Here is a 121,896-nt window from a genome sequence, read left to right on the forward strand (position 1 = left end):
AGCCTCAAGGTTACCCCGAGTGAAGTCCTCAGACCTTCTCAGCTCTTTCCTGAGCATGCGCCTGGTGCTGGCCTTCCACACCACTTTATGCATCTGTACCGCCCTCTAGAGTCCTGGGAATAGGCCACAGCATTTCAGGGCATTTTTATGTCTCATTAAGACTTTCAGTGGAGTGAAGACCGAAACCGGATTGAAAAGAAACTTTTTCTTTTATCCTCCAGATTTTTGTGTTTTAAACAAACAGCTCTTTTTTGCTGTCTCTAGCAGTTGCCAGGCTGCTGGTTTGAGCTGGGATCGTGGGCTGCTGCTCTTCATGGTCGCCACAGAGTTGGAGGAGAGGGGGGTGGTGAAAGGGGAATAGGGCAACTTAAAATGCCACAAGGCTTATTGTTCATACCAAGATTTGGCTATTTTTTCTTGAATATTTTTCTTGAATGGCTATTTTTTCCCAATTGCTTAAGCCTTTAATTGGTTTCTGAAGGTTATTGACAGTTTTACCCAGTGTTCTCATTGCTTTCGTAGAAAATTTTAGAGGTCCTTACTCTGTCATTTTTACTAATATTACCTGTATCTTAAGCTTTTTTTTTTTTAAACTGAAAATACATTGTCAAATATGTTTGAATACTAAAAGTTCTATTGATACTGTAAAGAACAGTCAGGTAGATCTTCTAGTAGTCAAATGTTGTATTGTGGAAAGAGATGTTGGAAAGAAGAAATGATGAATTTTACATCCTGATTCTGTAAGTGCTCTATCTGGTTAGGAGGTACATTTAAATAACAGCTTGGAGGGAGGGATCTGTATTAAATAAAGTAGAAATAGCCATATTCCTCAAGATTCACTAATAAAAAGTCAGAAATGTCATAAGAATTAAGGTGGTCTCTGGCTATGTTAAACATGGAGGAGTATTTTACTCTGGAAAATTCAACCTCCTTAAGCACTTGAAAAAAATAGAGGGGCTTCCTTTTTTCCAACAAATCACAAGTTAGAACAAAATCTCTCCTACAGTGTCTCTTTAAGACTAAGCTTTAAGGCATGGAATCTTAAAAAGGTGTACTGGGCCACGCCATCATCAGGCTGATAGACAAAAGAAGACAGAAATGCAAGGCTTACCCTCTGAAGCAGCAGTTGGTTCTGAGCCGTTAGCTGCCAGGACATGCTTGATAAATGGTTCTCTGATGTGGGAAACACTCTCGAGGGCACATTGATATTTTGACAAACATCTCCCAGATTTGGAAGTCATGCACTGTGGTAATGTGTACTCATCAGAACAGTTAACTGCCCATCTGTAGTGGTGGCTCTTCATGATCTAGTGCAGAGATGAACTTGGGCTCTAGGACAGGACAATTCTCAGCATTCTGTCTATGATGCCTTTCTCTTGTGTCCCAGAATTCATATATATAATTTCAGGACCTTGGAGCCCAAAGACTTCAAGAAGAAGAAGACACGTATTCACCACACTGTTGCCTAGAAGACAATCAGAAATATTTGGTAGGTTTTAGATTCTTTTGAAATATGAAAGTTAACCACAAGCAGATACAATCATGTCATCGAATCTAAAATTCAATTCTTTTTGTATTCACTATTCAAGAGCTAAGACAAATTTCTGGTGAAGCGTGACCCTCTGTATAAGCAGATGTGGAAAGGGGAATTCTTGTTTTCCATGCTTGAGCAGCAAGAACAGTAATAGAAGTTCCTGAAAATGGTTTTCATTTCTGTTCCTTTTAAAGTAATTAGAATGACTGGTCTATCATGTAGGTTACAATAGTTGCTGGTAAACAACTTATTCATATGTTTCTTCTGAAATGGTAAGAGTGATTAAAATGCATGAGACTGTTCTCGAATGAATCATTCAAGCATTATTTTTGATGGTGGGAACTGAATTAGAAAAGTGAGCTTATGCAACTTAAATATACTTAAGTATCTTCATATGGTATTTTTCATGTAAGAGGATTTTTTTTCCCCACCTCAAACATTTGCTAACACCAATAATTTAAGTTGTTTTATGTAACATCCATTTTGAAGAATGAGTTATTGAAAAATACAAGCCATTTCCTGACCAGTGCCTCCTGGCCCTTGGTGTATCATTGGCTTTCTCCCACCTTTTCTTAATTTTAAATTTAGTTGGAAAAAAGAATGGAGGGTGAAGAATTGGGGAACTGTGGAGAAGAATTATAAAAGCTCATAGTACTGAGAATATATACTATAGAATTTTGCTCAGATTCCATGAAAAATAACGATTCCCTTTCTACTTGGTAATGCAAATAGCCTAGCTGACATCCAAGTACCTACCGTACAACATCTGTTCTGTGGGGGGAAAGCATTTTTACAGTAAAGATGGAAGATATATAGTCTAATCATTCTGTGGTATAGATCAATATTTTTAATACCAAGGCCTCTTGCCCCTCTCAGATAGCAATGATTCTCAGGGGGAATGTACATGACATCCTTTGGAAATTTCCACCAGTCAAGATGTCAATCTTTTGTATAGTCTATATTATTAAAGAAAGATAAAATTACACATTTGGAAAACAAAAGGCATCTGAAATATGCTTTTATTCTATAAACATTGCCCCTTCCCCAAAATGACAAAATGCATGGGGTGGGGGTTGATGTCGTCTTATCCATGGATGATAATTATTGCTACAGATGAGTGGTCCCCAAATTCATTGGGTGGACAGAACCTATTACACTTGTACTAATACTTTTAGCTAACAAGGGAAACAAATTAGAGTTTCCTAATAATGAACGTTAATGCTGATACTAATCAAATGACAGTAAGTGGAAACTTACCTATGACTTACTGAACCTGAGTATTCTGAGGAAAGGGAATTTGAGTGTAAAAGTTTTTACAGTGGTACTTTCCTTCATTCACTGCTTTTTATCACATTGTGACTTAGGCAGTTTATACTAAGTGGAATTTATAAGCCTAAGCCCAACACAGTAATTAGATTAAAATTAAGCATCTTTAATGTGAAAATACCTATACCATTGTGTTTTAGAGACATGGGGTATTAGATGTTACAGCACAAATTAAATGAGTAATGAAAAAAAATTAGGATCAAGCTAAAGCCATTCTTAAAAACTTATGTTAGAAAAAAATTATGTAAAATTAGCTAAGCCTACACTTTGAGGAGTTAGGAAAAATAACAAGAATGTAATAAGAATGAGCCAAAGCTAATAAAATAGAACACAAATACAATTAGAAAAGATTTACAAAACGAAAGGGTTTTTGAAACATTGACAAAACTGCCAAGATGGATTTTTAAAAAATAGTCTAATAAACTTCAGGAATGAGTAACCTGTAGACATTTCAAAAGAGATATATAATCAAGTTAATGCCAAAATGTATTTACTTATTTGAGAGAGAGAGCACAAGAAGGGAGAGTGGCAGGCATAGGGAGAAGCAGACTCCCTGCTGAGCAGGGACCCTGATGTGTTGATCCCAGGACCCTGGGATCATGACTGGAGCTGAAGGCAGATGCTTAACCAGTGGAGCCACCCAGGCGCTCCTAATGCCAATACTGGAAATTTAAATATGCATTAAAAGTAAAAGTAGATTATCAAGATAGTAAAAATTATTAGGGGAATTGAAACAATAGTTAAATTCTTCCACAAAGAAAACTCTGGGGCTATAGGGTCTATAAAACATCAAAGGAAAATTTCCAATCTTCTAAAAAAAAAATAATTGCAGAGAATTTTTAAAAAGAAGAAGTATTCTGGAACTCATGAGGATAGCACAATTTTGGTATACAATTCCAGTGAGGACAGTAAGAAAGAAAAAGTATAGGCCATTATAGACTCAACAATACAGCAGTTTTCAAAAAGGTTAGTATTTCATAAGCACGTTTTATGTATCCAAGGAATGCAAAATTGGCATACTAGAAAATTCACAATGAAAGGAGAAAAACCATATGGAATTCTATAGATGGGAAAGCATTTGAGAAAATTCAGCATCCAGAGTATAAGCAAATTTCATACTTAATGGAGACAAGACTGAGTTTTCATTTGTATCAGAAACAAGACAAAAGCATCTGCCATCACTCCTACTGAAGAGTGTCCTTGATATCCTACCCAACACAGTAAGACAAGGAGGAAAAAAAAAGATTAGAATGAAAAAGTTGTTTTAATATACAAAAGGCAATCATATTTCAACATAGTAGCACCAGTTAGAAGATGTATTTAGAAACAAATACTACTTACATTAACAAAAAATTACTTTTTTTTTTGAAGGTATGAAACCTCAAGAGGGGAGCAAAAACAGCAAATTATTATTGTAATTATTATTATTGGGCAAGACTACAAACCTAAATAGACATACTATGTTCATGGGTAGGAAATCTCAAAGATATCAGATTTCACATGGAGCTTTGGATTCAGTGCACCTCCAATTGAAACCCCAATAGAAGTTTCCCAAAACAACCCAACAAACCCAAGTTTTGCTTATATGAATGCATAAGGAAGAGCAAATTGTATATGCCACAACGATATGGAACAGCAAATGCCAAAGAATCGCCAAGATACTCTTGATAGAAACTGTCAGGAAACAAGAAGTCCTGTCCCCTTCAAGGTCCGAGGTGGACTAAGAATCAAAATTGACATGGGACAGATTGACAGAAAATAAAATGTAATAGTGTACATATGGGGAACCTACCCAGACGTGCAAAGTCCAGAGACAGGCAAAATGAGGTGACTAGGTCATTCTGAACTAAGGAGAAAAGGGTAGGGGGTCTGGGATTTCGGAGGAAAGGTGTGTACTTCACAGGGTGATGAGAGAAGCTGTTTGGTAATTAGATTTTACCTGCCATACAGATGGCTCGCTCAGATAAAATTTATTTCTGCTAATAGTGCTCATTCTGGGGAGGACTACCAATTTAGACGCTTATGTGTAGTTAAGGGAGGAACAAAAATTTCTCTTGAGCCCATAAGGTCTTGACTGCCTTTAAGAATAACTTTATACCTTCGGAATAACTTTATACCTTCGGAATAACTTTATACCTTCGGAATAACTTTATACCTTCGGAATAACTTTATACCTTCGGAATAACTTTATACCTTCGGAATAACTTTATACCTTCGGAATAACTTTATACCTTCGGAATAACCTTTATGCTGAAGCAGTTCATTTTAGGGCAGCCTGCCCTGAGCTGCTACAGCTACTTCCTTTGAAACTTCCATGAATTTTCACGCATAAAAGTTGAGCTAACAGCAGATATGCCAAGGGTAACAACCATATTAATGTAACTCAGAAAAATCATAGAGGCCACATTGAAAATGGGTAGGAAGGGTGGAGATGTGGTCAGGAACCAACCAGTCTGCAAGGCCAACCACCAATGGAAGGGACACCAGAAGCAGGGAGAAACAGACCCCACAACCAGGCAGCCCAGATAAAGAAGTACCTACATGGGGAAGACAAGTCCTTATTGGGTTTTAAAAACCAGAGGGGCTTAACTTTGTGGGTGTTTCATAAGTGGGGCTTAACATCAGGATCCTTAAAAATCAGTGGGCTCAACTCAGAGCAGGAGAGCAATAGGAAATGGAGTCCCCCCCCCCCCCTTAAAGAGAACAGCATAACAAACAACCCCATCCAGATACAGCGCAGAAACAGCAGTTTGAAAAGAGCCTAGGGCCTGTGGGGAAGGACTTGTATTCACTAATCTCAGAACTGGTGGTGAAGGGGGAGGGATCTATAGGAGACTTCTCAAGAACAAAAGAGCTAATGGTGTCTCTTCTCTCCCCTGCTCCCCCAGCCCAGGTACACAGACACCTGTGGAAACCAGTACAGAACCCTCACCACTTAGCTTTTGCTAACAGCATGCCTTGCCATTGAGTTTTCCTGAAGACTGTCCCATCCAACCCCCCTCACTCCATAGGCCTCCCTCTAGAGTGATTCCACAAAGGCCTCATTGTGCCTCAACGGAGGTCAGCACCACTCCAGAGGTACTCTTGCCCTGGGGAGAGGAGAAGAAAACCACACACACACCAGTTCAATGGCAGCCCCAGCTGCAGGCAGGGGCTGCAGGCTGACCTGACTGCCTATCCCACCCACCAACAGAAACCTCCCGGGGATGGGGGTCAACACAAAGAGAACCCCGTCATTCAGGGTCACTGCAGCCACCACAGAAGACTGGGGACAGACATCTTCTCTTACTCCTGACCTTGCCCACCAATGAAAGCCCCTTGGGGACAACAGAGGGAGAGAACTCTGTAGTTTGGTGTGACCATAGTTCCAGCAAGTGGGCTGAAGGCAAGTATCGGGTCTGACCTAATTCAAGCCCAGACTGGCACCTCAACAGCATAGGGACCAAACCCTGAGGACAACAGGCAAAGAGGTCCAGGGAAGCCAACTGGACTAAAAGCAAATGTGACTCAACCACAGTAGTAGGGTCCATGCAACATACATAGGAGATTCCCCTGAAGCACCAGGTTCCACTGAGGAGGGAACATAGCCCTATACTGCATTTCAGGATCACTTCATAAGGCCGCTTATTTCAAGATCAGGAGACCTGGCGGACTTTAATACACAGAAGCAGAATATAATTGTCATAAAGATACTCACTGGACTTAAGATTGAAAGATCCCCACGTGACCTTCAACAAAGAAAGAAAATATAAAAAAGAACCAATTAGAGATGAAGAGTTCTGAAATTAAAAATAGGCTCAAGTCAATAAATAGTAGACCAGAGGAAGCAGAAAAACAGATAGGAAGCTAGATGATGGTAATGGAGCAGCCAAGCTGAACAGGACCAAAAAAATAAAAAAAAAAAAAATAGGTAAGAGACCTTAACAACACCATCAGGTGTAATAATAGTCACATTCTAGGGATCCCAGAAGGAGACGAGAGACAAAAAGCAGAAATTTTGATTAAGTATCTGAAAACTTTCCTAACCTGGGGAAGGAAACAAATCTAGGTCCAGAAGGCAGAGAGAGCCACCAAAAATAATAATAATAATAATAATAATAATAATAATAATAATAATAATAAATAAACCCAAGGAGGTCTACACCAAGACACATAAAATGGCAAAAGTAGTGAGAATTTTAAAAGCAGCCAGAAGAAAAAACAGTTACATACATACAAGGGAAATTCCATAAAGCTGTCAGCAGATTTTCCAGCAGAAACTTTGCAGGCCAGTGGCGAGGGGGATATGTTCAAAGTGCTAAAGAAAAAACCCCTGCAGCTAAGAATACTCTATCCAGCAAGACTGTCATTCAGAATACAAGGAGAGAGAAAGAGTTTTTTCAGACAAAAGCAAAAGGAGGGCATGACCAGTAAACCAGGCCAACAAGAAATACTAAGGGGAATTCTTTGAATGGAAAAGAAAAGGCCGTAATCAGGGATAAGAAAATTAAAGGGAAAAATGTAAATATAACATGTTTACATGCTCAGGCACCTGTAAACAAAGTAGATTAACCAGTACAGAGATTAAAGCACCTGAGCAGTAAGATCAGTCAGATCTAGAAAAAAGTCAATAAAGGGATCCACAAAAGAATGTAAGGTATGACGTCATATACATAAATGTGCGGAGGTGGGAAGAGTAAAAGTTAAATTGTCCACGCTACCCGTAGCAATCTACAGATATAATGCAATCCCTAGCAAAATACCAATAGCATTTATCACAGAACTAGAACAAGCGATCCTAAAATTTGTATGGCACCACAGAAGACCCTGAATTGCCAAATCAGTCTTGATAAACAAAACTGAAGATATCCCAAGTCCAAATTTCAAGATAAGACTATAAAACTGTAGTAATCAAAATAGTATGGTACTAACATAAAAATGGACCTATAGAGCAACAGAAAAGAGAGCTCAGAAAGAAACCTACAATTACATGGTCAATTAATCTACAGCAAAGGAGGTAGGAATATACCAGGGGAAAAAGCCTCTTCAACAAATGGTGCTGGGAAATCTGGACAGCTACATGCAAAGGAATGAAACTGGATCATTTTCTTATACCACACATACACACACCTCAAAATGGACTGAGGACCTCAATGTGAGATCTGAAACTATACAACAAAGGAAGCCAGAATATGTGGTGCGACAGTTCTCTTCAAAAAATGTTGGGAAAACTGGACAGCTACAGACAAAATGAAACTAGACCACTTTCTTACGCCATACACAAAAACTCAAAATGGATTAGGGTTCTAAATGTGAGACCTAAAACAGAAAAATCCTAGGAGAGTGCACAGACAGTAGTTTCTCTGCCATCACCCATAATATTTTTCCTGGTATCTCCTGAGGCAAGGGAAACAAAAGCAAAAATAATCTGTTGGAACTACATCTAAATAAAAAGCTTTGGCGCAGTGAAGGAAATAAAACCAAAAGGCAACCTGCTGAATGGGAGGGGAGATTTGCAAATGACATATCCAACAAAGGGTTAGTGCCCAAGAAATATAAAGAGTTGATACAACTCAACACCCAAACAACAACTGATTAAAACCAATTAAAAAAGTGGTCAGACATGAACAGATATTTCTCCACAAGGCATACAGGTGGCCCAAAGACACATGAAAAGATCAACATTACTCATCAGAAAAATGCAATTAGAAGTACAATGAGCTGTCACCTCCCACCTGCCAGAATGGCTAAAGTCAACACCACCAGAAACAAGTATTGGCAAGGATGGGAGAAAAAGAAACCCTAGTGCACTGTTGGTGGGAATGCAAACTGGTGAAGCCACTCTGGAACACAGTATGGGGGTTCCTCAAAAAGTTAAAAATAGAGTACCCTAGGTCCAGTAATCACACTGCTGGGTACCACAGAAACTGAACACACTAAATCAAAAAGATGCAAGCATCCCTAGGTTTATTGCAGCATTATTTACGTCAGTCAAGATATGGAGCCAGTCCACGTATCCTTCCATAGATGATAAATATGTGGTATAAATACAGAAGGGAATATTACTCTGCCATAAAAAAGAAAATTTGTCATTTGCAACATAGAATTCTATCTTCTAAATCCATCTGAGCGAAATAAGTCAAAGACCTATCATAGGATTTCATTCGTATATGGAATTTCAGAAATGAGAAACCAAAAAACTATAGAGAAGTGATGGTTATCAGAGGGGAGGTGATTGGAGGTACGGGTGAAAGAGGTGATGGGGATGAAGAATACACTTACTGAGAACTGAGTAATGTATAGAATTTTTGAATCATTATATTGTACACTTGGAATCTATGTTTGTTACATTATCTTTAATTCATATTTAATTGAAATTTTTTTAAATTGAGCTCATAGTTAGTTTCATTGAAATAGTCTCTTGGTCATCCTTACAATAGTTGAGCTCATTTTAGGAGGCAGTCAGGTGTATTCTGGTTCAAGTAATCAGGTATTAAATAGGAGGCATTCCTATTGTCTATACATAAGCTGCTGTTGTGATTTCTCTGAAGTTTACATCAAGTCATTTATACTTAGTTCACAGGGCTTCAGGAAAGAGGGGCGTTTTAATTCTCAAATGGATTCCAAGTCAGCAAGGTGGGAGACAAATCAAAAATGTTAGTTTGGAAAATCATAGCCAGACATTGGAAGATACTAGGAGAGATCAGGATCTAGTCCAGTTTATAATGCATAGCATAAACATCTAATATCTACAGAGATGTTGCATTTTTAAAAATGAAAGAGCCAAATTAACAGTGGTTTGTTTGCAAAATTAGTTTAAAAACAATCTTGGCTTGAATATTTATATAAGTGCAGCAGGAATACTGGTTGACCATATAGACTTTTAAAAACCCTGCTTTTCTGGAACTTTTCATAAGTCATCTCTAGATTGAACTTTTGACAGCATCTCATGACCTGAAACCACGCTAAAGACTTGATGTTAGACTTTGCCTACAATACCTAATGGATTTGAGTGAATTCATCTCTTTGGGGTTTCTGGACCTGCCAGGAAGGGACCTTCTTTACTCACTTGGTAAGGCTGCTGGGAACTCTGTAATGAAAGGTACCAGGCTGAGATTTCTAAGGGGCCTCACTGACTCCATAAAGCCAATCTTAATTCTTTTTTAAAGCTGTCTGGTCATATCTGAATCTATGTATATCTCTCACAAATATTAAATTCTAGTCAAAGCCCTATTTCCAATTGTGTCCTGTCGTAAGGAGAACATACTCTCATTGAACACATGCAAATAAATATATTGCCATAAAAAAATCTAAACACTTACCTGAGAGTCTGAATTCTCAAGGGGTCAGGTAGGGAGAAAAGATCAATGTTTCAATTTGTTCAAGGGCATATTTTATCAAATTGCTGTAAGTTAGTTTAAGAGAAAAAGTTCACTTAAATCTGGAGAAAAAGTTGCTAGGAAAATGGCAGAGTAGGGGGGCCCTAAGCTCATCATGTTCCATGGATACAACTACGTAACCCTCATATTAGTGTAAATAACACAGAAAGTGACCTGAAAACTGGGAGAACAGACTCCACAACTAAACGCAGAGAAGCCACATTAAATAAGGTATGAAGGGTGGGGTCATGGTGGGCTGCTAAAGGGACCATGGGCCATGTATGGGAGGGATGGACCCATAGGCATAGACAAGGCAGAGAAACAGACTAGGACATTGCGGGGAGCCCACATGGAGAAAAAAAAATCACTATAACATTTGGCTTTGAAAACCAAAGGGATTGAATTCTTTGAGCTCTTACAACCAGCATGACTGAAGACCTGGAATTTAAAAAATGAGCAGGCTCTAGAGCAATCTATACTTTTAATGCCATTCCGATCAAAATTCCACCAATATTTTTCAAAGAGCTGGAGCAAATAATCCCAAAATTTGTATGGAATCAGAAGAGACCCCGAATTGCTAAGGAAATGTTGAAAAACAAAAACAAAACTGGCGGCATCACGTTACCCGATTTCAAGCTTTACTACAAAGCTGTGATCACCAAGACAGCGTGCTACTGGCATAAAAACAGACACATAGACCAGTGGAATAGAGTGGAGAGCCCAGATATGGACCCTCAACTCTATGGTGAAATAATCTTTGACAAAACAGGAAAAAATATTCAATGGAAAAAAGACAGTCTCTTCAATAAATGGTGCTGGGAAAACTGGACAGCGATATGTAGAAGAATGAAACTCGACCATTCTCTTACACCGTACACAAAGATAAACTCAAAATGGATAAAAGACCTCAACGTGAGACAGGAATCTATCAGAATCCTAGAGGAGAACATACGCAGTAACCTCTTCGATATCAGCCACAGCAACTTCTTTCAAGATATGTCTCCAAAGGCCAAGGAAACAAAAGCAAAAATGAACTTTTGGGACTTCATCAAGATCAAAAGTTTCTCCACAGCAAAGGAAACAGTCAACAAAACAAAAAGGCAACCCACGGAATGGGAGAAGATATTTGCAAATGACAGTACAGACAAAAGGTTGACATCCAGGACTATAAAGAACTTCTCAAACTCAACACACACAAAACAGATAATCATATCGAAAAATGGGCAGAAGATATGAACAGACACTTCTCCAACGAAGACATACAAATGGCTATCAGACACATGAAAAAATGTTCATCATCACTAGCCATCAGGGAGATTCAAATTAAAACAACATTGAGATACCACCTGACACCAGTTAGAATGGCCAAAATTAGCAAGACAGGAAACAACGTGTGTTGGAGAGGATGTGGAGAAAGGGGAACCCTCTTACACTGTTGGTGGGAATGCAAGTTAGTGCAGCCACTTTGGAGAACAGTGTGGAGATTCCTGAAGAAATTAAGAATAGAGCTTCCCTATGACCCTGCAATTGCACTGCTGGGTATTTACCCCAAAGATACAGATGTAGTGAAAAGAAGGGCCATCTGTACCCCAATGTTTATTGCAGCAATGGCTACGGTCGCCAAACTGTGGAAAGAACCAAGATGCCCTTCAACGGATGAATGGATAAGGAAGATGTGGTCCATATACACGATGGAGTATTATGCCTCCATCAGAAAGGATGAATACCCAACTTTTGTAGCAACATGGACGGGACTGGAAGAAATTATGCTGAGTGAAATAAGTCAAGCAGAGAGAGTCAAGTATCATATGGTCTCACTTATTTGTGGAGCATAACAAATAACATGGAGGACATGGGGAGATGGAGAGGAGAGGGAGTTGAGGGAAACTGGAAAGGGAGATGAACCATGAGAGACTATGGACTCTGAAAAAGAACCAGAGAGTTTTGAAGGGGTGGGGGGGTGGGGTGGGAGGTTGAGGAACCAGGTGGTGGGTAATAGGGAGGGCACGGACTGCATGGAGCACTGGGTGTGATACCAAAACAATGAACACTGTTATGCTGTAAATAAACAAATAAACGAATAAAAAAAAATGAGCAGGCTCAATTCTGGGAGAGTCCAGAGGGTGATAGGAAGCTGAGTTCCCACCCTTAAAGAGACAATAAAACAAACAGCCCTGGGAGATACAGTGTGGAAGCAGCAGTTTTGAAAATGCCTGGGACATTTGGGAGGGAGTGTATTCATTTTGGAACAGATCCCAGAGGAGCAGGGATGGCTAAGGGGATTGTCCAGGAACGAGGCTGCTGGCAGGTGCCATCTCCCTTCTATATGCCACACCCATCATAAACATGCTGCCGCCTGTGAAAACCAGAGTAGTGTCAACATTTACTACCTAACTTGCTTACACCAAGTGCCCCCCTGCACTTTGGCAGATTTTCCCTTTCCAGTCACACTTGCCTCAGTCCCAGTACTGTGAGTCCCCTCCCCCAGGACACTGACTCAATCCCTGCCAAGATGCCATGCATTTTGTGAGGCCTCTGTCCTGCCAGCAGGCCCTGCAGAAACTGAAAGTACACCCTGTTAAAACTGCACGCCACACCCCTCACACTTCCAGATCTGCCCAGGCTGGTCCTCATCCCAGCTGTGGCAGGTCTCATTTTGCAAGCAGGACCGCACATCACACCTCAGCTGGAGACCAAACGCAGCCCACAGCAACAGTCAAAGAGCACTTAGGCAGATGAGGGGACTGAAGGGAAAAAAAAGGCCAGACACAACAGCAGGGCACAGATAACCCAAATAGCAGCTAACCCCCAAAGTGCCATATTTTGAGGAACAGCGAACACTGTACTGCAGGGCACTATGGGACCCTCTTCTTCATAAGGCCATTACTTCGAAGAACAGGGAACATAGCCGGCTTTCCCAGCACACAGAGTTAGACAAGAAGGGACAGAGGAATAGGTCCTAAATGAAAGAACAAGATAAAGTCACAGCAAGAGACGTAAGTGAAATGGGTACAAGTAATATGCCTGATAGAGAATTCAAAGGAGTGATTATACACGTATGTACTGGACTTGAGAAGAGAGTACAGGATATCAGTGAGACCCTTAAAAGAGATTTAAAAAAAAAAAAAAGAACCAATCAGAGGTGAACACAATGAATGAAATTAAAAGCACACACTAGATGGAAGGGTGCCTGGGTGGCTCAGTGGGTTAAACGCCCAACTCCCCTTCAGCTCAGGTCTTAATCTTGGGTTGGGTGTTCAAGCCCCGTGTTGAGCTCCATGCTGGGCATGGAGCCTACTTAAACAAAACAACAATAACAAATGCCCCCCGACTAGAAGGAATAAATAGCAGGCTGGAGGAAGCAGAGGAACCAATTAGTGCCCTGGAAGACAGTACTGGAAAGTAATAAAGATGAGCAGATGAGAGAAAAAAAAATTATGAAAATGAGAACAGCTTTAGGGAACTCAGCAACTCCATCAAGCATTATAACATTTGCATTATAGGGATCCCAGAAGGAGAAGAGAGAAAAGGGGGAGAGGGGCAGAAAATTTGAAGTAATAGCTGAAAACTTCCTTAATCTGGGGAATAAAACAGATATCCAGATCCAGGGGGGCACAGAGGTTGCCCAACAAAATCAACCCAGGGAGGTCTATACCAAGACACATAATTAAAATGGCAAGAATAGTGAGAAAGAGAATTTTTAAAGCAGCAAGAGGAAAAATGACCTTTACATACAAGGGGAACGCCATCCCCCTCCCGCCCTGCCCAAGACTGAGAATTTTCCGCAGAAATTTTGCAGGCCAGAAGGGAATGGGATGATCTATTCGAACTGTTGAAAGGAAAAAACAAAAAAACAAAACCTGCAGTCAAGAATACTCTATCCGGAAATGCTGTCATTCAGAATGGAAAGAGAAAGAGTCACTCAGACAAACAAAAGGTACAGGAGTTCATGACCACTAATCCAGCCCTACAGGAAATTTTAAAGGGGACCCTTAGAGTGGAAAGGAAAGACCACAAGTAAGAACAAGAAAAGTAAGAAACATAAAGGCAGTAAAAGTAAGTATATCTGTACAAGTCAGTCAAGGGACTCACTAAATAAGAGTAAGTACAGTATAGAACCTCATACCTAAAATGTGGGGTTTGGCGGTGGGGAGTAAAGAATGGGTTCAAACTTTAGCAACCATCAACTTAATACAGAGTGCCATATGCAGAAGGTGTTATACACAAATCTAATGCTGACCACAAATCAAAAGCCAGTAATAGAGGTGCCGAGGATAAAGAAAAAGGATTCTAAGTATATCACTCAGGACAGTCAGCAAATCATGAAAGACGAGAGCAAGAAAAAGAAGGGGTTGGAGAAAAATTGTAAAACCCACCACAAAACAAAGTGCTGATACATGTATAGCAGTAATTACCTTGAATGTAAATGGACTAGATGCTTCCATCAAAAGACATCCAGTGATGGAATGGATTAAGAAACAAGTCCCATTTATATTCTGCCTCCAAGAGACTCATTTCAGACCAAAGACAGCTGCAGATTGAAAGTGAAGAGAGAGACATCTATCATACAAATGGATGTCAAGAGAAAGCTGGGGTAGCAATATTTATTGAACAAAATACACTTTAAAACAAAGACTAATGAGACAAAGGACACTTTAATAATAAAAGGGGACAATCCAACAGGAAGATATAACAATTACAAATATTTATGCACTCAAACCTGGAAGCACCCAAATACTTAAAACCATTAATGACAGAAAGGGACTAATCAGTCATACTGCAATAAGAGTAGGGAGCTTGAACACCCCATGTACATCAGTGGACAGGTCATCCAAACATAAAATCAATAAGGAAACAGTGGCTTTCGATGACACCTTGGATTAGATGGATTTAACCTATGTGTTCAGAACATTCCATCTGAAAACAGCGGAAGACACATTCTCCGCAAGCACACATGGACAACGAGACAGAGGATCATGGGGGAGGGAGGGAAAAATGAAACAAGATGAAAACAGGGAGGGAGATAAACCATAAGAGACTCTTAATCTTAGGAAACAAACTGAGGGCTGCTGGATTAGTGGCGGGTGGAAGGGATGGGGTGGCTGGGTGATGGACATAGGGGAGGGTATGGGCTATGGTGAGTGCTGTGAATTGTGTAAGACTGATGAATCACAGTCCTGTACCCCTGAAACACATAATACAATATATGTTAATAAGAGAATGCTTTGGGGGTTTTGGAAAAGAGAGAGAGAGAGAGAGAGAGAGAGAGAGAACACATGGAAAACTCCCCAGAAGAGATCACATATTAGGCTATAAAACAAGTCTCAAGAAATTAAAAAAGACTGAAGTCATACCATGCATCTTCTTGGACCACAATGCTATGAAACTAGATATCAACCACAACAAAAAAATCTGAAATAACAAATACATGGAGGTTAAATAACATGTTAACTAAACAATAAATGGGTCAACCAAGAAATCAAAGAAATAAAAAATAACATGGAGAGAAATGAGATGAAAACAGTTTAAGATCTTTGGAATGCAGGAAAAATAATTCTGAGAAGGACATTTATAGCAATAGAGGCCTACTCAAGAAGAAAGAAAAAAAAAAATCTCAAACCACCTAACAGATCTAAAGGAGCTAGAAAAAGAACAAACAAACAAACAAACAAACAAAAAAAACCCCCAAGATCAGCAGCATGAAGGAAGTTAAGATTAGAGCAGAAATGAATGATATAGTAACTAAAAACTACAACAACACACCAAATCAATGAAACCAGGACTAATACCACAGAAATACAAATAATTATCAGAATATTATGAAAAACTACATGCCAACAAATTGGACAACCTAGAAAAAAAAATGGATAAAATCCTAGACACATATAAACTGTCAAAACAGAATCAGTAAGAAATAGTAAATTTGAACAGACTGATTAGAATTTGATTAGATTAGATTAGTAAATTTGAACAGACAGATTTCCAGCAATGAAATGAAATCAGTAATCAAAAAACTCTCAGCAAACAAAAGTCCAGGACCAGATGGCTTAATGGGTAAATCCCACCAAATATTTGAGTTACTACCTATTCTTTTCAAGTAATTCAAATCCCACACACACACAAAATGGAAGAGGAAGGAATACTTCCAAATTCATTCTATGAGGTCAGTAACACCTGATAGCAAAATCAGAAAAAGACAACCTGAAGAAGAACTATAGGCCAATATCTCTGATGAATATAGATGCAAAAATCCTTATCCAAATACTAGCAAACCAAATCTACATTTAAAGTAAAATAAGGGGCGCCTGGGTGGCTCAGTGGGTTAAGCCTCTGCCTTTGGCTCAGGTCATGATCTCAGGGTCCTGGGATCGAGCCCCGCATCGGGATCTCTGCTCAGCAGGGAGCCTGCTTCCTCCTCTCTCTCTCTCTCTGCCTGCCTCTCTGCCTGCTTGTGATCTCTGTCTGTCAAATAGATAAATAAAATATTTTTTAAAAAATAAAGTAAAATAAATCACTCACCATAATTAAGTTGGATTTATTCCCAGCATGCAAGGGTGGTTCAGTATTTTCAAGTCAATCAGCATCTTACATCATATTAATAAGAGGAAGGATAAGCATTTGACATTGTAGAAGCATTTGACAAAATACAACATCCATTCATGATAAAAACCCTCAACAACATAGGTCTAGAGGGAACATACCTCAACATAATAAGGCCTTATATGAAAAACCCACAGTGAACATCATACTCAATCAGGAAAACTAGAGCTTTTCACCTAAGGTCAGGAACAAGACAGGTATGTCCACTTCTCACTTCTAGCCAACCTAGTACTGGAAGTCCAAGCCACAGCAATCGGACAACAAAAAGAAATAAAAGGCATCCAAACTGGTAAGGAAGGGGTAAAACTTACAATTATTTGTAGATGACATCATACTATATACATAGAAAACCCAAAAGACTATATCAATAAATTGCTAGAACTGACAAATTCAGTAAAAGTTGCCAGATAGAAAAATCAATGTACAGAAATCTGTTGCATTCCTATACACTATTAATAAAGCAGAAGAGAAATTAAGAAAAAAAGCCCATTTATAATTGCAACAAAAATCATAAAATACCTAGGAATAGATTTAACCAAAAAGGTGAAAGACCTACACTCTGAAATCTATAAAACAGTGATGAAAGAAATTGAAGATGATACAAATAAGGATATATTCCATGCTGATGGATTGGAAGAATATCTTTAAGAGTCTGTAATACTCAAAGCAACCTACAGACTTAATGCAATTCCTATCAAAATACCAACAGACCTCTTTCCACAGAACTGGAATAATCCTAAAGTCTGAATGGAACCACAAAAGACCCTGAATAGTCAAAGAAGTCTTGAAAAAGAAAAAACTGGAGGGATCACAATTCCAGACTTCAAGTTACATTACAAAGGTATAGTCATCAAGACCATATGGTACTGACACAAAAATAGACACACAGAGCAATGGAACAGAAAACCCAGAAATAAACCTATGATTATATGGTCAATTAGTCTTCAACCAAGGAGGCAAGAAAAGCAGTGGGAGAATTTCTTCAGCGAATGGTGTTGGGGAAACTGGACAGAACATACAAAAGAATGAAACTAGATCACTTTCTTATACCAGACACAAAAATAAAACAGATTAGGAACCTCAGTATGAGACCTGAAATCAGGAAAATCCTTGGAGAGTACAGACAGTAATTTCTGACACTGGTTGTAGCAACATTTTTCTAGACAGGTAGCCTGAGGCAAGGGAAACAAAAGCAGAAATAAATCAACTATTGGGACTACATCAAAGTAAAAAACCTCTACACAGCAAAGGAAAGAGAACTGAAAAGCAACTGACTGAATAGGAGAAGATATTTGCAAAAGACACATTTCATGAAGGGTTAGTATCCAAAATATGTGGGGGGTTTATACAGCCCCAAAACAATCCAATTAAAAATGGGCAGAGAACACGAACAGACATTTCTCTAAAGAAGACATCCAGATAGACACACACACACGAGGAGTGGCAAGATGACAGAAGTAAGAGACCCTGTTTTAAATGGCCCCCTAAAGTGAGCTAAATGTCTACCAGAACACTCTGAACACCCATGAAATCAGCCTGAGATATAAGATTATACACTTCTAGATCTCTATGGCGCCAGAAGACATCAGTGGGGAGGTAAAGCAGAGTGGGAACACTTGGAGTGATATTGGAAGATAAACAAAAGGGGGAGGGAGCCATCAGAAGCCACCCATTGGAACGTAATACCCCAATATGAAAGTGCCCTGTGATTGGGGACCAGCATTAACTTGGAGTCTGGTTAAAAGTACTCAAAAAGAGCAAAAGACCTTAAGGGGTAACTGATGGAGTCGGGTGGTCACAGACAGAGGCCTAAGCCCACCATCCCAGGACTATCACCTCTGGTAACCACCCATGCCAGAGAGAGCCCAGAGGGGGCTCCAGTCCGTGGTCCCTGAGCTTGCAGCTTTCTGCTGCATGCACCACCACTCAGCTGGGCGTACTCCCGTCCCTGCCTGAGTGAGCCTAATGTGGATGCCAGTTGGTGGTCCCTGGGCCCACAGCCTTCCGTGACTGTGGGGTCTGAGGGCTCCTAGCCAGCACCTGAGAGAACCCAGCACAGACTCCTGTTGGGGTCCTTTGGCCTGTAGCCTTCATGACCTGTGCCTCCGCTGGGTGTGAGTGCACCTGGGGTGGGTGTGGACCCTGAACAGCTGTTCCGGCAATGGCAGCCATCGGAATAGGGCTCTCCGGACCAATATTGCTCATGGTTTTGGTAGCACAGGGGTGCAGAGACAAGTGCAGGCCTCAGGTGACCACTGGGACTGTGGCTGGGGATGCACACCACCTGTGGGAGGTTGCACTGTTCAGTGGAGTTTGCAGAGTGGGAGTCTGTGTGTTCTGGAACATCCAGAGGGGAACAGTCTGAGGGTTCTCTCTGAGGCGGAGGTCTGGGTGCAAGCAGTTTATTTTCCACCAAACCTCCAAAAAGCCGCAAAAAGCCACCAAAGAACCAAAACCTCCAGAGTACAAAAGCCTGAAAAGCCAGTTTCCACAGAGCTAAGCCTTTTGATAGGGGACAGGGCTATTCAGCCCAAGCAAGATTGATGAGAGAACAATGCAAGAAGACAAGCCAAAAGAACAAGAGGCCAACCACCACAGGGTCCCCATAAAACTGTAAAACCCCAACATCAGGGGAAAACAATATATTAAGCTCCCAGTATTGCCCCCAAAACCTGTATATTTCATAGATACAACTTTTTAATTCTCTTGATTCTTGTTCTTTTAATTTTTTAAATCTATTTACCATTACAACTAGAGGTTTAAACAACATATTCCACAATAACTTTTTAATTTGAACTTTTTTCATACATATACCTGTGTTTTTCTTTTCTTTCTTTTTTTAATATAGATATAAGCTTCAAGGTAACCCTTTTTCCCTATTAAGTACTACCCCAATTTTATGTAAACCAGTTTTAATTTCCCTCTATCTCTGGAAAGTTGAGTTCTTTAACAAAGATAACAAGATATACCCAGGAAGAACTGAAATAACCTTCTTTGCCCACATTGAGGGTTTATAACCACTTTCTCATCTTATTCTTCTGTCAATGTTTCTGTGTATTTGTTTTTGTACTATATAAATCTTATCTTTGGAGTTCATTTTGACTGGGTTTTTTCCCTTGTCTTTTACTTTTGTCAGTCTTTTTGTTTGTTCGTTTTTGTTTATGTACCTTATAAATCTTACTTTTGGGGCTCATTTTGGCTGGGTTTTCTCTTCCCCCCAGTTCTCTCATTTTGGTGGTGACTTCCGATTGCTCCAAAACTTTCCAGGGTGCACTTTGCCTGGATCGTGTTTGGTTTATTCAGCTATACATCCCTTCAACTACCTCTCACCAAAATGAATAGAAGGAGGAAAACCCAACCAGAGGAAAAATTCAGAGACTGTGCCCTCTGCCACAGAACTATTGGATATGGCCATAAACAGTATATCGGAAAGGGAATTCAGGGTAACAATTATCCAGGCAATGGCTAGGTTGGAGAAGACCATTAGTGGCAACATAGAATCTCTAAGGGTGGAAGTAAGGGCTGATCTGGCAGTACTGAAAAATGCTATCAATGAGAGCCAATCTAATCTAAATAGTATAATAGCTAGGGTAATGGAGGCAGAAGATCTAATTAGTGATCTAGAAGACAAACTAATAGAAAAGAAGCATCAGGAGGAGGCCTGGAATAAACAGCTTAGAAGCCATGAAAACAGAATTAGGGAAATAAATGACACCATGATATGTCCGACATCAGAATTATTGGTATCCCTGAGGGGGTGGGGGAAGAGAGAAGACTAGAAGATATAGGTGAACAAATTCTGGATGAAAATTTCCCTAATCTGGGGAATTGAACAAGTGTTCATATCCTAGAGGCATAAAGGACACCCCCCCCCCCGCCAAATCAATGAGTCTAGAAAAACTTCCAGACACTTAATTGTGAAATTCACAAATCATAATTTCAGACAGGAGGTCTTAAGGGCAGCTATGGGGAAGAGATCCTTATCTACAGAGGAAGGACCATCAGAATAATGTCAGACCTCTCCACAAAAACCTGGCAAGCCAGAAAGGGCTAGCAAGACATATTCAGGGAATGAAATGAGAAGAACATGCTTCCAAGAATACTTTACCTAGCAGGGCTGACATTCAGAATGGATGGAGAGAGAAAAAGCTTCCAAGACCAGCAAGGTTTAAAAGAGTATGTGACCACCAAGCCGGCACTACAAGAAATATTAAGGGTGGGGGGTTCTATAAAAGTTGAAAGAACCCAAAAGTGACATAGAACAGAAATTTATAGAGACAATTTATAGAAACAAGGACTTCACAGGCAACATGATGTCAATAAAAACTTTCAATAATCACTCTCAATATGAATGGCCTAAATGCTCCCATAAAATGGCACAGGATTATAGACTGGCTAAAACGACAGGACCGTCCATATGCTGTCTACAAGAGACACATTTGGAACCTAAAGATACATCCAGACTGAAAGTGAAGGGATGGAGAACCATCTTTCATGCCAATGGGCCTCAAAAGAAAGCTGGGGTAGTGATTCTCATGTCATATTAGATTAAAATTAGATTAGCTTAAAATTAGATTTTAAGCTAAAGACTGTAGTCAGAGATACAGAAGGACCCTACATCATTCTTATGGGTCTGTCCACCAAGAAGATCTAACAATTATAAATTTTTATGCCCCCAGTATGGGAGCAGCCAACTACATAAGCCAATTGTTAATCAAAATAAAGAGTCATATTGATATGAATACATTAATTGTAGGAGATCTTAACAAGCCACTCAGTAATAGATCAGCTAAGCAGAAAATCAAGAAATAAGAACTGAATGACACAGTAGACCAGATGGACCTCATAGATACATACAGAACATTCTACCCTAAAACAGAACACTCATTCCTTGAGTGCACATGGAACTTCTTCCAGAATAGACCACATACTGGGTCACAAATCAGGGCTCCACTGATACCAAAAGATTGAGATTATTCCCTGCATATTCTCAGACCACAATGCTTTGAAACTGGAACTCAACCACAAGAAAAAAGTTAGAAGGAATACAAACACTTGGAAGCTAAAGATCATCCTGCTCAAGAATGTTTAGATCAACCAGGAAATCAAAAGAAGAACTTAAACAATTTATGGAAACCAATGAGAATGAAGACACATTGGTCCAAAACCTATGGGGTACAGCAAAGGCAGTCCTTAGGGGGAAATACATAGCCATCCCAGCCTCACTAAAAAAAAAAAAAAAGGAAAAAAAGGAAAAATCCTGAATATACCAACTCTCTTTATACCTTAAAGAACTGGAAAATCAATAACAAATTAAGCCAACCCCATACTCAAGGAGGGAAATAATTAAGATTAGAGCAGAGATCAATGAGTTAGAAACTAGAGACACAGTAGAACATATCAACAAAACTAGAAGCTGGTTCTTTGAAAGAATTAATAAGATTGATAAACCACTGGCCAAACTAATACAAAAGAACAGAGAGAGGACCCAAATTAATAAAATTATGAATGCAAGGGGAAGGTCACAACTAACACCAAGGAAATAGAAACAATCATCAGAAATTATTATCAACAGTTATATGCCAATAAGGTAAGCAACCTAGAAGAAATGGATGCATTCCTGGAAACCTATAAACTTCCAAGACTGAAACAGGAAGAAATTGACAACATGAACAGACCAATAACCAGTAGCGAGATTGAAGCAGTGATCAAAAACCTCCCAAAAAACAAGAGCCCAGGACCTGACAGATCCCCTGAGGAATTCTACCAAATATTCAAAGAAGAAATAATATCTAATCTGAAGCTGTTCCAAAAAAAAAAAAAAAAAAAAGAAAGAAAGAAACAGAAGGAAAACTATCAGACTCTTTCTATGAAGCCAGCATTACCCTGATCCCCAAATCAGGCAAAGACCCCATCAAAAAGGAGAATTGCAGACCAATATCCCTGATAAATGTGGATGTCAAGATTCTCAACAAGATCCTAGCTAATAGGATCCAACAGTACATTAAAAAGATTATCCACCATAATGAGGTGGGATTTATCCCTAGGATACAAGGGAGGTTCAACATTTGCAAATCAATCAATGTGATAGAACAAATCAATAAGAGAAAAGAACCACATGGTCCCGTCAGTTGATGCAGAAAAAGAATTTGCAAAATACAGCATCTGTTCCTGATTAAAATGCTTCCAAGTACAGGGATAGAGGGAACATTCCTCAATTTCATAAAATCTATCTATGAAAAACCCACAGAAAATATCATTCTCAATGGGGAAAAGCTGACAGCCTTCCCTTTGAGATCAGGAACACAAGGATGCCCAGTCTCGCCACTGTTATTCAACATAGTACTAAAAGTCCTAGCAACAGCAATTGGACAACAAAAAGAAATAAAAGGTATTCAAATGGGCAAAGAAGTCAAACTCTCTTCACAGATGACATGATACTTTATATGGAAAATCCAAAAGACTCCACCCCCAACCAACTGGAACTCATACAGCAGTTCAGTAATGTGGCAGGATACAAAGTCAATGCACAGAAATCAGTTGTATCTTATACATTAACGATGAAAATATAGAAACAGAAATGAGAGAATCGATTCTATTTACTATAGCACCAAGGTATAAGATACCTTGGAATAAACCTAACCAAAGAGGCAAAGGATCTGTACTCGAGGAACTACAGAACACTCATGAAAGAAATTGAAGAAGACTGGGTGTGATGCCAAAACAATGAACACTGTTATGCTGTAAATAAACAAATTAAAAAAAAAAAGAAATTGAAGAAGATACAAAAAGATGGAAAAGAATTCCATGCTCATGAATCGGAAGAATAAACATTGTTAAAGTGTCTATACTGCCCAGAGCAATCTATACTTTCAATGTCATCTGGATAAAAATTCCACCAGCAGTTTTCAAAGTGCTGGAAAAAACGATCCTAAAATTTGTATGGAACCAGAAAAGACCCTGAATTGCTAAGGAAATGTTGAAAAAGAAAGCTGGGAGCATCACATTGCCTGATTTCAAGCTTTACTACAAAGCTGTGATCGCCAAGACAGCATGCTACTGGCACAAAAACAGACACATAGACCAGTGGAACAGAGAAGAGAGCCCAGATATGGACCCGCAACTCTATGGTCAAATAATCTTCAACAAAGCTGGAAAAATATCCAATGGAGAAAAAGTGTCTTCAATAAATGGTGCTGGGAAAATTGGACAGCTATGTATAGAAGAATGAAACTTGACCGTTCTCTTACACCATACACAAAGATAAACTTGAAATGCATAAAAACTTCAATGTGAGGCAAGAATCTATCAAAATCCTAGAGAACATAGGCAGTAACCTCTTCGACGCTGGCCGCAGCAACTTCTTTCAAGATATGTCTCCAAAGGCAAAGGAAATAAAAGCAAAAATGAACTTTTGGGATTCATCAAAATCAACAGCTTCTGCACAGCAAAGGAAACAGTCAACAAAACAAAGAGGCAAACCAACCCATTTGCAAATGACACTACAAAGGGCTGATATCCAAGATCTATAACAAACTCCCAAACTCAACACACCAAAAACAGATAATCATGTCAAAAAATGGGCAGAAGATATGAACAGACACTTCTCCAAAGAAGACATACAAATGGCTAACAGACACATGAAAAAATGTTCATCATTATTAGTCATCAGGGAAATTCAAAACAAAAACCACATTGAGATACCACCTTACACCAGTTAGAATGACTAAAATTAACAAGAAAAGAAACAAGTGTTGGAGAGGATGTGGAGAAAGGGGAACCCTCTTACACTGTTGGTGGGAATGCAAGTTGGTGCAGCCACTTTGGAAAACAGTGTGGAGATTCCTTAATAAGTTAAAAATAGAATTACCCTATGACCCTGCAATTGCACCACTGGGTATTTACCCCAAAGATACAGATGTAGTGAAGAGAAGGGCCATCTGTACCCCAATGTTTATAGCAGCAATGGCCACAATCACCAAACTGTGGAAAGAGCCAAGATGCCCTTCAACGGACGAATGGATAAAGGAGATGTGGTCCATATAAACAATGGAATATTACGTCTCCATCAGAAAGGATAAATACCCAACTTTTGTATCAACATGGACGGGACTGGAGGAGATTATGCTGAGTGAAAAGTCAAGCAGAGAGAGTCAATTATCATACGGTTTCACTTACTTGTGCAGCATAAGGAATAACATGGAAGACATTAGGGGAAGGAAAGGAAAAGTGAATTGGGGGAAATCAGAGGGGAAAATGAACCATGAGAGACTGTGGACTCTGAGAAACAAGCTGAGGGTTTTGGAGGGGAGGGAGTGAGGGGAACGGGTGAGCCTGGTGGTAGGTATTAAGGAGGGCATGAATTGCATGGAGCACTGGGTGTGCTGCATAAAGAATGAATCTTGGAACACTGAAAGAAAGAAAGAAAGAAAGAAAGAAAGAAAGAAAGAAAGAAAGAAAGAAGACATCCAGATGGTCAGTCAACAGACACATGAGAAGATGCTCATCATCATCATCACTCATCATCAGGGAAATACAAATTAAAAATACAATGAGCTATCACGTCCCACTTGTCAGAATGGCAAAATAAATACAAGAAACAACAGGTGTTGGCAAGAATATGGAGAAAAAGGAACCTTCTTGCACTGCTGGTGGGAATTACAACTGGTGCAGCTACTCTGAAAAACAGTACGGGGTTCCTCAAAAAGTTAGAAATAGAGCTACTCTATGATCTAATTATCACACTACTGGGTATTTATCCAAAGAATACAAAAACACTCAAAGGGATACATGCACCCTGATGCTTATTGCAACTTCACAATAGCCACAGGTCCTAGTGTCCATTGATAGATGAATGGATAGAGAAGATGGGGTATATATACACCCAACAGATGATTATTCATCCATAAGAATGAAATCCTGCCGTTTACAACAACATGGGTGGATCTAGAGACATAATGCTACGGGAAATAAGTCAGAGAAAAAGAAACACCATATGATTTCATTCCTATGTGAAATTTAAGAAGCAAAGGAACAAATTAAGAAGACAAATCAAAAAACAGTCTCTTAACTATAAAGAATCAACTGAGGGTCACCAGAGGGGAGGTAAGTGGCAGGGGGGATGGGTGAACTAGGTGAAGGGGATTAAGAGTGCACGTGATGAGCACTCAGGAATGCGTGGAACTGAAATTAATGCCCCTGAAATTAATCTAACACTAAGTTCACTATATCAGAATTAAAATATAAATATCTAGAGAGAAAAACATTTTAAAGAGTGTTTCGAACAAAAAAAAGTCTTAAAAAGTATAATCATCTTCCCTTATTCAGACATATTATTCCTTCTTGTTCTGCCTGAATCTAGTTTCTCTACTTCTTCTGGAAATTTTTACCTAAGTTCAGTTTTATGATATTGGGGTTATCAGAAACCTGTCTGCTGCCCCCCGCACACACCTTCCATGGGTCCCACTGAAGATGAAGCACATTTGTAAGGATACTTTTATTCCTTTTTAAAAGTTAACAGTCTGTAAATAAGAGAAAATAGCTATGGCTAAATATCTGATTAGAATTGATTACAAGGTAATGGACAAGGAAATGTGGTAATTTTTGTTACATACAACGTTTCAAGATAACATACCAAGACATCAGATTTCTAGGCATTTCACACAAGTTAGAACACAACTTCGTATCTATATAAATATCATCTAAGAGGGCTTAGTATCATTTCACAATGCTTCACATGTAATTTAACACCAGATAAACCTAATTAGCTTAATTTCTCACAACTTTTTTCCCCTGAAATGTTCCAGGAGCCCGCTGGAAAATTTCAGTTAGATTCATCAAAAGACTATAGAATTTGATTTGATAAATTACTTAGACACACACAGACACCAGCCCTCTCCCCAGAAATGGTTTGATGAAATAGGATTATGAATCATCATGAAACAGTAATTCTACATTGAAAGCTTACTGTCACTTTGGTTAAAAGGCACATATAGAAAGTTATAGATCTGTGAGCAAAATTTAGTTATTTTACTCTAAGACTCCATTTTTTTAAGTAATCAAAGATCTGACAAATATAGCAAATTATTATGGGAAACATAGAATCTTTTTTTTTTAGGTAGATAACTTAAAAAGGTAAGGAAAAATTTGCTTACAATTTCTTATGAATAGGAGACCATTAGTTCAAGAAAACGATTTAAAGATTTGAGAGGGTGTGTGTGCGCACACACAAGAGAACAAGGGGAAAGGCAGAGGGAGAGGAGAATCCCCAAGCAGACTCCCCACAGAGCCCTGAGCCCAACACAGGGCTCGATCTCACGACCCTGAGATCATGAGCTGGGCCGAAATCAAGAGTTAGACGCTTAACTGACTGAGCCATTCAGGTGCCCCAAGAAAACTTTAACAAAGAGAAAACAAAAACTTTGCATCAGTATACTTTTGAAATCAAAATTCATTTACTTAAATTTTTTTTTAATTTTTTTAAAAGATTTTTTAAAATTTATTTATTGGACAGAGAGAGATCACAAGTAGGCAGAGAGGCAGGCAGAGAAGTGGGGGGGAAGCAGACTCCCCGCTGAGCAGAGAGCCCGATGCGGGACTCGATCCCAGGACCCCGAGATCATGACCTGAGCCGAAGGCAGTGGCCTAACCCACTGAGCCACCCAGGCGTCCCATTTACTTAAATTTATCCTAATCTTAGCCAGTACTGACCACACACAAAATCTTTCTGAAGAGTCTTTCTACATGAACATCTTTGCAACTTTCTTACAAACTTTATCCTAAATTTTTCTTTCAAAATTGGGGCAAATTTTTCTTTTCCCAACAAATATGTATTTTATTCCTCAGACTTTCTCTAAAAACAAAAACACAGGAAAAAAAAAAACACTTCTTACTTTCCAGAGTTGTTTTCCTTATTATTTCCAGTAGTCTACAATTACTTACTGCTTAGTTTTCACTGGAAATTGAGGCTTTGAAGCATTAAGAATTCTAATAAATGTAATTAAGACTACTATTACACCAGACCTCCTTACATGGGCAAGTTTATGAATATATTTCACAATTTTTAGAAACATTTTTTTCATTGTATAATCTTGACGTGGGAAGCAAAGGCAAAAATAATTGAATTTCCTTACTGCCTACAGCCTACTGACAAGTCCTTGAAACAGGCAGAGTGACCTTCCTCTAGGAACTCAGCTTCCTCGATATTTATACTTTGCTAAGGGCAAAAGCCTATCTTAGCCTGACCCCTAGGATCCTGTGAGTCTACTGGAACATATACAAATTCCTTTGGAAACTTCCTTTATCTCTATACCCCCCAAGATGCATGTTGGCAATCATCTACCAAGCATATGGCCTACCGATATACATCTGAAGGGTCTCATGATGAGTTTTATTTGCCAGTAATAAATGACCTTTTCCTAACAATAGCTAGCCCCCTCAAGGTCCTGGAAACCTTGCTTCCAAAATTCCTTAGAGACTTCCACTATCCCTAACCCCTTCTCAACTTGAAAGTACACAATAGGCCACTACCTCATGACCCCAGTGCAGCTCTTTCTGCCCACGGTCTTGTCCTGTGCCTTAATAAAATCACCTTTTTGCACCAAAGACATCTCGAGAATTCTTTCTTGGCTGTCGGCTCCGAACCCTGACTTCTTTCCTACATTAGTCTTTCAGTAAAGCATAGGCTTAGTAACAAACCCAAATTTATCTTTAGATTCTCTACAGTAAGACAAAAGTAGACAAAATAATGCAACATTAAGTACTGAACATGGTTTATCTTATTTGGAAATGATCTAGATGATCAATGAAATTAACTCATGTAACTTAGCAAAACTTAAAAATCTTAGGTTACCCAAGGTAATTTAAAAGATTATACAAAGTTTTATTTACATCTAATTCACTTGTTCTTAACAATTATGCTTAAACTACCCACGAAACTTCACGAGGCAGAGGCATTAGATGGTCAGGCATTATTTTAACATTTTCTGACAAATTTTGCAAGAGATATCATGAGTTTTGACTTGGTAAACACAAGCAGAATATAAGTGTTATATTTAATGCTACCGCCCAAATACATGTCTAATTAAACCAACAACCTTAAGTTAGCTTTAATACCAAATATTTTCCCAAATCACATGAAACTGAGAAACATTTAGGTTAGTTTCTATCCTGAGTTTTAAGAGGCGCAATCCTTGTAAGTGCTTGCTTTCAAACCAACTAAATAAAGCTCTCTTATGAATTTTAGCACTACTGTCTGGAGGTAGAGAAAATCTATTTACAACGTACATGGACATATAAAAAATACAGACAAGATATGAACAAAATCTTCACTTTGTTCTAATATTTATGGAGAGACCATTATAGGTGCAATTTTTGAATACTTCCTTCTTTTTCTTCAGTCTCAGGAGACTGTGGGCTGTGTTTACATTCCAGACATGAAATTTATCATTTCAATGGACAAAGAATGTTAAAAAAAAAAAAAAAAAGGGAATTTTTAGGGTTTCAGAGTAATTGTGATTTAAAATTTACTTGTAAGTTGAGAACAATTTCTTTCCAGTATCCTGATCTTTTATAACATTTATCAGCATTTTGAGAGGTTGGCAGAGATCGGTGGGCTTTAACTTGTTTCCAGCGTTTTAGTTCTGGTTTTGTCAAGATTCATAAAATAAAGACAGCTGTTCCTAATTCCCCAATGACCTGGACTGCAGCCTGAATATCAAAGGATTGGCTCATCTTTGTAACTAAATTTGCCCATTTATATCAGGAAGAATGTTAACCAAAATGGGAACAAGATTTAGGCCTCTATGAAGTCTATATAAAGCATTTTAACAAAAGCCTTTTTCTCCTGGGTGCATAACTTAATCTTGGCTTCTATTCGCCCCTGAATATCAGCCTTTGCACACTTACAGGAAGCTTTAGGGGGAATTTGGGTCATTTCTTTTGCAAAGGGAACGTTGTAAATACAGTCAGATAATTGTTCTAGTTACTCTCTAAATTTGGTAGCATCTTTTGAAAGTAGAGGTAAAAGCCTTTATAATTTAAAAGTTCTGCGGCTGTCTAGAGATGCCAATTCTTTTGCAGTGAGGAGGTGGGGGCGGGGAGGCTAGGATACACTTGCCAGGGATGTCTTGCAGGAATGCCTGAGGCTTGACAGAGCCTGATCACAAAGCCCCGGAAGGTAGGAGCAAACCAAGACTTACTGTCAGTCTTGGGCACTTTTGCTGAATTCCTTTTCTGGCTTCTAGCATTTACATGTGCAACTTGTATCACACCTCAACCCTAGAGATTTAGGCCAGAGTGATCTGTCAATCTTGTAGGGAAAGGGAAGTTAAAACAGGCAGAGAAGACGGCAGATTTTAAGAGGGGGACTTCACCTTGGATGGGGACAGTTCTTTCTGTCTTGGGTCTAATTTGTTCTTATATCTGATCAAGGGAGTCCCTAAAGTTACCTGTTACACTAATAAGACAATGGAGAACTTTTTATTTTAAATATAGCCCATTTAAAGGATTTGTCATCTGGCCATTGAGGAGTAGTATCTATGAACAGCGACTTATGGTTAAGTCATTAATAAAGGCTTATTGGCAAAGACACAGAGGCATCCAGAGAGGGAACGGAGTTTCTAGAGCCATGATCCACAAGTTCACTCTTGAAATTAGTCTAAGAAAGCAAAGACATTTGTTGCAGTCTGTAAGGACAATGTAGTGAAAATGGGGTCTCTGCCCATGAAAACGTGAGACACCCTCCCCCAAATCACAGATCTGCTAATCTGTGACCTAGATCTGTGAAGCACCTGGCAGGTGCTTCTGGAATGGAACTTTCCTTGCACTAATGAGCAATGAAGGCCCAAATGACAAAGGCTGCTCTGGGCTCAAACCTCTCACAATTAACACCCCTAAGAGCCGGCACAACCAGACAGAGACAGACTCAGGTCCCTGGTCTATTCAACTGGCCACCAAGGTACATCCCAGTCAGCACACCCTCCAGATGGTGGAGACCAAAAAGGATATTCTCACTGGTCAAAAAGCTAAGCTCTTGGGATATAGAAGACTGAAGAAAAGAGATAAATGTGCTTTCTCTAACCTTTGGTTCTCTTGGAAGCCATGCAAGTCACTGGGAGGGCTAGGTGGCAGGGCTAGGGGCTGTGTGTGTTCTACAGTGGACCCCACTGAACACATGTTTGCTTGATGTTGGTGGGGGACTTAGAGGCCATCAAACCCCATCTAGCGACCAATGTACCTGGTCACTGGGGACTTCTTGGGGTGGTGAGCACCCTTACAGCTTTGAAGCACTTAACCTGTGCCCACCAGTTTTGCAGCTGTGGCTTGTCAAGATGTCCCCTAAGCAACAGAGGACAGACAACCTCTGCCATGGACAAAGGAAAACCAAGACCATCCATCTCTGGGAGGAAATGGATCAGTAACCAAAGAGCATGCCACTTTAATCAAAGAGACATAGTTCCAGTTATGTTCCCCTGCTAATCGAAGTTCAGAAGGAGAAAAGGGATTCTCGCTCCTCTCATTCCATCGGGTTCTGCAGACAGATATTCTGGGAGGCTAACATTCTGGGAAGCTTGCCTTCTGAGGGCCATAGGTCAGAATTCCCAAGGACCTCTCGCTGTAGCAGTGTGTGGGGTGGGTGGTGTTCAGGGAGTCAACGTGTTTGGATTAGGCCACCTGTCAGGAAGCAAGGATTCCTGTAGTCTCACAGGTGCTTCTAGCTGGACTAGGAAAAGACAGGGACAGATTAACGGGAAAATCAAATTTAAGAGTGTACATATGGGGAATCCACACAGACTGGAAGATTCCAAAGACCGTCAAGCAAAATGAAGTATATAAGTCATCCTGAAGTAATGAGAAAAGAGGAGGAGTCTGGGACCCCAGAGGAAAGGAATCCAATTCATGGGGTGTTAAGAGCCATTGCCTTGCTCTACAGATGGGTCACTCATACAAAATTTATTTCCTCTAATAACGCTTACTCAGGCGAAACCCACCACAAAGATTCTTCTATGTAGGTCAGGGCGAAAGTTTCTCTTGAGCCTATAAGGTCTTGATTGCCTTTAGCACAGAATAACCTTCATGCCAAAGTGGTTCATCTTGGGACAACCTGCCTTCAGCCCTTATGAAGTAGAATGGGGCGTCCTTCTAGGTATCAAGACAATAAAGCCATAGTAATTAAGACAGTGGGGTCTTTGGGGCAGGGATAAAGAAATAGGCCAATGGGTAAAATACAGTTTGGAAGCAACCCATGCAGACAAAGCAGGCATTGCCAAACAATGGTTTTGGAAGCTGGACATAGGTCAGTGAGGTATTCTCCAACTTGAGAGGTCATCTTAAGACCAAAAAAAAGCAAGCTACTCCATACCATTTAGAGTTTTATTCAGCATAAATTACTGATAGGGCTTCGGACAGATGGAAAATCCAGGTGGTAACCAGCAATCCTCTGCCCTGTCCAGAACTTAGTTCCCAGCTCTTACGGAGGGAGGGGCATGGTGGTCTGTGCACCAGTCAGCTCTACTAGCGACCCAAAGTGACACCTTCTGTGGGCCACTTTAGGGAACATTAGAACAATCCTTCCCTCATTCTAATCAATGCCTACATTAATCTCCACAGGGCTGGGAACACGTATGCCCAAGGGAAGTCAACTCATGGGCATGAACAAGATGGGGGGCCAAAGATGGAGTCCGTGTTGTCAGCCAGCCAACCCTCCACCCCTGAACGCTTTATGGCCTGTATCATCTTCTACATACCTTTCTTCCGTGATGGCCCTAGAGCCAGAGAGGGGAAGAGGTCACTTGCATCCCTATGCCACAGCAGCAAGAGAACAGGGGACTAACAAGTACCAGCCCTTGCTTTTTACCATTCCTCATTCTCGAGAGGGGGGAGGGCAATGATCACTCTAGCTCCTTCCTGCTGAAAAGGGGCTTAGATGGGGATTCGAGGAATGAAACTGCTTTGCATCCCACTGCAGATTTTCCCCAGTACCAGGCTGAGAGCTCCCATCCTTCGTGGAGCCGTTTTGTGTGTGAGTGTGTGTGAGTGTGTGTGAGTGAGTGTGTGTGTGAGTGTGTGTGTGTGTGTGTGTGTTCTCGCGTATAGTCCTAGCATCTTATTCCACATTTCAAAACAAGGTGATGATTGTGACGTCATGATGTCTGTTCATTACCCAGCCGCCTCATTTCAGGAGGTGGTCCAGCCCGTGGGCTTTCAAAGTCAGGCCTGTTGTGTGCAAGCAATCAGGTCAGAAATTAGCCAGATATGCAAGGAAACCAGAAGAACGCAGGATCCAGCCTGGTTTTATAGGTAAACAAACATACGAGGATAATTAATTAGAACTAGAATCTGACCACAACTACGGAGGTGTGTTACTGAAATAACTCTTCCCCCCGTCTCTAAAATCATCCTGATCTGTGGTTGTTTGTAAAACAAGTCCGGTTTTAACAAACTTGGCCTAGTTACCCAAGTTCAGCAAGAATAGCGCCTGGCCATTTAGGTTCTTTCAAATCTCATAAGGAATTGGAGATCGAGCCCTAACAGCCTTTCAAGGCCAAGAGCCAAGCCAAACACAGGCCATCAGACTTGCCTTCAGTATCTGTAGATCTGAGTTACTTCCTCTCTGCTCAGAGTCCCTAAAATATCCTGAGGTTCCTGAGGTTGCCAGGACACGTGACCTTCCTTACTCAGCTGATAATGCCCCTGGGAACTCTGTAAACAAGGTACCAGGGTGAGACTTTTCCCAAGGGGCTTCACTACCTCCATTTAAAAAAAAAAAAAAATTAACCTTAGTCCCTTAAAGCCATCTGGTCATCTGAGCCTATCCGTGTCTCTCTCAAATAGGACATTCCAGTCAAACCCTGGGTAATATAACCAGTGTTTTGTTTCCTGTGCTGTCCTGTTGTAAGGATACATTCTTGGGGGGCGCCTGGGTGGCTCAGTTGGTTAAGCTGCCTTTGGCTCAGGTCATGATCCTGGAGTCCCAGGATCGAGTCCCGCATCAGGATCCCTGCTCTGCAGGGAGTCTGGTTCTCCCTCTGACCCTCCCCCTTCTCATGGTCCCTCTCTCTCAAATAAATAAATCTTAAAAAAAAAAAAAAAAGAATACATTCTTACTGAACTTATGCAAATAACCAGAATTTATTTCCCATTTGGCCATTATCACAAGCCCCTGCCAAACCCTCCTGGATATGAACTTACGTCCAAGTCACAGTTCACATCTGGCATTAACATCCCCAGGAACTCCGTGTGATTTACTCTTTTTTACCTTTAAGAGATTGTCTTGTTGGTTAGCACCCCAATCCCATTGGCTTCCCCCATTTTTTTTTTAAGATTTTATTTGAGAGAGAGATCATGAGAGAACACAGGAAGGGTGAGGGACAGAGGGAGGAGCAGAATTCCCACTGAGTGGGAGCCTGACATGGGGCTCCATCCCAGGACTCTGGGATCACGACCTGAACTGAAGGCAGATGCTTAACTGACCGAGCCACCCAGGCACCCCGCCCCTCTCCACTGGCTTCTTTTCTCAACCAAGGTTGATAAAGGTCTTGCTGTCTGGGCTAGATCGTGAATAAAAGGTCTCCAGTAACCCAGTACCCCAACCAGAGCCTGTAATTCCTTCACCATGTTAGGGACTGGGGAAGGCTTGTGTTTTCTCAGCGACCATCCCCAGCATCCCTTCTGCCTTCCCTGCCCAGATGAACAACCAGGGTCTTTATTTACCAGTGGATTTGGGCCTTGGATCTTGTCGGTATTTACCTCCCATCCTCGTGACTCAGTACCCGTGTAATGGTAAAGCTGCCTAAGATGGGGAGGATAACTCACAAGTTAACATAACCTCGTCCACACAAGAATGAATCACCATCTCCATGGTCAACTTCTCCAAATCACTGGCTACCGTCCCGTGACAAACCTGTGATAGAACTATGGAGACACCGTGAGGAGGTGGCTGGAAGGTCCACGGTCTCCCGCTCCACAGAAAGGTGAACTGGTCTTGGGATTCATGCCCTAATGAAATGCTGAAAAAGGCAGTCACAGGCCCAGTGCAAAATGATGGGTCTTAATGGCTGCCCCGGTGTCCCCCGCTGCCACCGCCTAACAATAAGGCTACATTATGTGGAACGGGCATTTGGGGTAAATTTGTGGGGTTTCTTATAATCTGTTGTCCTTCACCAGGCCCCATTAGATTTCTTTATAAGCCAAACTAGACCACTGAATGGGCTTTGAGCAGGTCCGATTCCCCCCACCCTTGGTAGATCTCCCATGGCGGTGATCTCATGCCTGCCAATCTGTAGGTAGAGACTAGGCTGTCTGACCTAGATAGTTTGTCTCCCATAACCACCAGTAGCCTCTATTTCTCCCTCAAATTTTGAGGGGTCTCCATAGATGTGTACATTCATCTCCGGTGTCTCTTAGAGCCAGTACAGTCTGTTAGCACAAGATCAGTAAATGGATACTTCCCCATGGGGCCACTGGTGGGCCCCTACTGCGTGCACTAGAGGGCAAGTTCGCCAAAGCCCTAGCCTGTAGGGGTCGGGGGGTCCCGGCCTGAAATGCCTCTGTGAGCGGAGAGCCACTCAGTGACGCACCCGGCTTGCTCCAGCCTTCAAGGGAATAAACTGCTTTCCTTTAGGCAAAGCTTTTTCACTATCTTAGCAAGATTGAATTGGGTTGTTTATCTGGATTTCCTCTCGGCATCCCAGATGGTATTAGATCTTGCCACAATTGCTTCAAAGACACCTCAATGGGCCCCGTTTCTGCCATTTTATTGTTGGCAGGATCCTTTATTTTTCCGCTTTTTCAACCCTTCTCTTTATCTTACTCTGGATTCCTTCAGTTCCAATGACGTCGGCCACCATAACGGCCACTGTGACAAAGGGCCTGTTGGCCATGGGGGCAAGGACAGATAATAAAGTCCCGAACCATGCCCCAGGGCTGGCTCTGAGATTCGGGCTTTCCCACCAGAGGAAAACAATTCTCTGTCTGGGCTTCTAAAATGCTGGGCATCCATGGCGTGTTTCATCCCCAGTTCACACACCGCGTCGTGCAGTGCTTTCGCAGCGGTCCAGCGTGACAACGAAGCAGAGGGCACACCCCCTTCCTCCGACCAGGTTTTCACACTAGCCTTTATCCAACGGATTCAATTAGCTAAGCGCTCGCAATCCTCGCCCATGCTGGCACGCACCATCTCCACCACAAGGCAGATAAAACAGCGACCAAGGCCATCCCCGACATCCCAAACCCACCCAGCACAACCCCGTCTCCCCCAGGACGCCCCAGTCTCAACAACCAAGCGGCCACTCCCTGCCGGCCCCAACCCCGCTGAAAGCAGCTGGCTCGCCCCACCAACTCTGCGGCAGAACTTTCCGCGTCTAAAGCCAACACTTCGCTCATCTGTCCCAGTGCTCTCTTCACACACAGTTCCCCCTCTGCGGGGACTCACAACACACACAGCCATGGCCAGGCTACACCCGCAAGAGTCTGCTCACTTCATTTCTCAAACTCCTTCTCTCCAAAGCTTAGGATAAAGGAAGGATCCCTTGGGTGCTCTCCACGCCTCCTTTATTCACATGCCGGTCCCAAATGCTCCAGAGACCTGGCCGTCTTCCCATGTGGCAGTGGCTGGCCAGCGTGGGACTCCCTCTGGACAGTGACAGCTCCCCCAGTGGCCTCTCTACCCATGCTTGCTCTCTTTTCGCTCGCCCTGCCTGGCCTGCCAATTGTTAGAAAGTGGAGGAAAGCCAGTCAATTTTCCTCTAGCCTAAGAGGTCAGTCACTTTGAAACTGAAAAAGGAAGCCAGCCACGACTCCGTACAACTTCCACGGTGTCATGCAGGGTAACTTACCGACCAGGACGCAGAGGGCAAGGACCCAGTCCGTAGACCACCATTCTCTGCAACGCTTTGTCCTCTCTGGCCCTCCATCCCCGGCTTTATGGAGCAGGGGTGTGGTGGTGAGGTCACAGGGTATTTATCCAAATGGGCACCATCTGTGGGCCAGAGGGTCTATACTCATTACCTAAAGTGGGGCCTTCTGTGCGCCACCGTAGGGCCAATCAGAACAAGCCTTCCCTCTATTCCAGCGAAGGCATACATTAACCTCCATAGGGCCTGGAACATGTAGTTCCAAGGGCGGTCGTCTCAGGGGCATGAATGATGCGGAGGGCCAAAGACGGAGTCGGTGTTGTCTTACATCTGTGCTACAGGTGGAGGAAGGACAGTTCTATAAATGGTGCTTGGGCTGTGTGTTACCAACTGGAAAGAAAAACTGAACTTATCCCAAGCTCACACACATGTAAAACCTAGTAGATTAAAGACTTAAATATATAATTTGAAATTTTAAAACATTTAAAAGAGCTTTATGAACTTAAAGGATTTCTTAAAATACACACTGATGCTACTAACATAAATTGATGATAAATCAATTATATTAAAATTAAGAATGTAGAGCACCTGGATGGCTCAGTCCATTAAGCGTCTGCCTTAGGCTAAGGTCATGATCCTGGGGTCCTGGGATCGAGCCCCGCATCGGGCTCCCTGCTCAGCGGGGAGCCTGCTTTCCCCTCTCCCTCTGTTGTTTCCCCTGCTTGTGCTCTCTGTCTCTGTGACAAATAAATAAATAAAATCTTCAAAAAAAATTAAGAATGTATATTGCAAAAAAACAGACGGAGGGTAAAAACAGTTCACAAATTGGGAAAAGATTTTTTTTTTTAAGTAATTACTATGCATAGTGTGGAGCCCAATACAGGTCTTGAACACACGACCCTGAGATCAAGACCTGGGCTGAGATCAAGAGTCGGGATGCTTAACAGACTGAGCACCCATGTGCCCCAGAAGTATTTTCAACACATGTAGTCTTAAAGATTATGGTCCAGAATATAAAGGAATTCTATGAATCCATAAAATGACAATTTATTAGTAAAATGAACAAAAGACATCAACAGATGGCACAGAAGAAGAAACAAAACTGAGTCACAAATTTATGTAAAGATACTTAACCTTCATAGTAATCAAGAATATTTAGAGACACAAGATACTGTTTCCCACTCAACAGATCGGCAAAAATAAAAAAGCTTTCCAAAACCAGGTGTGGGCAAGGACTCCCAGTCCATGGCTTCTCTCGTGCATTGTCCTTAAGGGAACAGTCGGATACAATCACTTTGGAAAACCACTGGCATCACGTTGTAAAGTTCGCCATCCACTATGAGCCAACACTTCCAGGCTGGATATATACCTGGAGAAACAAAAATGCGCACGGTAGCCCAATTTGTGATGATAATAATATTGGTCTGGATGCAATGAAAATGTCCTTTTACAACAGAATGGTACATGGGTCGTGGGTTATTCCTCTAATAAAGTACTGTACAGAGGTAAGAATAATTAACGAGGGCTACACACGTCAGCACGGACTGTCCTCAAAATGATGGTGTTGGGGGCGCCTGGGTGGCTCAGTCGGTAAAGCGTCTGCCTTCGGCTCAGGTCATGATCTCAGGGTCCTGGGATCGAGCCCCGTGTTGGGCTCCCTGCTCAGTGGGAAGCCTGCTTCTCCCTCTCCCGCTCCCCCTGCTTGTGTTCCCTCTCTGTGTTTCTCTCTGTCAAATAAATAAATAAAATCTTTAAAAAAAAATGATGGTGTTGAGTGAAAAAAGCAAGTCAGAAAACGCGTCAGTGTGAGCTGTCTTATATGTAGTCTGAACACAGGAAAAAAAAGTGTTGCGTTATTTGGGGTTACATATGTTGTGGTAAACATATAAGGAAAAAAGAATGATTAAAAAGATAATGGGTATGTGAGGAGGAGGAGGAGGAGGGTTAGGCGCATAGGTTTGACTTGGGGGAAGCCGGGCAAAGAGGTTTCAAGACACTAGTAATATTCTATTTTGTGACCTGCATGGTTAGAACACGAGCCTTCGGTTTATTATAATTATTAATCATTATTCACTCTTGTATATAGATGACACATTTCACAACGGAAACTTTAATTAAGCGTTTGCAATTCTGCCAAGTGTATTTGGACACTTCCTCTGATTATTTACTAACATGCATCTCAACGCTTTTTAATAAATTAGAAGTCACATTCATAAGCAAAAATAACGTTAACACTAGCAAATCCTATTAATTTGCTGGTATTTGCCTGATGCTTACAGAATTCCTGGATAAGTATCTAAAATTTTCAAAAATAAGGAAGCCTATTCCATCACTTTGTTTCTACTCAGGTACGACTACCTAATAATCATTTAAAACTTCATCCTTTAAAATTTTATGTATGTTTTATAATATGCATAAGAGTAAACTAGTACTGAGATCTAATTTGTTCACAAAACCACAAATTACTGAATGGAGGCCCGTCCAGAAAGTGTAGTATTGCATAGACAATCAAAACATTTGGGGGCACCTGGGTGGTTCAGTGGGTAAAGCCTCTGCCTTCAGCTCAGGTCATGATCTCGGGGATCTGGGATCGAGCCCAGCATCAGGCTCTCTGCTCAGCAGGGAGCCTGCTTCCCTCACTCTCTCTGGCTGCCTCTCCATGTACTTGTGGTCTCTCTGTCAAATAAATAAATAAAATCTTAAAAAAAAAAACATTTGGAGGTCATTACTCAAGAAATAGGCAGTGTGGGGTGCCTGGGTGGCTCAGTGGGTTAAGCCTCTGCCTTCAGCTCAGGTCATGACCCCAGGGTCCTGGGATCGAGCCAGGAAGCAGGATCCCAGCTTGTAGGGAGCGGGGAGCCTGTTTCTCCCTCTCCTGCTCCCTCTTGTGCTCACTCACTTGCTCGCTCTCTAATAAATAAAATCTTAAAGTATACATATATATATATGTGTATATACATATATATATATATATATATACAGGCAGTGTTTCTCACTGAAGGTGCCCACGAGTCTTCTGAGCACCTGTTTATTCATTTATTTTTTAAAAGATCTTTATTGGAGAGCGAGCATGAGTGGGGGAAGGACAGAGGAAGAGGGAGAAGCAGACTCCCCACTGAGCACGGAACCCCACACGGGGCTCCATCCCAGGACCTGGCGATCATGACCTGAGTCAAAAGCAGGCATTCAACTGACTGAGCCACTCAGGTGCCTCTCCCGAGCACTGTTTACAATGCTGTGTCCTGGACATAACCTCCAGGAGTCTGATTAAGTCGGTATGGAGAGAGACCCTGATCATGTATTTTTCATGCACACTCCAGGCTATTCTGATGCTAGGGGCTCACCGCTCCCAATTTTGCTGTAAGTTTAGGCAACAGTTAAGCCACGTCTTTATAGAGCTATGTCCCCAGACTGTGCAGAATTGCTTTTCCTGAATGGAACTTTGGCGTGATGCCATTGACTTGCACTGAAGGGCTCTGTAAGAACGGAATGGCCCTTTTAAATTCATGCCGGCACCTAGAATGAAGATGTAATTGATGATATGATATAGGTAGAGGGCAGATCACGGAGCCTAGCAGAGTGCCTTTTCAATAACCGGTGGCTTCTTCTTGTTATAATTCTGTTTTATGTATTAATTCTTCTGATGAGAGCACTTAAGAGCAAGTTCTCTCTCTTAGTATAGGGAAGAATTATGTTGTTCTTTATAACGCAGCGATTTGACAGTCTGGTTCTTAGTTCAATTTATTTTGATACTTGGTTTAAACGGCTGTCATAGCTGACAAAATGTACCTCCCACGGATATGTAGATCTCAACAGAAGAAGTGACTCATTCGTTGGACTTACTAAATGATTATGCCTATTTTTTCTACCTCACTAGATATTCTAAGCGATGTGTGCATGCATGTGTGTGTGTGCGTGTGTGTGTTTACAACAGACACTCAACTGAGTTACGTTTGCATTGTTTTCTAGGGAGCTGGCAACCCAATCAGGGGCTCTTAGCACCTAGGTAGAATTTTATGACGGGCAAAAAAGCATCTAATTTTTCATACTGTTTTATATTCTTACCCTTCTCAGCTACTTCTAAATAATGCGATTTTTTGGTTATTTCTGTATTCCTTTTATCGCCTGAAAGAGTCGTTGGAAGGCAATGAGGGGAAGGAAGGGAGGAGAGCGTGGCGAGGAGGAACATGGCAGAGGATGGCCGAGAGCAGTCATGGGGAGGCAGGAGGGAGCTCCGCTTCCTACGGCATCCTGGTGCCGTCATCAGAAGTCAGGGTCAGCTATCACACCCATATCACAGTCTTTCATGGCTATTTTGCTTCCTCTCTCATGGATATTTATCCACTAATTCTCTATTCATTATGTAAATACTACTAAATTAAGAAGTTCTTTTGTGGAGAATTAATGGTGGTTTTTGCTTATAAAGTAGTCTCCATTGCATCCTGAGAGGTTTGAGAGGCAGGTCTTTAACTGCTTGGGGAAATTTCCAAGTGTTCAATTTAGACAATGACAGAAGCTCAGTCCTTCGCCCATTTCTCTTGGATTTTTTTTTGTGAACCTAGAAAATTAATTTTAATTAGTCTTGAAGTTGTCATTGGCTGAATTTTCGTAGGCTAAACTAATTGTTACCATTCCAAGTAGTGCAAATAGAATTTGGTGAGGACGGACGGTTTTGAAAAGAAGTTTCTATTTTTAAGTGTTAGGTCAGAACAGCTTTTCCTCTTACACGTTTACCTGCTGATAACATTAAGCAAAAAAAAAAAAAGAAAAGAAAAGATATCCAAGTGCAATAATAATGGGTCCGAAATGAGTGTGTTTACATAATTTTTTAATAAATGAAAGCTACTCATTTTCTTTTCATCAATGCTTCACTGTTTTTAATGGCTTTTAATTTCTCATGCCTGTTTAGAAAGCCTGCATGCTTGATAATTTTCCTTTTTAAATAGTACTTCAGCATTCGGAAACACCAGCCGGCTTTAGAGAGAGTATTCCCATAAGAGATACCCATGTGAACGCTTTTACAGTCAGTGGGCGAGTATTTTTAAGATGTTAATAACTTTGCTGATTTGGTCCCTCCTCAGGCTGCAGTTAAAATTAATGGAGGGGAAAACCCCCAAACACTCATACACTTTACATGACAACCAAACACTATGAAGGCATGGTGGACGGGTGAAACCTGTTTTAAAGTAATAATGGTCCACTCTCTCGCGGACAATGAAAAGTGAAGTTTCGTGAGAAATTTATTCTTGCACCCTTTTAATAATTGATAATGTCAGTAAGGAAAGACGACTTGTACAATGCCAGTTTTATTGGCATTCTTCTAAACACAATTCTCTACCTGCTTCTCTGGGCACGTCTACCGTACAAGGATAAGCGATGACATTGAGGTAATAATAAAGATTGGGAAAAAACCCTACAATCTACTTACTAGAGACAAAGCCCCATGTTAGGTGATTTAGATTTGTCACCTCACTAAACACCTGACCAACCACAGGGGACAATGGTGTTATCCCTAGTTTGTAGAATTTATGGGTTCTCAGAAAGATTTAAAAAAATGCCCAAGTCCTTCTTGCACTCAACATAGTTGGCGTCTCTGTTCTGCTTGAAATACCCTCTCTCTTGGGTCCAATCATGCTTCCTCTTGGGCTCTGAGTTTCCCTTCGGTCATTTCTCCTTCTATTCCTAACCTCTCAATGTCGGTCACGTAGATTCTCAGGGCCCTTGAGTTTGAGGCTCGATCTATTCTCTCTCTGTCTCAACTCGGTCTTCAGCATAAAATGTTATCTAGACGTATATGATTCTTCTCTATGGTTTATCACCATCCCAGACTAGTCTGACGAGTTCCTGTCCTATCTCTTACTGCCTACTTGACACCTCCACTTGGCTCTCTCACAGACATCTAACGCTCAACATGTACAAAACTGAACACTTGATTTCTCCCTGAAACTATTTCTCACTAAGTTTCTCCATCTCGATAAATGACATCACCACCCATCCAGAGGTACCACTCAGAAACATTTCTGATTTCTATCTTTCTCCTACCTTCAAATCCAATACATGACCTGGTCCCATAACTTGTTCCTCCAGGATAAAGCTCAAAGCCAACCATTTCTTTTCATATCCTTGGTCCCTGGGCATTTGCCAACACGCCAGCCCTGCACTAACACAGTAATCTGTACTTCCTGCTTCCTCCTCTCTCCAAATCTATTCCCCATAGAGTATTTTAAATTGTTTTTAAAATGTAAATGGGAGAGCACAGAGGATTTTAGGATTCGAGGATTTTCTATACAATCCTGTAGTGGTGGGTACATGTCATTCTATGTGCTTCAGATCTGTACCTTGTCAAAACCCATCAGATCTATAACCCCAAGAGTAAACTTCAATGTAAACTATGAACTCTGGGTGGTGACGTGTCACTTACGGTCATTGATTGTAACAAATGAGCCACTCTGGTGGAGGCTATTGATAGTGGGGCGGCCTTGCAAGGGTGTGGGCCAGGGATATTTAGGAAACCTGTCTTCTGCTCAGTTTTGCTGTGAACCTAAAACCACTCTAAAAAAATAAAATATTTTAAAAAAAGATTTATTCATTTATTTTAGAGAGAGAGCGCACGTGCAAGCAGGGGGAGAGGCAGTGGAAGAGAGAGAGACAGAATCTCAAGCACATTCCCTGTTGAGTGCAGGGCCTGATGCAGGGTTTGCTGTCACGACACTAAGACCATGACCTGAGCTGCAATCAACAATCAGAAGCTTATCTGACTGAGCCACACAGGTGCCCCCAGAGTAAAGTATCTTTTAAAAAGTAAACTGGGTGATACCACTTACAATCTTCTAGTGGCTTACAATTTGCTTTTAAAATAAAATCAAGGTGACTTTCCATGGCGGACAAAACCCCATCTCTCCCAGCCCCAGTTGTGCCAGTCTAGAACTTTCCACCCATGCGAGCTCCTTCTCCTCTCTGTGAACGTGCCACTCAAGTCTCCCGGCCTTGCCTGTGCTCCAGCCTCTGTCTGGATGTCCCCTCCTTGTTTCCTTCTTTTCTCTCAAATCTCAGCTGAAAGGAGGCCATCTCCAGGGGGCCTGCCTGACCACTGTATCTAAATGAGAGCTCCACCCCCATTACTTCTCCAAACATCCTCTTTTTTTTTCTTCACAGGACTTTTCTCAATGGGAATTTACATCTTTACTAGTTTATCTGTTTATTATCGTTCCATCCCATAAAACTCTAAATTCTACTGAGGGAAAGGACTATATCTGTTCTCATTGAGCCACTGTAGACCTGACGTCTGGTACAAAGTAGGCAATCAGTAAATATTTGATGAATGAATGAATGAATGAATGAAGTGCATCTGGCTAGCAAGTGGTAAAAGTAGGATTCAAACCCAGAACTGTGTGCTTTGAAATCTGTGTTCTCTACCATTACGCTGTGAGAAAAACTAATTCGTCTTTGGTGGCATTGTAGTGTGAAAGGAATTTTACTAAGAAAATCTAAAATTCTTCTGACACATGATAATCCATCCATATGATAACCCTTCTGTGACAAGAGAGGGCTCGGTTGGCCTTTATCCTCTGAACGAACAGTGCCACTGGATAACGTGAAGCACACAATATTTGGCATTTTGTTTACCAAGATGCCCAGAGTCCCCTACCGTGGTTCTTTCAACTTGATCAAATATTCTGTGAAATCTGATAAAAATGACTTCACGAAAGTTACTTAACCTCTTCCGACTGTTCGTTCTTCATCTATAAAATAACAGAACAACTACTTCGTGGGATCGCTTAGGAGGACTAAAGGAAATCATAGATGAAACGTCCTCGCCATAAGGTCAGTCTACGGTGAACAAAAACATCTGTGGTTCTTTCTTTCTTTTTTTTTTTAAACTTAATTCTTCACTTGACTGAAAAACTCTGATAATCCTACTTTAAGGGTAACTAACTAGGGTTCCTTTTTTAAGCGATTTCTAAGCTCTGACACGGTTCAGATGCACTGGAATGATACACCAAGTCATCAAAGACTAATGATACAGGGAGAAGACAGGCAGGAGGGCTGTCCCTGCAGGGGACCTTGGAAATCCGAGGCAGCCTCTAAATCCCGACCAACCAGATTCTCCATCTCCCCTGAGTTCACTTTTATCCCACAGGCAGCAACTGTCCTGGGTTTGAAGTTGGTACTGTTCCTACAATTTGTGTTTGGCTCCGAAGTTTATATTCTCCACCAAGGCACAGCTTTGTGTGAAAAATAAGAAGAAAATTTTCTTTGACAAGAAAAATAGGGCAACATCCCTGCTCTTTGCTAAGTTACTTTTCAAGAGAAGTTTGATTCTGGTCATTGATTCTGCGTGGAAGAACAATAATAACAAAATAAAGCACGCACTGATATTTAGGGATGGGAAATTGTCTTTTTTTTTTTTTCTTTTGCCTTACAGGACATTGCCGTCCAGGATTTGCCAAGCGCCCTACTTCATGTACTTAATGAAAGTCGTGGGTCCCATTTTTCTTGAGATCAGTTGGAGATGGATCCTATTTCTTTCTTAGGAAAAAAAACATCAGAATTTCTTTTCTAGCTCTCAGGTTTGGGATGTTACCGTGACAAAACGAGACAAACCTTGGCGGAAGAAGCCACAGAGATTTTAGAGAATGTGGAAATGTAAAAAATGGAATCGCATGGACTTAAAAATTTTAAATCTGTAATTGAACTATAGCTGACATATACATACATATCGCCACGTACAACATGGGCGATCGAACAATTCACCACCCTTAGTGTGTTACAATGTCATTGACTACACTCCCTATGCTGCACTTTTCATCCTCATGACTTATTGATTTTATAATTGGAAGTTTCTACCTTTTAACCCCCCTCCACTCTCTTTGCCAAGCCCCGCACACCCTCCCCTTTGGCTCCCACCAATTTGTTCTCTGAATTTATGAGTCTGTTTCTCTCTTTGTTGTCATTGTTGCTGTTTGTCCTTTGGTTTTACTTTTTTGGACTTCACAGGGAAGGGGAATCATATATTTGTCTTTTTCTGCCTGGCTTATTTCACTTAGCATAACACCCTCTAGGTCCACCCAGGTCATTGCAAATGGCAAGATCTCATTCCTTTTTATGGCTGAGTAATATTCCTACTGTATATACACTGTGTTTCCAATATCCAGTTATCTATGATGGACACTCGAGCTGCTCCCGCATTTTGGCCATTGTAAATTATGCTGCAGTAAACATTAGGGTGCCATCTATCTTCCAAATTGGTGTTTAAATTTTCTTCGGATCAATATCTAGAAGAGAAATTACTGGATCGTATGGTACTTCTATTTATAGTCTTTTGAGGAAACTTTATACTGCTTTCCTGTGGCTGGGTAGATTCCTAGTGCCTTTTAACTCTAGAAAAATTAAATAGACATTTTGCTGAGTATTTATTTGTTTTGGAGAAGAAAAACTTAGACCTAAGTACTACAAATCTGAAGATTTATCATAATTATATTATTTCTTGCAATTCATCCTGAGGCCTTATGTTGCTGGACACACACACACACACACACACACAGAGAGAGAGAGAGAGAGAACTGTAGAATTAATGGAACCTTACCTGCCCTTGATGACTGGACCTTGGGCAAAAGGGAATGGCCAAGGAAATAGTCTGACAAACATCCTAGGGGAAAATTATGGTGCTTCTGATGTCTTTTACGGATTGGCTTTAATATTTATTTACTTACTGTTCAAGGTAATCAGTTTAATTTTTTTCATTTATAATTTCAGTGAAGTTTATTCCAAAGAAAATTGTATCAAGACACTTTGTTCTTTCCTTCACATGAGTTAGTATCTACAAGGAATATTTTATTAAATTCAAGCTTTCTCCCTCAGGGTAACCCTGTCTTTACATTTCATTTCTCCGTTCTGGGCTCCATTCGATTTTTACTCACAGAATTAAATCTGAGGGAGTCATTGTTCAGCTTCGTACAGTATTTCCAAATATCTCAGAAAGACAATGAAGATCATTTTCTCCTACTTTTTAACAAAGTCTGCTTAGGGGGTTTGCAGTAAAAGTGAGCTCTTCTTTTTCAGCATTTTTGGAATAGGAAGATACGTTGGATGCCATCTGATCCATCTGGCTCCCTCCAGTTCCCATGGGGGTCAGGACCAACCCTGCCCCCACTGCGTGCTCTCTACCATCCCCAGCCGCGCTGTGTTATGCACCGGAATGAAATGTTTCTTGGCTTGCCTTCACAGAACTGAAAGGTTATGCCAGTCTCATTTTTCCAGCCCATGTGCACTTACACCCTTCTGGTGACGGGGAAAATCCCACACTGGGACTGGAATACACAACGTGGGAATTGGTGAAAATGCTTACCTTTACAATTATTTACACCAATAAAATGGCCCTAGGAAGACTTCGCCAGTGATCAATGACTCAAGTTCATGTTTTGGAGTGGCGTTTCAAGAACCCACTTCGAAGAGTAGACTCAAAGAGAAGGCATTTTGTTGTTTTTGTGGTCTTTTCCGTAACAGAGAACTTCAGAATGATGCTTTTTGGTAGAAGACTTGGAAATACATGCCCACAACTTAGGACATTTTATTATGAAACTTTAAAAGTCGCCATCCAGTTTTAAGTTCTATAGTTTCAATCTCCCATCAAAGTATAGGAAACCGTAAAGCAGAGGAATTAGAAAGAGTTGGCACTGGTGTCGCTGCGACGTCCTTTGGTTTCTCTGAGTCCCAGGGGCCAGGAAAATTGATTTGTGATGAATTTGTGTTTCTAGAGGATAATGCCTAGAAATACCACGAGGTCCTCATGTGCTGTGACTGTTGGAAACCGCCTTTCCTAAAATAAAAAATATTTAGATTCGTACGATGATGTGTTTCCCAATGATTTAGGCAGCCTGGGCTTTTCAGGGTGATTTGCCTAAACAGCACGCGTTTAAACTGATTGCAGTCATTGGGTAAATTGTTCAACTGTGGTCCGGGGCTAAGATTTCTCTCCCTCTGTTGACTCAGTTCTTGGATTCTACGTAAAGTTACTTAGTGAAAGTCATTGTTTATAAAAAGGATGAGGCTGAAAGTACGATTCAAAAATGCTAACACGTAGGAGTTGGGAATAAAGTCTACAGTGGCCGGGCATCTCCAGGCTCCACTGATTTTGAATTAATATTCAGAACACTCTCACAGTTCTTCTTCGCTTCATTTTATGCCTTGAATATTCCCATATGACACCTAGACGTTTTCACATTATGTGTTCAATCATGTTCCCCTTGTCGAATTAGTTTGCCAAATTGCTTTCTGATCAGGATTCTTCAGGAGAGCAGGCTCTCTCCCTTGCGTGGCCAGAGCTATTCCTTATAGTGTTTTGCGGTCGCGGACACAGAGACCCATGGATGGCGTGATTGAATACACACTTGAACTCTTTGAGTTCAATGGTCCGTGTAGATATGTATAATACATTTAAGGACCAGGACAGGTGGTTGCATTAAGAATGCTTATGGCAGGGGGTGCCTGGGTGGCTCAGTGGGTTAAAGCCTCTGCCTTTCGCTCAGGTCATGATCCCAGGATCCTGGGATCGAGCCCCGCATCGGGCTCTCTGCTTGGCAGGGAGCCTGCTTCCTCCTCTCTCTCTCTCTGCCTGCCTCGCTCCCTACTTGTGATCTCTATCTGTCAAATAAGTAAATAAAATCTTTAAAAAAAAAAAAAAAAAGAATGTTTATGGCAGGTCAGAGGAAAATACTGCGAACCATGCATTTTCTGCCTTTGCTTAACATATTAATTAATAGTATATTTCTATATGAATGTAGTCATCAATGACTTCTATGAGTTCTGGATAGATCCAATGCAAAGATTTTCAAGACCTAAAGTAATGACATGTATTTTCCCTTCTGATAGATTTCTGCCTAATCAGAATAGGGTCATATCTGTGTATTTTTGTACATTATACTATCCCAGGAAGAAATTCAAGAGTAAGGGGGAAAATTTCAAGGCTTCTTTATCTAGGTTCTTTGTTCCTAAAAGGCTTAAAAGACTTGAAAGGCTACTATCATCCTAATTGCCTCATTACCAGTTGGAAATTTTGAGATAAACCTACAGGCATGAGCTCACATGTATGGGTGGGTGGGGCTTTTTGTTGAGTTAGTACTTTATGCAATTCAACTTCAATTTAACACCCTTCCTCTAATTTCCCTGTCAAAATGCAGCATGATTTAGAATTGAACAATATTAAATATAGGTAGGAAAGCACTGGAAGTTATGAAAGATGCTACAGGAGCATAAGGTACTGTGATTTCATCTAATGAGAGAACATCTTAGTTTCAAAACTATTTCACAATCAATGTTCTACGCTAACAGATAAAACAGTGGTTAACCCAGAGGCTACATGCAAACAGAAACAACAAAACGTACAGTGAACGCTCTCCCTTCATTTGTTTCCTTAGCAAATAGAACTTGATTGCCGAGTTCTTCACGGAACGATGAGTCTTTTTGTGTTTTATTTCTATCTATAGACACAGAGATCTGTCCCTCTGCCATGGAGATGTTGTCTTATATGAGAATCGTATTTCAGCAAACATAATTAAACCATCACAAACACAGCCTTCCATTAGTCTGATGCATGTAAAAGTATTTCACATTCTGCTGGGGGAAAAGACCACTAAATATTTCATGGGCTTCTCTTGATCACATTGTTTATTTCTCAACATTTAAAAGAGATAATTTTTCCCGACAGCTATTTTTGTCAACGTGTTAGAGTAATAGATATTAAGGGCAAAATTTGCCTGGGATGCCAAAAGCTGGTATTTTCCTGGAATGATGCGTACTGTGTGCATTAAAATAAATCTCACACGGTTCCCCAGAAAATGTCCTTGGCATTTGGTGTGTTCTTTAAAGCTATATTCTGGTAACATTCTGCATCTGAGGTTTCGAGGAGGGGGAGAAATCATATTTTGATTGGTGTGGTTCAACAGACATTTGGCTTTCATGCAAAAAAATTAAAAGAGGACACTAGAGGGCGCTGTTTGATTTTTCTTTTTTCCCCTCTGTTGTGTCGCAGATACCAGTGCATGGGGCACGAAAAATGCCATCGTGTTCTCCAAACCAGGGCCAAATTACAATGAAATGCAGGGTATAGAAATCCCCTGAGTTCCGGGAGAGAGGCTGGAAGCTTCAGCATAGGGTAGATGCTAAATTAATTCAGAAATAGTAAACAAGTAATTCTTTATTACCCTAAACCTGCATGACTATCATCTTTGGATAATTACTAAATTCCTTTGGTTGAAAGAAAGATTTCAAGCTCCCACTAAATGTCAAATGGTACTAAAAATAGCTAGAATATTAGACAATGTAAAACAATTAGTGCTTTCAAGTTTTGCCATCAGGACTTTGAGTAGCGCACACACCTACTACTGGTTAAGAAACTAATTATAGAGTTCCCAATTGTCAGAAATGCCAGACCCCAAGATGTTGTTTCTTTTGATATCAGACGAATACCAAGTTAATAAGATTCTCAATTAACTTCCTTTTAACCTTTGCTAAGCAAGTGCCTTTTTTTTCTCCCCTTCCTTGAGGCAAATCTTTCTGAGTGGCAGGAAAAGGCACTGTTCTGGAGTTAATCTAAATATATACTATCGTATGATTTACACTTGTATAGTGTCACTTTCTAACATGACAATATTGAAAAGAAGCTTCATATTCTCCCATTACAGAAGGAAAGTTAAGGCAAAACGCTGCGGAGTGATTTGTTTCAAGTGGAGAATTGGTGGAAGGGTCAAGATCATCTTCCGGTTCTGCCTTCCAGATAGTCAGATAAAGGGTCTGTTTGGTTTTAGTTCTGTAAAAATATTTCCCCCGAATACAGATAGGAGTGACTGCCTCTAAGATCACACGACAGCTATCCCCACGATTTCTAGTTCTTCTGTCCTCTGGCTCACTGGGAGCTCGTTCTTCGCTGCTCTCAGTTAGTTACAGCCGCGAAACTGCTTCGGACAAGGAAATGGGAACAGAAGTGATATGGTGTCCCTTCCAGGCTGTGAGTCTCCGCCTTCTCTCCCCCTGCCTAGGTGAGCCCCAAAGCCTGTTGTTGACCTGGCAGCATCAGGAGGCAATGAAGTCTCAAGAGATAACAAGTGTTGGCGAGGATGTGGAGAAAAGGGAACAGGGCTAGTGGGAATGTAACTTGGGGCCGCCGCCATGGAAAACAGTACAGAGGTTCCTCAAAAAACTAAAGGTAGGACTAGCGTACAATCCAGCAGTTCCACTTCTGGGTAATTGTGCAAAGGAAACAAAACCACTGACTTGGAAAGTTAACTGCAGCCCAGGTTTACTGCAGTGTTACTTACAATAGCCAACCTACAGAAACAACCTGAGTCCCTCCATAGACAAACAGATCAAGAACTGCTGATACACATACACACATGAGCGGACACACACACACACTCTCTCTCTCTCTCTCTCTCTCTGTTATTCAGCCACAAAATAAAGAAGGAAATCCTGCCATTTGCTACATCATGGATGGACCTGGAGGGCGTTAAGCTAAGTGAAATAAGTCAAAGAAAGACAAATCCCACATAATCTCACTTAGACATGGATTCTTAAGAAAAAGTGAAAAGAAAAAGAATTCACAGATACGGACACTTGCCAGAGGTGGGCTGGGGGCAGTGGACAACATGAGTGACGCAGTCAAAGTGCGTCAACAACTTTCCAGTCAACAACTGGAAACAACAAGTTTCCAGTTGGCGAATGAATAAGTCTTGAGGACGTGATGGACAGCTTGGCCACTACAGTTAATAACTGTGTTGCATATTTGAAAGTCAGTAAAGAGAGATCTTAAAAAGTTCTTATCACAAGAAAAAATATTTATAACTATGCAAGGTAACATATTAACTAGACTTATTGTGGTGATCATTTCATAGGACCAGAGCCCACTAGCATAGGTTAAGAAAGAATCCTTAGTGGGTTTTTTTTTTTAAGATTTTATTCATTTATTTGACAGAGAGAGAGAGATCACAAGTAGGCAGAGAGGCAGGCAGAGAGAGAGGAGGAAGCAGGCTCCCTGCGGAGCAGAGAGCCCGATGTGGGGCTCGATCCCAGGACCCTGAGATCATGATCTGAGCCGAAGGCCGCGGCTTAATCCACTGAGCCACCCAGGCGCCCCCTTAGTGGGTTTTTAAAAAAGATTTTATTTATCCATTTGAGAGAGAGAGAGAGAGAGTCAGAAAGAGCGAGAGAGAGTGAGCGCACAAGTCGGGGAGAGGCAGAGGGAAAGGCGTAAGCAGACTCCCCACTGAGCAGGGAGCCCAATGTGGGACTCGATCCCAGGGCCCTGGGATCATGACCTGCGTCGAAGGCAGAAGCTTAACCATCTGAGCCACCCAGGCACCCCAGAAATCTTAGTGTTTAAGCCACTGAGATTCTGGGGTGTTCTGTTACAGCACCACAACCCAGCTTCTCCTAATGATAGACATGCCTGGATGTCAACCAAGTGACAAACCAAAGTCCAAGAATAAAACTGTGGCAAGAACAGTTTTAATTAGAAGAGTTTAAAAAAAAAAAAAAGCCAAAGCCCAACAAACTATAGTCTTTCATTTAGAACTTTCTAATGACTTTGACAAGAAGATCAATAAGGGCAAGTTATTAAATACGAAAACACTTCCTCCTTATGTGTTTTTAGCTGAGACCCATCTCAGGGAATCAAATAAAAGAATCAATGAGACATTCTTGTGTTCAATTCAGAATCTGATTGTGCATACCTAAACCATCAACTGTGTCAACGAGAGAGTTTTTCATGTGAAAATGGGACATGCAGGGAACATCGATTTCTCTCTTGGTGAGGAAGCCACGTTTTGTCTCACTTGCAAGAGACATTTGAGTTCCTTAACCCCTCCCAATGCTCAGCATTTCTCCACATCTCAAAATGTCCGAGCTAAAGTAGACACATCTTTTTCTCCAACACCAGCTGCTCTCTAAGCCACCACATGTAACTGGCAAGACAAGCTAGAACTTGTTAATCCTCCCAGAAGATGGGAGGTCAAAGCACCTTGGCACAGACTCCATCTACACTCCAACTTCTTCAGCCCAGCGCCAGTGCGACGTGGTACCCGTTACACACAAGACAACACCGATCATATCCACACCCACAGGCAAGGACACGAGGATTTATGCTCAGCTTTTCACAGAGTTCCCAGAAAAATGCAAAAATACCATCTGCTTAAATCCAAACAACTTCAAAATAAACTCCAAGTGGGTTTTACTTTGTTTTGAACCTGAAAAAGAGAGGCAGTCCAGGGACTGTGTTCAGCAGGGCCCCGGTTTGTACTATGTACAAAAGGCGACGCTCCCTGTTTCTCTGCCACCCCACATGTTCATGTCCTAACACTCTGTAAGGACACACGACAAAACACAGTCAAGCTCTGGGCAGTGGGGTCTACATGACCCAACAGCCACTGCTTTTATGAAATCAGAGCACGCAATGAAATATGCAAAGCTTAACATCATAAGAATGATATCAGTCACCAAGTACCGAGAGTATTTGAACACGAAGTTTATTTAAGCATAAAACACATTAAAAATTATTTGGTTGATTTGTCAGAGAGAAGGGTCTGGGTGTGGGATGGGAGGTGGGGTTCCCCAGGTCTGCAAACAGTATCCCGAGTGGCCAAGCTGCCGCGGCAAGGTGGAGGGACACGAGGGTAGCGAAGGAGCTCATCATAAACAGGAGTGAGCAACACATGCGTATCATAGATCAGACACTTCCAAACATCAGAAAGATTCCTTAGAGAGAGTCAGACCTTCCAGGAAATGCTTCTCGAGATTGCTCCAACAGGCCCTTTCTCGGCAAAAAACTGTGATCCAGAAATAGCACCAGCTTGAGGGATTTTTCTGATTAGACTTCTGGTCAGACTTCCCTAACCAGAGTTTGTTTTTTGTTTTTTTTTTCTTTATTGGTTTTTTTTTTTAATATTTTATTTATTTATTTGACAGGGAGAGATCACAAGTAGATAGAGAGGCAGGCAGAGAGAGAGAGAGAGGGAAGCAGGCTCCCCGCTGAGCAGAGAGCCCGACGCGGGACTCGATCCCAGGACCCTGAGATCACGACCCGAGCCGAAGGCAGCGGCCCAACCCACTGAGCCACCCAGGAACCGAAGTTTCCAGTGACAACAGTTTGGACATTTTGGGCAAGATACCTGCTTTCCGCAACTGGCTTTTGGAAGCCCCATTGCGTACTTTGAAAGAGGAGGTGGGCATTTCACACATTTCTGGGACTCTGACTATTGGAGGCAGGTGGTATTGCTTTGAGATGCTGGACACTTTTCAATCAGGCTTTGACTTAAGGGCACACACGTTTTATCCTACAGGGGGTTGAAGTAAGTAAATTACAGTACTTTATATAGCAACCTTGAGTTAATTATGAGGTCGTGCCTGATTTATAGACAAAATGCCATAGTGAAATCTGGGTCATGATGAGAAGCAGCGTCCAAACTTGAAGTTCAGTGGAAGAATTAGAGGCTGTGAACAGAGAGGAACATAGTAAGTCCTATGAAGAAAGATAGTTCTTTGATAGGAATCAGAAATCTGTGGTACGCAGCTAAATGAATGAACCCACTCTCTTCATTGTCAAGAACTCACTTTCTCCAAATGGCACTGACCGAGGCAGGAAAGAAGCAGAATTAACTCAACCTTTAGCAGAGTCCTGCTAACCTCAGAGAAACCCATGTGCTAAGGCGACTGCAAGAAATCTTGTTTGTTGGATCAACCATCCCAGTCCCAGCCACAGCCCAGGCAGACTTGGTGACCAGATTTAAGGCCAATACTTGGTCCTGAAATAGTGCTCGCCAAGATGGTGCTAGAATTCCTTGGCATTCCCCTCATGTCTCCATCTTAATTTCTGGAATTTTCATAAGCCAGTTGCTGACTGACTGGGCTTCCCATGTGAGCGTCGCCTCCTCAGGGGAAAGGGCTCCCCGTGCCCAGCCGCCTGCCCGGGACAGGGCATGCATCTACCTCTACAGCTCTTGCCGTCCTCCTGCAGGGTCCCCGTCACACAGCTGCACAGAGGCCCGTCGACTCGGCTCGTGCAGATCTGCTCACACCCTCCGTTGTCCTCACACCAGTCCAGCCCTGGAAAAGAGCAGCTGGTCAGGTCAACCGCAGGCAGATCAAATCTTGGACGTGGATCTCAGGGCAAAGCTTTAAACAGAGGACAGCAAGAAGAAAAGCCCAGTGCCACTGTGGCACTTTCAGAGCCAATGAAAAGGTTTCACTGTCGGGTCCTCTTTTGGTCAGTCACCAGCTTCACGTTGTAGTGGAACTGCACCCAAGAGTTAGTCCGGGCCTTCAAATCCCATTGTTTTAATAATTTATCATTGTTTTGGGGGACATACATACTTTTTCTCCTAATAGGTCCCACTGAAATGATCTGTTCTTTAGGCTCTTTGGTATAATCTGTGGCAATCCTGGAATTTTGTGGGCAAGTCTGAAAGACAGAACACCGGAGGGAAAATTTCAGACAATTAAGCCGATAACTTATTCTTTACCACATCTCCAGCCTCCAAAAGAGGCAGCGGTTCCAGCCTCGAGCGCTATTGCTGCTCCGATTAATTAGAACCAGTGCATTCTTGATCCTGGAGCCCACTGGGACTCGGGGCTTCACGTTGAACAGAATTAAATATATTCTCCACATAAGAGTTCGATTCAAAGAGGTTCCCTTCCCAGGGATGAGGATTGTTGGATCGCATCTGGCAACAGGGTAGGCAGCTGCATGTCTAAGTGGCTTGGCCACAATTCACAGCTTGATTCTGCAAAGGCTGGGGAAGCACAGGGCTGGAGTGTTAAAGAACACGGAGCACATCCCAGGGCAGTGAAGTCTTAAGGACGCCGGTGTCTGGTGGGGATGTAAGCCTGGCGTGGAAGGGAGGACTGGCTTGTCATCTCATTCCAGCAGCCCCTCCAGGAACCCCTACGGAGCCTCAGACCCTGGCGTGGGTCTGGATGAGCTGCAGGAGAGTCACGGTCTAAAGAATGCCTAGATAAAGTACCCTGAACCCAGGAGTTTGTTTCGATCGTATGCTGGAGCTTGGCCCCCACGGTTCCCTTCAGATTCAGGTGTCTTGGCTCCTTGAGACTCTGGTGTGGGTACAAAGGTCCTCAATGGGGCCAGTTTTGCCCCTTCCTCCTGCCAGATACCCTGGAGGGGTATTTGGCAATGCTGGGAGGAATTTTGGGGTGTGGCAACTGGGGAGGAGGTGTTTTTGCCTCTAGTGGGTAGAGGCCAACGTTGCTGCTAAACATCTTACAACACACAGAACAGTCCCTACAACCAAGAATAATTTGGTCCGAAAAGTCAGTAGTGCTGAGAAACCCTGGTCTAGTGCTATGCCCACGACAGACTCACAGTTCAGAGACAGAGAAGGGGAGTAAATTGACATTATTCTACCGCATCCTCTCCTTCCTATCTCACCAAAGAGGCCTGTTGCTCCTAGGCATCTGGGGAGGATTTCAACTTAGCCACTTTCAGGAGCTGTGGGTGCCACAGAACCCTCGGGAGCCAGCCAGAGCCTGGCAATCGTGATCCCCGTGTTGGGCAAAGCGGGGCAGTGAGAAATAAAGCGAGGCATTTCATTTTCATGCCCTCACTTACTATTTTACAGGAGTACTTTTCAGAATCGCACAGTGACACTGCACAGTGAAGATGAACTTCGTCGTAATCCCCAATGAACTTGAAGACAGTGACATGAAAGCGACAGGTTAGGGAGACGCCGTTCTCCTCGATGCCTATGGTGTTATCTTTAATGTTCTGACACCTATTCAGGAGAAAATGGAATCTTTGCTTCACACATTGTCTTCTATTTCATATAAAACCATCATGATAGGTAAGAATGTCTTTGCATTTGAGAGTGACCTCTGGACCGTGTGGTTTCTCATTTGCTACCACTCCTATTTTCATAGTTTGTTTTAAAAGCATCGAATAACACCTCAAATTAGTATCCTAACTGCAACTAAAAGCAGGATGACTGCAGGGACTGTCCCCAGTCTCCCCACGGCTTCCGTTTCTCGTTCTGCCTCTCACAGTGTCCTGCATTACTGACACCAGCTCTGCAACCACGCCATCAGTCCTCACCTTGGCTGTACTTTCTCTGGGGAATTATCACATGGGGGAGGGTCCCCTGATTAAAACCCTACTGGGCCATATCCATGCGTTAAAACAGGTGGGAGCTGGAGGAGAAGTCAGAGCAGTCCCAGATGAGCGGCACGTGGCTGCTTCTTTGCTCGCCCTGGCCCCCACCCTTCATGGTATTGGGCCAGTGGGCAGTGACAGCCGCCAGCCTCCCTCAGGCACACCTGGAGTTCCTCAAATGTATCACAGCCACTTCTGTCGCACTCTCTTTCCACGTGCAGTTTCCCCAGTCTGCAAGTCTTCCAATGCATGCATAGCCCTGTTCTTTCCCCAACACCAGTCTGTGGCTCCCCCTTCTCTACGGATACCCCTAACACTGCCCTGACCACGTGGGAAAGGTGGCTTTTCCTGGATTCCTGGAGCACAAGAACCCGGATGCCTTCCTCACTGGGTCTCCACACACCCTGCAGGGCACCCAGGATGGATCTAAACATCTTTGTGGATGAATGCACAAGTGAACACATGACTTGTGCCAAGGCTGGCCGAGAAGTTATCTAAAAATGATGAAGATAAAAAGAGTGGCTCTTTTTTTTTTTTTTTTAATCTTTCCTTCCCCAAGCCCACAGGATTAAATAGCTTAGTGATAAGGAAAATTAAAAACCGGAGTTATCCTCCAGCATCCCCACACCTATTAGGTTTTGTAATTAGTCTTCAAGACAATAGTTTAAGTGTTTTGAAATTAAAACTTACCTGCCATACTTTTCCTTGTCACTGTTATTCATTTGAATAATCTTAATTGGTCCAAAGTTTCTAAAATGCTCACAGCCCTGCGATCTTCACACAGGCCTTCCCTCTTAACCAGACGACCCCCTCCCAGACAGATGACTTGTTATTCAGGTACCGGAAATGCACGGAGCAAAAGGAAGGCCTGGGGAAGCACGGACAGGCTCTGTGGATGCCTGCCTTGGTATGCACACAGGCCAAGCCCTAGAACCCTTTGTCCACCATCAGAGAAACAACCATCCTTTCTTCTGTCCAGATGCATTAAAAGGAGAGAGCAGCAATGGGCATGGGGGTACTTCTGAGTCCCTGGAAGATAGGGGTACCGTTGCTGCCCTCCACTGAGCTGGAGAGGAACAGCTAACCCCCCACAATTCTGAAGTGAACCCATTTTGCTGCTCACACATTTGTCACTGTACATTGGTTTTCCCATGCGACAAGTTCACTGGGAACATAATAACCAAATCCCTCCAAGAAAGGTCAGAAAGACTCATGAATTAAAATTCCCTCCTATGACAAAAGCAAATAACAGTTTCATCTGAAGGCCTTTGTTCAGACCCTGGGGGAGGCTGAGATGTATGAACACGCTCACTCACTCGCTCTCCTCTCTGAATGCCGCTGCATCCTCCAAAGGAGACACAGGCCCTCCAACAGGGCCGGCATCGGTACAGGTGCTCAGATCTGAGCTCTTTCACTTTAGGAAAGGACTTTGATGGGAAGGAGAGGCCTCCAGCCTGTAAGCCACCGAGGAGTCACCACGTCCTTCCCTTCACCTCTGAAAAGCCCAAGAATCAGCTCAGAAAGTCAAAAGCCTCCGCACCCCAAAATACAAGTCCCATCCGGCTGGTGAGGGAGGCCATGTGTCTTAATGCTTGGAAGGATCCCTCTCTGACCCTGACTTGTTGAGTTGCCCCGGGTGAACTATGTACCTAACTTCTCTGCAAAGTAGTAGATATTCACTGTTTGCCCAGATCCATGCCTTCTTTTAAGAAACTATTCCTTTTTGGGGCGCCTGGGTGGCTCAGTTGGTTGAGCAACTGCCTTTGGCTCAGGTCACGATCCTGGAATCCCGGGATCGAGTCCCGCATCAGCTGCCTACTCGGCAGGGAGTCTGCTTCTCCCTCTGACCCTTCCGCTTCTCATGCTCTCTCTCTCATTCTCTCTCTCTCAAATAAATAGATAAAATCTTAAAAAAAAAAAAAAAAAAAAGAAACTATTCCTTTTCAAACCTCAAAACTGATTATAGTAGCCACAGTGCTCCCTGACCACCTCAGGGTTGGTGTTGACCCAGGCTAGTCATTGCAGGTCAGGACATGCTACCCCCCCACCCCCCAAATACTGAGTATTTTAAGGTGAAGGAGTTTGAGAAAATGGCAGTGGCAGAAAGGTCATGGTGACCTTTCCCTGACTCTACTCCCCTGAAAAAGGTCACAAAGCCCTCAGGTGACAAGAGCCCTCCCTCCTGCAGGAAAGGAGAATCCTTACCTCCAAAGACAGACGGACACCAAGAAGAATCCTAACTAAGAGGCTCTGCTAAGCTTCCCCTGGTTTACTACACTTACCACATACCCCTTGACCTCTCCTACTTCTCTGTGGCTGTCCCCACTTCATCTAACCTAGCAGAAAATACTCAGGTTCGACCAATTGTTTATGCCCTGATTTCCTTACGGAAGCTTCCGTGTCACCTAAAACCTATATGAAATAAATGCTGTTCTTGTTTAATTCTCATAGCCAGGAGGAACTACTGTTACTTGACATAACCAGTTTCTAAAAAATTAAAATAATTATTGTGATTTGGTCTATAGTCTTTTCTTCTGATTCATTTTTTCCATAAATTTTGTTACATAACCACTGTGTTTCAGGAAACACAGTAGGTGCCAGGCATTTAGTGGTGAATAAGAGACTCCTTGGTTTTATAGGCTATTGTAGTTTCTTCTACTATTCTCTTCTTCTACTCCATTATTTTACTTCTTCTCAAATTTTGACAGGTGCTCTGTTCACCAACCATCAGTTCTTCTCATGACATGCTTTTGTGTAGGTGATCCACAGTTCTCTTACGCTGAAATCTGAAGTAGGCAGGACACAATCCCTTCTTGCATCACATTTTGTAGTTAATGCCACAAGGACTCCGGAATCTGCTACCAAGCTGCTGTGTGACTTTAAGCAAGTTGCTTGGTCTCCCTGAGCCTCAGTCTGCTCATCTACAAAGGGAGGTTTACAATATCTACCTCACAGGCTGTTAAGAGAATTCTAGCTCATGGATGCGAAATACAAACATTAGCTCCCATTCTCTTCTCTAAAAACTGATGTTGATCGATATTTATGCAAAGGGCTCTTGAGGCTTGTCCTCTGATAAGAGGCCACTCACCCTCCTTCGATGATGAAGTATCGGAGTTTGTCATTGCTGTCGCGGGAGGGCGTGGCATAGCATTTGTTCAGGGTCAGGATCAAGTGCGTGGCGTCAGCCCCAACCACGAAGACCCCTACATACAGCACATCTCGAGTTGTCAGCACCACTTCGCCCTGGCGGTAAGGGTGTTTGTAGGAGGCATTTTTGTAGAGGGCCATCTTGGTGGTGAAGCTGCCTTCTTGGGTTGGAACTGTAAGGTTAATGACACTAAAAGGGAAATGATCATGAGTCCAGGGACTCCCAACAATTACATTTATTCAATGACTACCATTTTCAAGCTGAAAATGCAGAGGGAAGGCAAAGTAGATGATAGTAAAGTCTAAGTCCAAAATGGTACCCCAAATGGCAAGCTATATGTGGCCATTAAAATCAAAATGAAATAAAATTTGAAAAGCCAATTCCTCAGCACCCCTAACCACAATTTCCACATATATCTACTGTACTAGATAGTAACACAGTATATTTCTATCATTGTAGAAATTTCTAATCCATAGTGCTGGTCCAAGGAATTTAGGTGCAGAAAATATGAACTATTTCTTCCCTCGTGTTTCAAAGACAAATGCTAGCAAGCAATTTTGATTATGCTAACCTTGACTGTCAAGGAAAAGACAAAGCAATGCGCACAGCCCATGAGATTCTTTACCTCAGCATAGGCTTCACGACAGAATCTAAGGAGATCTTGATATCCAGCTCATAAGCACACGAAAATTCCACATTGATCGTCCGGTCCCTAGTGATGATGTTGCCAGTGTTGTTGGCACTTTCGATCCAGATTGTGTTTTTATACATGATATGAGTGCCATTGGACTGCCGAGCAAAGGAAGGTCAGAAATCATTAAATGTGCGAGTGAGTATGTGGCTTACATTTCAAACCGAACCCACAGCTCTGAAAGTGGAGAAGTGGCTTCGTTCCATACATAACCAAGAGGCTGGTACAAGTCAGGACGGAGCTAGCTTCAGCATTTACTAACAGTAATGATGAAAGTATTGCAATGGATGTCAACAGCATCCTTCAGTCTGATAACCTTGAGTGTCCACGGAGGCTGAATACACGTACCCTGAATTCTAACTACCATCAGCCCCAGTTATCTGTGGGAAACCAAGATGGGGACAGCATGAAGTATTGCCATCCCAGGGTAATATAAATCTTTTTCAAGTCCTAATCCAAAATCTCTCCTTCACCAAATCTTCTATCAGACCTTCCCACAAGGACCACAATGAACAAAGGCACGTTGCACCTGCTTGCTCCTTTCACTCCTTGATAAAGTGTTAATGATCCCAGTCATATATATATACACATACCTGTTCCTTCCTGGTGTCATATATATATGTATATATATATATATGGAATAGGAAGGAACAGGAAGATAAGCAGTAAGATGCTTTGCCAACCTATACATTAGATAATCTGACATGATGTATTTCTTGATGTATTTCTGTAGCCAACTCTTATATGGTGTCTGGGATATCCTTACCCCCCCAAACTCTTCCTTTACCTGGAAGAACAAGAGAAGCATGAGGAAGGTAACAAAAATGTGTCAACCGTGCAGGACAGAGGATGACAGCAGACAGTGCAAACAGAGGACGGGAGCCGGTCACTTATCAAGATCTCTCAGTTCAATTAACCACTCAACACCAGATGATTCTCCTTGATGTCTTTCATATCAGCTATGCTTTGTGCTGTTTCCCATGGAGGATATTTCTAAGGAGACCACCCTGAAGTTGGCTTTAAAGACACCCAACATGCAAACATCCAGGACCGTCACTACCTCGGCCAGATGTCCTTTCCAGCCCAAGGTTCTCACCTGCACAATGTTGCCGCAGTTCCCTTTGGTGTTGTTGATCTGAAAGGAGATGAAATCTTCCCCCTCGATGTGGGAGCACTGTCTATCATTGATCCTCACGCCCTCCCTCTCAAAGCCAAGCTGGAAGAGTTTGCACTTAGATATGGATACTTCCATCTGGGATGCCTTGCAGGTCACCTCTGCATCAATGATGTCATGGGAGTCTGCGGGGAAGAGTTATGATGAAAGGCAAGTCCGGGGGAGTTGGTGGTGCTGCAGGGGTGGGGGGCGAGGCATCCCATGACCGTTTCCTTGAGAAGAGGCTAATGATCTTCTCACAAAGGCTGGGCATTTCTAATGAAGCTCTGATCCAACCATATGAGTATATGAAATCATTCAAAGCAATAACTGGGATGTTGTTAAGCTTTTTTAAAAAAAGATGGACCTAATGAAGTGTGTTTTGCCTTTTCTTCCCAAACCCAGGACCTTGCCCCACTTTGGTGGGAGCTACTTTCCCGTGAGTTGTGCACCACATCTGGTTTATCCTAGAGGGGCTAAAGGACGTGCCCCTGGTGAGAGCAGCCACAGGCAGGCCACTCCTGGAGCCCCCATGGATTCCCAGGCACCTGCTAGGAGACTTTTGACATGATTAAGCCAATTGACATTTTCTAGGAGTACATAAACACAAGCTAAGGAGCACTATAGAGACAGAGAGAAGCATTTTAGCTGCTCAGATAAAGCCCTTGAACAGCCCCCCTCTGAGAGAGACTTTCAGTCAAGTAGGATGCTATAATTCAGCACATGCCTTCTCAGTGATCTGGTTCCAGCCAAGGGCACGAGGTTGGGGATGTAAAGTAGCACCCCCTTCAGGCCAGCATCATGGGTGCACCCGGCGGGGACAAAGCCCTTCCTACCTTATTGATGCTGCCGTTGGGAACGGGTGTTCACTATTTGCTTCAAACCCTGCAGTTGCTTCTTCAGGACCCATTAATCTGGCTTTCAACGAGTCTTAGAGCACCTGGCACTCTTGCTCTGAGGGTTTCGTGTTTGTGTCAAACTGCCTGACTTCCCCGTGAGACTACAAGATCGATTTGGATCTCTGATGTTGAAGAGGGCTTCAGCAGAAACTGGCTGACTCGATTCATGTACACATTTAGGTGTTATCCCTTATTGAAAAAGAGGCGGCAGCTATGAGGAAATGAACATTAACCTACTTTGAAGACATCAGGTTGCTTCCTCGTTCTGCCTCAACGCTCATGAAAGCTTCTTGAGGTGGGTCTCTAACTAGGGCGGCTGCACTGGCTGCACCCCTGGAGCCCTTCTGTGCAGCGGCCTGGCCTCCCTCAGGGTCCCCGGTCTGGGCAGGGAGGCGGCAGGTGTCACTCACTGTTGCCGTAGGGGGGCGGCTCCACGCAGCCACACAGCTCTCCTCCGTTTTCCAGCTCACAGGTCCGGTTGGGACAGTCCGCCCCCACACAGGGATCTTCAACCACTCCTGCTAAAAAGGAAAACACACAGAAGCACGCACGACTTGATTTTCACACCCATGCTCGGCAGCAGGTGGCTGCACTCTGGACTTGCCACTTTCACGGAACTGGCGGTCGTCAGACGGCAGCTGCGAATGAGCAGACGGGGCAACTTTCCAGAAAGTGATGACAACACTAGTGATCGGGCCCTGGCTCCGGGGCCGGCACTGGGCTTCATGCTTCAGCGGCACTATCTCCTCCACCCCTCACGACTGCTCTGCGAACTAAGTACTATTTCATAGCGGCAATGAGCCCAAGGGCCACACAGTGGAAGCTGAGTGGTGAGGCTGGAATGCAGAGACACCGTGAACTGCCAAGATCTACCCCCATCCTGTTCTTACCACATTGGTCTGCCATTACGTGCATTTGTATCTTTGCACTCAGACCGAGTAGGGCCCAACCATTTATCTCCATACTCCCTTGCACCCAACCTCCCCAAAGTTGCTGCTCAATAAGTATTTGTTAAGAATGAAAATTTTAGGACCGGTAAAGTCCCAGAGAGGTCCTTCCAATAGGGCTTCCCGGTCTGTTTTGATTCATGGTCTATTTTTCTCATAAACTTCTATGTACTTAATTTTACAAAAATAGACAAACCAAAACCTACACATAACTCACCAGCACTGACTTAGATTAATTGTACTGTTTTGCCAACAAGGGTAAAACTGTAAGTAAAAAACAAATGTATGTGGACTGCCATCATCATCGTATGATAAACAATTATTTCTGTAGCAGATGAGTCCGCAGACCACCTGCAAGATTGTCAACTCCCCAGTTTAAGAAACGCTAATTGAGAGCATTTTCTTTTAGACACTCGTTTCTTTATTTAAAGAACCTCTCTCCCTATCAGATGTAATAATCCTCCTATTCATCATGGCATGGGATGGTGAGTGCTAAAGAAACAACAACTGTTCAATCCCAGCATGAGCCAAGTTAGCTTCAAGAATTTAAAAACAAAGCAAAACCCCGTACTGTCTCAGATGCTTCTCCTGACTCAGCTGCCGTGCCCCTCTGCTAAGTAACTCATTGTAAATAGGTGGGAGTTTGGGGATGGCTTGGCATCACCCTGTCTTAATTCCCAGAAAGACAGCTAATGGAGAGTCACCAGCATAATCTAAATACATTTATTTTTAAAGGCTTCCTTTTGTAAAGATCCTTTCACTTGGCCAGTGTGTCCAGTAGCTACGCCGTGCTAAGCACACAGCAGCCACTCAGTGAATGTTATGGTTGATTCACATGACATGAAAACAACCCAAGAGAATAACAAAGTGAGACCAAAGCCCAGAGAGGAGAAAAACTCCTCCCTTACAAATATGGTGGTCCATACACCAACTGCCAAATCGGACATGCCCTTACACAGAGAGAAGTTTTTAAAGTTTCAAAACAGTTTATCTTAAACTGTTTGAAAGTATTGCTTATTAGCACAGCAGGGTAAAATATCAAAGTTATCCAAAAAACGATGTTGGTTTTCAACAGAGACTAGTAATTTGTCAAGAGTTTCTGAAATCATTGGATACATATTCTAATCAGCTACATTGACTTTAGGATCTGAATTGAGGGCATCCCTATTCTTGGTCAGGTTTAGTCTGCAGATAGACTGAAATGCATGCAGACTTGCAATGTGCCAGCTTTCCTAGTGGGACCAGGAGGCACACCAGGTTAGTACATTCTGTTGGCCACAGTATCATACTGCATTAATAAGACAGGTGACTATTTATGTATATGGACACATATGGATATGATACATTTATATATACATGTATACTTATATGTGTTTCTACACATATTTACTCCATCTATTTGATTCACTTAGTAAGAAAATGAGCAAACAGTATAATGGATATACACATCAAAATGATTTTTTTTCTTTTTTAAAAAAGATTTTATTTATTTATTTGACAGAGAGATTGTGAGAAAGAACACAAGCTGAGGGGAGAAGGAGAGGGAGAAGCAGGCTTCCTGCCAAGCAGGGAGCCCGATGCAGGGCAGGAGCCTGACACAGGGCACGATCCCAGGACCCTGGGATCATGACCTGAACCAAAGGTAGCTGCTTAAATGACTGAGCCACCAGGCGCCCCCCAAAATGATTTTCTTACTATAGAAAAAATGTAAGAATTTATAGATCTACTGGGTGACAGGCATTAAGGAGGGTACATGATGTGATGAGCACTGGGTGTTAAAAGCAATGGATGAATTACTGAAATCTACATCTGAAACTAATGATGTACTCTATGTTGACTAACTGAATTTAAAACAGGAATCTATAGATCATTGGCTTATTAGTTAATTTAATATATGTACAATCCCTTTAGAAATCCAACCACAGCTTCCTTTCAAGGCAGGCAGATAGAGTCCCCTCAATTCCAACTCAACTTGTCGCTTGCCACATGCCTTCCCTTTCTGAGCTGGGCTCTGACCCATGTTCAAGGAGGTGAGGAAGAGCTAGATTTGGGATCTGAAAGCAATCAGGATGCCATCCTCTGTTCCTCTACCTCATCAGTCACTGGATGGGTGCTCCTCCAACCCAAAGAACCTCATCTGCCCAAGCTGGTTTCCCAAATTCCACAGCTGGAGAGGAACGACAGGTGGGTAAGCCTCCCCTGAAATGCTCTCCCCTCCCCCCCCCCACAAATCTCTGCTGTAGCTCTCAATTCTTCAAGCCTGGGCACAGACCTATGGCTAAAGGTGGAGGCCAGCCAGGCAGGCCTCGCCCCAGCAGTGTTACCAGCAGAACTGTTCTTTTTGCTTAGAAAAGAACCAGCAGAAATAAAATAATTCTCTTACAGCAATTCTCCTTCTCGATCCACTCGGTGCTGAGGATCCCGAAGGAGCGACAGGACTCCCCGTAGGCGGCCAGGGAGCCACAGAGCTGGTACTTGTAGTGGTTGTAGCAGCCGTCCAGGTAGCAGGACTCGTAGAAGGGGAGGGGGTCGAGAAGCCCATAGCAGGGCTGGAAGAAGCCCTTCATGTCGGTGAGCTTCAGGCAGTAGCCATCACCCTGCATCTTCTGGATGTGCACATTATCACACATGGCCGCGTACTGTGAGAACTGCAGCTCGTTGCAGCTGGGGGCGAGAAGTCTGGTCAGACGAAGCGAGGCCAAAACAGCCACCCAAGATACCCGCTGGGAGGGAAGACCCCGCCTGTTACCTCGTCTGCTAACCCGGAAGTCAGCGAAGTATGCGGATTCCAACGCTAATTGGCTATGTGATCTTGGGTAAATCAGGTGCTACTGATCTCAATCTATCCATCTAAGAAAGCAACATGTAATTCCTATTGTTGCTATCACCGGGAGAAGGGAGGGTAAACGAAAATAATGGGTTGGTGGCCAACGTGTCAGATGAAAGGCAGATATTGATATGAAAACCGTTCACCCTTGATAGGATTGATATGATAACCATGAACAGGTATTGACATAATAACCAATAACAACCATAATAATAATGAGAATTACTATTATTAATAAATAATAGTAATACTGGTAGTTGGTAGAATAGTTGTCTAGAACCCTTCTAAAGCACTTCCCACACAGCTATCAGAGACCAACAGCAAAACCATCACAAGAAAATTGGTATCCAGCTGAAATAGTTTATGAAGGAAGGAAAGGGAAAGAGGGAAGGAGAAAGTGAGGAAAGGAGAAGCTCAAAAAGAGTCGTTAACTCCTCAGGAGAAGATTCTGGACTTGGCCACTTCCAGGGCCCCTCATGTAACTCATTCTGCTCTAGCTTCCATTTCACCTAGAAAAGGAAGAGACTGGACTAGATATTGCCTGAGGTTTTTGGGGTTTTTTTTAAAGATTTTATTTATTTATTTGACAGACAGAGATCACAAGTAGGCAGAGAGGCAGGCAGAGAGAGAGGAAGGGAAGCAGGCTCCCTGCTGAGCACAGAGCCTGATGCGGGGCTCGATCCCAGGACCCTGGGACCATGACCAGAGCCAAAGGCAGAGGCTTTAACTCACTGAGCCACCCAGGCTCCCCTGCCTGAGGTTTTTTCCCAGCTCTGGGTCCTATAATTCAGGACTGTCTTATTTATGATACAGTACTCCCCTTATAACTGCATCATTTCCCCACCTGGGAATTTAGCTGACGCTAAAGTACAAGGGGTGGAGCCATTACACAAGCAAAGAAACACCAGGAAAAAGAAGCATATCTATAGATCCAGAAATAGGTAACAAAATTCAGCAGCTCCGAGGTAATCTGAATTAAGCACCTTTGGAATAACTTGTTTAACTTACTCTATTTCAGCTGGCAAGAGAGGGGGTCTCATAATAACTTCAATGACTTCCATTTTTTTGAGAAGACTTTCCTGATCTCCACCAACCTCTACCTGCACAACCTCAACCAAGCCTTCTGGAGAAAGTCATGGGCACACAATTAGACCCAGCCCCTGGGGAGCAAGGGATAGCTCTTCCTCTCCCAGGGGACAGCTGGCCAAGACCTCAGTGTTTAATCCTGGGCACCCTCTTGTTTGGCCAAGGGCTAGATGATGTGAAGACTCGGAAACATATCACTGAAGCCCAATTCCTTCCTCTGCTGTTCAAGAAATTACTGAGCCCTCTGATGTGTCTATTTGTCTCATGAAAACTCCAAAGACCTGGGGCTCAACTCTTTGCAGCAGAGGAGCGGTGATGCTATGAGAGCACATTCCTCATTAACACCTGTCATGGACAAAGGGAATATGTGGGGACACAGAGTCTAGCTGCTAGAACTCTCACCTCTTCTGCATGCCATTGGTTTTCCAGCTCTGGGCCAGCACCACGCTGCTCACCACTGGCTTCCCCCGCAAGGTCACATAGTCATCGGTTAAGTCCCCATTGAAGTTGCCACAGAGGCCACACACTTTGTTCTGCAGCCTCTCGCTGATGCTGATTTTTATGACATTGAAACCATTGTAGTAGATCTGGATGTCGGGGCTGGTGTCTATCACCAGGAACCCCTCACTGCTGTAGATTTTGGTTGCCAGCCCAGTTATAAATGGAACATTCACTTGTGTGCCATTCACCTATGGGGGTGGGGGGAGAAAGGTAAATTATAGTAGGGGTTGGCAGCTGTTACTCTAAAGGGCCACTATAGATGTGTTAGGCTTTGTGGGCTATACGATCTCTGTTGCTACTCAACTCTGTCCTCAGGGCATGAAAACAGCCATGGACAATATATAATTAAATTACCGAGGGTGCATTCCAATAAAGCTTTATTTAAAAAAAAAAATGGGAGCAAGTGGATTTGGTCAAATTCTGTAGCTTGCTGAACACTGCCCTAGAATTTAAGGGCATTTACTCATCATACTATCCACAGTCCCCCCCAAAGCAGCAAAACATGAAGGCAGAAAGATAAGAAAACATTACAAAAGTACAATCCACACAAACAGCTGGGGTTTTGTATAAAACCTTCCCCAGCATAAACCAATTACTGAAATGAAATCCCCATCTGTGCTAAGGAATGTCTAACACGGTTAAAATGAATCTGGGGATCACTGCCACATTTACTGTTTTCTTGTGTATAATGTCCAAACTGGAGGTCCTCCCCGCCCCAAAGGTCCTATAGGCAAAGTACTTTCTGAATTCATCATTCTCCTACTTTCTAAGAGTTTCTTTTCTTAGCCCTTAGGATAGAACATAACGTGCTTTTCCTGTCCTTACCAAATAAATTGATTTTTTTCCCTCCTGGTTATTAGTAACTTTTGATTCTTAAAAAAAAAAAGCAGAAGCCTTTTAGAAAATATAATTCTTTACCATTTTGGCCAGCTTGGAGTATTTTATTCAGCAATAATGTCAGTTTTGGTCTCTCGGGTGGTCATTTTGACTTTCTAGCTCCTGTATTTGGGAGTAACGCAGTTGTGTCTATGTGGGCCAATTTATAAGAAGAATTGGAGTGTCAAAAACAGTAGCAGCTTTCATTGAAGTTAAAAACCAGTATTAAAATCCAGACTCTTCCTTTGAAGCCTGCAAAATACTGCCAGTTCTTTTGCCTAACGGTGGACACTGAGCTATCTGATGATTTTTCAAACAGAGATACGCTCCATGCATGATTATCTGAGCCAGTGGCAGAAAGCAGAATACACACAATAACGCTTAATTCTGGAAAACATTAATGTGTGTGTCCTTGCTCTCTATCTGCCCCTCCCCAGCTGGAATCCTAGCACTGGGGACTGACTCCAGCTTCCGGGTCTGCTGGCTTGTGAGCAGCCTGGTTTAGCTGAGAGGCTGAGGTGGCTTTCAGTAGTTTATCAGAGCAGATTATACTTTACCTGGAAGGGGTGGGAGGAATCCAAGTTGGGGGTGGGTTGGAGATCCACATTTATTTAATCTGCCAGTCTAAGATTCACCAGAGCCAGTCAGCCAGGCTAAGGAAGGGCCAACCAAAGAGAAATCCCAGTTTTCAGCCTCCCATTTTCTTTCATTTGCTATGTCATCATGGAGCCCTCTGATAGTGGGGGATGCTCCATCAGGCTTTTAGCGAGGTCGTCATTTGTATGGGCAAATGCTTGCCTTCACCTGACTTTTAGATAGGATAGCAGAAATGAAAGAGCTTGTCTTGGTACAGCTGAGCAGAGCCAAGAGTACTTTTAAAGGCTCTTAAAAACAAACAAGATGCTTTTTGGAAATTAATGCAGAGTCAAAGCTGACTTATCTACCATTTTATCACCTGAGACTCTATTAGCACCCACGCGGTCATTACTGGCCCCAGAATGGTCAGCAAAGGACAGAACAGGGCCCGTTCTCAAACCTGCGGAATCTTTAGACTTTCATTCCTGAAAATCTGGTCCTATCTGGAGGGTATATGCAGAGAAACAATCTATTATCCTCACACTGGGTTGCCTGGGAAAACCACAACGCCCCCTGGCCAAGGCCTCCTTCTACATGTCTTAAGAAATCAATGACAGGCCCGTTACCTTGACAGTGTTCCTGTCGTTGATGAGAATCTGCTCTTCGTTAATGTAGAAGTAGACGGGCGAGATGATAGTGAGGTTGGGCGCCGACCACTTGTCGAAGTTGATAATGAGCTGGAAGGAGATGTCTGGCAGCTTCTGGCAGATGGTGGACAGCACGAAGGCGCAGTTGGCGGGGAAGCGGAGGAAGGCACCATCGAAGGTGCGGAAGACACCGCCGCCCGCAGCCAGGCAGTAGGAGGTCTTGGTGCTGAAGCAGCCGCGCACCCCGTTGCGCAGTGCGCATTCCTCATCAGACTTGCACTGGCGCGGGTCGCACTGGATGAGGTTGCGACGGAAGCAGCGGCAGCGTCGTGTGCAGTCGCTGTTCCAGAACAGCTGCTTGGGCTGCAAGAGAAACGGCGGGCGCTAAATCTGGGCTGTGCGCAGGGCAACAGTCCCCTGCCTCCTGGGGGCACCCCTGCATCTGGACCCTGTTCCCAGCTGGGCTAGCCTCTCTCCAAGGGGTCTGGAATTTGCAACAGGGAGCAGGAGGGGGCTGCTTCCACGCAAATATGACATTAGTTCCACTCCGCTCAGATGCCAGACAACATACAAGTTAGTCTTTATTGGTTTTAGTCAAGAACCTGGGAATCTTAAATAGCTGGATTGTAGAACTAAGCACAGGCAACCTGTGAATGTCTAGCTGTTAGTGGAAGTAAGTGAAGAGGGAAAATATTTGGTGGGAAATTAGTCCCATCAAGAACCGCCTCCACTACGAAGATGAAATTTCAGTTTGCTCAAGAATGATAAAACCACCCCTTCGTCCCTGAAATAGGTTAAAAGAAAGTTATAACCAATTCCTCTGATGAGTCATTTCAACATTTGCTGAGTATGGCCATTCCAAATTTTGTCTTTATACCTATCCACTTGGAATTTACTGCAGTGGCAAGGACCTCCATTCTTTCGTGTTCTGATGGGAGAAATCTAGAGAACAGGGAGGTTCTGGGTTTCAGTCCTAGCCCTGGACCCTCCGTGTCCACCCTGAGGAGCACTACCAGCCTTCCAGGACCTTCCTTGGTTCAGCTCTCAATTAGAGGAAATAATACAGTCTTTTAGGGCAGCTGTGAAGATTAAATTATAAGGCATGTTTCCAGGCATAGCGTAGGCACTCAATAAATTGTAGGTACTGTTCTTACTGGAGAAGAGCCACTCATCCTCCTTGAGAAGGTGAGAAATTATATAGTTACATAAAATACCTGTAGCAAAGCCTATCCCCCATGGTGGCAGCCTATAATTTCCTATTCTTCCCCAAACAAGCAATCATCTGTAGACCCAGTTGTACTTGGTGGAGTTTGTGCTCTTGAACTTGCCCTTGTTCTAGATTGAGAACTCCAGGAAACTGTTGGAAATTGGCCATGATTGTCCAGGTGGGGTGTGGTCTCAACAAGTAGACTTGGTTCTAAGACTGCAGTGTAGGCACTAATTCAATTGACCAGAACAGCACTCTCCAGAGAAGATGTCTGAACTAGGCACAAGAAGGCTTCTGCTTCTGTCTGGTCACTGTTTCCAGCTTTAAGGATAGACTTATCAAAATTCTGGCTACGACAAACAGATATGACTCGGATTTGAAGGTAAATAGATAGAGAACGAGATCTCCAGGACAAGTTTCCCCAGTGCAGTTCATGTCAAGATGCCACTGCTACTTCTTTCATCCTCAAAGTAAACTCATTCCTACCAAGTCTTCCCTCCTTCCAAACCTGAAAAATATTTTGGGTGCCAGCCGCCTTGCAAATTGACTTCATTTCTCTTATCAGATTTGCAGAATAATTGAGTGGATGGTCTGGCCTCTCTCTGATAAGAAGTCAGACATTACATGGGCAGAAAGAGAAAAATAACCTGGCATATGTGGATATGATAAAGGGTAAATAACTCATCCCACAGGAGAACTTGATCATGAAGCTAGCTTCACAGGGGAGTCACTGGGCCCAGTGCGGCTTTCTTTACCTTAATTAGACCTGGCAATGACAGCTGGGTGATTACCCTACATGCTAATGGCTAGATGTGTTCTCCCTTTATTTCCAAAGAAATGTGTTGTTTAAACAGGCCCCCAAGCTTGTTCGAATGGTGGCAAGGAGATGTGGATTATTTGTTCTGTTGAGTTTGCTACTTCCCAGATAGAAACCGTTGTCAAATCCCACTGACTGATGAAAATCGGATAATCATGTTTATAGTGCTAATAGCCTCGGAGAGCTGTACCTGCATTTCCTGAGTGTTCCAAGGGCTTTTATATGCATCATTTCATTAATATGCCTAGATATTTTTTTATTGACAAAATGTTACTCAAGGGACTAAAAACAACAAACACAATAGTATCTCCCGATTAGTGGGCTGCTCGGTGCCAGGCACAAGGTGAAGCACCTGGTGGAGATTATTTGTACAACAGTACGGAGCTGGTATTAGTAGCCATGTTTCATGGATGGGGGCACCCGAAGCTCAGGGCAATGACACAGTTTGTTCACCAACAGCACACCAGCAGTGTGCTTCAGTGACGCTCAAACCCGGCTCCATTCCGTGATGCCACAGACAACCGACATCCATGCTGAGGGGGGCAGGGCACCCCTACTGGATGCAGACATGCCAGTAAAGTCTCTGGACCAGGGAGCAGAGAATGCAAGAGTGTTTTTCAGCTTTGAGTCTGGTTATTTCTCCTCTGAGACTGTGAGAAAATGAACGTCTTCTTATGTTTTTCTCATGTTCTGCCTTTGCCTTTCAAATAAGCAGTGTTTCTAAGAGCTAAACCCACCTCTCCCCGGAAGTCTTCCTTGATTAGTTTTCTAATCTTCTGCTCTGCTTCTGTCTTCGGACACTGAAGCCGATTTCCCACTGAACGTGAACCTAAAGCAACCTCCACATTCCCTCTCTTTTATTTACTCTCAGAATAAATTCAACCTGGTGGTTCTTGAACGAGGTGATATGTTTTTACAAAAAGGAGACATTCTTTATTTTTTTGCCTAATTTATTTCCAATCCAGACGTTTCAATTAGATTTTTTTTTTTAAGTGCTGCAATTCTTTTTCATTTAAAATTGATGAGTTCTGTAGGGTGTGATTTTTCACTCGTTGATGTGTTATTTTGTCATCGTTCTCTTGTTCTTTAAAGTGCCTGTTTCTCCTGAACAGACATTCAAGTTCCTCAAGGCGGGGGACATGCCTTGTCGTCCCCAGCAGCACCTCCAGCACCGAGATCTGCGGGAGCAGATACTCGGTACGTGCAGTTGTTACCTGTCTCCTCGCCAGCAGAAGACGGGCACGTCACCGAAGCAGAGACCCGGCTTGAGGCAGGACCACAGACAAAGCACTTCCTCCAGGGAAGGCCTTTCCTAGCTTGGTATTAGGGCACATAAAGAAAGGTTTCAAAGCACAGAACGTGCATGATTCAGGGAGCTGTCGCGGAAGGTCTTAAGGAGTGAGGTCTGCGAAGGGCGACTTCTTCAGCTCTCCGCTGAAGCCCCCCAGAGAGGGAAGCGGAGGGCGGGGGCAACAGCATTGGACAGTCCAGATAGAACTCTCTGGGGACGGTCCCGGAGTGACAAACGGCCACGAGGAGATGGCGGCCTTCACACGCTTTCGCGGGGCTTCAATAGCCCGAAGAAGGAAGGCCATTCCTCTTGGCCTCGAGCGCCATATTTTCCAGTTAAAAATGTCCTCAGCTGAGACAGCTACAAAGTCGGATTCCAGCCGCCGTATTTCCCCACTACAGCCGCCTCGGAAGCGCTCACCGAGAGTCACCGGACAGAGAACGGAAGGGCCTGGAGAAGGCACGGCGCGGGCAGAGACCCAAATGCCCGCGGAGAGCGTGGGCCAGTGCGGGAGACTTGCCGGTGCCGGGGCCAGGTGGGCAGGGAGCTCCCCGCGCCTTTCCCCGTCGGCGGCTCCGCGAGCCGGGGCCTCACCCGACCTGCCCTGAACCTCGTGGCCCCGCAGAGAGGCACCATCTCTCCCGAACCGGGGGAGCTAGCGGGCGGGCCTACCTCGTAGTACTTGCCGTCGGCGTAGCAGCCGCAGCTGTGCGGCGGGATGCAGCTCCGGCCGTCCAGCACGTAGCCCGCGTCGCACTGGCAGCCCTCCACGCAGTAGTGGTTGCAGTCGCTCTTGAGGCGGATGGCGGCGCAGCGCGGCTGGCACACGCTCACACAGCTCTCGTAGTGGCTGTTGGGAGGGCAGGTGACGGCTGCAACACAAGCCACACACGACACACGTCAGGCCTCGCCGCCTCTCAGGGGCCGCGCACGCCTTCGCTGTGGCCGTGGCTTCCCGCGCTCGGGGAGGCGGAGCCGGGCGGGGAGTGCGCGCGCAGCCTCTTCTGCCCGGCTCCGATGCTTCGGGAAAGCCTCCCTCCCGCTTAAATGCTGGGCCGCAAGCGGATGCGGTGCCCGGGGTTCCCTCACGTACTCTTTGTGTTCTGCTCAGCCCTGCGGCCTTCACGCCCCATTCCCCTCCCCCCCGTGCGTCTGGTCTTCAGTCCGGCGCCCCCTTGCCTTCCGGGGCGCTCCATGCTCGCATCGTCCCTTATGCGTGCCCTCCTCCTGCCCTCTGCGGGGGAGCCCCCTCTCGCTGGCAAAGCGCCCCCCACCCTTACACCAATGGCAGCTGGCCTTCACCCCAGAACTTCCGCAGAATCTTTTCGAAGCCAGGAGTGCATAAACGGTCCGTAACGGGGTGCCCGAGCCCCTGGATTTCTGAGGAGGCAAGTGTGCGCCGCGTGTGCGTGTGAGCGTGTGGGTGTGAACTACGCTCTACCATTTTCAGATGCGTGTGCACGCTCTTGGGGAAGGCAGTGAAGGTCCTGGAGAAGAGCAGGCGTCTGGGGCAAGCGGCAGGACACTGAAACCAGTTACTTAGCCTCTCTGGACCCACCTCCTTCCCTGTGAAATGCACACACTCACGGCACCGACTTCATGGCCCGGGGGGGGGGGGGGGGGCAGGAATTCTGGGAGTCTGCGTACCTGGAACAGCGCTTAGCACGTAAACGCTCAGTGTTAGCCAATCTTTAAAGGCAGGTTTGCTGGAAAGTTCTATAGAAGGTATTATTTTAATCAATGTATATGAAAAACACAAGTACTATCATGTGGGAACTTCTCGATACCACATACAGTATACATTTGGGGCACATTTTATTTTTTATTTTACCTAATGGTAAAACTGGACTTTTTTGGCATGCATTTTACGTGTATAGATTCATGTAACCAATACCATGACCTATATATCTTTTAAATATTTAATTTAGAAGGTACTACCTGCCTGTGGTAGACAATGGAAGCCATACAAGTAAAAGTGCAACAGAAAAGCAACCTCTGGTAACAAATTAGAGTAGAATCTTCTAGAAATCTTCTGTGCATATATAAGTACCCAGGTGTGTGTGTGTGCATGCGTATGCATGCATGTGTGTATTCCATTCCCATTTTTTCACATGAATGGGAGCATAATATACATATTTTCCTGCTCATTGCTTTTTCATGACAGTACTCCTTACCTTACCCTTGAATTACTGTTTTTGCACTGTTACCTGGTATGTGTATTTTCTGTTTATGATGATGCTGCAGTGAACATCCATAGACATATATCTTTGGCCTCATGAGTAAATGACTGTGTATAATAAAACCCTGGAAGTGGAATTACTGGGTCAAAGGGTTCATACGTTTCAATTTTTGATAGATGCAACCCAATTGCCCTCTAAAGAGGCTACGCCAATTCATCCTCCTCCCAGCACTACATGAAGAGGTTTATTTTCACACATCCTTGCTGAGTGTGTCGCACCAAACCTCTGATCCTTAGAAATGCATAAGGTTAAATGTCATACATAAATATAATATATACATATCTCAATCCCATATATATATATAGGATTACTACCCTGAATATATAGAGAACTCGCAAAACTCAACTCAAGCACAACAACAAAAACTCAATTCAAAAAGGGACAAAGGACTTGAACAGACATTTCTCCAAAGAGGATGATACACGAATGGCCATTAAGCACATGGAAATATGCTCGATATCACTAATCATCCAGGAAATAAATATCAAAACTACCATGAGAAACCACCTCACACTCAGTAGGATGGCTACTATTTAAAAAACTCAGAAAACCCAGTGTTGGCAAAGGTGCAGAGAAATTGGAACCCTTGGCCAGTTTGGTAGGAATGGAAAAGAGTGCAGTCGCTGTGGGAAGCAATATAGCAGCTCCTCAAAAAATTAAAAATAGAATTATCATGTGATCCAGCAATTACACTTCTAGATATATGCTCAAAAAATTTGAAAAAAGTTTCTCAGAGAGACCTTTATACGCCTATGTTCACAGCCACCTTGTTCACAATGGCTAAAGCATGAAAGCCATCCAAGCATCACTGGATGGATGAATAGATAAGCCAATGTGGTATATCCACACAATGAAATATTAGTCAGCCTTAAAAAGGAAAGACATTCTGCAATATACCACAGCATAAATGAACCTTGAGGACATTAAGCTAAGTGAAATAAGCTAACCAAACAGACAGATGCTGTGTGATTCCACTTAGAGGAGGTATCCAAAGTCTTCAAGTTCATAGCCATAGGAAATGGAACAGTAGGCTGCCAGGTACTTGGGTGGGTGGGGCATGAGGGGTTAGTGTTTCATGGGCATAGAGCTTCAGTTTTGCAAGATAAAAATAGTTCTGGAGAGGGGCGGTGGTTGCACAGCAATGGGAATACACAATGTGAGTACTTAACGCCACTGAACTTAAAAATGAGTTAAAAAACGTTAAGAACGTACATTTTATGTTCTGTATATTTTACCACAATAAAAAAATTGAAAAAATTACTATATCCTTACTTAGTTTGCATTCTTTGATCAGCTTTTCACTTGTTTGTAATCCATTTGTATGTTTTCCTCTGTGAATTTCTTTTCCATGTCCTCTGTGCATTTTATGGTGTTGAATTTTTTTTTTTAAAGTTTTATTTATTTATTTGACAGACAGAAATTACAAGTAGGCAGAGAGGCAGGCAGAGAGAGAGAGGAGGAAGCAGGCTCCCTGCCGAGCAGAGAGCCCGATGCGGGGCTCGATCCCAGGACCCTGGGATCATGACCTGAGTCAAAGGCAGAGGCTTTAACCCACTGAGCCACCCAGGCACAAATTAAAAATAGACTTTTGTCTGTCATGTGTTACAAAGTATTTACTGTTGGCTTTTAAATTGCTGCTTCTTTTTTGGCAGGTTGGGGGGAACCTGTATTTGATTATGTTTTTGTCTTATAGAAATTTACATTTTTAAAGGTGTCAAATTTATCAGGCTTTTCTTCTCGCTTTGGGCATTTTGCTTAGAAAGGCCCTCTCTATTGCAAGATTACCAAACATGAGAACAAAAATGCCTTTGTCTTCTCCTTGTGCTGTTATAACTGACATTTTTATGTTTGATCTTGATTCTGTTTGGATTTTATTTTTGGGTGAGAAGTAAAGCGGGGATTTAGCTATTTCCCCCTTCTACTTGTCCTTTGTCCCTTGCCTATTTATTAAAGAATACATTTTTCCCCAGTAATTTGAAATGCCTGCTTTATGGAATACTAATTTCTTTTTAGTGTTTGGGCCTATTTGTGGATTTTTCTCATCTTCCCACTGGTTGATCTTTCTATTCATGTCCCAGCATTAACTCAGTTTTGTTACTGAAGCTCTACAATACGTTTTAATATCCGAGAAGACACACCAGCTATTTAGAAATGCTCATTGTCCCAAGTATGCTGGCCCCATTTCCCCAACTAGACTCTGACCTATTTTGTACTTTGGATTCTTCTGTGACACTCAAAACAGTCCCGAGAACAGGGGAGGTAGGATTAATAAAGATTAGGTTCTTGAGAACAGACTTTAAAATTCCTAACACTGATTTTTGCCACCCCAATGAAGTATGAGAACTGTGGAGGATGATGGCTCTACCCTTGGATTTCCACTGCGGTCACGAATGTGGCTCTTGTCGTGGCCAGGACACTGATGCATTTAGCCTTTGTGCCTTGGGGGCAGGAGGCATGGATCGCCCCAAAAAGCAATGCAGTACAATGCAGTGGACAAGGGCTGTGGAATTGAGCTGACTGGTTTGAACCCTAGATCTGGTGCTAACTAGCACTGTCACCTGGGTAGGTACCTACTTTTTTGAAGCCCGTTTCCTCCTCTGTCAAGGGCAGCTACTATCTCCCTCATCAAGTAGTTGTTAAGAGAAAATGAGGTGTATTTTGCAAAGCTCCTAGTCCACTGCCTGGTACTTCAAGGACAGCTTCTGCTATTACAGTGGGAACAGTTGTATTAGGAGAAGAATTTATTGGATCTGCGGAGAAATCTGCAAGAGAACCCCTAATTACCAGACTTGGGATCCAGGATTCTGAATACGAAAGGGAAAATGAAAATGACACCCAGCTGTGTCTGAGCACTCGCCAGGTGTCATGCCCGGGGTGGCACGGATGATGAGACATCAGCACACTGAATTCTCACAGTGGCCCACCCAAGTTGGAAGATAGCCCCCACAGACCTGATCCTGTGCAGAGGTCCTGTAAGCCCCCTGCAGCGTCGGGGCGGGGGGGTCTCCAGTCCCCAGGGTCCCTGGTCTGCCCAGGGTCAAAGAGGCAGCAGTGCCCAGTGGAAGGAGCACTTCCTGTAGCCACTTTCCTTGGGAAAGTTCCAACATTTCTCAGAGCTTCACTTTCCTCCTCTAGAAAATGGGACTATTAATAGCACCCGCTTTACGGGGTGCCTGGGTGGAGAATATGAGCGAGGACTCATATCGCACATAGAATAGTGTCGAGCACATAGTCAGAGCCAAGTCACTGTTAGGCGTTTACGATTTTCCTCTCCTATGGCTTACTGTATGCTCACTCACCATCTATAAGGCTAATTTAAGTCTCCCAAGAAGGGGCTGAAGAAAGGACAGACTCAGCTGAATGAATTTTAAGGAGGGGTTAGTAATTAAGACAACAGACCTCCTTCTTCCCGTCTAAACCTATTTGTTCAACTTGGGTGGAGAAGTTTTCCAAAGCATTTACAAATACGGTAATTGGGTAATAAATTATCCCATTGATAGGAATAACCAATATCGTTGAAAAACAACAGCACTCTGCCTTGTCACCAATAAGAGGTAAGTTTAAAAGACCATTCTGTATTACCCCGTTTTCCTCCTGAAAACACCATTTCTCGTATTTTGACATGTGAGTGTTGAATTGGATTAATTCCTGGGGGCCAGAGGGCCGTGAACCCCACCCTCACTTCTCAGACATTCCATCACGTTCCATACGGTTACAAACCACCCTGTTGAAGACAGGCTTTCTGTGTTCACCAGTCTCTCAGATGGAATGCCCGAGTTAGGACTCAGTCTCCTGCAGCTTTTTCTCTGCTTCTGAAATTCAAAATGGAAAACTCAGCTGCCTCCAACTGCACCCGCCCCCCCATCCCCACCCACATACCTTCTTTAAAGTATAATTTTTTCTCTTATTTTAGCATTTCTTTTTTTTCCCCCCGTCATTATCAGCATCTATCTCCCCAGGAGCTCTCTTTTGGATCTTTACCCCCGTCCTGAAATGCCAAGGTCAGGGGAGGTCTAACTGACCCTCATGCATCCCAGCCTCAGCCCTGCTGGCAGGCAGCTAGTCTAGGCAGGGATGGGGCCCAAGGCCGAGGGTGAAGCAGGACAGACTCTGCTCTGAGTGCCTTGGATAGAGCTCCCCATTACTATATATAAAGGTGGCAACCCATGTCTGTGCAGAACGTTGAGGAGGCGAGAGGAAAGTATTGTTGCTGGAGAGGCAGAAGAACAAGAAAAAAAGGTCTTCGTATCCTAAAGAGTCTTCCTTTTCATAACTGTTTCCCCATCCTACACCGTTTTTAGCTCTACAGGTCCAAGCTTGATAGAGGCAGGGGCACTTTCTTCTTCCTGGGTAAGAAAGGGGCTTCCCAGCACAATTCCTTTTCCTTACCATGAGTGACAAAAATTGAGACGTGTCATTTAACGTGAGTGTTCATGACATTAGCCCCCTCTGAAAACAGTTCTTGTCGATGATTTCCCTGTGCACAGCAGCTAGGAGCAATGGTTCTGGCACCCACTATGCCCTGACTCCCATCCCAGCTGCCCAGGGAGTAGTTCAACCACCGCGACCTGGCCACAGGGAAAGAGAGGCCTCCTTACTGTAAGTCTCAAGAGGAAGCAGGTGGCCTCTTGGTCTCTTTCCCAGCAGAGTTCCCCATCCCGAGCCGTATCTAGCTCCCTGGGTCATAAGCCTGGTTTTCTGATTTAGGTGAAGGCAAGCTCTCTGGCTGCACGGTGCTGACCCCAATGAATCTAGAGTAGCTCTGGGGACTTATCCAGATCCTGACTTTTTTATAAGCATATTTATTTCATTGAAGTCACCAGAGGCCAATCAGTCTGGACAGTGACTCCCGCGGGCCTCATCCCCACAACCTCTCACTCGGGGACCAAGCCTGGCTGAAATGGTATTGGCACCTTTCCCTCCCTCTCCCTACTTCCTCCCATCCTTCCCCCACTAGCTACATGAATCCAGTTGTGTGGAATGCAAACCAACCGTGGGAGCCTTAAACTACAACCCTGTTTCCGGGTTTTCGTCGATATTCCCCCTTTTTCAGTGTGGAAAGGGAGTTTATTTTCTGAGACCCCCACTGAGTCACTTATACAGAGTTCTGTGCATTCAGCATCCATTTGTAAGCTTTTCATACAGCTAGGCCTAGAAGAGATTTGCTGTCGTTAATGAGATGGAGATGGGAAAATGGACCGAGGCAGCCTGGCCAAAGACCACTCACTAGCGGTTTCTCCGCCCCATCTTTTCCTATTATGTTGTGCTCAACTGCAGGCGAATTACTCCAGTACATTACACACCAGTACAGTGTATACGAGTTGACAGCATGAGCTTTGGGGTGAGAAGGTCGAATCCTGAGTTTGCCACTGAGATTGTATGACCTTAGGCAAGTTATTTAACTCCTCTGAGTCTCTGTTTCTCCCTGACTAATTGGGTTATAGAGGAGAATAAACGAGATAATGTTGATAAAGTGTTTAGCACTGGGCTTGGCTCAGAACGAGCCATTAATATAACAACAACACCACTTGGCATGCATACAATGTGTTATGCTTTCAATTACCTAATTTGATCCTCTGGATGTTTCTGTAGCATAAAGGGTATAGGCAGCGGCATTATCAAAGCATCATCAGGGGGAAACTAAGAACCAGGGCGGAAAAGCAAATTGCTCCAAGGTCACACCGGCGTTTAAGGGCAGAGCAAGGCTTGAATCCAGGGGCTCTAATTCTTTTTTCTCCTGCTTTTGACATTCTGCCATGTTTCATCAACACAAAGACCGATACATGACATATTATGAATCCAACAGAACAGCATGCTTAGAGAAAGCACGTAAATTACCAGCACCATAATGGGCCCAAGAGGTTCTAGAACAAAGTAACTATCTGGCTAATTCACTCTTCCCCCATTAGTCCTTTCTTAAAAGTGTATTGTGCCCTTGCTGAGTCCAAATGCCATCAGTGGTGCTCTGTGCTCTATGTACGTGATCTTATTTAATCTCTAGAGCAACACGGAAATAAAGGGTATTATTCCCATTTTATGGATAGGGAAATGGAGGCTCTGGGAGGTTGTGCATCTTGTTTCAGAGATCAAACTCAATTCCAAATGCATATGTATCCTGAGAGGGCTCTGTTCCGTGGACTTCTACAGAGTTGGACTCCTGGCCCGCCCACAGAAACCAGGTGCCGGGAGAGAGGGACGGGGGAGGACTCACAGCAGGACGTGTAATTCCTCCAGCCGGTCACGGCGATCCCCTGAGTCTGGCAGGTGCTGGCGTAGTTCTGCAGCCAGCTGCAGGCGGTCTGCACGGCGCCCCCATCGATGCAGGAGTCAAACAGGCAGTTCTTATAGAAGAAGGCGGGGTTCACTTTGCTGTGACACTTGGTGAAGCCGGCGTTCTGGCTGGGGATCAGGCTGCACAGCTCTTGCGTCTTGGAGAACGCTTCCACCTTGGCGCAGGAAGGGCAGCGGTCCCCGCAGCCAACCTGGCAGAAGGTGTCCCTCTGCACCCAGCTCTGCCCAAACTCATTGACGCTGGAAGCAAGCAGACCCATGGGCATCTCCAGATCATCGTCGGGGTTGCTGTTATAGCGGCCGCACAGGCCCAACGTGCTGTTCTGCATGCTCCTGGGGACCGTGACCGACAGGAAGCTCTTCCAGTCATACACGACCTTGAGGCCGAATTCCGTCTCCACCACCACGTGGAAGCCAAAGGAAAAGATATTTATTTTCCCTTGTCCCAGCTTCAGGGGCAGATATAAGCGTTCATTGTTGACCTACAGGAGAGAGAGGGGTTGCAGCAGAGAAATGCGGTGGGCCCAGAAAACACCCACCTCTCCGAACGATCCGGCTCGAGAGCCGCAGCCCCAGAGGGGGGTTGGAACAGGTTGAACGTAATCTTGGCAAGTGGTGTTGTTTATGTCAGTCAGCTATTATTATTAGGATCTGAGCAGACTTAAATGACTATCCTTTGTGCACTAATACACCTATTTATTTCAATGCCTTCTGTTTACATAGTATTATTTCCCCTAGGAGTTCAAACTGTTTTCTCCAAAGTAATGAGAGGGGAATAAGAATTCAATTAAAGTTTAGACTAAAATACCAAACTGTAGAACTCCAGTGTTCCTATTTCCAGCTGTATTGTGGATTGGTTTTAGGTAAACCCCAACTTGTTCATTCCTTTGGGATTTTTTTCCCCCAGAGGAATGACTTGACTTTGCTGTCCCTCCTACCTGGGATGCCATTCTTCACCCATCAACCATCCTCCTGCCCCCAGACCCTGCTCGGATGTCGCCTTTTCTATAAAGCAAGACTGCTCGAGCCTGTGGTGAGAATTAATCACTCCCTCATCCGGGCAACCAGAATGTTATTTATATTTGTGCTCTTGTTCACCTTTGGCCAAGATCGAGCCTGTGTGGCCCTGTTGTTGAAGCACCAACACAATCTGCCTTACATCATGGTCAGTTGTCTACATTTCTGTCTCGCCTACAAGATCATGAGTAACTTGAGGGCAGGAACCACACTTTATTGATCTTTATGTCCATCTTCCTCCTCGCTCCCCGCCGGGTGCCCAGCGCAATGCCTCACACTGAGAGGGCCCTTGACACGTTTCCTCTCGTATATTTTTTTATTTGTAAAACAAGGAAATCCCTTAACATACAACCCTGGAACTGTATTGCCCTTGCACTGCCCTATTTTGATTCAGATAAGCAAATCCTATAGCCCTTGGCTAGGTGGGTACGTGATGGAAAATAAGACTACTGTGAGGGCCAGAGAGCAGATCGTCTTCTCCAGAGAGGCAGGTGGCTGCTCCCCTGGGGGTGTTCTAACACTGTTCCCGACCAGAAACGCCTTCCCTTCTGACCTTAATCTCCACCCTTTATTCGACATCCACCCCCTCCCCCCACACACTGCTACTGCTGTGGTTCTGGCCCTCACCACCTTTACCCTGACTACTGAATTCTGACTACTGGTCTCCCTGCTCTGATATTGACCTTCTCCTCCCTTCACTCCCTGCTGCCACTCCAGCATCTTTTAACGCAATTAAAAGCCATTAATCCAATACTTCAAACCCTCTCTATAGCTTGAGTCAAATGTCTCATACACTCAGCAGATCCCAAAGAGGGTTCTCCAGGGCCAGCCCCTACATCTCTCAGACCCGACTCACTTACTTCCCCTAGGCCAGCAATACCCGACACTTTGCATTTCCCCAGATGGACCAAGTTGTGCCGGTCTTTTGCTGCATGCCATTTCCTTTGCTGAAAGTGTGATGGTTCTTTCTGGATCCTATCCGGGGCCCTCATCCTCCGTCACCGTTGATTGTGGCTGGTGGTCTTGGCCGATTGGAAGCCCGGAAGGTTATGACTCTATTCCATTGGCCCCCTTCCACCCCAAGGGTAGCCCTTGGCCAATGACAGACCCATACAGGGGACCAGGGGACCAACTCTGTGTGAAGGTCATGTGCCAGAGTTCCTGGTGGCCCAGGCTGAAGCTGGTCTCCAGCTCAGACCACATCCTTGCTGAACTGTCTTCCTCTGGGGCTTCTCGCACTTTCCTAAGAATCCCCAGCTCAGACTCTGCCTCTAGGGAAGCCGACCTAACCCAGCAATGATGCCCTTCCCCTTGTCCTCCCTCTCTATGGGGCAATGTTCACCCTTCATATTGCAAGTCGACTATCTCCTCTTCTATGAATATTTGTCTAGGAAGAGTTTATTTATTCATTTGGCACCTCTGTGTGCCAGGCACTGTGGTAAATGCTAGAATAAAGCACAGGGCCCCTCCCCTAGTCGCTCACAGGCACATGACAGAGAGAAGTCCATAAATCAATACTAATAACATCACCTGATAAAAGCAATGATAAAGATAAATAGAGGCACAGGCACCAGATTCAGCCTAGGGACAGCACCAGGCATGCCTGCAAGAGATGATACACATACACCTGGTCCTAAAGGATGAGTAGTGTCGGCCAGTCAAAGAGGGATGAGATGAAGAACAAGGAATCCCGAGAAAAGGGCACAGCCCAAGTGCAGGTCAACTAGAGATATAAGCAGGAAGAGCCGCAGCAAGTTAGTGCTGTTAGAGCATAAAAATGTGGCCTTGGGAGTAGTGAAGGTGGGGAGGTGGGGAGGGCCTGGGTCATGGAAGGCCTTGTATGCAGCGTCATACGGGACAGAGGCCATGAGATCACACCTGACAAAGACCTGCTCATTTTGCAGAAAAGAAGTCACTGGTGACCTTCATAAGAGAACTTGAGTAGAGCGAGGAGACCAGAAGTCAGATGGCACAGTGCAACAGCAAAGTGGGGATATGGAAGCAGATCTTCCAGGGAGATCTCTCTCCCCAGGAGCCTGGAAAGGAAGGGGAGGAGAGGGACTGAGTTGAAGCTGGTGGTGAATGGGCATCACGGTTTGCTTTAGACTGAACATGTTTATGGGTTGAAGAGAAGGACCTAACACAGGAGGGAGAGAAGAGAACAGACAAGCAAGATCCCTGAGAGGGCAAAATCGAGAGGGACAGGTGGCGAGTGGCCATGGAGGGGGGGGAGGGAATGTCTCTGTGCACCTGGAAGGGAGGAGGTGAAGACGATGGCTAATAGGTCATTTCAGGAGAGTGGGAGGGCAGAGCAGGAGAGGGACTGTGTCTGGGGAGCTCAGATTTCTCAACCAGGAGCCCCGGAGATGGTGATGGGTGTTCCGTGCAGACACAGGGGATGTGGATGTCAAGGTCACGGAGGGAAGTAGAGGCTGAGGAGACTCCCACCTGCCTGGAAGACCCACACCAGTAAATTAAAAGCTGCACATCCAAATGCTTCTGTGTACCAGCCTGCTTTTCCTCCTGAGTTGCCTTGCATTCTGTATCCTTGGTTATGGGGTGCCAAGCAGGAGGCCAGACCTTGCGAGGAGGCAATAGGACCGGATTCAAGCCAAAGGGCTTACAGATCCTGTCACTGCCCAGGAGCACCCTGAGAAAGGAACCCCCTCCAACTCAGAAGGGCAGGCTCGGCTTCTCTCTGTCTTTGAAGCCCCTGCAGGCCACCTCCATCCCAGCTCCTGTCTTGTCTCTGGGAGGGACAAATGGAGGGAATGAGGAAGCAGAGGGAGAGGCTGGTATGGAGGCAGAGCCTGGTGGAGGGAGCAGGAAGGTGCGGAGAGAAAGAGAACGGGGCGTGGGGGCGAGTGTCAGGATGTGTCGCAAACACCTAAGCGTTAGGAGGAAGACCACACACCGGATTTTTAGAGAGACCTTTCCTTTATGCAACTGGCCCTGAGGCTTGTGTCTAGCTTCTCCAGCTGTCCTGAGGTCCCCTCACCCCACAAAGAAAACACTGTTTTCTTTTCCTAGAACGCTTTTATCTCATTCTCGGCCTGGTTGACATAATCCTTTAAGGCTCAGCTCTGGGTTAGCTCTTCCAGAAAAGCCTTCTCTGAGGCCCCCGAGGCTGGAGGAGGCAACCTGAGTGCTCATGACCCTCCACATGGCACATTTTTGGAGCATTTTCCACGACATCCCCATAACCTGCTAACATGTCTATCTCTGCCCCAAGTCTCTGAGTTCTCTTGGGACAGAAGTCACTTCTGATTCATTCTTCTTGCCCCAGAGCTTGGCACAGAATGGGCCTCAATATAAGCCCATCAAACTAACCTGAGCTGGAGTGATGTTCAAACCCTCACTCTTCTCTCGTGGCCACAGGATGGCCAGTAAGTGACTAAAGACACTGGCTATGAGGATCCTGACAGCCTTCCCCTTGTCCTAGACCATGAAGCACCTGGTTGTGCTGAAGCCCAGCGGCCACGGCAGGGGAGAGCAAGTGCCTGCGGAGCTCTGGCTGTGGCTGGCTGAGACATGGGCTGCCGCGGTGCCCTTAGGAGTGGCTCGCCTTCAGCTGTTCACCCCTGTAAACCTCGCTGGGATAGCATGTTTATTTCTAGCGTCCCTTGTCTTAGTGGTTTCCCTACATCCTTCAGTACTTCTTAGTTCAAGGCAAGGTCAGAGGCATAAAGGGACCCTGAAGCCTAAGGAAACACTTCCACAGCCCCTCCACTTCTGGGAGCGCCAGCCATGACCCGGGGAGCCCTGCTGTGTTTCCCCCAACACTTCATTGCACGCTGTCATTGTGATGGTCATTATTCTTGTCTCGGGGAGAGATGGTGACTAATAATAACATCACAGGAAAAACAAATGCAAATCATTGAACAAGCAGATCCTGTAATGCATATTAATAATTCAAAGTAAATGCTAAATCTATCCCTCAGGCCCCCAAAGAAAAGAACCTTCAAGCATCCTGAACTCTAGCTGCATGTCAGAGATTTGCAAGCCGTACACAGTTTGCAGCTTGAGCACTTAGGACTTCTGGATGACTTAGAAAGATGGACTCTGGGAGTGCCTGGGTGGCTGAGTAGGCTAAATGCCTGACTTCAGCTCAGGTCATGATCCAGGGGTCCTGAGATCAAGCCCTGGGTTGGGCTCCCTGCTGAGCCTGGAGTCTGCTTCTCCTCCTTATGCCCATCCCCCCTGCTCGTGCTCTCAGGCTCTCTCTCTTTCCCTCTGTCTCTAAGACTGATGATTCACAGACCTGTCCCTGAAGAAAATGATACCTTATATTTAATTAAAAAAATAAAATAAAATCTAGAAAGAAAGAAAAAAAGAAGGAAGGAAGAAAGACAGACAGACCTACCCTGGTTAGCATTCTCCACTCCACGCCTTTAATCAATTCCTCCTTGGTGCCCATTACTCACTCCCTCTTGTGGGTTGAACTGTGTCACTCCCACAAAAGACAGGCTGAAGTCTTAACCCCCCCCCCCACCCCACCACCCGGATACCTCTAAAGGTGATCTTATTTGAAAATAGGGTCTTTGCAGGTGCATCACGTCGAGATGAGGTCATACTGGAAGGGGGCGGGGTGCCATATCCAAAGACTGGCGTCCTTAAAGGGGGAGCACGACTCGGCCCAGGAAACAGAAGGCGCAGAGGGAAGAAGGCCACGTGAAGACGAGGCAGGGACTGCAGTGATGCTGTCACAGGCCAACGATCGCCTACAACCGCCAGAAGCTCGGAGCTGATTTTGGATTCTGAGCCTCCAGAGCTGGGAGAGAATAACGTTCTGTTGCTTGAAACCACCTAGTCTGTGATGTGTTGTGATGGCAGCCCCGGGAAATGAATACTGCCTTCCCTCTCCGTCACTTTACAGGCGAAGAAGCAAGCTGTGTGGTGCCCGTGGCTCATGCCTTTAGCCATGAACACAGCCCGTGAGACCAGGGCAGGACACGTGCCAGGAAGGTGAGCTGACCCATCAGGGCCTTGGGCCGACAGCAGGAAGCAAGGGAAGGAGACACTCAGGGAGAGCAGGGAATCAGCCACCACGAGAGAGAGCAGGGACAGCACAAAAGAGAGGAAGGGTTCACAAGGCCCCAGTGGTCTCCCTGTGAAAATAACTGGGTCAGAAAACAGCAGATGAGTCTCAGAGGTCCACACACCTCAATGCCCAAGAGTGTGTAACACAAGACAGAAAATGCAGTCTCACGATACACTGCATGAGACAGGACCTGTGAGCAAAGGATATTTTTAAAAGAAAAAAAAAAAAAACTCTAAAAGGTAAGATGGTGGGTGTTGAATGTCAAGGAGATAAGGAACTGCATGAGAATGTGTAAACCTAAGGGTAGAAATGGATCCGACGAGGAGCGAAGACTCATACGATGCAAGCCACATGGACAAGATGGCCGTGCGTTTGTTTTCACATGTATGATGAGAGCATGGAGTCGAGCGCTGTTCCTGCAACAGGCAGCCTCGACTGTCGGGACATATGGGGAGTCTTATGTGGCTACAGGCCAGGCTTCTGATGTCTTCTTATCGTGCCTCTGCAGCAGCTTCATCCCACAGGTTGATGAGGACGTGGCCAGCAGCAAAATGAAGGTCCTGGGGACCGTAGGAGAGAAAGGGGCTGCTGTGTCGTCTCATTCATCCACTTGACAAATGTGCGGAGTGTCCTGACAACAGAGTGCTGGATAGTCATTTCACACACGGAAGAATTAGGCGGAGGTCCCGCCCTCAAGAAGCCCAGGACAAGTACCGGGCGAGTCAGACATGAGCACCTCCCACCCCAGAATGGAAATACGATTCATGTGGCCATGGCTACACGGGCCGATGGTTCTGGGAAGCCCCGAGGGGAGCAGTCAGGCTTTGCGTATCATATCCAAGGAAGGGAAGAGGAATAGGCCTGGCGAGTCCCTGACTTAGATGCCAAGAAGGCACATTTTTGGATAAACGTGAAAGGGCAAGCAGTTAGGAAGCTACTCTCTGTCAGAGAAGGCGGGTGAGGAGATTCTAAGGCAGGAAAGAGATCTGGAGAGCTGCTCAGGGAACTCCCCAGTTAAAGCTCAGCATTTTTCAGAGAATGTATACAAGGTGAAACGGGAGACCCCCTTAGAGATAAATTACGCCACAGATCAGTGAGGATTGTGCTGAGAGGCTCACGCCCCGTATCAGCTCCTCCAAAATGCCGGAGCAGGGCTGCTGGCTGGTTCATCGGCACTCCTGAGGGGTTCCGCTCAGAGCAAGACCAGGGAGGAGGAGGGGCTGTGTCTGTTGCAGGATCCAATGTCCTCAAACTGGACGATGAGCACACAGAGCTCCTCCAGCCCTATCCGCCCCACCTTCGTCAAGGGAGTGGAGGGCAGAAAGAGGGCACCAAGGTGCAAGTAGGAAGATTGTAGGAGGCCGCTGAAGGCTCCAGATGTGTACAAGACTCCTAAACTCCCAGATCTCATGGGGGCCAGCGGGGAGACCGGAGGAGGTGGGAAGGAGGCCAGAGCAGGGGACTGTCATCCCCGGGCTCCATAAAGGGAAGGAGATGGATGGGGCAGCAGTCCCACGGACAGACATCTAAGCCCTGTTAGGCACATGTTCTTTTTTACAGTTGGAGTGACTGCCCGAGGATACACAGCAGTAGCCCAGCTGGGATTCGAAGCTAGGTCTGTGCTCTCTCCAACATGCTCTGCTACATTGGGAGGGATACAATTTCTGTTCCTAACTCAGTGCTTTGAGCGGAATATTTTTCTCTCTGAGGCTCAGTGTCCTTATCTATAAGATAAAGCAATAGAAAATCTCCAGGACCCCTCTCTGCTCTAATAGCCTGTGCTTTTCCATGGATTCCAGGCTAGCCCGATTCAGCCGGAGCCTGGCCCGCTGATCCCAAACCCCCACGCTCACATCCCAGCTCCTTTCCTGCTGTCTGGCCTTGACTACTCACCAGCACCGTGTGCTTGTAGGCCCTGTGAATCACAATGCTGTAGCCAAACACGGTCACGTCCACCTGCTTGACCCACAAGGCCAGGGATGGGTCCCGGTCCTCATTCTTGGCTGTGACGACAAACTTGGGGAAAGTGTCTGAGCTTGGCCTGCTTCCCGTGGTGCAGAGGATAAGGGGGCAGCTGGTCTGGAAGTCAAAGGGGTAGCCATCAAAGGTCAGGTAGTGGCCGTAACCCGAGACGATGCAGGAGGCGTCAGTACGAGGCTGACAGTAGAAGAGACCTCCCTCCTCCATGCAGTACTCGTCCCCCTTGCATGGGATGCTCTCACAGCGGACGCTGTTGTCTGTGCCGTTGCAATAGCAGAAGATCTGGCAGTCCACGTCCACCCAGAAGGTCTCATTGGTGGCAAGCTGGTGGCCCTCAAAGTTGCAGCCACACTCGCTGCGGGTGACGCACTGGCTGCCTTGCAGGGCGTAGCCCTCGTCACACTGACAGCCCTCAGAGCAGCTGTCCACACAGATGGGGCCCAGGGCCAGCGTCTCACAGGTCTCCATGCACGTCATACACTCCTCGAAATGGCTGTTCTCCGGGCATTCCAGAGCTGAGGGTGGCCAAGGAGAAGACAGGCTTGAGCAAGCGACAGGGGTGAAGAGAGAGTGTGTATGCACTCACTAGCTGCTTGTGGTGTGTATGCGTTCCTGCTGCATGGGAATGCGGTGTGCTTAGTCCTACTGTCATCCTCATTTGGGGAGCTCAGAGGCTCAGTGAACCCCTCACGTGCTTATGTGTTCCTGGGGCACTTAGCTCTCTGTGGAGAAGATTCCAAGACTATGAGCCTTAGTGAGGACCTACTACATCCCAGGCATCATTGTAGACAGTTTGGTGTAACTTTACTCAACAGCCTGGGAGGTAAGCAAAGTCTTCTCATCTCTATCTTACAGATGAGAAACTCAAGTCCAATGACTTAATCCAGCCTGTAAGTACCAGAGAGATGCGAATCTGGATCTCCCAATGCTAAGTCCCCTGACTCAAGGACTCAGGAGGGAGAGTGTCCTGGAAAGAACCAGTGCTTTGGGTCCAGAGAGATGGATATCATCTCTGAGTTTGGTTTCTTCTTTTATTAAATAAAGATGATAATTATCTAGCAGTCATTCTGGGGATTATTGACCTAACATGTGGTCCATAGTAGAAGTTCAATAAATAGAAAACCTTTTCCCTATTCACACTTCCTTCTATTAGGATATACTTTATGAAGGCATTTTTACTCTACAAATTGGCTTGCTCTTTGTCTTTCACGTCTCCACTCCTGGTGCCCTTGGGTCTTTTCTACCTCCCCACCGCCTTCTGCCCCTGGTCGCTCCCACCTTCTCTGCTCACAGTCTTTCCCCAGTCTGAACGGACCTCACAAAGCCAAATCCTACACATCTGTCAAGGTTCATTTCATATTGCACTTCGGCCCGGAAGCCTTCCTTGATAGATCAAGTCTCTGGGTCACAAAGGACCGCATATATTATGCTAACAGCACACGCTGCTTACCATGGATTTTAGGGTCGTCTTCCCATTTCTTATTATTTCAGCCTGCCAAAATTTGCCCTGGGCAGGGCATGAATGAATCCAGGAGCCAGAAAGAAATCTACCTAGAAGTCTGCATAGTTCAAAGATCTGCGAAGGTCCCCACCATCCCCTGGGACAATAGGTACCAATTCTTTAGAACTTTCTTTAGCTTTTATGCATACTCTCACTCCTTAATAATGCTTTACAATCCAAGGACAGAGAGGACACGACAGAGAAATAAATTGCATGGCAGTAACAGCTCTGCCCACAAGTACCAACTCAACAGTTCTGCACTAGGTACTGAGAGCCAATCTTTTTTCCTCTGGGCTAAAGGACTATCTCCACTCCCGTTGACTACAATACCATACAGCTTTGGAGTTGAAGGCTAGTTCAGCACTGATTAAATATGTCTGTATAGAGGGATTTTCACATTTGTCTCTAAATTATGAATGTTATAACATCGACTGCAGGTTTATGGTGATAGCAAATAACATGACTTATTTAAATGGCTCTCACTTGATGACTTATTGTGTTGTCTGAATTTGTCTGAAAGTCTGGAACATACAGACGTGAAGTAATAAAACTTCCTCTGGCCTCTGAAATGTCTCTGTGAAATTATTTAATTGGGCAGCCTGACTCTGCCAACAGGAGGGCTGGTTCAAAATCTCGGAACACAGAAGTGGTGGTTGTCCCTAGCTGGGCCCAGAGAAGATTGTGTTCCTGATTTGCAGCTGTTACTCAGCCCAATCCCCAACCTGCAAAACCCTGACCAGATTAACCCCTTAGGACCCAAGTCTTCCTTAATCAAACATGCACACTCTTGTCCTGTGAGACCCTTGGCTGCTTTTGTCCCCATGTTTCCTTCTCTAAAAAAGGCACCAAAAAGAACTTCCTCCAGCTCTGCAGAGGAGGGGTGACGAGAAGCTATTCTGGGCAGCCATCACACCCAGGAAAAGAGGGAATCATCCCCATTCCACCACACTTCACACCGACTATGGCACCAAAGTGTGCTCCGTGCATGACAAAAGCAATCCAGAAACATGGTCTACAGAGCAGAGTTCATAGTCTGAAAGGGCAGTGGACATGACGGGGCAACAAAATGGATTTGGTAGGGGCAGGCTCAGTAACCCTGTAAAGTGACCAAACTGCAACCAAAAAGCAGAGACCAGGAGAGGGACAGAGATCTTGGTAGATAAGCTGCACAGAAGATCAGAGAGGATGTGCAGGTAGAGTAAGAAAGCTTTTGGGAACGTATTACAAGGTCCCAAGAGATGTGGTGGTCAGGAGAGACCCTGGAGTGTCTCTCCCTGTAGGTGACATATGAATGCTCCCAGAAGTCCAGCTTTAGGATTCAGAGTGTCTGCTAGTCTTCCCTCCCTGCTGTGGTTAAGGGTCTCCAAGAATATTATCACCTTCTCTGAGATGACGACCACCAAATCATTCACATGCTTCTTGGGCTCCAAAAGCTCAGAACCCAGAGATGTAAACAGACAAGCCTATGTGTATGTATGTATGTAGTGTGTGTGTGTTTTCTTAGCTCTAAGATGTTTCTGTTGAAAGGGTTTAGTGGCAAAGCAAGAATACCCCCATAGCAATAGATAAGTCTCACTCAGATCTTGGTTTCTAGGAACAGTCCCCACCTGGGGAAATAAGGGCTTCTTGGAGTAATGGCTGATTCTAGTCTGGGGCAGGGGAGGTTACAGGACAAATTTAGAGCATCTTGATATACCAGAAAGTGGGAAATTGACCAAGGCATGCCCAAAGGACATAGGCAGCTCGAAGGGCTCCCACAGGCCAAATCTGGAATAATTTTAACACCAAAGTCATGAACGAATGTAAATTGAAATATAAATAATTTAAAAAATGGGAACATGTATGTCCATATTGGTAAGATAGATGATTGACACTTACATTGCTATGTGTTCGTCCATAGCCGAGTGGATAAAGAAGTTGTGATATATATACCTGCAATAGAATATTACTCAGCCATCAAGAAAGAATGAAATCTTGCCATTTGCAATGATGGAGATGGAGCTAGAGTGTATTATGCTAAGAGAAATAAGTCAGTCAGAGAAAGACAAATACCATATAATTTCACTCCTAGAATTTAAGAAACAAAACAGATGAATAAACAAAGAAAAAAAGAAACAAACAGAAAAAAACAGACTCCAGAGAACAAACAGGTGGTTGCCAGAGGGGGATGAGAGGAGAGATGAAATAGATAAAGGGGATTGGAAGTGTACTTACAGTGATGAGAACTGAGAAATATATAGAATTGTTGAATCATATTGTACACCTGAAACTCCTGTAACACCATATGTTAATTATACTTCAATAAAAAGATAATTGAAAGAAGATGGGTAGATGGATGGATAAATGGATGGATGGATAGATGGATGGATGGATAAATGGATGGATGGATGGATGGATAAATGGATGGATGGATGGATGGATGGATGGATGGATGGATGGATAAATGGATTGACGGATGGATGGGTGGATAAATGGATGGATGGATGGATGGATGGATGGATGGATGGATGGATGGATGGATAAATGGATTGACAGATGGATGGGTGGATAAATGGATGGATGAATGGATGGATGGATGGATGGATAAATGGATTGACAGATGGATGGGTGGATAAATGGATGGATGGATGGATGGATGGATAAATGGATGGATGGATGGATGGATGGATGGATGGATAAATGGATGGATGGATGGATGGATAAATGGATTGACGGATGGATGGGTGGATAAATGGATGGATGGATAAATGAGTGGGTGGATGGATGGATGGATGGATGGATGGATGGATAAATGAGTGGATGGACGGATGAATAAGAGATGGATGACAGGCAGACACATGGAAGAAAAGGGAAGCCTCTTACTTATACTAGAATGACATCTACACTTCAGTAAATACGTGAACAGAGTGCTGGATCTAGAAGCCATCAGCTTGTAATCATCATGCTAAAAATACTGAAACAAGCAAAGATCATCAATGGGCACTAAATAGAGGTGGGGGATTTTGATATCAGCCTACAGTTAGCATTTGCCTCATTTGCTTTATCATCTCCTTTTACACTCTCTCTGCAGGATACTTACATGGTCTTAAAGTGTCTCCCCACTGGTAGCTGATTTGTGGTAAGAGAACAAAGACAACGTGACCACGGAGTGGAGACATTGGATAACACCTGACCAGGGGACCAGCGTGCCCATCTCCACTGAGAGACTGGACAGAGAGCATGTGCTGCACGTGATGTGATACCATGAGGAAAGCAGACATCGCCCGTTCGGGAGTCTGAGAGGGGAGGTGCAGCAGAACCTAATCACAAGGAAATATCAAGCCCAAAGGAGGGCCATTCTGTTTTAAAAGGTGGGAGGCTGTATTCTTTAAAAATGACAATAAGTAGAAAGAAAGCTAAGGAATTATTCCAGATTAAAGGAGACTAAAGAGCCTTGATAGTTCTAAAGATAACATGTGGTCTTAGACTAGATCTGTATTGAAAGGGGAATGCCATAAAGGACTTCATGAGTTAATTGGAAAAATTGAAATATGGATATTAAATGATTCTATCGGTGTTAAATTTCCTAAGGTCAGTAACTGTACTGTGGTTCTGTAAATGAGTGTCATTATTCTCAGGAAATACACACTGAAGTATTTAGGGGCAAAGGGGTGTGATGTATGTAACTTACTTTCAAACACAGAGAGAGCTCAAGAGAAATGGTAAAGCAAATGGGACAAAATGCTAACTGTGGGTTAATTTGGGTAATGGGTACACAGATAGTCATGCAACATTTCTATAACTTTGCAATTATTTCAAAATAAAGAGTTTGAGAAATAAACAAACATAGAAGGAGATATAGTAGAAGAGAGATGAACAGATGTAGAGGATGGAATCCTAATGGTGGCCTTGGTTTGGGTTTGGGGCTGTTGGTGGGAAAGGGATGGGTGCTGAAGCCCAGGTGGGGCAGTCCTTGCTCCAGACATGGGTCCTGCCCTCTCTGCCACTCCTCGTGCCCTTCTACCTCCCTCCTCCCCCTGGCCTCCCCCATTGTCAGGAGTGTTGTATGTCAGGGCTTCTCAGCAATTATTCTAATTACTACTAGCACTGCCATGGGCCTGCTGAGAGGGGTCAGATCCTCCGGGGACAAAATGAAAAAACAGCAACGTGGGACTCTCTTCATAGCCATTGTCAGGCTCGCCCCAGGGAGCAGCATTAATCTCTGCTCCGTGAAAGGCACACTGACTGATCACTTCTGTCGAAAGAAGGGAGCCGGTTTTTTGCCAAGAAAGGAGGCACCAACAGAGCCATCACAGAGGCTTCTAGTCTTTGATATGATGCGCATCCCGGCTAGCCAAAACCCGGAGTCAATAGGATGGCTAATCCTTCCACAATGAAGCGACACCAGGTAATCAGAAACAGAAATAAAGGTGAGAAACAGTCTGGTTTGGGGTGAGGGGCCTTTCAAAAGACACGCCAGATGAGGAAGGGACACCCAAGTCTCCGACTGTCCTTGAGCTCAACTCCTTCCCCTCCCAGGTGGCCTCCCGCATCGCCGCATCACGGAGCCCCGACTTAGACTTACGGCAGAAGTCGTAGGTCCGCCAGGGGCCCACCTCCACGTCGGCGTTCTTGCAAGCACTTGCGTACCGCGCCACAGAGTCACAGAGTTCCGACTCGTTGCCCCCGCTCTGGCACAAGCGGAAGAGGCAGGTGCGGTAGTAGGCGGTGACATTGACCACCCCGTGGCACTCGAGGAAGGAGCTGTTGGAGGGGTCATTGATGATGCCACACCTGGAGCGGCTCCGATAAAATTTGAGCAGCTCCGAGTCATTGTTGCAAGCCTTCAGCAGGTCCCCACACTCCCCGTTGCAGATCTCCTCAAAGGTTGTCCAGCTTTCCAGGAACACCGCCAGGTTGTCTGTGCACTTGCCATTGGGGAGACAGAACTCATCGCTGGCATTTGCATTAAAGAAGCCACACAGCCCGCCGGTGCAATTGAAGTAGATGGTGGAGAGCCGGATGTACAGCAGACCGACGTCGGAGTACTGGACCGTCACAACACCCTTAGACTCTACCGTCGTGCTGTTTTTGTTTCGATAGATTTCCAGCTTCCCCGAAGGATGGAAAAAGGGTAATTCTACCTCCCGACCGTTCAGCTGAAAAACCAAATCACTATCATCAATTCTGGATGCACACAGAGTACCCACGATTTCCTGGCTATGAAATCAAGACATGGTTCTGCCCTGGGACTCGCCCTTCGAGAAATGTCAAGAAGCTGGCGGGCTATGGAAACCAGGCAGACATCCGCTAACCGTTTCTTCATGGGCAACTCTTATATTTGCATGTACAGAAGACCATACGGTAGCCCCAAACAGGAGTGAGATGTGAGCAAAAGTCGTCTTGTCATACATGCGGCTTCTTCCTTCTGCCTAACAGCTCCTTTTCACTGAGGGCACCCTTCCTTCCCCAGCTTTCGGGCTCCTTCCTTCTCCTCCAGTTTGACTGTCACTGTGTCCCAGCCCCTTGGGGGCATGTGGTTTCTATCTAATTGTCTAGGTGTCCATAGTTGTCCATCCACCTATCTACCGTTTACTATTCTTTCCATAAATTAATCTCCGTGTGTCAAGGGGAATGAAAGCAGCCTCTTCATTCTGTGGATGTGTGCTTTCTGATCTCCTGGCACAGGACTGCGTTGACTTCTATTTTCTCAATTCGACTTCCTATGATAGCGTGAAGTACATGTAGGACCGGGGACAGGGAGACCCACCCTCCCATCGTGCCGGCTCCGCCACCACTTAGCTGTGAGGTCCCCACCCCCCACACTTAGCCCTTTGGGAGCTTCATGCGCAAACAAATAGTGGCACGAGATGATTCCTAATGATCTGGATGGCTAATGGTGAATATTTTAGACCAGGTCAGAGGGGCAGGAGGTGTCCCTGTGCATACCATCTGCATCTCCCACAGGGGTTCCCATCTACAGGTAGGCGAGAGAGTATAGGACAGGGTAAAGAGCACAGACTACGAAGCCAGCCTGCCTGCCTGGGCTCAAATGTCACCTTATGGATGTGTGCCCCTGAGAAGTTACTTAGCCTCTCTGTGCCTCAGTTGTCTCACAGGTAAAATGTAATGAGGATGAAAACATATCCCTCATGGGATTAAGTGTGATACTACTTAGAATAGTGCTTGGCACATAGTAAGCGTCTGGCCAGCCTCGGCTTTTACAGAGAAAGCGAGTCCTGCTACAGCTATCCCTAATTTGCCAGATTCCAGCCTCACTCTGTTTCACCCTCTGAGACTCTGATTTGGTGCTGAACATTAGGAAATACCCCCTTCGGAGTCATTGCCTTCCCGGAACCCACTCGTGGTCAGAGGCAGAAAGGCACGCCTGAAGACTGGGGCTCCTTCACTTGGCTAGACTCAGCACAAAAGCCACCAGGGCACCGGGAGTCTTACCTTGACTTCCGAAGCCCCGACTCCTCCTATCTTGACCTCCTGGTCGGCCACCAGGATACGAAGTCCTCGCAGCCAAGCAGGCCCCGCGTCGGGCTTCTTCTTGTTGATGTCTATTTCTAGATACTCGGGCCGCTCGGGGCAGGTCTTGAGGAGGGTGTAGGAGAACTCGGCGGGGAAGGCATAGGCGGCACCGTCGAAGGTGTGCAGCACCTGGTTCTGGCTGAGTAGGCACAGGGTCTCGCGCTTGGGGAAGCAGCCCTGGTAGCCGTCCTCCACGGCGCACACCTCCCCGCCCCGGCAGGTCTTGTTGAAGCAGTAGACGTCCCCGCCCTCCTCGCACAGGCACTGCACCGTGCAGTTGGCCGTGGCCCAGAAGAACTCCCCCACGGTGTAGTAGTGGCCATCAAAGCCACAGCCACACTTGTGCAGCGGGACGCACTGGCTGGTGCTGAGCACAAAGCCTTCGTTACACTCGCAGCCCTCCGTGCATGGTGTGGCGCAGTTCTGGGAGGCCGTCAGGTCCGCGCAGGTGTCCGGGCAGCTGCTGGTGCACACGGAGTAGTGGCTGAAGCTCGGGCACTGCACCGTGGACACTGACGTGGGGGAGAGGAGAGAGCGCGACAACAGGTGAGTGCCCAGGTGCTGACCACAGGGCTCCAGCACCCACAGGGGCCTGCAGGAAGGGTGCTCCTTCTGGACCACTTAGCTCCTAGAATGAGGGCCCAGCGGCACTCGTCAGGGAAGAGACTTGAGGTGGTGTCTGTAGAAACACGCTCCACTGCTTTGTGATAACCCCTGGGAAACGTGATCGAACTGTGAACTTGACTCTTGTTTGATCATCTTGGCTGAATTAAACTTCAAGTTGCTATCCTAACTAGACTAGATGCGTTGTTCAACGCTGATTTACTATTAGATGATCTACAACCATCAAGATGTTTTAAGGTCTTCAACTGATGGGCATGTAAGTTGATCTGATCTTATACAGCACGGTGCATTCTTAGGAGGAAATAAATCTAAACTGAAGGACAAATAAAGCATGTAACCATGGAAGGAGGCACTAGAAAAATGTGAAATTAGCTGCTCGAAATACCTAAGTGACCAAAGAATATTCTGGGACCTTCAAAACAAGACGGAATCTTGGTTATCTGAAAAGAATGTGTGTGCCTGTGTGCTTCCAGGAGACTGGGTTGGAACTAGGGGCCTCCTCAAGGCCCTTCTTGTCTCAGAAGACTCTGGTTCTTATTTTAAGAACATGAGAGTCTACACAAATGTTTGAGTCTGGTTGAATCCAAGAGTCAGGGGCTCCGGGGACTGGTACACTAGTCATCTGAATTGATAGCGTTCATCCCACTAACATGGGGGAGGGGTGGGGAATGTAGAAGATAGGAAAATAGTACCACCAGGAGAAAAAATAGCTATTACAGGTGATTTAGTTAGGCAATGTGGATGCCCTTAGATTATACAACAGTCTTAGATTATATCAAAAAAGCCATCTTTAGGGGCGCCTGGGTGGCTCAGTGGGTTAAGCCGCTGCCTTCGGCTCAGGTCATGATCTCAGGGTCTTGGAATCGAGTTCCCCATCAGGCTCTCTGCTCAGCAGGGAGCCTGCTTCCCTCTTTCTCTCTCTGCCTGCCTCTCTATCTACTTGTGATCTCTCTCTGTCAAATAAACAAATAAAATCTTAAAAAAAAAAGCCATTTTTAATCTCAATTCAAGTCAGGATTTGGGTGTTCCAGGCATCACACAACCAAGCAACAAGAAAATAGTCTCTTCCTGGTTTGATCAGTTCTCTAAGGACTGAATCTGATACATGACAGTTTTGTGAATCCAACCGACACTGATAGGAAAAAAAATTTCCCTTTAACCTTGAAACTGAAAGAAACTTTGAAACCTTCTCACCTGCATGGATATAATGTTCTGGGTAATCCTATGGAGAAAACCAAGGGCCAGGAAAACAAAACAAAACAAAAAATATAAAAACAGAATTCCAAGAAGCTGTTACTTTGTTTAGTTTAAAAATTTATATGACCAGGACAAGAGTTTAAGTGGCATAGAAGGAGAAAACAAGACAACGAAATGGTGTAAAATGCTTAATGTGAAAGGTAATTCAAAAGAAACTGAATTTCCCCATACTGTTGGGGCTTTTCCTAACCACTTAGAATTTCAGATAAAGGGCTTTCTTTCCTGAGGGTCTAGGCTCCCTGGCCACAGCGCTTTCCCCACCAGCACCAGGGGGTTAGAGGAAAGCTACGGAGCCAGAAAGACACAGAACCTGCAGGGATGGACGGTAGAGAGGAAAGAGCCAAAGGACAAGTGCTGTTGGTTCCATTTGGGAGGTGAGTTGTTTCCCCCAGGGCTGGTTTTGATTACTCAGAGCAGGATCTGTGTTTACTCAATGGCTACAAAGATCGCAGCCTCCACCTCAGAAAACCCCACCATCTTGCCTAACTCTGGGACAGCCATCCCCGGGACAGGGCCTTCCTGGGCCCATGCATTTCTTGCCATGTGATCCGTGTTCCCGGACCGCTGAGGCTCATCACTGGCTTCTCGTTTCCTGGCTATGGTATTGGGTGGGTGGGTGGGTGGGTGGGGAAAGTAAAGACCCTTTGACTGTTCATTCTTCCTAGTGTCTGGTTATCTTCACCACCCCCTCACTCTTGGGTGGTTGGTCTTAACGAGGAGATTTTTGATGGAGCCCAGAAACCCTCTCCCTGGCCCCCTACACCAGCACGGCCTTCCTTTTGGACAGGACACCAGCTTACCACACCCCGTCTGGACTCGCCAGTCTCCGATTGGAATGCCAAGGGCTTGGCACACGAGTGCGTAGGCTTGGATGGCCTGACAGAGGAGCGTCCCGTTGTCCCTCACGCTGCATAGGTCATACACGCAGCTGTGCACAAAGGCCGTGGGATCCACGACGGTGCCGCACTCCCACAGGGGGCCGTCCGTCTTGTTGAGGAAGCCACAGTAGTCGGGGCCAAAGAAGAGTGCTTCGGTGGCAGCATCGCACACGGTGCAGTTGTCCACGCAGCCCGAGTCACACTTCCAGTCGGCGTGATAGACCCGCCAGCTCTCTCCGAGATCCAGGACGGACATGGCCGGCCTGCCGTCGGGGCGGAGGAAGTCGTCTAGCGGGTTTTTATTGTAGTTCCCACAGAGCCCGCACGTGGAGTTTATATAGGAGCCTGGGATGGAAATGGAGGCGTAGTGCTGGCCGTCAAAGGTCACTAAGAGCCCAAAATCCGTTTCCACGGCAGTAGACATGCCGCTCTGGTAGACTTTCACTGCCCCCAAGTCTAAGGTGACCGGCAAGGAAGTCACTAGGTCATTAACCTGCCAACAACAGTAATAGTAAAAGGCAGGTAAGCAGGTGCCAGGGCAAGGGGTCCAGTTGAGGTTGGGAAAGGGAGGCAAAGCAGCTCAGTGCTCCGGAGACAGTACCCCTCCCCAGACTGCCTGGGGTTCCAGTAAGCTTGCCTTCCATGAAGGCCGAGGTCTGGGGGAGCCCTCAAAGGCAGGGTGGCATGGGCCAGCGGAGCACAGTCCACTGGAACCACGATAGACATGCATGGCCATCACCCTCGAGACTCCTCTGGGGACCAGGCAGCTGTGAACCCTTCCTGGCTGGCTCCAGGGCTAGCTTCCAAACTTATCATGAAAGACTAGTTTGCTTGTCTTTCCTTCCCTCTAAATTCATTTCTTGAAGTCTCAGCTGAAGTCCCACATTTCCCATGACCGTGTCACTGCCCACAGCACTGCCTGACCCCTCCTCCCCACTGAAGTGTGGACCATAATCCAGTCCCCACACTTTAGCTTGGAAGCTGCCCTGGTGTTATTCTCTGAATGTTTCACTCCTTTACCTCCTGATGCCAGTGCTGTGTCATGTAATCATTCAGCAACAACCAACAAATTTAAACGCATGCTGGGTACCAAGCACTATGCGGGGCACTGAGAAATAAAGAACAAAGAAAATAATTGTCCCTGCCCCTCGTGGAGGTCTCAGTCTACTGCGGAAGAGAGATACAAATGGATATTTATAATATCCTATTTTAAATATGCACTCAGGGGTCACGCAAAGGGAGAACAGTAAATGAGTCCTATTTCCAGCCTCAGGGGATCACACAAGACTTTCTGAAGGCAGTTCAGCCTGCCCTGGGTCTTTTAAGATGAGCAGAAGTGGCCGAAGGCAGAGGAGAGGCAGAGAATTCCAGGACAGGAGCATAAAGGCAGAGGTTTAGAAACAGCTATGTCAATGAGGCAGCATTCACGAGGGTGTTACTGGACTGCAGGGGAGAAGGGGTGGCCAGAGATGAGCCTGGACACACGGGCAAGGTCCCTGGTCCCTTCATTCAACAGATGGCCATTCAGGCCTTTCTGCATGTCGAGCTCCGTTCTGAGAGTTGGGGGTGAGCAAGGAGTGAAATGGACACAAATCTCTGCCCCACGGAACTTCTATTTTAGTTGAGGGGACCAATAGCAAGCAAAATAAGTCAATAAAACGGACGCTAGGGACGTGCTAGGAAAGAGGTTTTCGACTTGAAATAGGTCGGCCAGAGGAGGAGATGTTTGAGATGAGGAAGCAAGCCGCACTGTTTTCTGGTGCGAGGGTGGATCCCACAGAGGTGACAGCCAAGACCTAAGGTGGCGTGTGCCTGGGTGCTCCCGGGACCTCAAGGGGCTGGCATGGCTGGGGCAGGGGCAGCAAGGAGAGGGCGGTGGTGGATGATACCAGAGAGATAAGAGCAGCCAGAACAGGGAGACCTTTGTCGGCCATTGTAAAGACTTTGGCCTTGACGCTGGACAAGATGGGGAGCCAAGAGGCTGTCCAAAGCAAAAGAATGACATGATCTAACTTCCGTTTTAAGAAGAATTCCTCTGGCCTCCGCGCTGGGAATAGACTTTAGAGGGCCCTTCAAGCCATGTTTTAAAACAAAACAAACTCCACAAAATAAAAAAAATAAATAAATAAAACAACTTGGATTTCTATTCTGCAGAGAAGGCCCCGAAACGTTTTAAGTAAGAGAATGGCACAGTCCAATTTGCATGTCAGAAAGCCCGCTCTGGCCAGCGTGTCAAGATTAGGAGCGGAGAAACCAGACAGGGAACGGATGCGGATGTCCGGGGGAATGAAGCGTGAGGGCCTGAACTCTGTGCAGACACGCGAGGGTGGGACGAGCTCATGGAGAGTCCGCTCTGCAAGGCCTGGTGGTGTTTGCAGCGGGGAGCAAGAAGCGGGGGAAGAGTCGAGAGTGTGTCCCACGTGCGCGGCTCACATGAGTCGGGGGCTTGAGAAGCCTCCAACAGAGAGAGCTCACTTGCTGCCTTTTTTACATGTGCCAGGCCTAGCACTGGTAGACCTCACATCTGTGTCCGGGGTGGAACAGTTAGCCTAGCCCAGTCCTCGGCAGGACCGCCTGTACGTGCGTGGTCAATGCAAACTGATTTCAGGCACACAGGAGGACAAGGGTCTTCACAGCCACCGTTGTGCTACTTCCCGAGTTTTCTAGGAAGTGAAGCAGTAGCCTATCCAAGCATCACTCCTAAATTTACCATGGTGGGTGCCGTGTGCGATTGCCTGTCTCCAGAGGTGAGTAGGACTAAATGGGGGGAAGGGGACAAAAAAACAGGCTTGGGAAATAAGCCACCCTACAGAGAGCAGCAGGTGGAAAGAAAGACCTAGAAATCGACTGATCCGTCTTTATCTCCCAGGCAGCAGGTCAGTCAACATGTGCGAGAAAAGCCAAACGATAAGGAAGGTCCGCTTGCAAGAGCACTGTATGATTTTTATGTACTGACCATGCTGAGATGGAAAGGAAATCTTCCCTAAGGCTGGTATAATTGTAAATCCCAAATGTGCCCATTGCCGAACACCCTCCTCCACTCTCACTCAAGCTCCTGCTCGCCAAGGCAGTCTTCTGTATCTTGAAGCAGGAGCCACGGGGTGGGCCATCTCTGGATACTGCAACAGTCCCCTCCTCCCCCTGGTTTCTCTGCATCAGATCTTGTCCCTCCTAGACTGGCTTAAGCCCTAGGCTGACCACTTTATACCTTTCTTCCAGGCATGAGCGTTCAGTGCGCTCCCGTTCACTCCTACATGAAACGCAGATTAGAGAGTCACTGTTTGTCCCCCGCGGTGCTCAGAGGAGCAGCTCCTGGGTGACTTCCTCCTTCATTCCTCCAGTCCCAGCTCTCAACTCTTGACTAGCCTGCAGGAGATGAACCTCACCTCTTAGCCTCCCTTCTTCTCCCTGTATTCAGGTCATTTCCTCTTTGACAGGATGTGGGTTGAGGGGAAGGTTCGGAAAGAGAAGTAGAATCGTAGAAGCGTACGGTCTTAGAACTAAAAGGGATTTTGGTGGCGATGGCAGGGCGGGAACCTCCATGCATAACGTGCCTACTGCGTGCCAGGCTTTGTACTAGATCTCCCACGTGTGGCTGTTCCTTTGCATCCTCATGACAAACTTAGAAGGATTTTAGCTCCTTTCCCTTTGGCAGATGTGGAAATTGAGGTTCAGGGCTTGAAGACTGGTAGGTGACAGGGCCAGACTCTCACCAGCTGGGCTCTAAGGTGACTGCTCTCTGCTGGCTCGGTCCCAGGGCTGGGTAGAGGTAGCTAAGTCCAAAGACAGCTCTTGATCCTGCCTCCTAGACACTATCACCCCATTGTACAGATGGAGAAAGTGATGCTCAAAGCACACTCAGCCAGCAGTGCTGGCACAGGCACTAAGCAGATCTGACCCCAGGGCCTGCCTGCTATCTAGCCTTGATGGTCTTTTCATTACAGCATCCTAAACGACTTGGGTTTATTTGGGGGAGAAATAGGAAAACTGAGAAACATTAGCTAGAAGGAGACATTTATTATATATGGATTTTAGCTGGCTGTCTTTAGCCCCCACTAGCATATAGAATCCTAAATTGCTTGTTTTGTTATTTGAGAACAATCCAAAGAGGGGGAATTCATATACAGAAACCAGTCCCCAGCATAAGGAGAAAGGTGCTCTGTACTTTGAAAGAATGGATCTTGCTGGCCATTCCCAGCCTGGCATGTCTGGGGATGTCAGCTGCCTCACAGATGTTTCCTTCTTGCTTCCCATCCCTCTCCATGCCTGTCCCTACTTCACCCGGGGTGGGGGCTCCACCGGCCACAGAGCCGCCCTCCCAGCAGAGCAAGTGCGTCCAGAGAAACTTGGAAGCCATTCGGCAAAAGGAAAAGGAAGACATTGTTAGCTCGCAGTTGGAGTCGCATAACCTTTTCTTTCTGAAACATTTACATTCATATCCACATCTCCCTGTCACTACAGAAAATTGAGGAACCCATGCCCTACGCTTGGATGATGGAAAAGAGCCCCACAGAATTAGCAGAGCTGCGGAGCCTGAAAGAGACGGCAGTGCCCCTTCCCTTCTGAAAAAGAGTCTGACTGAGTGAAAAAGAATTTTAATCAAAATGGAAAATAGAAATAAAGCATAAAGCTTTCTTTCTCACCTACGGATATCGTACACATCATCCCCAGAATTCAGACAAGCAGGGGAACGCTGGAGAACGTTTTTCTAGCTTGAAATAGTAGCATCTGCCTACAAGGCTAAGTATCGAGCTCAACAGTGTGATAGAAATTTAAAAGGGAGAAACTCCACACTTCTGTACCCAAACTCGTACCTTGATTTGATATGCAGAGCTGCCCCTAGAGAGACTACCCGAAGAATAAGCAAATTGGCATTGCAAGACACAGTAAAAGCTCACTTTTCTAATTATGCCCATGATAAGCGGTGCAGATCTACAACGGGCAGAGCCGGGAAAAGTGGAATTAGGTCCTTGGTCCTGCCTTTTGTTGGGCATGCGGTGTCAATTAAAACTATAACACAGATTTTAAAAAAAGAAACAAATCCCTGCATCGGCTTCAGTTCCGGTTTGTAATCTCTGTAATGACCTCCATGCCTGGGGATTAAGGACCGCTCGGATTAAGGACCGCTCGGGGGTGAAGCCATCAACCCCTTGTGGTCTTGGCTATTATCGCTGGAATAGATACATGGTTGCAACAAGGTTGGCATGAACGTTATGAAAACTGGGGCCTCCACAGATCGAGTAATTGCTAGTGGCTTTTTGCTTTCCCTCCTTTATGGATGCCCCTGCTTGAAATCCAGGTGGACAGGGACAGGAATCATTTGCATCTGCTAAACAGGCCAGCAGAGACCCACGTTCTTCGCTCTTATTCCAGGCGGGAGTGGGGATCCTGCGAGAGGGTGTTTGGACAAGGCTTTCCCTGATCCCCTGCCTCCGCTTCGCTCAAGAGCTCATCAAGCCCACTCCTGGTGCCTGCACATGCCTCTAGAAACACCAATCGATATGGAGATTTCTCTAGCAAGGAAGCAGCAGCTCTTAGGCAAACAGGATGGGTGTTGGGTGAGGATCGTTAATGACAGATATTCTGAGTTATGAGTGTGTACCCGATTTTTGCCATCCCCTAGGCATGACCCTCTGGCCACCACTATTGCAAGCCAGGTCCATGAGAAATGAGCTTACCTCCCTTCCCTGTTACTTCTGAGCTTGGACATATGTGCATTTGTGTATGTGTGTGAGAGAGAGAGTGTGTGCGTGTGTGTGTATGTGAGCGTGTGTGTCTGTGTACACCTATGTTTACCAGGTAACTAGGAATACGAATGTACTTTAAGTTATAGAGCAGACAGGCATATCAAGGAGACAGCTTGTGTTGTCTCTTGTACAAATAAAATTTAGCCTCAGAAAAAAGTTTTACAAGACATTTGCAAGGAAAGAAGAGCCATGCATCTCTTTGGAACAAACATCACCCAGCAGAACCAGCAGATCTGAGAAAGTCTTCCCCAGGTTGAAGAATCTCCAGCTTCTCCAACTTCCCAGGAAGGATGGAGAGGGCCTCACCTTGACTTTTCCATAGCTTCCTTTGGGGATGAGAATCTTGTAGCCATTGACCTCCACAGAGAGCTCCTTCACCCAGGAGACCGCTGAGCCCCCGCGGTGTTCGTTCTTGGCCTCCACGCTGAAGAAGGGGAGGCTGGAAGTCTGCAAACACTGTCGGGCCAACAGGTAGGCACAGGAGCCTTGGAAGTGGAAGAGGAAGCCATCGAAAGTGTGGTAGTGTGGCTCACCAAACACCACGCACGTGCTGATCTCCACGGGGCTGCAGTAGAAGAATTTGCCTTTAGGCTCGCACACTTCGTAGGGGCTGCAGGAGGCGTCCTGGCAGTAGATCTCGTTGTTGAAATCCAGGCAGCGGCACTTGATGGTACAGTTCAGGTCATCCCAAAACACCTCCCCTCGCCGAAGGAACTGTCCTGGGGAAGAATGACATTAGAGCCAACGTTTATGGAGCACTTACCCTCCGTGCCAGGCATGGGGCTGATGCCTTCCCTGCACTCTACCACATAACCCACACAAGAACCCTATTTGGCAGGTGTTATCCACCATGCTTGACAGAAGAGGGGACTGAGGTTCAGGGCACTCAGGCGCTCAGGGGAGAAGCCACATTCCAGGCCAAGACTGTGGGCATCCAGTCTGCCCTGTGGCACCATCGTCTCCATGGCTGGTGAGCTCACGCTCGTTCAAGGAAAGATACGTTGCCTTAGTCCATGGCGAAGGCTATGACCCACAGAGGTCATATCCTTCCCTCCAGGAATGCGAGGACCGCTATTCCAGAAACAGATCCAGCTTACCCGGGTAACTTAGCAACACAGTTGCTTCATGTGCTAATTTGTTGACTTGTTCACTCACCCATTCGCTCAGCAAACATTTGTTGGGGGTCCTGTGTGTACCAGAAGAGATCAATAAGCACGAATCAGGAGTCAGACATGCAAGTTTAAATCCCAGACTCCCTGGGAGGATTCTGGAAAGGGCTGCACTGTGACTTCAAGGCCTCGTAAATCCTTCAGACATTACTTATACAGTGGTCTTCTCTCTCCCCCCAGGCCCTGTCCAAATCTAGTGCTTCTCTGTCTTTATCCACGGTGTAGAAGTTCTGGACAGAATCTAGGTCAGGAGGAGAATGGAGTCTGGGCCAAGGGGTGAGTTGATTTAAAATCATTTACTACTATTTATTTGGTAGACAATCTGTCTTTAAGACCGTTTCTCTAAATAAATGATCTCCCCCCACCAAAAACGTCAAACTTTGCCTGTTGTTAATATCAACCCTCAATGGAAATAGATCTGTGTAGTACTAGTCTCTGGGCTGGGGCCTGTGATCTTGTCCTTGGTTTGATGTCAGAGCCAAGACATCTGGAAAGTGGTCATAACTCTGTAATCAGCTTCCAAGACTCCTGGCTTGCTTCCATCTGCCTCAGGTTTCCAACCTGTAGAATGTGGGCAGTGCTATTTTCTCGTCCCTGTCCCACGGGGAGCAGTGAGGCTCTCCCAAGTCGGCACATGTTGAGAGAGGGAGAAGCACTGGTAAATTGAGGATGCCAGGAAAGGGACGAATCGAAGGCATAGCATTAAGAAACGTAAATAATATTATATGCCAGGAGTTCACCTTGGCTTGAAACGGTAGCTTGGGAAGATGTCTCACATTCTTTTATAAAACTGAAAATTTAGTGAAAAGCACGGCCTGCAAGATTAAGCCAAGCAGAAGGCATTGGCTGCCTCGGGAACAGGCCGTTCTGTGTCTGTGCAGCAGCAACGGTGATGTCTCCATAGGCAATTATGTTTCATACCTATTGAGAATAGAGCCCAAATATGGGATAATAGATCTTTCCACATTCCCAGGAAGCCATATGCATCAGCCCTGAAGACGGGCCCCGAACCTCAGTGCTCTTTGGCACGGGTCCAGGCTGCCGACATTTGAACAACCTCCCCTAAGTATGATTTCCAGTCTCTGCTTTTTCAGGCTTCCAATAAATGAGAGGAAAATGCCTTTGAATAGAGGAGGTTCGGACCAAAAGGTAGACGCTCTGAGATAATTTTGTTTGCAAAATGAAGATACAATAAAGCAGCTCGATGCAAATTTTCCCCAGCTATTGCTCAGGCCAAACCCAACCCTCATCAGATTGATGTATGTCCGGTGGCGCATGAAAACACACGCAGTCTGCAGAAGGATATTGAATTTGTCCTGTATGTGAAACCCAAACCCATAACTCAGGGGGGAAAAGAATGAAGTCAAAGTGGAGACTCTGTATACAGCTGGAGTCTGGCCAGCTCTCCAGCTCCGCAAGCCGATGTTTTCTATGATCCCAGCATTTCGTTCCCAGGACTCAGGCAAGAGGCTGTCACCGGGCGCTTAGGCTGCATGGCCATGGCCAGTCAGCTCTGTGATGCTTGGATCCAGGGGCGGAAGCACTGGGTAGGTTCCTAGTCCAGGCCATAAAGGGGAGAGAGATTATGTGGTAATTGGTTTGGTATCTCTCGCAGACCTTAAGGGAAGCCGTCTTTACCTTTTGTAAGGGAGGAGGACACTGTCTCTGAAAGATGGGTGAGTTTTAGAGCTAAGATCTTTCCCATCCAGCTTCATAGTGGCTCGGGTTCAAAACACTTATTTGCTCTTCAGAACTTGGAGGACTTGGACGGAGTCCACAGAGACAAGGATGCCCAGGCAGGGCCATCTGTACAGATGACCTTCCGTTAGAGCAGAAATCCAGAGGTTTGATAAGCCTGACTGCAATGCAGGGAATGGGGCCGAGGGTGTGGGCATTTCAGGCCCAGGGAACATGGTTTCCTGTGTATTATACTGACTGAAGCTGAATCAAAAGAGAACACTGAGGCTTCCCAGAGCTGCTGAGACACACGGGTCCCCAGACCATGCTTCCGATTGGACGGGACAAGATATCTGCTAAGATCTGCATCTCCCAACCCGAAACTTTCTCAAACATCTACAGACATTGTCTCCAGGGTCTTCCTCCCTGCTTCCGCAGCCCCCTCCCCTCTCACCCACCCCAGTATGTCCTACATTGTGTCATCATTGTTTCCGTGGCTGTCTTGTCCACCACAGCCGTGCCATGGGAGCCAGAGATCCTTCATCTCCAGCACCTAGCGGAGTGGCCAGCACCTTGTTGGGGCTTTCAAATGTCCTTTGAGAAGAAGCAGTGGCTGGCTGGCTCAATGGACAGATGAGTAGACGGTTAGGTGGATGGATGGACAGCTAGATGGAGGATTTCCTAGTTCTAGTTGCCGTAGCCTCCACGCCGGGAGCAGAAATACCAACAGAAACACGGTTTCCTGAGCCCTTTCAGACATGTAAGCAGCAGGAATCTATAAGCTGGGACGTTCTTGGGACACTCATGGGCTGTTTTGCACACACAAAGAGGCTTTGTTAGTTCAGAGAAGGCCCCCAACTTTGGATGTTAATGTAAAGAAAACTTGGGAAGGCTCTCCTACTGCTTGATCACAGAAACCCAACACCAGCTTTGATTGTCCCCAAATTCCTGCATGTTTTGTTGCTGCAGAGAGAGTTTAGGAGAAGCTGCCCTAGAGAGGATGACACTCTCTCCCCTTGCTTTCTAATCATACTAGGAAGTGCTGACTTACTCTCGTGGAGCCTTGGCAGCGTTCCGAGCTCGCCCACTCCCGCGGATCCACAAAGTGCAGATGGCAGAGCAGGAGTAAAGAGGGGAAGAAAAATGGAAAGGGGCGGGGGGAAATGGCAACAACAACAACAACAAAAATAATGTTAAACAGGAGGGCTCCCTTCTGTCCCTCTGGCTGAGCAATCATTCAAGAGCCACGTCCACGTTGGAGTTGTTTTGAAGAAGCAGCTCTGTTCGCACCCCAGGCAAGGACTACAGGAAACACCATGGAGCAAATGCCCGGTTTCAGCTCCTGGTGTGATGAATGTGCATGCTAAAATTACCTTGATCTCCATTACCCAGCCGAGAGATGTCAAAAGAGGAAGGCATCGGCAATGAGCCCGCCCCCGTGGCTTAAAAGGCTGCCTGTCAATCTATACTAAGCAAACCCCACTCTTGCATGGAGAAGAGGAAAAGCCTTTACCTCTGGAGGTGCAGCCATTGGCTGGGTCAATTTCCTTCCCATCTACTTTAAATGCCCAGCGGCCTGGAACGTTGACGTTCGTGGTCTCTTGGATATTCACGATATCAGGGGTTCTCGACCCCGGGAGGCTGAAGAAATTGGTGAGGTTTCCACCATTAAATCCTGCCTAGAGCACAAAAGGAAGACGAGACTTGACACAAACAGCACTCCTGTTGGTTAAGTGGCCTCAGCACTTGCAGCATCCGGCACCCTGAAATCAGGAGACCCCTTCTCTTGGAGTCCCTGGAGCCACCATTCCAGGTGAGAAAGGCTTGCCTCATTCATGCCACACCCCGATGAAGATATCAAAGATGGGCAGATTAGCCTCACCCTCCACCTGCAAAACCAGACACACTTCTCTAGCTAAAAGCTAGAGGAGCTTGGCCGGATTCCCTCAAGGAGGCTGAGCAGCATAAGCAGAGAGCAGAGCTTTGGAAACGAGATGGAGATGAACTGGAGAGCCACCAACCTGTGCCATCACACCCCCAAGGCCGGTCAGGGGGTCACCGCCGCTCGCCGTCCCGGTGGTCCAGTTGATTTCATAGTAATTGAAGAGCGTGAATGTATAGGATCCATCAGACACTAGGACGGCCTGGAAGGTGTTCACCTATGGGATGGATGGGAATGGATGGTCTCATGACTTCCCTCCCTAGGAGCTCCTCTCCCCAGCCAACCTTTCCCCTGCACCCTCCCCACCCCCAAGCAGCTCAGAGCCGCTCCAATGTTAGCCCTCAGGCCCTGCCTCTCCTCTGAATTTGTTCTCGCCTCCACTGGGGGAAGCAAGACGTGTGGGAGCAAGCACCTGAAAGAGAAATTGCCTGAGAAGAACCCAAAGGCTGACTCAGCGCCCCTCTTAACAGCTCTGATTCAAACCCGGCAGGAAAGTCAGAGGCCCGCCTCAGCTTGTGATAATGCGTGAGCACCTATAGATGGCAGCATGAGAATAAACTATAGGGGGTGGTCCAGGCAGGGGAAGGGCTGAGCAGACACCTGTTCCTAGAGCAGTGTGTGGGGGGCGTGGGGAGACGGGGGAGGAGAGCCACCAAATGCTCGGCCCTGTGACTAAGGCCAAGGTCTGCACTGTGTTCCCTCGCTTCCCAGAGGACACCACAAATCCTAGAGTGATGTCTTCCGTTTTTAAAATGAAAGTTGGAAAATGATTTTTAAAAAGCACGACCTGGCGGAGAAACCGCTCTTCTCATTGAGTACTTCTGCATCACTTTGTATCTGAAAAATTCTCAGCACCCATCTGCATCTCAGCCCAAGGCTAAGGAGGGCAATTTTGTGGCCCTTTTCCATCTGAGCGCTTAGAAACAAAGGGCTAAGGGAAATGAATTGCTGGAAATTCCACAAGGACCTGGCAGCAGAAAATGCGATTCGAGCTGGAGCCCCCGGTCTCTCTCTCTCTGTGCGCTGTCTTCATTTTAACCTTCTTAGGATAGAGACGTTATATGACTCCAAACAACCTTCGCACATGGTGTTCAGAAACAAGCTGTAGCAAACTCTGTTCTTTACTATTTCCCTTTGTTAATCCGTACCCCTTGACACTGGTTTTCAGGCAGAGTTAAAGGAGAAGCTGCTTTGACCTTTTCCATTGGAGCCTCGCACTTTTCCCAGCTGCCTGATGCCATCCTGGTTAATATCCCATCAGACACAGAGGGAGACCCAAATCCTTATCCTGTGTAATCAGACTGGGGTAGAGGATCTTGGAAGCCCCAGATCTCCCATCCTAGACAGTCCCGGGGAGGGAGACGAGGATCAAGGAAAGAAAAGCCCTTTTTATAAATGAGAACTCTCTCCTCGGGCTCTGCGAGCCATGGCCGATGGTGTTTATGATAGAGCCCTGCAGGGACAGGCCTCCATTCTTCGGCCCTGCTCAACAAAAGAGTTAAGTGGGGCGCGGAGATGTGTGAGCAGTGAGCCCAAGATGGCTCCAAGATCCCTGCAGGGTCAGGTTCTGGAATCAGGCATCAAGTCAAGGTCATACAGGGTTAAAGGGCAACCCTGCTCCAGACCAGGATTTTTCCCTCAGGAAGTAAATCCCTTCTCCTAAAATAAAGTTGGAAAGATCTCTGGCCCAAGTGGCTCTTGGGAACAACCCGGAAGTTACCTCAAAAACCAAACAACTACCCTACGAATACTACAAGGGCTGGCTCACTGAACGCTCTCACACACCCTACACATACGTATCTCTTCAACATTCTCTCTAAGACTCCTCCAGATCCCTTTTTGGACAGAAGGGAGAGGGTGGAGGGATGGGTGTTAAGGAGGGCAGGTGTGGTGATGAGCACTGGGTGTTAGGCACGACTAATGAATCGTTGAACACTCCATCAGAAACTAGTGATGTACTATATGCTGGTTCACTGGACATAGCCAAAAATTAATTAATTTTTTAAAAAGAAACTGCATTTTCAATTCTTGAAAAGCCCCTTTCTACTTTGAAGGACTTACGTTGATGCCTGGAGGAGCCAGGTCAGGAACTGGGAGTTAGAGGATATTAGTTTGAACCTCGCTTGGCCTCCTGTGAAGCTCAAATCTCTTTGCTTGTCCCTTGGGCGAGTCACTTAACTTCTTGGGGCTATTCCCTGACCTTGCAGGCAGAAAGAGTTCTGTTTACTACACAACAGCCTTGTGGGATGGTACACATAATGGCCTATCACCACGCTGGGCTCCCAGTAAGCCCTCAATAAATACTAGCTTTCCTTCCCTAAAGTAAACATGTCCCCATCCCTCTGCCTTGTTCTTGGGCTTCCGTGACACCCTCCACCTCTAAGAGACCTCTCATGCCAAGTGCTTAGTTGGCCCGATGATGTGTGTTCCTAAAGAGGAGGGGAGTCCTGGGGTGATGGGAGCTGGGAGAGGAGTCCATTTCAAAGATAGGGATGGATAGACACGTACTGTCTTTCCTCCAAGGAGCCCAAAGCACTTAGATGCTACCTCATTCATCCTCATTGAAAGAGTTCTTACCTAGCCCAGAAACCTACTCCGAAGTACAAAGCAGAAGGTATCTAAATTATCTTGCCATTTTTATGGCCAATGGAAGTTTTTTTTTTAAAATGGTGGTCAGCATTTGATGGGCACTTGTTCTCCTTCTTTTTTTCCCCCACTGACACTAAAATTTATCGATCGCTGGCATCCTGCATTTTAACGCTGTAAGGTATGAGGTTTAAAGGACATAAAACATCACCTGAGGAGTCGTTAGCAATCCATAATGTGACAGAGGGAAATGTATGCTTCTTGAGAGGTTATTTCTAGCCAACGCATCCACTGGTTAAACTTGTGTCTTTCTGTTCTCCAGAACCATTTAGTGGTAAAGTGCACCTTCATGGTCGGGTTAGAAGTTGATAATGCACAATATACTCACCAAGGGGCAGCCAGGGGTGGCCAGCCCCACGCTTGTCCCCTCGGTCTCTAGCTCAGTAGTTTCTATTCCATCCCTAAACAACTGACTCTTCGCCAAAGAAATTGGAAAACAGATGGGATTGGAAATCATGCTAAGAAAGCAGAGGGCAGATTTTTTTAGTGTCTTTGCTTACTGGAAATTATACAGTTGGAGACGTGTCTGCGACTTCAAAAGTCTCTGCTGCCAAAGTCACCCAAACGAGCCGTAGGCTTTCGTGAAAACTGTGTTCTGTCCCTTTATGTAGAAAGTTGATTATCTCTGCGATAATGCCAGTGATAATCTTTCTTATTTGACTTTTATTTGACTGCTCATTTGGGATTTCAGAGCAGATGTTGAAACTTTATTCATGAAACGCTTTAACTGCCCACTTCAATTAGCATCAAATATGAATAATTCCAGACCTGGTCACAGTTTTTTAAAAAAAGGTCATAACATAATAAAATGAGCCAGGTCATTTATATCCAAAGCTAGCCCCTTATTTTCCTCTTCCTACAAGGTTTTGTGTAAAAAGGGGGGGGAAAAAAAGAGCAGGGGAGGGGGAAGGAAATTAGCTGATGGAGAGAAGCATTTGTGCCTCTGGCAAGAAAAAAGGATCTTTGGGTTCCTGATGGGTCCCTGATCATGTGGCCTGGCTGAGGTTACAGGGCCTCAATCACTTTCCCGCAAAATTGGAATACTGCCTCCTGCAAAGAAATGGGGGAGGGACTCTTTGTAGACATTCGTAATGATTAGTGATAGGGGTGACATGTCTGAGATATCACAGCTGACTGGCCTGGTTGGGTATGATATCTCCCTCTGTTTCCTGGAAAGTGTGTGGCAAGACTCATTAGTTTAACTCAAGAAACTGACATTCCTCAGCTCTAACAATTAGACTCCGTCACAGTGGTGAAGATGGACAAGAATTAGATGTCAGGATAATGAAGCGGAAAACAGAAAATGTGAATTATTACAGGTGTGGTGCTGCTCCCTCCATAAAATGTGACTTCCTCCCATGTCACGATGAAAACCCAAGTGGCGGAGAAGGTGTCCATGTCTTTGAAGTACTTCCTGATGTCCTTGGTGGCTCTTTTCAAGATGACAGGGTCCGTGGTCTCTCTGTAATAGATCTCGCCTCGAATTCCATTGTGAACATCGGCCCAAAAGGGAGCAATGAAGGCCCTCCCATCCGTCAGGGGGAAGGATTCTGGCGTGAACTGACTCACTAACACATTGAAGGAAACTACTCCATTGTTATTCACCTGTGAAAATAAGACAGGGTTGGCACAGTGCTTCCGAAAGTGTGACAACTTCAGAGTCACAAACCAAGACAGACGTCCACCTAATCACATGAATGAAAACAACTTTTAAAATTACTGAATCAGAACCCCCACACACCAGCTTCTGCCACTCCACGAGGAGGTTCGGTTACTTCCAGACAAACTCATTGGTTTTCTTTCACTTTCAATTTGTGGTCAGCGTCATTTCTTATTAATAATCAGGCTCATTTTCATGTTCTTTATGCGATCTCTATTTACACGTACCAAATGCATGTCGGTGTGTGTGTGTGTGTGTGTACGTGTATGTGTGTGTGCGTGCGTACGTGTGTACTGGGCCAGGCAGAAGGAGATGTGGTCCATAAAAACGATCCAGCATCACAGATGCAAAATAGATAGAAAAACAGAAAAAAACTCATGGAAGCAAAGAGTTACATTAAAAAATTGTTGAGCGGTATATTAGACCTTGACAAAAGCAAAGCACAACACTCCGTTATCGAACGCAGGCCTCAGGACCAGCCATATCCCGCTCGGAGGGAGGCAGTTAAAGGACTGCTATTGATTTGATTGACTTCGCAACCACCCTCTACCCAGAACAAGGACGAGGTTACAACCTACAGATCCCCAGTTCCATGAAAGTTCCTGCAGTGTGATGCCTTCTTTGTATAATCTCTCCATAAAAATGGAGACATGAAATCTTTACATTGAATGTATAAGTGACTATCCTACGATCCTACGGTGACTTCTTCATGATTTGCAAAAGACTTAGTAGGCTTATTAAATGACTAAACCTACTGCAAATCACAGTCAATAAGTACACTCCACAGACGCAGGACCTGTATACAACTCAGCCTCTGCCTGTGTCTGCAGCCCCATGAGATCGATTTCACCCAGTGGTTTATATGGCTTCAACAGCAGAAATGTCTGGGATGGCGATTCTTGCAATTCCTGGATACAGAAAACCTAGAGATCACTTTCCTGTACATTTCAATTGCTTAGTATGTTCCTATTAATCAGTAATATAAGGGACATTAACAGTGACCCGGATCCTAGAGGGAAGTTATCAGCACCTGGGCCAAAGGTCCATCAGCCTGTTTTGGAAGCAAGGGTGTGGGGTTTGGAAAGGAAGCTGGAGACCCAGCTACAAGGACATTAAGAATCTACTGTCTGCGAGACATAGTGAATAACCCAGAGGCTTGAAAGAGACTGCACAACTCAGAGAACTGGAAACCCAGGGAACAATCTGCCCTTAAATAAGTCTGCTCCAAATCAAGGACCCTCCTTTTGCAAGGGCAAGAATTGTTCAGACTCCATGTACAATAGAGGAGGAAGAGGAACTCAATGAATTACATATCTTTTAGGGGTCTGGGAGACTAAGGCTTCCAGGATGGAGGTCCTGTGCACCTTCCTCATCCCCCAAATCAGCTCAACACAGTCAGCCATTAGACACTACGGAGGCTCTGCTGTAAGTGGAACCCAAAAGGCATGTCAGGATGCCAGAGTAATGTGTCTGCTAGGGAGTTAACAGCTGTCCCTGAAACACACAGACTAGCACAGGGAGTTGGTATTGACTCCGACGTATTTTGATTATATTCTGTAGTTAAGACCGGGGGTTCTCAAAATTTTGTGTTCATCAGAGTCACCTGGAGGGCTCATGAAAACCCAGATGACCGGGCTCCCTTCCCAGTTTCTGATTCAGCTGGTTGTGGGCAGGCCCCGAGAAGCGGCATTTCTAACAGGCGGCGAGGCAGTGTGGCTCAAGGACCACCGGTTGGGTAATGGACGAGGGAATGACTTTCAGAAGGCGGTCCACCCCAAGTTCTACCTCCAAGTCTGGGGACTATAGAGGTCCCAGATGCAGGGATGGCCAGAGACAGACCCGTGGGGGTTTCAGCGCTTCCTTTAAGGCAAGACGCAGAATAAAACAGGATGTGATAGAACCGACGTGGGCCTCACCCCAGGCTTTAAGGCCCAAGATAAAGACAGGTTCAGTCGCTCTGAGCCTTCTCAGTGTGCAACAGTCTCAACAGCGACAAACTCAAAGATCCAAAAAAAAAAGAAAAAGCCTGAGAACACAGGTGCCCAGGAGGGCTCTGACAGCAAATGGCACCATTTTTTTCATACAGGTTTGACGATGGGACCCCATGGCATATCTCAGACCCAACAAGGACGGCCCGCTCTGCAAACAACTTAGATATGCCGGTTGATTACCCCTCTACTGTGCTCTGGCTCTGCTCCAAATTGGTAGGAAGCCGAAGAACAGCAGACGCCTAAACTTTTCACACCCCCAGAAGGGAAAGAAAAATGATAGAGCTCCTATTGTGGTTCAGTGTATCTTTTTATCTTGTCGAGTAGCAGAAATAATGTTCGTGGCATTGCGGCCTCTGCTTCCCTTCTGTGTTTAATCACCCACAAAAGCAATTTACTGCCCTGTATACTCCTCTACTATGAACATTAGCCATTAAATATACCTTTGACTTTCTTAATCATAAAACCTATCAGCTCACGAAATCTCAGAACTTGTCGTTCTGGCTGCCAATAAATCTTCCATTCCCGGAGCCCTGGATGAAGGTATTTAAAATGTTTTCTTTAATGACAAACAAAGGGGAAAGCCACAGAGCAACAGCCGGGCTCCTCTTCCACTTACATAGACGGTGCGGTAAGGAACGCCAAAGAAGAAAATAGGGGTGGCCAATTTAATCTCGGATGAGCTTCCATCGTCTACTTTAGGGGTTTTCGTGTCATTCTGCCAGAATGGATACATGAGCTCCCTGGGCTGAGCTGTCGAGAGAGACGGGGGTTAGATAGATGGCAGAGCCGTCTTCTGCCTGGCAAGCCACTTCCCTCCCACCCACTAAAGCCAGCTCCTTTCAGTAAGTCTTACAGACGAAATGCAATTCAGACTGCCTTTTCATTTATCCTAAACCTAAGCCCTACACAATGCATTATCTTCTGCCTCTGGAAAGGGGAGAATGCGAGTGATGCCATTTCTCCTTAGGAGAAATCACTTCATGCTTCATTGCTACACTTCCATACATTCTGGAGAAAGCAATGGTTAAAAGGGGCTGGAAGGTTGTGAAATCACCCCAGCCTGGAGCTCTCAGAGCCCTGAGAGAGGGGCCTCTCTGTCTGGCATGGCGTAGGACAGCTTTATCCCTGATCACAAGGCAGGTTGGGAGAAGGTGGCCCTGTGCCTATGAACCTCCCTTCTGGCTCCAGATTTCTACTATCATGTCTTTTCCTGAAAGGAGTCCCCTCCCTCCTGCTGCACAGTAGGGGAAGATACCAGATCCCAGAAGGAAATAAACAACAGTTGGAACCAGGACAGAAGTGGGAGGAGAGGGTCTGTAGTAACTGGCCCGTGAATGACCTCCATTGAGCCTGGCCCTGTGAGAGGGCTCTCTGCCCAGCTCCTGTTTACAAAAGACAGACATGGGAGCCTCTGGGACGAGGGAGGCTGGGCCCCAAGAACCCTTTGGAGAGGATGCATGGGGCTCTTAACACCCTGGTCAAAGGTGAGAGTCTTTGCACAAACACACACAACTCCCCTCTGGTAAACCACACCACCACCCTTCCTGGCAACGTGGCTTCTTCCTCAGAAGTTTCTCGTCTCAAGCCTTGCAAAGGTGACCCAGTTTCAGTGAGAGAAATTCAACAATTTTCCCAGGGTCTACGTTACTCATGATCTGGTCCAATGGCATCTAGGAAATAATCTACATTTGCGGTATATCTTTTCTCTCCTGCCATCATTTCTTCTCTTGAATGAAAGGAGAACAATAGGACATCATCTTTTCTTCCTTTTTAAAAAATTGTTTGTTGGTTTTCAGGGACGGAGGCAAATCTTCTAGGGGCTTCTGGCCCTATTTCTTGAGGTAGTGCTTGTTGTAATCCAGATGTTAATACCCCTTTCTCAAGTCAGTGCCTCTCCTTGGGGAAGTCCCCGCTCGGTCCTCATGGAGCTGAGAGGCTGGCAAGCACGTGGCCCAAGGACCATCCGACTCCTTCGGGAGTTTTTAGCGAGGATACAACAGCTCATGGAAGGGAGAATGCGGAGCGGCTAGAAAGCAGGACAGCAGCGCCTGGTCAAGGGCCAGCGTCTCTCTTTCTAGAGCAGGGAATCAGAGAGATCTGCTTGGTCGGAGCACTAATCTGTTGCCAATGGCTACCATCAGAGGAAAGCAGGGAAACTAGCCCAGGCATTAGCGCGTAAGCATTGTTCCCCAAGCCCCGGAAGTCTCTGGGAAGCCAACCAAACTTGAACCCTAAGGGGTGTTGTAGCTACTGCAATCAGACAAGCCCTCTGCTGATGTTCTTTATTTAACGTCACAATCAGTAGGCCAAAGGGCTCTTTAAAATTCATATTTACACAGAAGTAACAAATTCCAAATTCCTAGAAAGTAGGGTTTTTAAAAAACCTCTTTATAATCCCTATCATAGCATTATACCTAGGCACTTACTCAATGTGATGGGTGATGTACTTTCTCAAATTAATAATAACAAATCCAATCATGTCATGGATTTATCCTTCATGGGGAACATTTCAGGAGCCATGCCCAAGCATGAATAAGAGCTGGAATTCACACTGAATTGTAATCGTTTTAATGACAAGATTAATTCATGTTTCGGGAAGCACTGGCCAATTTGCCCAGAAGAGGGAAAATCTATACCTTTCATGGAGGAGACAAGAAAGTCTGGTTGATGGAGGTTATCCCTAACTTCTTTCTTTGCTCTGAAGGTAAGGCAAATATGCAAGATTCTTCTCTCCATGAGTGATCCTAACTAGATCATGATTTTAAACAGGAATGAATGGACCGCTCGAATTTTTCCCATTTTAAGAAGAACACAGAGAGTAAAGATACCCAGTACTGTAAATATTCAATAAATGCTGAATGTATTTATTGAATAAGCAAGGTGCTTTAGTTAGGAAGGAGGTGGAAACTACAGTAGTTTTCACCTTCAAAGCCACTACTCTTATAAAAAGAGAACTTGTAAACAGCACGGCCTATCATTAGCATCAGAGTTAATAAAAGAAAGACTGTCCCTACCCACACGGGCTTTAGGTTGAGAATTTCACAATAAACATTAACTATGTTCCCAGAACTTTTTTTCCCACCATATAAAACACGGTATTTTTAGAGTGGGAGCAGGAAGTTAGGGTCTCTCCTTACCGTGGGGCTTCACATTGCTGTGTTTATGTGCTATCACTGTTTAAGTTTATCCAACTCTAGAAAAATGTTAGGGCCACACATGTCTTACAGATCTGTTGCTCAGACTTGGAATCATGTGGCAACCGAATTCAACAAACCAAGCAAAGGGGGCTTGGAGTTTTAGTCACAAAAGTTTCAAATCTACACAGACCTTCTGATCTTTCTTTCTAAAATACAAAAACAGTAGAAAGAAATGTTTGTGGCTTCTCACCTACCCCAGGGGCAATGCCACACAGAAGAGGAATCACAGGTAGGGAAAGAAGTTTCTTGTTCCACTTCTCAAAAGTTTTAGATTTATGCCATTGTAGGGGGCCAGAGATTCACAAGTTAAAGACATGAATGCCATTGGGACTTCCTGATTTGAGCTAAAACAAGTATATTTTTAAAATTCGGTTTAAAACTTGTGCCACAGTTAAATGCCCTAATTGTAATCAACGATCAGGCATGGGGTACACACATTACCTCTACCATACACTCTTAACGAAAACTGTTTGCACGACTTTTAAAGACCTCTTCCATCAACATAGGGGCAACCTCGCATACATAAATTGCGTTTGAAGTTAAATAAGAAAAAATAAGAATGTAATTGAACATCACTCAATGTTAATATATTTTGCCCCTGACAACGGAATTTGATTTACTTTTTCTTGTTGTAGCTGCAGACACATGTACACCTGCCCTGATGAGCACAGTTCCAACACAAGTATCTCTTTATAAATTCAGGAGCATGCTAATCAAGAGATTTATGGAATTCTGTAGTACTCACCTTGGTGCCGTACGAGTGCGAAGATGAAAGAGACCCAAATTCTAAGTAATGATGAATAATTCATCCTGGAATTTTAAAAAGAAAAAGGAAAAAAAAAATCCCCAGCTTGCCAGAGTGAATAGAACACCGGTGTGTCTGGTGGCAAATCCCAAGAGACATCACAACCATCATAGAATAAATTCATATAACAACATCAACAGTTCTGCGTCAGGTCGAAATTCCCCAAACGCCGGCAGATCCTCCCAAGTTCAATGCTTCATGAACACATTAAACTCCCTCCCTCCTCCCCCG

General features: G+C 44.9%; 1 protein-coding gene across 1 annotated transcript; it reads right to left on the reverse strand.

Moving 5' to 3' along the window:
* Positions 1-53,779: 53,779 nt before the first annotated feature.
* Positions 53,780-121,669, reverse strand: TECTA (tectorin alpha). The gene is made up of 23 exons (XM_046017063.1): positions 121,606-121,669; positions 118,280-118,413; positions 115,330-115,617; positions 111,446-111,583; positions 110,938-111,103; positions 106,885-107,297; positions 100,754-101,324; positions 97,992-98,584; positions 96,121-96,694; positions 89,969-90,570; positions 81,938-82,499; positions 74,159-74,358; positions 70,151-70,534; positions 67,974-68,260; positions 66,042-66,337; positions 63,122-63,232; positions 61,756-61,958; positions 60,594-60,757; positions 59,909-60,157; positions 56,284-56,446; positions 55,032-55,119; positions 54,648-54,764; positions 53,780-54,152 (listed from the first exon to the last, which is right to left on the reverse strand). The coding sequence occupies exons 1-23, from the start codon at positions 121,667-121,669 to the stop codon at positions 54,052-54,054; spliced, it is 6,468 nt and encodes a 2,155-aa protein (XP_045873019.1). The 3' UTR covers positions 53,780-54,051.
* Positions 121,670-121,896: the final 227 nt, after the last annotated feature.

This window comes from Meles meles, chromosome 8, assembly GCF_922984935.1.
Source record: "Meles meles chromosome 8, mMelMel3.1 paternal haplotype, whole genome shotgun sequence".
Lineage (NCBI taxonomy): Eukaryota > Metazoa > Chordata > Mammalia > Carnivora > Mustelidae > Meles > Meles meles.

Coding starts and splice junctions, on each gene's coding strand:
- TECTA (XM_046017063.1), bottom strand. CDS start 121,669: ATGAATTATTCATCATTACTTAGAATTTGGGTCTCTTTCATCTTCGCA. Junction 111,104..111,445: donor TTGGGGGTGTGATGGCACAG/GTTGGTGGCTCT, acceptor TTTGTGCTCTAG/GCAGGATTTAATGGTGGAAA. Junction 96,695..97,991: donor TCGGGGCTTCGGAAGTCAAG/GTAAGACTCCCG, acceptor TTGGTTTTTCAG/CTGAACGGTCGGGAGGTAGA.